The sequence below is a fragment of the Triticum aestivum genome, chromosome 3B, assembly GCF_018294505.1.
Source record: "Triticum aestivum cultivar Chinese Spring chromosome 3B, IWGSC CS RefSeq v2.1, whole genome shotgun sequence".
Lineage (NCBI taxonomy): Eukaryota > Viridiplantae > Streptophyta > Magnoliopsida > Poales > Poaceae > Triticum > Triticum aestivum.
Genome location: NC_057801.1, coordinates 654,595,938 through 654,740,116, shown reverse-complemented (window position 1 = coordinate 654,740,116; position 144,179 = coordinate 654,595,938). Strand labels below are relative to the sequence as shown.

The 144,179-nt window shown below is 45.6% G+C and overlaps 3 pseudogenes; all 3 read right to left on the bottom strand.

The window, feature by feature from the left end:
* Positions 1-49,635: 49,635 nt before the first annotated feature.
* On the bottom strand, positions 49,636-52,197 carry LOC123067661 (bZIP transcription factor ABI5 homolog; annotated as a pseudogene).
* A 410-nt stretch (positions 52,198-52,607) lies between these two features.
* LOC123067660 (bZIP transcription factor ABI5 homolog) lies at positions 52,608-56,729 on the bottom strand (annotated as a pseudogene).
* A 235-nt stretch (positions 56,730-56,964) lies between these two features.
* On the bottom strand, positions 56,965-109,321 carry LOC123067659 (bZIP transcription factor ABI5 homolog; annotated as a pseudogene).
* Positions 109,322-144,179: the final 34,858 nt, after the last annotated feature.

Sequence of the window (144,179 nt, the reverse complement as noted above, 5' to 3'; positions counted from 1 at the left end):
ACATCGAATGTCTCCAAAGAGAGCTTATTACAATAAATATGGCTTAAGGCCATCTAATAATGATAACAGTGGAAGGCTTGGAAGATAAAGTGAGCCCATCAACTCCAACGGCATCACTGAGTATAAAACCACGATCCTAAGGCATCTTACTCGTCGTCTGAAAAGTCTGCAACACGAACGTTGCAGCCCGAAACGGGTCAGCACATGGAATATGCTGACAATGTAACACATAAAGAGTAATGAAAGAATAATGCTACACTACATGCATATATGGTTGGTGGAAAGCTCTATGGTTATAGTTTTTGCATAAAGCCAAATTTTCCCCACTGCAAAGAAATAAATTTATTTAACTATCATGGTGGTTGTTAAACATTGAGAATGGTTGACAGCATTCTCAATCCCAATTAAGTAACATCATTATTAAACAAACCCAACAATATTAATTAAAGTAACATGATGAGATTCACATGATAATCCAAGTACTAGATACTCAAAACGTCCATAACCGGGGACACGGCTAATCATGATTAGTTTATACACTCTGCAAAGGTTTGCGCACTTTTCCCCACATGACTCAATATCCTCCGTTGGTTTTCTCGCACTACATGGTGTTTGAGAAATGGATGACTGAGACATAATCTTTCAGAAGCGCTAGCACCTTACGATGGGTAGACCTGTACACCTACTTTCCCCTACATCTGCTAGTCTACCACTGTAAGAGTTTGCACGACTTAATCAACTATGCTAGAGCCCATAATAGCATGTGGCTGCACACGGAAGGTTCTAGCATGAATAATATTATGATCCCTTTTAGCCTGGGTGGCGGTCCAAAAACAAACAGGCAATACCCAGGTACCTCAATCACCCAGATGTGTATTAAAGTTGCCACCTTAAATAAACCATTAATTAACTATCTCACATCTGTCATGGATACACTCACCCAATCCACGTCTACTAGGATAGCATGGCATAATAAGCAAACGTAGAAGTAACTCCCAAGGGTTTGATAATAAACAGGTGATAGGTACTACCTCATCTACATCCCAAAACCCACATATTAATCACATCCTAATCATGCAATTGTTTGAGGATTGATCTAATGCATAAAAACTAGGTAGTAAAGAGGTATGATCAAAGTGTTACTTGCCTTGCTGATGATCCGTGAAACCTAGAGATTCGAAGTAGCAAGCGGCGCAATCCGGGTACTCTATCGCAAACAAACAAACAAGCATACAATAAGTACTCATCTAATGCACACGTAAAACTCAAATAAGAGATCTAACCAGAAAGTTCAACTTAAGAACTCCGGTTTGCAAAAAGAATCAAATCGAACAAAGCAACAAAAGTCAAACGGCGAAGAAACAAGCTTCGTTTACTAATCTGGACCTAACTAAAATTTTCCAGAAGCAAAAATTTGTTTGAGTAGATTATTCGGAAAGAGGGTTTCGAGACGAAACTCTAGGCGCTTGAATCGCCTGATTCCGATAAACGAGCGAAAAGTTATACTAAAACGAAAATCAGATCAGAAATCGCGATCAGAAAATCACGGAATAAATCCGAGAAAAAGAAAAAATGACGAATAGATTAACGAACGAATGTTCGTTATCTAGATCTAAACGATGAACGCGTTCGTTAAAACGAACGAACGAGCGAATGCTCGCTAATTAACCTACACCAAAAAACCAATCTAATAAAAAAAGGATCTAAAAAAACCAACGAAAAACTGACGGAAAAACCTAACGGTTTTCCAAAAAAACAGCGGCGGCGACGGGGTCAACCCCGGCATGCGGGTCCGGCGGCGGCGGCGGCAGCAGGCGGCGGCGGCGGCTAGGGTTTGGGGCGGCGGCGGCGGCTCGGGTGGGCTGGGGCTGGCGGCGGCCTGGGGTGGCGCTATATAAAGGCCCCGGCCAGAGGAGTCCTGGCCGATCCCGGCCCATAGTCGGTTCGGATTTTTTTGAAATAATTTTCGCGCAGAAAAACAAACGAAAGAAATACTAAACGGATTCCAAAATCCCGAAATAAATTTTCTCCGACTTCTAAAATCAAGCCGGACAAGATGAACATTTATTTGGGGCCTAAATGCAATTTTGAAAAACGGACATTTTCCTAAATTCAAATAAAATAGCAATAAAATCCAAAATAAAATCTTATTTGATTTTTTTATTAAATCCTCAATATTTCTTTATTTTGCGAAAGTCATTTTATTCCCTCTATCATAATTTATAATTTGAAATAATTGAAGATAAAATAAATAAAATCAAGTGATCCTATTTCTAAAATTTGAGAAAACTCAAATATGAAATTTACGAAATCCCCAACTCTCTCCGTGGGTCCTTGAGTTGTGTAGAATTTCTAGGATCGAGGCAAAAATGCAATAAATATGATGTGCAATAATGATCTATTGTATAACATTCCAAATTGAAAATTTGGGATGTTACAAACCTACCCCCCTTAAGATGAATCTCGCCCTCGAGATTCGGGCTGGCTAGAAAATAGGTGAGGGTGGTCCATCAGCAAATCTTCCTCTCTCTCCCAGGTGGCTTCATCCTCGGTGTGGTGGCTCCACTGAACTTTGCAAAACTTGATAACCTTGCTGCGGGTGACTCGGCTGGCATACTCAAGAATCTTAACTGGTTTCTCCTCATAGGTCAAATTACTGTCCAACTGAATCGCCTCTAGCGGCACTGTATCTCTCAGCGGTATATCAGCCATCTCTGCGTGGCACTTCTTCAACTGAGAAACGTGGAACACGTCGTGGACTCCTGACAATCCCTCGGGCAATTCCAACTTGTAGGCAACTTCTCCCATACGCTCCAAAACTTTGTATGGTCCCACAAAATGCGGTGCTAGCTTTCCCTTAACTCCAAAATGCTTAACTCCTCGAAGTGGTGATACACAAAGATAGAATCTATCTTCGATTTCGTAAACTATCTCCTTGCGTTTTGAATCTGCATTGCTTTTCTGCCTGGACTGGGCTACCTTGAGCCTGTCGTGAATCAACTTCACTTTCTGTTCAGACTCCTTAATCAAATTCGGTCCAAACATCTGGTGGTCTCCAACTTCATCCCACGACAACGGGGTCCTGCACCTCCTTCCGTATAAGTCTTCGAAAGGGGCCATCTTCAAACTGGATTGATAGCTGTTGTTGTAAGAGAACTCTGCATATGGAAAATTGTCGTCCCAACTAGATCCGTAATCTAGCGCACAAGCTCTCAGCATATCCTCCAAAATCTGATTGACTCTCTCGGTCTTTCCATCTGTGTGCGGATGAAAAGCTGTACTGAATTCTAGCCTGGTACCCAAAGTCTGATTCCAGAACTTTGAGGTAAACTGGGTTCCTCTATCTGATATAATGCTCCTCGGAACTCCATGCAGACATACATCCTGGTCATGTATATCTTGGCCAACTTAGCACTGGTGTAAGTTGTCTTCACTGGAATGAAATGTGCTACCTTCGTCAAACGATCGACTACAAACCAAATTGAGTCATAGCCTGAACGAGTCCTAGGCAATCCCGTGATAAAATCCATGCTTAGTTTATCCCACTTCCATTCGGGTATCGGCAATGGTTGTAACAATCCTACTGGCTTCTGATGCTCTGCCTTTACTCTCTGACATACATCACAAACTGCTACATACTCCGCAATATCCTTCTTCATTCCGGTCCACCAGAAAGTGTCCTTCAAATCCAAATACATCTTGGTATTTCCTGGGTGAATCGAATACAGCGAATCATGGGCTTCCAGTAGAATCAACTTCCTGATATCCGGGTCATTAGGCACATAAACACGGTCTTCAAACCATAAGGTATCGTGCTCATCCTCACGAAAACCTTTAGCTTTTCCTTTGTTCATCTCCTCCTTTATCTCGGCAATTTCCTTGTCGGTCTTCTAGGCTTCTCTTATCTTATCCATCAAAGTCGACTAAATCTCCAATGCTGCTACATAGCCTCTCAGAACTATCTCTAAACATAGCTCACGAAGGTCCTCGGCTAACTCCTTCGGTAACTCTCCGGTCATGAGTGTGTTGACATGGCTCTTACGGCTCAACGCGTCGGCTACTACGTTAGCCTTTCCGGGTGATAATGCAATCTCATATCATAATCCTTGATGAGATCCAACCACCTCCTCTGCCTGAGATTCAACTCCTTCTGCGTGAAAATGTACTTCAAACTCTTGTGATCCGTGTACACCTCACAATGATTTCCGATAAGAAAATGTCTCCATGTATTCAATGCATGCACTACGGCTGCTAACTCCAAATCATGCATGGCATAATTCAACTCATGAGGTTTAAGCTGTCATGAAGCATACGAAACAACTCTCCCCTCCTGCATAAGCACTGCTCCAAGTCCTCGACGTGAAGCATCGCAATACACCTCGTAATCCTTGCTCTGATCTGGCAGAATCAACACTGGCAAGGTAACCAAACGTTTCTTCAATTCTTGGAAACTGGCCTCACATTCCTCAGTCCAAATGAACTTGGTATCCTTCTTCAACAATTCCTTTATGGGCTTTGCGATCTTTGAGAAATTCTCAATGAATCTTCGGTAGTATCCTGCTAGTCCAAGGAAACTCCGGATCTCTCCAACTATTGTTGGTGCTTCCCAGTTTGTCATAGTGACAACTTTGGTGGGGTCTACTGCTATACCTTCTCCGGATATAACATGTCCGAGAAATCCAACTTCCTTTAACCAAAATTCACACTTGCCGAACTTGGCGTATAACTGGTGTTCTCTGAGCTTCTCCAATACCAAATGCAAATGCTCCTTATGCTCTTCTTCGTTCTTTGAGTAGACCAAAATATCATCAATGAACACCACGACGAACTTATCCAAGAACTCCATAAACACCTTGTTCATCATGTTCATGAAATAGGCAGGTGCGTTAGTCAGACCAAATGACATAACGGTATACTCATATAGCCCGTACCTGGTGGTAAAAGCTGTCTTAGGTATATCCTGCTCTCGAATCTTCAATTGATGGTATCCTGATCGCAAATCGATCTGAGAAAATACCTTTGCTCCTTGCAATTGGTCAAATAGATCATTAATCATCGGCAGTGGTTACTTGTTCTTGATTGTTACTGCATTCAATCCTCGATAGTAAACAGCCATCCTCAATGATCCATCCTTCTTCTCCACTAGAAGTACTGGTGATCCCCAAGGCGAAGAGCTTGGGCGAATATAACCTTTATCCAGTAACTCTTTAATCTGCTTCTTAATTTCCTCCAAATCCTTAGCGGGCATCCAGTACGGTCTCTTAGATATTGGTCCTGTGCCTGGCAAAATCTCAATCAAAAACTTGATGGCTCTATCCGGTGGCATGCCTGGCAACTCTTCTGGAAATACATCAGGAAAATCCTTCACTACTGGTACTTCCTCCTGCACAACTCCTGATAAGGAATTTACGTGCATCCTCTTCGGCTCATGTCTTGATACATACTTTATCCTTCTCCCTTCTGGGGTAGTAAGCAAAATCGACTTACTGGCGCAATCGATGTTTCCTCCGTACATCGATAGCCAATCCATACTAAGAATCACATCCAAACCTTGAGATTCCAAAATTATTAAATCTGAGGAGAAGACATGCTTGCCTATACTCAACGGCACTTGAAAACATCCTCGATTGGCCATATACTCCGCTCCTGGTGAGCTTACTAACATGGGTGTTCCTAGAACCTTGGTGGGCAGTTTATACTTATCCACAAAATCCCCTTGATATGTATGAATGCGATGCACTAGTATCAAAAAGAACGAGTGCAGTAAATGACTTAACCAAAAACTTACCTAATGCTGCATCTGGTTGGGCTTCAATCTCCTCCACTTTAACGTGGTTCACCTGTCCCCGGTTGAAAGGGTTTGGCTTCTTCTCCGAGCTTCCATTGCTATTTCCATTCTGATCTTTAGGACATTCATTGGCGTAATGTCTAGTCTTCTGGCACTTAAAGCAAGTGACTTGACTCAAATCTCTCTTGGCTGGTGTTGAGGGATTGGTACGGTTCTGGCCATTGCTTCCTCCATCCCCGTTACCATTCTTGGTACCATTATGGTTGTGTGAGCTACCACCTCCATGGGTATGCTGGAATTGTCCTCCCGATTTCGGGGTAAAACGTGGCTTCTGCTGAGCTCCAGAATTGTACTTCCCTTGTCCATACTTCCTCTTGCGGTTCTCGATCTGCTGCTGCTTCCCTTCAATCATGAGAGCTCTATCTACCAACTCCTGGTAGTTATTGAAACTTGCTACCATCAGCTGCATACTCAGCTCATCATTCAGTCCTTCCAGAAACTTCTCTTGCTTAGCTGCATCCATAGCAACGTCATCTGGGGCATAACGTGCTAGCTTACTGAAGTCATCCACATACTGGCCAACTGTACGTCCTCCCTGGCATAAGTTGCAAAACTCACGCTTCTTCATGGCCATAGCTCCTGCTGAAACATGAGCAGTACGGAAAGCCTGCTGAAACTGATCCCATGTGACAGTGTCTACTGGATAGGTGGCTGTGAAATTCTCCCACCATGATGCTGCGGGTCCTTCAAGCTGATGTGCGGCAAATCGCACCTTCTCCGCATCTGTGCATCCTGCAGTGGTCAACTCCCTGGCTGTCTTGCAAAGCCAATCATCTGCAACAATCGGCTCGGTGCTACTGGAAAACACCGGTGGATTCAGCCTAAGAAAACGGGTTAAGTGATCAACATGTGGTGGTGGTGGTGGGTTGTTGTTGTTGTCGTTCCCCTGATTCTGATTCTGGACTAACAACTGCATCAAGGCATTCTGCTGCTGGATCAACTGAGTGAGCTCTGGTGGGAAAGAAAATCCATTTTCGCATCTCGGAGGCATCTGAGGGTTTAGAAAAGATGAGAATACAGAATAGAATGAGGTCTAGAGGGAGAACACTATCCATATGCACATGAGACAAATTGCAATCAAAACACTTCATTCAATCAAGCAAGGGCATACAACGGTCTATCTATCGTTACAAATGTGCTCAAACATTACTAGATACATGGGGGAAAATACTACTACTATTATGGTGGTCTACTAGAAAAACTGCTCCAATGAAGACTCCATGATATCTGCTCCAGCTTCGTCAACATAGTCATCATCACTATCGTCTGGGTCCGAGTCGGTGTCATCGATGATGATGTAGCTCTCTAGACAAGTGCAATCTTCATCTTCTCCAGTTGTAGGAAATCCCATAAACACTCTTAGCTTCTTCTTTAGATCATCATTCTTCTCTACTAGCGTTGCTATTTCCTCCTCATATCCATCGCGTGTAGACTTGAGTTCTTTCTCCAGTTCCATGATCTTGGTCATGGCCTTTTTTAGATCTATCATGCCTACGCACATCTGGTTCTCCTAGCGTCGAATGTGCTGGTTTAACTCCTGGATGAAAGCTGCAATTGACATGTCCTTCCTGGTGCTGATCATCTCCCATTGATCATCTCGGCACCCACAAATCTGGTAGATAGTATCCTTAATCTCCTTGTGGTAAACGTCTCCAATACGTCCCATGGTGATGTGGGCTGCCATGCTCTTTCCTAGACTCCAGGTTGGTGCATCAAAGGAAAACTCTATGGGCATAGTGACGAGCATGCATGTCCTTCCTGGAACTTGAACTTGAATCATCCAGCGCTCCTCTTCAGGTAAAGTGGCGTTGTAGGTCCCGGTGAAGCTTAGTACTCCGGTGTTCAGGTATCTAATGACTTCCTTCAAGTGTCGTCCAAAGGGTGTATCTTCATCCGGTTGTGTGAACTTGTTCCTTGCATCCACCATCCTAAAAGAGAGTAGAAAATACGAGGAGTCAGAAATGAGAAGAGAGAATAGTGATCTAGGGCTTTAGCTTAGTGGGCGGGTCCTACAATCAGCGTGTGCTCTGATACCATCTTGTAGCGACCAGACCTCAAACAGTCTGATCTCTGTGCATCAGTTTCATCCCTGGATCAGTAATGCTGACATGCACAATACTCGAAGGATTTATAACAGAGTAGCAATCACACACTTATTACATCGAATGTATCCAAAGAGAGCTTATTACAATAAATATGCCTTAAGGCCATCTAATAACGATAATAGCGGAAGGCTTGGAAGATAAAGTGAGTCCATCAACTCCAACGTCATCACTGAGTATAGAACCATGATCCTAAGGCATCTTACTCGTCGTCTGAAAAGTCTGCAACATGAACGTTGTAGCCCGGAACGGGTCAGCACATGGAATATGCTGGCAATGTAACACATAGAGAGTAATGAAAGAATAATGCTACACTACATGCATATATGGCTGGTGGTCTATGGTTACAGTTTTTGCATAAAGCCAATTTTTCCCTACTGCAAAGGAATAATTTTATTTAACTATCATGGTGGTTGTTAAACATTGTGAATGGTTGACAGCATTCTCAATCCCAATTAAGTAACATCATCATTAAACAAACCCAACAATATTAAATAAAGTAACATGATGAGATTCACATGATAATCCAAGTACTAGATACTCAAAACGTCCATAACCGGGGACATGGCTAATCATGATATTCTATACACTCTGCCAAGGTTTGTGCACTTTTCCCCACATGACTCGATCTCCTTCGTTGGTTTTCTCACACTACATGGTGTTTGAGAAATGGATGACCGAGACATAATCTTTTAGAAGCGCTAGTACCTTACGATGGGTAGACCTGTACACCTACTTTCCCCTACATCTGCTAGTCTACCACTTTAAGAGTTCGCACGACTTAATCAACTATGTTAGAGCCCATAATAGCATGTGGCTGCACACAGAAGTTTCCAGCATGAATAATCTTATGATCCCTTTTAGCCTGGGTGGCGGTCCAAAAACAAACAGGCAATCCTGGAATACCCAGGTACCTCAATCCACCCAGATGTGTATTAAAGTTGCCACCTGAAATAAACCATTAATTAACAATCTCACATCTGTCATGGATACACTCACCCAATCCACGTCTACTAGCATAGCATGGCATAATAAGCAAATGTAGAAGTAACTCCCAAGGGTTTGATAATAAACAGGTGATAGGTACTACCTCATCTACATCCCAAAACCCACATATTAATCACATCCTAATCATGCAATTGTTTGAGGATTGATCTAATGCATAAAAACTAGGTAGTAAAGAGGTATGATCAAAGTGTTACTTGCCTTGCTGATGATCCGTGAAACCTAGAGATTCGAAGTAGCAAGCGGCGCAATCCGGGTACTCTATCGCAAACAAACAAACAAGCATACAATAAGTACTCATCTAATGCACACGTAAAACTCAAATAAGAGATCTAACCAGAAAGTTCAACTTAAGAACTCCGGTTTGCAAAAAGAATCTAATCGAACAAAGCAACGAAAGTCAAACGGCGAAGAAACAAGCTTCGTTTACTAATCTGGACCTAAGTAAAATTTTCCAGAAGCAAAAACTTGTTTGAGTAGATTATTCAGAAAGAGGGTTTCGAGACAATACTCTAGGCGCTTGAATCGCCTGATTCCGATAAACGAGCGAAAAGTTATACTAAAACGAAAATCAGATCAGAAATCGCGATCAGAAAATCGCGGAATAAATCCAAGAAATAGAGAAAACGACGAACAGATTAATGAACGAACGTTCGTTATCTGGATCTAAACAATGAACTCGTTCGTTAAAACGAACGAACAAGCGAACGCTCGCTAGTTAACCTAAACCGAAAAAACCGATCTAATAAAAAAACGGATAAAAAAACCGACAGAAAAACCGAACGGTTTTTCAACAAAAAACAAACGACGGTGACGACGGGGTCAACCTCGGCGTGCAGGTCCGGCTCCGGCGGCGCCGGCGGCTCCGGCGGCGGTGGCGGCACGGGGCGGCAGGCGGCGACGACAGCAGGCGGCGGCGGCGGCTAGGGTTTGGGGCGGCGGCGGCGGCATGGGTGGGCTGGGGCTGACAGCGGCCCGGGGTGGCGCTATATAAAGGCCCCGGCTAGAGAGTCCTGGCCGATCCCGACATAGTCGGTTCGGATTTTTTTTAAATAATTTTCGCGCAGAAAAACAAATGAAAGAAATACTAAAGGGACTCCAAAAATCCCGAAATAAATTTTCCCCCACTTATAAAATCAAGCCGGACAAGATGAACATTTATTTGGGGCCTAAATGCAATTTTGAAAAACGCACATTTTTCCTAAATTAAAATAAAATAGCAATAAAATCTAAAATAAAATCTTATTTGATTTTTTTATTAAATCCTCAATATTTCTTTATTTTGGGAAACTCATTTTATTCCCTCTCTCATAATTTATAATTTGAAATAATTGAAGATAAAATAAATAAAATCAAATGATCCTAGTTCCAAAATTTGAGAAAACTCAAATATGAAATTTACGAAATCCCCAACTCTCTCCGTGGGTCCTTGAGTTGCGTAGAATTTTTAGGATTGAGGCAAAAATGCAATAAATATGATGTGCAATAATGATCTATTGTATAACATCCCAAATTGAAAATTTGGGATGTTACAGTGAGCAAACAATTTATGGGAACAATAATCAACTAGCATAGGAAGGCAAAACAAGCATAGCTTCAAGATTCTCAACACATAGAGAGGAAACTTGACATTATTGCAATTCCTACAAGCATAGGTTCCTCCACATAATAATTTTCAGTAGCATCATGAATGAATTCAATAATAACTAGCACCTACAACATTCTTTTCATGATCTACAAGCATAGAAATTTTACTACTCTCCACATAAGCAAATTTATTCTCATAATCAATTGGAACCTCTTTAGAAATAGTGGATTCATCACTGAATAAAGTCATGACCTCTTCAAATCCACTTTCATAATCATCACAATAAGATTCAACATCCTCCAAAATAGTGGGATCATTACTTCCTAAAGTTGACACTCTTCCAGACCCACTTTCATCAATATAACCATCATAAATAGGAGGCATTCTATCATCGTAATAAATTTGCACATCAAAACTTGGGGGACTACAAATATCATCTTCATTAAACATAACTTCCCCAAGCTTGTGGCTTTTCATATCATTAGGATCATGGATATTCAAGGAATTCATACTAACAACATTGCAATCATGCTCATCATACAAAGATATAGTACCAAACATTTTAATGCATTCTTTTTCTAGCACATGAGTACAATTTTCCTTTTCATCATACTCATGAAAGATATTAAAAAGATGAAGCATATGAGACAAACTTATTGTAGTTTTCTTTTATAAACTAAACTAGTGATAAAACAAGAAACAAAAAGATTCGATTGCAAGATCTAAAGATATACCTTCAAGCACTCACCTCCCCGGCAACGGCGCCAGAAAAGAGCTTGATGTCTACTACACAACCTTCTTCTTGTAGACGTTGTTGGGCCTCCAAGTGCAGACGTTTGTAGGACAGTAGCAAATTTCCCTCAAGTGGATGACCTAAGGTTTATCAATCCGTGGGAGGCGTAGGATGAAGATGGTCTCTATAAAGCAACCCTGCAACCAAATAACAAAGAGTCTCTTGTGTCCCCAACACACCCAATACAATGGTAAATTTTATATGTGCACTAGTTCGGCAAAGAGATGGTGATACAAGTGCAATATGGATGGTAGATATAGGTTTTTGTAATGTGAAAATATAAAAACAGCAAGGTAACTAATGATAAAAGTGAGCATAAACGGTATTGCAATGGTAGGAAACAATGCCTAAGGTTCATAATTTCACTAGTGCAAGTTCTCTCAACAATAATAACATACTTGGTTCATATAACAATCCCTCAACATGCAAAAAGGAGTCACTCCAAAGTCACTAATAGCGGAGAACAAACGAAGAGATTATCGTAGGGTACGAAACCACCTCAAAGTTATCCTTTGTGCTTGATCTATTCAAGAGTCCGTAGTAAAATAACACGAAGCTATTCTTTCCATTCAATCTATCATAGAGTTCATACTAGAATAACACCTTAAGACACAAATCAACCAAAACCCTAATGTCACCTAGATACTCCAATGTTACCTCAAGTATCCATGGGCATGATTATACGATATGCATCACATAATCTCAGTTTCATCTATTCAACCAACACAAAGTACTTCAAAGAGTTCCCCAAAGTTTCTACCGGAGAGTCAAGACGAAAACGTGTGCCAATCCCTATGCATAGGTTCATGGGCGGAACCTGCAAGTTGATCACCAAAACATACATCAAGTGGATCACGTGAATATCCCATTGTCACCACAGATAAGCACGACAAGACATACATCAAGTGTTCTGAAATCCTTAAAGACTCAATCCGATAAGATACCTTCAAAGGGAAAACTCAATTCATCACAAGGGAGTAGTGCGGGAGAAACATCATAAGATCCAAATATAATAGCAAAGCTCGTGATACATCAAGATCGTGCCATAGAGAGAAGATGAGAGAGAGAGAGAGATCAAACACATAGCTACTAGTACATACCCTCACCCCCGAGGGTGAACTACTCCCTCCTCATCATGTAGAGCGCCGGGATGATGAAGATGGCCACCAATGATGGATTCCCCCTCCGGCAGGGTGCCGGAACGGGCTCCCGAGAGGTTTTTGGTGGCTATAGAGGCTTGCGGCGGTGGAACTCCCGATCTATCTTCGTCTTTGTTGTTTTTTGGGCATATGGGAATAAATAGGCGAAAGAAGGCGGTCGGGGGAGCCTCGAGGGGCCCACGAGGGTGGAGGGCGCGCCCAGGGTGGGTGGGCGCGCCCTCCTATCTCGTGGCCTCCTTGACGCTTCCCTGGCTTGCACTCCAAGTTCCCGGGATTGCTTCTGTTCCAAAAATAACTTTTCTGAAGGTTTCATTCCGTTTGGATTCCGTTTGGACTCCGTTTGATATTCCTTTTCTTAGAAACACTGAAATAGGCAAGAAAACAGCAATATGGGCTGGGCCTCCGGTTATTAGGTTAGTCCCAAAAGTAATATAAAAGTGTATAATAAAGCCCGTAATAATTCAAAACAGATAATAAAATAGCATGAATGCTTCATAAATTATAGATACGTTGGAGATGTATGAGTGAATAGTGGGCAATATCATGTGCTTACCACCAGTTTGTGTAAACGATACCAGAAGCTTCATAAGAGGGCTGTGAACGCTGTTGAGCTGGCAGTTCCTCATTATTTGAGATGGTCTGAGAAGCCTATTCTATTGAGTAGGGAGGATCACTCTCCCCGGGTTGATAATCCGGGTCACTTGCCCTTGGTGGTAGCACCTCAGGTTGGTGGATACAAGTTCACTAAAGTGCTCATGGACGGAGGCAGCAGCATTAATATCCTTTATTATGAGACCTTCTGCCGCATGGGTTTGATTGACAAAAATCTTAAGACTTCCAACACTGTTTTTCATGGAGTGGTTCCTGGTAAGTCGGCATACCCAGTGGGTAAGATTGAGCTGGAAGTGGCCTTTGGAGATGAGCATGATTCTAGGGCGAAGAAGCTAACCTTTGAGGTGGTCAAAATCAGAAGCCTGTATCACACCCTCTTTGGGCGGCAGGCTTATGCCAAGTTCATGGCGAGGTAGTGTTACTTTTATTTGCAGCTCAAGATGCCGGGTCATAAAGGCACCATCAAAGTGCATGGGAGTAAGAAGATAGCCTTGGAATGTGAGGAAGGTGATACCGCTTATGCTGGATCTGTTTGTGCGACAGAAGAATTGAAGTTCTACAAGGACAATGTTGACCCGACAGATATGACGTCTTTGAAAAAGCCAACCACAGAGAATGAACCGGTAATGAAGTTTAAGTCGGCCGATGATACTAAACTTGTTGACTTTGTTCCAGGCGATTCATCTAAGCAGTTCAGTATGGAAGCCTTCTGACATGCCGGGTGTATCGAGAGAACTCGCTAAGCACACTCTTAATATTGATCCAAAGTTTAAGCCGGTCAAGCAGTTTCCTCGGTGATTCAACGAGGAGAGGCGTAAGTCCATTGGTGAGGAAGTAGCCCGGCTCTTGGCGTCCGGGTTCATTATTAAAGTTTTTCATCCAGAGTGGTTGGCTAACCCGGTGCTTTTGCTTAAGAAAAATGGCACTTGGCGTATGTGTGTGGATTATACGGATTTAAACAAAGCTTGTCCGGCTGATCCTTTTGCTCTCCCTCGTATTGATCAAATTATTGATGCTACGACGGGTTGTGAGCATTTGAGATTTTTGGATGCTTATTCTGGTTATCATCAGATCAAGATGGCAGTTAAGGATCAAGAGAAGATAGCGTTCATTACTCCGTTTGGAGCCTTCTGCTATGCGTCTATGCCTTTTGGGCTCAAGAGTGCCTAGGCGACTTACCAGCGGTGTGTACAAAATTGTCTTCATAATCAAATTGGGCACAATGTTCATGCTTATGTGGACGATATTGTGGTGAAACCGGAGAGAAGGAAACCTTGATAGATGATCTGAAAGAGACCTTTGACAATCTTCGGGTCTACAAGATGATGCTTATCCCAGCCAAATGTGTTTTTGGCGTGCCTGCAGGCAAGCTTTTGGGTTTTCTGGTTTCTAACAGGGGCATCGAGGCTAACCCGGAGAAGATCAAGGCAGTCACCTCTCTGGCTAAGCCAGCATGCATCAATGATGTTCAGCGTTTGGCGGGTCGTATTGCTGCTTTAAGCCGGTTCATAAGCCGGTTAGGTGAGAAGGCCATACCACTGTATGAAATGATGAAGAAGTTAGATGACTTTGTTTGGAGTGACGCTGCCAATGCTGCCTTTGAAGATTTGAAGAGACGGCTAGCTTAGCCGCCGGTGCTTGTCGCTCCCATTGATAAGGAGCCAGTATTATTATATGTGGCTGCTAACACACGGGCTGTCAGTGTGGCCATTGTGGTGGACCGCAAGGAGGCTGGCAAAGAGCATCCGATTCAATGGCCGGTTTATTATATCAGTGAGGTGCTTATTGAGTCCAAGCAAAGGTATCCACATTGGCAACAATTTCATGTTTAACATAAGGAACTATAGCAAGTTCATCTCCATAAGCATAGTTCATATTGGCATCTTTGCCACGAGCATAGCAAGCATCATCAAAAAGGGGTAATTCAAGAGAACCAACGGGATCATAACAATCATCATAGAAATCATCCTTTGGTAAGCACGAAGGGAAATTAAACAATGTATGAGTTGAAGAGTTACTATCATTAGAAGGTGGGCACGGGTAGCTAATCCGCTCTTCCTCCTTTTTTTCTTCGCTCTCCTCGTCATTTTTTTCATCCAATGAGCTCACAGTTTCATCAATTTCTTCTTCCATAGACTCATGCAAAAAATATGACTCTATATGAATGCCTCCGACGGTGTACCAGGATGTGCAATGATCTAGCGTAGCAATGACATCAAAAAATGGTCAAGCCATGTAAACATCATGCTAGCTATCTTAAGATCATGCAAAGCAATATGACAATAAATGCTCAAGTCATGTATATGACGATGATGGAACTTGCATGGCAATATATTTCGGAATGGCTATGGAAATGCTATGATAGGTAGGTATGGTGGCTGTTGAGGAATATATAAGGAGGCTTATGTGTGATAAAGCATATCATATCACGGGGTTTGGATGCACCAGCGAAGTTTGCACCAACTCTCGAGGTGAGAAAGGGCAATGCACGGTACCGAAGAGGCTAGCAATGATGGAAAGGTAAAAGTTTGTATAATCCATGGACTCAACATTAGTCATAAAGAACTCACATACTTATTGCAAAAATTTTAAATCCCTTGAAACAAAGTACTACATGCATGCTCCTATGGGGGGAGGTTGGTAGGAGTTAATCATCGCACGCCCCCGACCTTCATGCAAAGATAAAAAATCAAAATACAATGCACGCCAATTTGGTTACATAGTTAGTAGACCATACGTGCATGCTTCGGGAATCACAAACCTTAACACCAACATCCTTACTAAACACAACCTTCTACTAGTACCTCCCACATATTATCATCTCTATATCGCAAAACTATTGCAAGGAATCAAACATATCATATTCAGTTATCCACAAGTTTATGTAGAATTTTATGACTAACCATGTGAATGACCAATTCCTGTCATCTCTCTAAATAAATATCAGTGAAGCAAGAGATTTTATTCTTTCTACAAAATATATGCCCACGCTCTAACAAATATAAGTAAAGCAAAAGAGCATTCTACAAATGGCGGTTTTCTATGTGAAGAGAAATAGGCAATCCAAACTTCAAATGATATAAGTGAAGCACATGAAGCATTCTATAAAGCCATACTCAAAAGATATAAGTGAAGTGCAATGAGCATTCTATAAATCAACCAAGGACTATCTCATACCAGAATGGTGCATAAAAAAATTGAAAACAGAATTCAAAAGACGCTCCAAGACTTGCACATATCGCATGAACGAAACGAATATGAAAACATACCGATACTTGTTAAAGAAAGAGGGGATGCCTTCTGGGGCATCCCCAAGCTTAGATGCTTCAGTCTCCTTGAATATTTACTTGGGGTGCCTTGGGCATCCCCAAGCTTGAGCTCTTGCCTCTCTTCCTTTTCCTCATATCGAGACCTCCTCGATCAAACACTTCATCCACACAAAACTTCAATAGAAAACTCGGTAAGATCCGTTAGTATAATAAAGCAAATCACTACTATAAGTATTGTACAAAACCAATTCATATTTTGTTTTTGCATTGTGTCTACTGTAATATAACTTTTTCATGGCTTAATCCACTGATATAAATTGATAGTTTCATCAAAACAAGCAAACTATGCATCAAAAACAGAATCTGTCAAAAAAAGAATAGTCTGTAGCAATATGAACATTCACCATACTTCTGTTACCCCAAAACTTCTACCCAAATTATTAAAAATAAAAAATTTGTAAATAAAGACAATGCAAAAAGAATCAGAACCATTTCATAAAAGAACAATTCATGCACACCAAGTAAAGGCCAATGCATAGTATAAGCAGTTTCTTGCAATTCTATCGTGTTGGAAACATAAAGAGGCGGAGATGTAGTTCCTCTCTCATAATAATTGCAAGTAGGAGCAGCAAGCACATGCATATTATATTCATCAAAATAATCATGTGCAATGGTAAAAGGCAACCCATCAATATAATCCTTAGTAAGGACAAACTTCTCCGATATAGTGTAGTTGGGAGAATTCAAAAAGATAATAGAACTATCATGCGTGGGTGCAATAGCAACAATTTCATGTTTACCATAAGGAACTATAGCAAGTTCATCTCCATAAGAATAATTCATATTGGCATCTTGGCCACGAGCATAGCAAGCATCATCAAAAAGGGGTAATTCAAGAGAATCAACAGGATCATAACAATCATCATAGCAATCATCCTTCGGTAAGCACGAAGGGAAATTAAACAATGTATGAGTTGAAGAGGTGGGCACGGGTAGCTAATCCGCTCTTCCTCCTTTTGTTCTTCACTCTCCTCGTCATTTTTTTCATCCAATGAGCTCACAGTTTCATCAATTTCTTCTTCCATAGACTCCTGCAAAATATTAGTCTCTTCTTGGACAGCAGAGACTTTCTCAATAAATGCATCAATATTGTAATTGTATTCATAATTCTTATAACAACATTTAAGTACAGCAAAATTTTCAGGTCTATAAACTGAATCATCAAACTCTTTAAACATAGATTCAATCTCATAAGCACCCATAAAAGCAACAAATTCTTCTATTTGTTCCACATTATAGTAATCATATACACCATTAGCATAAGAAGCTAAGGTTTTATTATCATTTAATTTGCATGAAAAGGGAAGGTGTGGAGCCTTCATCCTAGAGCAACAAGTATAATCATATATCAAGCATAGTCGACGAGCATACCAACGCAACATAGAAATTTGATCCCATAATAGTTTCCCTTTTTGTGTCAAGCGATAATCTCTAAAGTATTCAGGTTGATCCAACATGTCTCCCATAACAAAGTTCAATTGGGTTTTCTTAGGATTATCAAAGTAGTACATAATTTCTGTCACATAATGAGCATCAAGGGTTTTAGGAGGTTCCCCATCTCCATGAGTAGAAAGTACACCTAATTTTTTTGGTATTTCGTGTTCCATATTGATAACTAAAGATAGAGAACAACTTAGAACAGCAAATAAAAATTACTTAGTGAGAAAGCAAACAAGCACACATGAGAAATTCACCCCACGCTATGCTCCATGGCAACGGCACCAGAAAAAGGTCTTAATACCCCGCAAGTATACATGATAGTTCTAGCCTCTTTCGATAAGTAAGAGTGTCGAACCGAACGAGGAGCTAAAGGTAGAACAAATATTCTCTCAAGCCCTATCTGCCACTGATACGACTATATGCACGCTTAGTGTTTGCTTTACCTAGAACAAGTATGAAACTAGAAGTACTTTGTAGGTGTGATAGGATAGGTTTGCAAGATAATAAAGAACACGTAAATAAAAAGTAGGGGCTGTTTAGATAAAGAAGCAATAAAGTAAATATAACAAGTGTGGAAAAGTGGTGGTAGGAGTTGTGAAATTGTCCCAAAGCAATTGACTACGTTACTAGACCGGTAATCACTATTGCGATTCTATTTGAGGGAGAGGCATAAGCTAACATACTTTATCTTCTTGGATCATATGCACTTATGATTGGAACTCTAGCAAGCATCCGCAACTACTAAAGATCATTAAGGTAAAACCCAACCATAGCATTAAAGTATCAAGTCCCCTTTATCCCATACGCAAACAACCTACTTACTCGGGTATGTGCTTCTGTCACTCACGCAACCCACCATAAGCAAATCATGAACATATCGCAAACCCTACAGCGGGAATCCCTCACGCTTGCGTGACACGGAGGACACAATAGGACATCACCAATAATAAAACATGCAACTCAAATCAATCATAGCAATTCATCAATCACCGGTAGGACAACGAAAATCTACTCAGACATCATAGGATGGCAACACATCATTGGATAAGAATATGATGCATAAAGCACCATGTTTAAGTAGAGGGTACATCGGTTTGAGGGAGAGTGGACCGCTGAATATAGATCAGGGAAGGTGATGGAGTTGTTGGTGAAGATGGCGGAGGTGTTGGTGAAGATCGCGGTGATGATGATGGCCCCCGGCAGCGTTCCGGCGCCACCGGAAGCAAGGGGGGAGAGAGCCCCCCTTCTTCTTCTTCTTCCTTGACCTCCTCCCTAGATGGGAGAAGGGTTTCCCCTATGGTCCTTGGCTCCCATGGCGTGGGAGGGGCGAGAGCCCCTCCGAGATTGGATCTGTCTCTCTGTCTCTCTCTGTTTCTGCGTTCTCGGATTCTTCCCTGGCACCGTTTCTTTTATATCCGGAGATCCTAGCTCCGATTGGATTGAAACCTTCGCCTAGATCTTTTTCCAAAAATTAGCTTTCTTGCGGCCAAAGAAGGGCATCAACGGCCTTACGAGTGGCCTAGGAGGGTGGGGGCGCCCCCACCTAGAGTGGGCGTGGGCCCCTGTCTCGTGGCCACCTCGGGCACCGTCTCGCGTTGATTTTACTTCCCAAAAATCACAAATATTCCAAAATAATTCTCCGTCCGTTTTTATCCCGTTTGGACTCTGTTTGATATGGGGTTTCTGCGAAACATAAAACATGCAATAGACAGGAACTGGCACTGGGCACTGGATCAATATTATAGTCCCAAAAAATAGTATGAAAAGTTGCCAAAAGTATATGAAAGTTGTAGAATATTGGCATGGAACAATAAAAAATTATAGATATGACGGAGACGTATCAGCATCCCCAAGCTTAATTCCTGCTCGTCCTCGAGTAGGTAAATGATAAAAAAAGATAATTTTTGATGTGTAATGCTACCTAGCATAATCTTGATCATAAATCTAATCATGGCATGAATATTAAGACATGGGTGATTCAAAGCAATAGTCTATCATTTGACATAAAAACAATAATACTTAGGGCTTCCCAACAAACAATCATGTCTTTCAAAATATCAATGCTTCAGAACGTTATCCCTAACAAATCATATAGTCTTGTATGCTCCCTTTTCTTAACACAAGGTTCCCCTCATGCCTATCTTGGTGTCAGCCAAGCAATTGTTTCATACTTTAGTATTCTCAAACTTTTCCAACTCTCACGCAATACATGAGCGTGAGCCATGGACATAGCACTATGGGTGGAATCGAATATGATAGTGGAGGTTATGTGGAGAAGACAAAAAGGGAGAAAGTCTCACATCGGCGCGGCTAATCAACGGGATATGGAGATGCCCATAAATTGTTGTCAATGCGAGGAGTATGGATTGCCATGCAATGAATGCACTTGAGCTATAAGTGTATGAAATCTCAAACTGAAAACTAAGTGGGTGTGCATCCAACTTTCTTGCTCATGAAGACCTAGGGCATTTGAGGATGCCCATCGTTGGAATATACAAGCCAAGTTCTATAATGAAAATTCCCACTAGTATATGAAAATGATAACATAGGAGACTCTCTATATGAAGAACATGGTGCTACTTTGAAGCACAAGTGTGGTAAAAGGATAGTAACATTGCCCCTTTTTTTTCTTTTTTTTCCTTTTTTTGGCAGGCTTCTTTGGCCCCCTTTTTTATTTAGGCTTCTTTGGCCTCTAGTTTTTTTACTTTTTTATGGGGCAATGATCTATAATGATGATCATCACACTTTTATTTACTTACAACCCAATATTACAACTCGATACAAGACCAAAGATATGACTCTATATGAATGCCTCTGGTGGTGTACCGGGATGTGCAATGATCTAGCGTAGCAATGACATAAAAAAAGGACAAGACATGAAAACATCATGCTAGCTATCTTAAGATCATGCAAAGCAATATGACAATAAATGCTCAAGTCATGTATATGATGATGATGGAAGTTGCATGGCAATATATCTCGGAATGGCTATGGAAATGCCATGATAGGTAGGTATGGTGGCTGTTTGATGAAGATATAAGGAGGCTTATGTGTGATAGAGCGTATCATATCACGGGGTTTGGATGCACCGACGAAGTTTGCACCAACTCTCGAGGTGAGAAAGGGCAATGCACAGTACCGAAGAGGCTAGCAATGATGGAAAGGTAAAAGTGCGTATAATCCATGGATTCAACATTAGTCATAAAGAACTCACATACTTATTGCAAAAATTTTAAATCCCTTGAAACAAAGTACAACACACATGCTCCTATGGGGGGATGTTGGTAGGAGTTAACCATCGCGCACCCCCGACCTTCACGCAAAGATAAACAATCAAAATACAATGCACGCCAATTTGGTTACATAGTTAGTAGACCATACGTGCATGCTTCGGGAATCAAAAACCTTAACAACAACATCCTTACTAAACACAACCATCTACTAGTACCTCCCACATATTATCATCTCTATATCGCAAAACTATTGCAAGGAATCAAACATATCATATTCAGTTATCCACAAGTTTATGTAGGATTTTATGACTAACCATGTGAATGACCAATTCATGTCATCTCTCTAAATAGATATAAGTGAAGCAAGAGAGTTTAATTCTTTCTACAAAATATATGCCCACGCTCTAACAAATATAAGTAAAGCAAAAGATCATTCTACAAATGGCGGTTTTCTATGTGAAGAGAAACAGGCAATCCAAACTTCAAATGATATAAGTGAAGCACATGAAGCATTCTATAAAGCCATACTCAAAAGATATAAGTGAAGTGCAATGAGCATTCTATAAATCAACCAACGACTATCTCATACCAGACTGGTGCATAAAAAATTTGAAAACTAAATGCAAAAGACGCTCCAAGACTAGCACATATCGCATGAATGAAACGAATACGAAAACATAGCGATACATGTTGAAGAAAGAGGGGATGCCTTTCGGGGCATCCCCAAGCTTAGACGCTTGAGTATCCTTGAATATTTACTTGGGTTCCTTGGGAATCCCCAAGCTTGAGCTCTTGCCTCTCTTCCTTTTCCTCATATCGAGACCTCCTCGATCAAACACTTCATCCACACAAAACTTCAACAAAAAACTCGGTAAGATCCGTTAGTATAATAAAGCAAATCACTACTCTAAGTATTGTAGCAGACCAATTCATATTTTGTTTTTGCATTGTGTCTACTGTAATATAACTTTTTTATGGCTTAATCCACTGATATAAATTGATACTTTCATCAAAACAAGCAAACTATGCATCAAAAACAGAATCTGTCAAAAATAGAACAGTCTGTAGCAAGCTGACCATTCACCATACTTATGTTACCTCACAAATTCTATACAAATTAGTAAAAATAAACAATTTGTACAGAAAGACAGTTCAAAAAGAATCAGAACCATTTGACGTTCCAGTTAAAAATGTAAAATCGCGCCCTACAGCCAAAGTTTCTGTCCTGCACCGTACAAACCAACAAGCATTGTAAACATCCTAAAGTCAAACCTTGGCACATTATTTTTATAATACAATGGAATTATACAAGGGAATAATTATTTTTGATGAAAAGTTTCTGTAATCAAGATTCACAAAGTTTCTGTGAGCATGAACAAAGTTCAAGGCTAGCTCCCACTTCAACAATGCTTGTCTTTATCACTTTCACTTTCCTTTTTGAAAAGTTTTTAGGTTCCCCTCTTTATTTTTTGTTTTTAGACTATATAAAAGCACTCAACAGAAATAAATGACTCTCTAAAACTTCTGGGTTGTCTCCCTGGCAGCGCTTTCTTTAAAGCCATTAAGCTAGGCATATAGAGCTCAAGTAATGGATCCACCCGGATCCCAAGGTATATCAAAGCCAATTTTAATTAACATTGATTTGTAATTTAGTAGTGAGCAAAAAGTAACATATATCATGCAGCAACAAAGTCTAACTCTCTTCCTATGCATTGGCATGTCATAAAAGAACAATTCATGCACACCAAGTAAAGGCCAATGCATAGTATAAGCAGTTTCTTGCAATTCTATCGTGTTGGAAACATAAAGAGGCAGAGATGTAGTTCCTCTCTCATAATAATTGCAAGTAGGAGCAGCAAGCACATGCATATTATATTCATCAAAATAATCATGTGCAATGGTAAAAGGCAACAAATCAATATAATCCTTAGTAAGGACAAACTTCTTCGATATAGTGTAGTTGGGAGAATTCAAAAAGATAATAGAACTATCATGTGTGGGTGCAATAGCAACAATTTCATGTTTAACATAATGAACTATAGCAAGTTCATCTCCATAAGAATAATTCATATTGGCATCTTGGCCACGAGCATAGCAAGCATCATCAAAAAGGGGTAATTCAAGAGAATCAACAGGATCATAACAATCATCATAACAATCATCCTTCGGTAAGCATGAAGGAAAATTAAACAATGTATGAGTTGAAGAGTTACCCTCATTAGAAGGTGGGAACCAGTAGCTAATCCGCTCTTCCTCCCTTTGTTCTTCGCTCTCCTTGTCATTTTTTTCATCCAATGAGCTCACAGTTTCATCAATTTCTTCTTCCATAGACTCCTGCAAAATATTAGTCTCTTCTTGGACAGCAGAGACTTTCTCAATAAATGCATCAATATTGTAATTGTATTCATAAATCTTATAACAATATTTAAGTATTGCAAAATTTTCAGGTCTATAAACTGAATCATCAAACTCTTTAAACATAGATTCAATCTCATAAGCACCCATAAAACCAACAAATTCTTCTATATGTTCCACATCATAGTAATCATATACACCATTAGCATAAGAAGCTAAGGTTTTATTATCATTGAATTTGCATGAAAAGGGAAGGTGTGGAGCCTTCATCCTAGAGCAACAAGTATAATCATATTTCAAGCATAGTTGACGAGCATACCAATGCAACATAGAAATTTGATCCCATAATAGTATCCCTTTTTGTGTCAATCGATAATCCCTAAAGTATTCACGTTGATCCATAATACGTCTCCAACGTATCTATAATTTTTGATTGTTCCATGCTATTATATTACCCCTTTTGGATGTTTATGGGCTTTATTTTACATATTTATATCATTTTTGAGACTAACCTACTAACCAGAGGCCCATCCCGTATTGCTGTTTTTTTGCCTATTTCAGTATTTTGAAGAAAAGGAGTATCAAACGGATCCCAAACGGACTGAAACCTTCGGGAGAGTGATTTTTGGAACGAACGTGATCCAGAGGACTTAGAGTGCAAGCCAAGAAGCGATCGAGGCGGCCAGGAGATAGGAGGGTGCGCCCACCGCCTCTGGGCGCGCCCCCTATCTCGTGGGCCCCTCGAGCAGCCACCGATGTACTTCTTCCTCCTATATATACTCATGTACCCCGAAAACATCCAGGGAGCCAATGAAAAACAATTTCCACCGCCGTAACCTTCTGTATCCGCGAGATCCCATCTTGGAGCCTTCGCCGGTGCTCCGCCGGAGGGGGAATCGACCACGGAGGGCTTCTAGATCAACACCATAGCCCCTGTGATGAGTTGTGAGTAGTTTACCATAGACCTTCGGGTCCATAGTTATTAGCTAGATGTCTTATTTTCTCTTTTTGGATCTCAATACCATGTTCTCCCCCTCTCCTGTGGAGATCTATTTGATGTAACTCTTTTTGCGGTGTGTTTGTCTAGATCCGATGAATTGTGGGTTTATGATCAAGTTTATCTATGAGAAATATTTGAATCTTCTCTGAATTCTTTTATGTATGATTGAGTTATGTTTGCAAGTCTCTTCGAATTATCAGTTTGGTTTGGCCTACTAGATTGATCTTTCTTGCCATGGGAGAAGTGCTTAGCTTTGGGTTCAATCTTGCGGTGTCCTTTCCCAGTGACAGCAGGGGCAACAAGGCACATATTGTATTGTTGCCATCAAGGATAAAAAGATGGGGTTTATATCATATTGCTTGAGTTTATCCCTCTACATCATGTCATATTTCTTAATGCGTTACTCTTTTCTTATGAACTTAATACTCTAGACGCATGCTGGATAGCGATCGATGTGTGGAGTAATAGTAGTAGATGCAGGCAGGAGTCGGTCTACTTGTTGCGGACGTGATGCCTATATACATGATCATGCCTAGATAATCTCATAATTATTCTCTTTTCTATCAATTGCTCGACAGTAATTTGTTCACCCACCGTAATACTTATGCTATCTTGAGACAAGCCACTAGTGAAACCTATGGCCCCCGGGTCTATATTTTATCATATAAGCTTTCAATCTACTTTTATTTGCATCTTTACTTTTTGCATCTATATTATAAAATACCAAAAAATATATTTATCTTATCATACTATCTCTATCAGATCTCACTTTCGCAAGTGGCCGTGAAGGGATTGACAACCCCTTTATTGCATTGGTTGCGAGTTCTTTGTTTGTTTGTGTAGGTGCGTGGGACTTTTGAGGAGCCTCGTACTAGATTGATACCTTGGTTATCAAAAACTGAGGAAAATACTTACGCTACTATTGCTGCATCACCCTTTCCTCTTCAAGGAAAACCAACGCAAGCTCAAGACGTAGCAAGAAGGATTTCTGGCGCCGTTGCCGGGGAGGTCTTCGCTCAAGTCAAGACATACCAAGTACCCATCACAAACTCATCTCCCTCGCATTTACATTATTTGCCATTTGCCTCTCGTTTTCCTCTCCCCCACTTCACCCTTGCCGTTTTATTTGCCCTCTCTTTCCCAATCTCCTCCTCTCTTTTTCGCTTGCCTTTTTTCTGTTTGCTCGTGTGTTAGATCGTTTACCTTGTCGTTATGGCTAGTTCCTTACCCGCTCCTATGTCTCCCGAGTTTGAAGTTCTTCACTTCAAGTAAAGGCAAGTAGAAAACTTAAAAGATGATTGGTACAGGATGATGGAATCTTATCGCAATTGCACACTAGAGGTGAATTTTAGAATTCTTCTTTGCAATTTTTATGTTGGGCTAAACATGACACATAGACAACTCTTGGACTGCATTGCCAAGGGGAATTTTATTGAAAATGATCCTAGTAATGCGCATGAAATTTTAGAGGGAATAGTGGGAACACTACCTCAAAAGGGAGGACCACATCCTACCCTAGAATAAACACAAGTGTTTGCAAAGATTTTTGAAGTAACAAAAATATTACAAAAGTCTCTTGAGCCTATTAAAAGTGTTAGCGGAAATCTTCACCGCATGAATATGTTGATTACTCTTTGCAATAAGCGGTTGGATTCTTTAGATCTAAAAATTTCTGAGTATGAACGGAAACATAAAGAACCTCCCGGATTCGAGCATGACTTTGCTAAAAACCTGAAAACTAAAGATAGCACTACTTAGATCTATCTTCGCTTTTATGCCTAGCTAGGGGCGTTAAACGATAGCGCTAGTTGGGAGGCAACCCAATTTTATTTGTGTTTTTTGTTTTTGTTTCTGTTTAGTAATAAATTTTGCATCTACCCTCTATTTAGATGTGTTTTTATGTTTTAATTAGTGTTTGTGCCAAGTAGAACCTATATGATAACCTATGATGATATTGATTTGATTCTGCTGAAAAACAGAAATTTTGCATGCACGAATATAGTTTTGTTAAATCACAGAAACGTGCTTTTGCGTTGATTATTTTTGCTTCTGATCAATAGACAAATTTTCCAGGACTTCCTATTTTGGTAGGATTTTTAGAGTTCCAGAAGTTTGCGTTAGTTTAGTGATTGCTACAGACTGTTCTGTTTTTGACAGATTCTGCCTTTCGTGTGTTGTTTGCTTATTTTGATGCATCTATGGCTAGTAAAATAGTTTATAAACCATAGAGAAGTTGGAATACAGTAGGTTTAACACCAATATTAATAAAGAATGAGTTCATTACAGTACCTTATGTGGTGGTTTTGTTTTCTTTCACTAACAGAAATTATGAGATTTCCTCTTGAATTTTGTGCTGTGAAGTTTTCAAGTTTTGGTAAAGATTTGATGGACTATGGAATAAGGAGTGGCAAAATCCTAAGCTTGGGGATGCCCAAGGAACCCCAATATATTCAAGAATAGCCAAAAGCCTAAGCTTGGGGATGCCCCGGGAAGGCATCCCCTCTTTCGTCTTCGTTCATTGGTAACTTTACTTGGAGCTATATTTTTATTCGCCACATGATATGTGTTTTGCTTGGAGCGTCGTGTATGATATTAGTATTTTATTTTTAGTTTACCACAATCATCCTTGCTGAACACACCTTTTGGGAGAAACCTACTTGATTAGAATTTATTAGAATACTCTATGTGCTTCACTTATATCTTTTGAGCTAGATAGTTTTTGCTCTAGTGCTTCACTTATATCTTTTAGAGCACGGCGGTGGCTTAATTTTGTAGAAATTGCTAGTCTCTCATGCTTAACTTATATTATTTTGAGAGTCTTTTAGAACAGCATGGTATTTTCTATGGTTATAAAATTGGTGCTAGAATGGTAGGCATCCAAGTTGGGTATAATAAAAACTATCATAGGAAGTGAATTGGATGCTATGATCAATTTGATACTTGATAATTGTTTTGAGATATGGAGGTAGTGATATTAAAGTCATGCTAGTTGGGTGATTATGAATTTAAAGAATGCTTGTGTTGAAGTTAGCAAGTCCCGTAGCATGCACGTATGGTTAAAGTTGTGTAACAAATTTGAAACATGAAGTGTACTTGGATTGTGCATCCTTATGAGTGGCCGTCGGGGACGAGCGATGGTCTTTTCCTACCAATCTATCCCTCTAGGAGCACGCACGTAGTGCTTGGTTTTTGATGACTTCTAAATTTTTTCAATAAGTATATGAGTTCTTTTGACTAATGTTGAGTCCATGGATTATACACACTTTTACCTTTCCACCATTGCTAGCCTCTTCGGTACCGTGCATTGGCCTTTCTCACCTTGAGAGTTGGTGCAATCTTCGTTGGTGCATCCAAACCCCGTGATATGATACGCTCTATCACACATAAACCTCCCTATATCTTCCTCAAAACAGCCACCATACCTACCTATTATGGCATTTCCATAGCCATTCCGAGATATATTGCCATGCAACTTTCCACCGTTCCGTTCATCATCATGACATACATTACTTTTTTCATATTGCCATTGCATGATCATGTAGTTGACATCGTATTTGTGGGAAATCCACCATGCATAATTTTTCATACATGTCACTCTTGATTCATTGCACCATCCCGGTAGACCGCCGGAGGCATTTATATAGAGTCATATCTTGTTCTAGTTTCGAGTTGTAATTCCTATGTTGTAATCAATGAAAGTGTGATGATCATCATTATTAGAGCATTGTCCCCAAAAAGAAAAAAGAAAAAAAAGAAAGGCCAAAAAAAGAAAGGCCAAAGGAAAAAAAGAAAAAGAAAAAAGAAAAAATAAAAAATAAAAGGGGCAATGTTACTATCTCTTTTCCACACTTGTGCTTCAAAGTAGCACCATGTTTTTCATATAGTGAGTCTCATATATTGTGCTTCAAAGTAGCACCATGTTCTTCATATAGAGAGTCTCGTATGTTGTCACTTTCATGTACTAGTGGGAATTTTTCATTATAGGACTTGGCTTGTATATTCCTACGATGGGCTTCCTCAAATGCCCTAGGTCTTCGTGAGCAAGCAAGTTGGATGCACACCCACTAGTTTTCTTTTGTTGAGCATTCATTCATTTATAGCTCTAGTGCATCCGTTGCATGGCAATCCCTACTCCTCATGTTGACATCAATTGATGGGCATCTCCATAGCCCGTTGATTATCCTCGTCAATCTGACACTTTCTCCCTTTTTTGTCTTCTCCACACAATCCCCATCATCATATTCTATTCCACCCATAGTCCTATATCCATGGCTCACGCTCATGTATTGCGTGAAAGTTGAAAAAGTTTGAGATTATTTAAGTATGAAACAATTGCTTGGCTTGTCATCGGGGGTGTAGAATTTGGGAACATTTTTGTGTGACGAAAATGAAGCATAGCCTAACTATATGATTTTGTAGGGATGAACTTTCTTTAGCCATGTTATTTTGAGAAGACATGATTGCTTTGATTAGTATGCTTGAAGTGTTACTATTTCTTTTATCAATACGAACTTTTATTTTGAATCATTTGGATCTGAACATTCATGCCACAATAAAGAAAATTACATTGAGAATTATGCTAGGTAGCATTCCACATCAAAAATTATGTTTTTATCATTTACCTACTCGAGGACGAGCAGGAATTAAGCTTGGGGATGCTTGATACATCTCCAGCGTATCTATAATTTTCGATTATTCCATGCTATTATATTACCCCTATTGGATGTTTGTGGGCTTTATTTTACATATTTATATCATTTTTGGGACTAACCTACTAACCGGAGGCTTAGGGTGGGAACGGGTCGGCCCGGACCTGGCCTTGGACCCGGCCCCGTTGGCCTCGAGGCCAATTTGAGGGGCCACGGGTCGACCCAATTCAAAAAATTCAATGGCCTCGCCGGCCCGATGGGTACTTCTGGTCGACCCAAATTTTATTTTCTTATACAATATTTGGTTGTGGTTACAAATAGAATATTCTCAAAAATATGTTATTAGAAGTAAAACAAATTACGACCTAAACATGCATGATTGAAATAATTAAAGTTTACAAATGAACCACAACAGTTTCAGCTCTTTACACGTCCGGTTTATAAAGGAGGATTGGGTTAATGGATTCTAGTACGTGTACAAATGTTAGCTAGTTGATATTTCGGCTAATGAGTATACTGTAATTAGCTGATCGCTAGTTGCCGTATAACGGTATAAGCTAAGCTAAAGATGAATTTGGTGATACCGATGGACTCCAGTACTCGGAGATGGGTCAGCCCTGCTGGCCCAATGGGTCACTCAGTGCCGGCTCTACTGGCCCGATTTTTGTACGAGGCCGACCCGACTGACCCATTGGCCTTGTTTTCTTGGGTCGGGCCAAAGACCCGATGGGTCGACCCGGCCCATTCCCACCCTGACCGGAGGCCCAACCCGTATTGCTGTTTTTTTGCCTATTTTAGTATTTCGAAGAAAAGAAATATCAAACGGAGTCCAAACGGAATGAAACCTTTGGGAGCGTGATTTTTGGAATGAACGTGATCCAGAGAGACTTGGAGTGCAAGCCAAGAAGCGATCGAGGCGGCAGGAGATAGGAGGGCGCGCCCACCCGCTCTGGGCACGCCCCCCTATCTCGTGGGCCCCTCGAGCAGCCACCGACGTACTTCTTCCTCCTATATATACCCATGTACCCCGAAAACATCCAGGGAGCCAACGAAAAACAATTTCCACCCGCGTAACCTTATGTATCCGCGAGATCCCATCTTGGAGCCTTCATCGGTGCTCCGCCGGAGGGGGAATCGACAATGGAGGGCTTCTACATCAACACCATAGCCCCTCCGATGAGTTGTGAGTAGTTTACCACAGACCTTCGGGTCCATAGTTATTAGCTAGATGGCTTCTTGTCTCTTTTTGGATCTCAGTACCATGTTCTCCCCCTCTCTTGTGGAGATCTATTTGATTTGCGGTGTGTTTGTCGAGATCCGATGAATTGTGGGTTTATGATCAAGTTTATCTATGAGAAATATTTGAATCTTCTCTGAATTCTTTTATGTATGATTGAGTTATCTTTGCAAGTCTCTTCGAATTATCAGTTTGGTTTGGCCTACTAGATTGATCTTTCTTGCCATGGGAGAAGTGCTTAGCTTTGGGCTCAATCTTGCGGTGTCCTTTCCCAATGACAGCATGGGCAGCAGGGCACGTATTGTATTGTTGCCATCGATGATAAAAAGATGGGGTTTATATCATATTGCTTGAGTTTATCCCTCTACATCATGTCATCTTTCTTAATGCGTTACTCTATTCTTATGAACTTAATACTCTAGATGCATGCTGGATAACGGTCGATGTGTGGAGTAATAGTAGTAGATGCATGCAGGAGTCGGTCTACTTGTGACGGACGTGATGCCTATATACATGATCATGCCTAGATAATCTCATAATTATTCGCTTTTCTATCAATTGCTCGACAGTAATTTGTTCACCCACCGTAATACTTATGCTATCTTGAGAGAAGCCACTAGTGAAACCTATGGCCCCCGGGTCTATCTTTTATCATATAAGCTTTCAATCTTCTTTTATTTGCACCTTTACTTTTCACATCTATATTATAAAATACCAAAAATATATTTATCTTATCATACTATCTCTATCAGATCTCACTTTCGCAAGTGGCCGTGAAGGGATTGACAACCCCTTTATTGCGTTGGTTGCGAGTTCTTTGTTTGTCTGTGTAGGTGCGTGGGACTTTTGAGGAGCCTCCTACTGGATTGATTCCTTGGTTCTCAAAAACTGAGGGAAATACTTACGCTACTATTGCTGCATCACCCTTTCCTCTTCAAGGAAAACCAACGCAAGCTCAAGACGTAGCAATCCAACGTGTCTCCCATAACAAAGTTGAATGGGGTTTTCTCAGGATTATCAAAGTAGTACATAATTTCTGTCACATAACGAGCATCGAGGGTTTAGTTAGGTTCCCCATCTCCATGAGTAGCAAGTACACCTAATTTTTTTTGGTATTTCGTGTTCCATATCCATAACTAAAGATAGAGAACAACTTAGAACAACAAATAAAAATTACTTAGTGAGAAATCAAACAAGCACACACGAGAAAATTCACCCCACGCTATGACTCCCCGGCAACAACGCCGGAAAAAGGTCTTGATAACCCGCAAGTATACGGGATAGTTATAGCCTCTTTCAATAAGTAAGAGTGTCGAACCCAACGAGGAGCTAAAGGTAGAACAAATATACTCTCAAGCCCTATCTGCCACTGATACGACTATACGCACACTTAGTGTTCGCTTTACCTAGAACAAGTATGAAACTAGAAGTACTTTTTAGGTGTGATAAGATAGGTTTGCAAGATAATAAGGAACACATAAATAAAAAGTAGGGGCTGTTTAGATAAAGAAGCAATAAAGTAAATATAACGAGTGTGGAAAAGTGGTGGCAGGAGTTCTGAAATTGTCCCTAAGCAATTGACTACGTTACTAGACTGGTAATCATTATTGCAATTCTATTTGAGGGAGAGGCATAAGCTAACATACTTTCTCTTCTTGGGTCATATGTACTTATGATTGGAACTCTAGCAAGCATCCGCAACTACTAAAGATCATTAAGGTAAAACCCAACCATAGCATTAAAGTATCAAGTCCCCTTTATCCCATACGCAAACAACCTACTTACTCGGGTCTGTGCTTCTGTCACTCACGCCACCCACCATAAGCAAATCATGAACATATTGCAAACACTACAGCGGGAATCCCTCATGCTTGCGCGACACAAAGGGCACAATAGGACAGCACCAATAATAAAACATGCAACTCAAACCAATCATAGCAATTCATCAATCACCGGTAGGACAACGAACATCTACTCAGACATCATAGGATGCTAACACGTCATTGATAATAATATGAAGCATAAAGCACCGTGTTCAAGTAGAGGGTACATCGGGTTACGGGAGAGTGGACCGATGAATATAGATGGGGGAAGGTCATGGAGTTGTTGGTGAAGATGCCGGAGGTGTTGGTGAAGATCGCGGTGATGATGATGGCCCCCGGCAGCATTCCGGCGCCACCGGAAGCAAGGGGGAGAGAGAGCCCCCCTTCTTCTTCTTCTTTCTTAACCTCCTCCCTAGATGGGAGAAGGGTTTCCCCTATGTTTCTTGGCTCCCATGGCGTGGGAGGGGCGAGAGCCCCTCCGAGATTGGATCTATCTCTCTGTCTCTCTGTTTCTGCGTTCTTGGATTCTGCCCTGGCACCATTTCTTTTATATTCGGAGATCCGTAGCTCCGATTGGATTAAAACTTTCGCCCAGATCTTTTTCCAAAAATTATCTTCTTGCAGCCACAGAAGGGCATCAACCGCCTTACGAGGGGCCCAGGAGGGTGGGGGCGCCCCCACGTGGAGTGGGCATGGGCCCCTATCTTGTGGCCACCTCGGGCACTGTCTCGCGTTGATTTTACTTCCCAAAAATCACAAACATTCCAAAATAATTCTCCGTCCGTGTTTATCCTGTTTGGACTCTGTTTGATATGGGGTTTCTGCGAAACATAAAACATGCAACAGACATGAACTGGCACTGGGCACTGGATCAATATGTTAGTCCCAAAAAATAGTATAAAAAGTTGCCAAAAGTATATGAAAGTTGTAGAATATTGGCATGGAACAATAAAAAATTATAGATACGACAGAGACGTATCAGGTCTTCATGGCAAGCCGGAATCTTAAGCAATATTTCCAGGGTCACCCCATCACTGTGGTCAGTTTTGCTCCTTTAGGAGATATCATCCAAAATAGACAGGCCACAGGACGAGTCGCCAAGTGGGCCATTAAACTTGGGCCTCATGGTTTAAAGTATGTACCACGCACGGCTCTCAAGTCTCAAGCACTGGTGGATTTCATCAACGATTGGACAGAACTACAGATGCCTGAAGAGAAGCGACACAACACGTATTGGACTATTCCCTTTGATGGTCCAGGCAATTGGAGGGCTCGGGGGCTGGAGTTGTTTTAGCTTCCCCTCGAGGTGAGAAATTTTGTTATGTGCTACGGTTGATGTTTCCCTGTACTAACAATGCAGCTGAGTATGAGGCCTTACTCCATGGTCTTCGGATGGCTAAGGAGATGAGCTTAAGCTGGGTAAGGTGTTTCGGCGACTCAGATTTGGTGGCTCAGCAAGTATTAGTGAAGTGGGATTCCAAGGATCCTCTCATGGCGGCTTATCGTCGTGAAGTTGATGACATTGCTGGACATTTCAAGGGTTACCAGGTGGAACACATTGACCACAGAAAGAACGAGGCAGCTGATGCCTTGAGTCGGCTGGGCTCTCAGTGTAAGCCGGTGCCGCCTAATACTTTCTTGGATATTCTGCATAACCCTTCTGTCAAGTTACCTACAGAGGAAGACTTGGCTGTTCCTGACCCAGAAGCACAATTGGTGGCGGCTCTTCACGTCATCCCAGATTGGACAGTGCCATATCTGGCTTACATGACCCGGGGCGAGTTGCCTGAGGATGAAACCTTGGCCAGACAGATAACCCGATGATCTAAGTCAATGACAATTGCCAATGGCGAGTTGCATCATCACAGTGTCATTGGGGTGTTTCAGCGTTGTGTCTCTCCTGAAGAAGGCCAAGAAATTCTACGTGAGATTCATGAAGTGGATTGTGGCCATCATGCCGGGTCAAAATCCCTTGTGGCCAAGGCTTTCCGTCATGGATTTTATTGGCTGACGGCTCATGCTGATGCAGAGGACCTGGTTAGTAAATGTGACGGTTGTCAGAAGTTCTCAAGAGGTGCTCACGTGCCGGATCAAGAGTTGAGGATGATTCCAATTACTTGGCCATTTGCAGTCTGGGGGCTTGACATGGTTGGGTCTTTCAAAAGGTCCAAAGATAAAAAGACCCACCTTTTGGTGGCGGTTGATAAATTTACAAAGTGGGTTGAGGCAGAGTCAGTTAGTAAGTGTGATGCAGCTATGGTGGTTCAGTTCATGAAGAAGGTGATATTTCGCTTTGGCTTTCCACACAACATTATAAATGACAATGGCACTAATCTGTCTAAAGGCACCATTGAAGAATTTTGTCAACGTGAGCATATTCAGCTTGATGTTTCATCAGTGGCTCACCCCCAATCCAATGGTCAAGCTAAGAGAGCAATCAGGAGATCTTGAAAGGCATCAAGCCCCGGATTTTGGTCCCCTTGCAGCGGACGTCGGGTTGTTGGGTTGAGGAGTTACCCTATGTGATATGGAGCATCAATACTACTGCCAACAGGTCTACGGGTTATACGCCTTTCTTCATGGTTTACGGAGCTGAGGCGGTTGTCCCTAGTGACATCTGTCATGACTCGCCTCGTGTGGCGGCTTATGTTGAGGCGAACAATAAACAGGCGCGTCAGGATGCTCTTGACCTATTAGATGAAAAGTGTGACTTGGCAGCAGCTCGCTCGGCGATTTACCAACAGGACCTGTGCCGCTATCACAGCTGCCGGGTTAAATCTAGAACCTTTCAGGAAGGTGATTTGGTGCTCCGGCTCATCCAGGATCAAACTAACACACACAAGTTATCCCCACCTTGGGAAGGGCCCTTTGTGGTCAGCAAGAACTTGAACAATGGGTCAGACTACCTTATCGATGTTCGAGAGCACAAAGACTCACGTAAGTCGGAGGAGGAGACCCGCTGACCATGGAATATCGCTCATCTTCGGCATTACTACACTTGAGCCACCGACTCTCATGATGTACATATTTTGATGATGTATATATTATTGTAAATAATAAAGCAGGACCTCTGTCCTTTTTTCATCCTCAAAGGTAATATGTCATTGCTATTATCATTGTCATCTCACATGATCACTTGGGGGCTGATCGTATTCGAATCTAGGTTGACCCGTTTGATCCTGCTTATGATCGTATTCGAATCTAGCCGTTAAACCTTATGATCAATAGGGGGCTTCTTGTTCAAACATAGGTCATATTCCAACCAAAGAGAACATAGCTGTCGGTACCCTTTTGATCAGCACACTGCCGAGCTCACTAGGGGGCTTCTTGATCGTATTCGAATCATAGCTCAACCCCTTTTGGGAACCGACTTTGATCATATTCGAATCAGAGTCATTAAAAAACTCTCAAGGTCATTAGGGGGCTTCCTGTTCAAACATAGGTCGTATTCGAACCAAAGAGAACATAGCTGTCGATACCCTCTTGATCGGCGCAACGCCAAAGCCACTGGGTGCCACATGATCATATTCGAATCCTAGCTTAACCCCTTTGGAATGGTTTATTGATCGTATTCGAATCAGAAGCCTTAACTTTTCTATACTCTATTTGGTTTAAGTTTTCTTTGAAAGCAGCCTTTATTTGACTTGAGAATTTTTTGAGGTTTAAAAAGTACAAGTGTGGTTAATTTTAACCCGGCTTGATATTGGCCAATAAGTCGCCAATATATGAGAATCATTATATCTTTGGAAATATTGGTTTTTGAAGATTGGGTTATCACCCTTACTGTTCGGGTCATATAAGCCGGCAGTGCAAATTCAAAAAGGTCACAGGTATACGATTATAGTTGTGTTTCAACATTATATGTTACAACAGGCTTATCTGTGATTCTTTTTCTATCTTAAAAATATCAAGTTATTATGACCCGCCTTATGGTTAAGCCGCCAAGGGATCTTGTGATTTATTTCTATGTGCAGGACAGTTAGAAGACTTGGTCAAAGCATAAGGAAAACAGATGAAAATTATAACATGGCGGCTTAATAGTACTAAGAACCAAAAACGTACATTATGGCACGGTCAAATCAAAGTTATTTCTATTCTATTACATGACTCCCCGAGTCCAAATGATTCATGTTGTTTTTCAGCACACCACAGGAATGAGCCGCCACGGCAGGTTAACTCTCATGTTGGCCTGAAGCGTCCGGGTTAGCCTTCTCCGCTTCTTCGCCCTATTCCCTTTCCTGGAAGGTTGATGATGACCAGTCAATGTTGTTCAAAGCTTCAAATTCAGCCTCATCATCAACTAGTCTGGCCGGGTCAACTTCAAGGGCGAAGGTATGCTTACGGAGTGGGGGGATCAGACTGGTCACTTTATAGTGAGGCATTGGAATTCTCCTATTCTCTGCGTCATAACCCGCCTGGTACTTGGTGAGATCCACTTCGTCAGCTATCAGGGTGGCCACGTGGCGTACCTCCTTCACACAAGCGGCAAAGTCTTCCTGTTCAAAGGAAGTACCATCCTCCTTCAGGCTTGGATAACCAATAGCGATGTCGGCCGGGTCTAACTCTGGTAGCCAAGCTTTGGCCCGGCTTAAAGCATTCACCGCTCCGGCTCTTGTAGCTGACCGCCTTAGTTCATGGAACCGTTGGGGTAGCAGAGAAAGCTTCTTTAGTACATCCACCAGGAGGGTAGGCACTTTATTTGTCAAAGCCACTATGGCTAAGACACGCTGAGATCCAGTGTACAATTGTTCCACCAGCGTATAAACTACCTTCAGCTTGATCAGCATATCTTGATTCAAATTTGAACTCCTGGGGCCTGCATAAACATTGTCAGGTGAGTTAGTTCCAATTTTTATGATCAATTGAAAGGTTCAAGAATTTAACACTTGCAGGGCGACTTACCAAAGATCGCTGAGACCATCTGAGAGACATGGCGTTTTAACCCGGATATTCACCGGTTGCTTCTTCCAGAGCCGCCTCTGCCTTCTCAGCTCGATTAATCAACGCAATTTTTTCGTCAGCCCAGGCCTTTTTCTCCATTTCAAATTCTTTCTTCGGCTTTTCTTGTTCAGAAACGCTGAATTTAAACATGGAGTCAGCTCTTTGGGTTTCCGTCTCTTGGGCCTCAAGGCGGTTCTTCAGATCAGACACTTCTGATTCAAGTTGACTCATGGCGGCCTATACAAATACCGGGCCAAGAATCATGACAAACATGATGCAATATTAAGTCCCAAGCCTTTGCAAGCATAAACACTTGGCACTTGGGGGCTATTGTCTACCAAAGAATTTTACTTAACGTGGCAGTTCATGACAGTAAGTCCCAAGCACTTTGCAAGCAAGAGTACTTGGCACTTGGGGGCTAATGCATATTGCTTTTTAAAAGTTTCAAATGTTTTATTCAATACAACCATATGAAGGACCGGTTCAACCATACTGGTTAAGCCGCCCCTTGGGGACTACGGAGTAAGCCAGATTTCTTACATATCTTGTCCATATATGTTACTAATATCACTAAATTAGTTTCTAAAGTCTACAGCGTATTCATCATAAGTAATAGACTTGGGGGCTGGCATAGTAAAGATAAGTAAGTACATAGAAAGGTTTGTACCTCAAATTTCTGGTGCATCTGCTTCACCATGTTAATTTCAATGTCACGGTTGTTGTGCACTTGACTCATATAGTTGGAAAAGACCTCTTCAATACTTAGGGGAGTATAGTCAGTGACATCAAGTTTGACCCAGCGGTGTTCCAGAAGCTCTTCCTTGGCGGAGCACTTGGCCAGCACGGTTGGCCTTCCCGGCTCAACAAAGCCGGTTCTAGTGATCTCGACATTAGTATTTTGAGGATCATCCGTCCCGACCGGGCTAGGAGCTTCCGGATTTTCTAAGCCATCAACGGCTCGCTCAGTAGGCGGGTCAGCAATTGGAGTTGGTATATCTTGAGCTGGTTCAGGTGGTGGCTCATGAGTTGACGACTCAGGCGCGGCTGTTCCAAGTACTGGCTCGGTCACGACCGTGTCTTCAGCCGGCTTGTTCTTCTTGACCCTTTTGCTGGGCTTGGCTTGTCCACTTCATAAAATCAAAAGGTTAGTGCAAATTCAATGAATTGAAATGAATACAGGATAAGAAGGTTATCATTACCCTGGTGCGGTCTTGAAAGCCGGCAGATTGGACTGCATTGAGTCGCCGGAGGAAGGGGAAGTTTCCTGATAATCCGAGTCAAAAGAATTGAGTGGTTGACGAGTGAGACCTGCCAAAGGATAAAGGAGATTGAAATCAGAGGTGACCTTGTTCCGGCGCTTCTTTGGGGTGTTTGGCAAGCCAGAGGAGAGCTCCACATCCTTGTTAGTCTGGGTCTGCCTCCGGCTCTCATGAATCTGTCGCTTCAAAAGAAATTGAGGATCTTGATAAGCTAAGGGATGTGAAAATCTTACTTCCTGAGTTACTCTGCGGATTTTCTCTCTTGGCAAATGCTCGGAGTCGGAGGAAATGATAGTTACCTCTTTAGCCTTGTTATGGCTTGCTCCTGTGTCCTCCTGCTGATAATTAGTGTCAATAAGATGGTTCAAAAAGGAGCCAAGAGAGTCAAGGTCTACCTCCGACTCAGAAGAATCTTCTAGATGAAGCAAGTCAGAGGCGATGGCTTTCTTGTGCTTCTTCTTGGCAGCTTCTTTCCTGACGGCTTTCTTCTCCTTCGTGGCTTTCTTTGCAGCCTCATGGTCATATTTGACCTTCCAGAATTTATCACCTGGCTGTGAGAGTTAGCAAGAGGTATGAGTATGGGTGAAACATCAAAAAATCAAAGTAATGTGTTCATATGGGCGGCTTACCATTGGAGCCGGGTTAGCTTCGCAGAAGGGGGCTAGGCCCATCTTACCACAATCCGCTAGGCTCTCGTTCAAAAGGACTTCGTCATATCATTGATGACATCTTCAGGTAAGTCTTCAGGGTTGTGCCATAGAGGATCATCCTTTTTGCCTGTGTAGGTGCACATCAAGTCGGGGCGGTGGCTCAATGAATGACCCGCCAAGCGAGCCAAACCCGGACTAAGTCGATGCCAGTTAACCCGTTCCCCAGAAGAGCTTTGATCTTAGCTAAAGTGGGGGCGAGTGTTTTGCATTCAACGGCTGTAATCTTGTCAGGAAGCTGGTGATTGGGCCCAAGACGTAGAGCACAAAAACTGGGCAGAGGGTTCTCACCAGCCGGAGTGGTGTTTTGGCAGTAAAACCATGTCTGATTCCAGTCTTTGGGATGACTCGGTGGGTTGGCATAAGGAAAGATTACGTCCCTACGACGCTGGATCGAGACACCACCAAGTTCTAAGCTCTGGCTGTTGGCGCACTCATTCTGGCGGTTCAAGTAGAATAGCTCTCTCAAGAGTAAAATGTTGGGTTCTTCTCCAAGATATACTTCACTGAATACTTGGAAGTTTCAGATGTTAGACACAGAATTGGGTCCGATGTCTTGTGGGCGAAGGTCAAAGAAGTGCAACACATCTCCGAAGAATTTTGAGCTGGGTGGAGAGAAACCCCCGTTCATGTGATCCGTGAAAACGATAACCTCTCCCTTTTTTGGCTGAGGAAATTCCTCCTCCGGGTTAGGAGCACGATAGGACATGATTTCCTTCTTCGGCAGATAGCCGGTCTTCACAAAGTCATCATGTGTGCTGTCTGTGACAATGGATTTGACCCAGTTGCAAGAACTGGGTGCTTTCAGTGCCATTGTGATGAAAGCCTAAGACAGAGTAAAAAGTACCGGTTCAAATTTAAGCCGGAGAGGAAAAAAATATTACGGTGCATATTCAAGATGGCAGCTTATGAAGGGGCCTAATGGTATAAGGATAATTATGTCAAGATTATTTAAGCCGCCATAGGCTATAAGCCGTTAAAAGCTGTTTAAACCACCATGGGTGGTCAAGGTTATCAATTGAGCATTGCCTCTTTAAAGCCAGTGATAAGAGTCGCCATGGCTAGATGGATCTAACACGTACAGATTTTTGCCTAAGTGTTGCATAAACAAGTTTCACAAACTGCAGCTATTATTTTAGATCAAATGGCTGTTCAGAAAAGTAAAATTTCTAGACCTAAAAACATGGTAAATAGGAGTTCATGCATTCTAATGAGGGTTCTTTACAAATAAAGAGGATCTGCTAGTGCCTAAAATGGATGCAAAACAGCTACCTCATGAGATCTATGCTACTGTTGGATCAAAAGAAGCCACGGCAGAAGAGACACGAAGAACTGAGATGAACTACGAACTGTACAGAGGAACTCGTTAACCCTAGCATGGATCTAAGATGCAGGAAGGGGAAAACTTACATCAGTAGATCTGTTGCGGAGGGGCGCCCCTGTTCTCTGGATGGATTCAGGTTGATGCAGCGGCCAAAGTCGATGGAGACGAAGGTGCGCTGCGGCAGCGGTGGAGCTCGAGCGACAGTAGGGGGCGAGAGGAAGAAGACGAGGAAAGGGAAGAATGAATAAATACCTGGTTGGGTCTATTTATATGGAAGGACCACTAAAAGAGCGCGAAAAATGAGGGGGCCAAAAACATAAGTTATCCAACTACAAGGATGCCTCGATTTTCGGGATGGTCATCAAGATAAAGATCCGTCGGGATACATTGAACAAAACGTGCATTTATGGTAGGTGACGTCATGGTGGGTTACCACAAATCCAGAGGATGACATAATGGCGGGTTACAAAAATTTCATAAGTAAAGAGCAGAAGATTTTTCTTAAGTGTTGAAGATTGACATGAACCAGTCCAAATCAATTTGGGGCCTAATGTTGGGGATATAACTATTGGTATGACCCGCCCAGGATGGGGCGGGTTCTATCTACAAGTATTCTTGAAGCCCAAGATCAAGGTTGAAGATTGCGGTTTATTAAGGGCCCAAAGCCAAGAGGCGACTTAAGGCCCGTAGTGATAAACCACCATATGTATGTGACTTGTATTGTAAGGCAAGAATAGTTAAGAGACCAAGCCGGACACTGTTTATGAGTCGGCCTGGACTCTGTGAGCTGCTGGGCGTCGACCTCTATATATAAAGGGACGAACCAGCGACAATTCAGGGCAGGTAACATCAGATCGAGAGCTAGGTCAAGTGATTCCGCTCCCTAGTTATCGAGTCATAAGCAATCCCACTCAAAACTGGATCATAGGCTTTTACCTTCACCGTAAGGGGCCGAACCAGTATAAACCTCGCATCCTTTGACCCGATTAACCCCTTTAAGCTTCCTAGTTGTGATGGCTCCACTACTAAGTCCTTTCACTAGGACATCTGACATGACAATTCCACGACAGTAGGTATGGTGGACTCTCATGGCAAAACTGGTTTAAGGGATGTTTGGAAGCACAGGTAGCATTTCTACTTGGTGCAAAGAATTTGGGTAGCATGAGAGGGAAAGGAAAGCTCAACATGTTGGATGATCCAAGAGAATATAACTTCTGTTCGGATATAAGAAAACATAACCCATTAAGTTGTCTTCCTTGTCCAACATCAACTTTTTAGCATGTCATATTTTAATAAGTGCTCACAATTACAAAAGATGTCCAAGATAGCATATTTATATGTGAAATCTCTTCTCCTTCAACATTCTTTCATGAATTGTTCAAGTGAGCAATATTATGTTTGCTAACTTTCAATAAATTTACCACCTATACTTATTATGTGTGAAGTCATTACTCCCCATGGTATAAGCATAAGAAACATATATAAATTCAGATTTATGATATTTAATTCATTCAAACATTTACTCATAGGATATAAGTGAAGCACGTGAGTAAATGAGAAACTACTCTAAAAAGATATAAGTGAAGGACAATGAGTAGTCAAATAATTAACTAGCCATGGGAGGACTCTCTCTCTCTCATTCAAGATTTTAGATCCAATGATTTTATTCAAACATCAAGTAGAAATAAAAATATGCTCCAAGAAAAACACATATCATGTGACGAATAAAAATATAGCTCCGAGTAAGTTATACCGATGGTTTTGAAGATGAAAGAGGGGATGCCTTCCGGGGCATCCCCAAGCTTAGGCGCTTGAGTCTTCCTTGAATATTACCTTGGGGTGCCTTGGTCATCCCCAAGCTTAGGGTCTTTCCACTCCTTATTCTCGTCATATCGATATCACATCCAAAACTTGAAAACTTCAATCACACAAAACTTAACGGAACTTCGTGAGATGGTTAGTATGATAAAGAGTAAATCATTCAGTTTGGTACTGTCGAAGACAAGATTCATAATTGTTCTCACACAATGCCTACTGCACCATATCATTTATACAATTTATATTGAATAAATGATATGCCATAGAAACTAGAAAACAAGCAAATTATGCATTGAAAACATAATCTGCCAGAAACAAGATAGTTTGTAATGATCTCAACAACAACCGTACTTCTGCTACTCCAAAAATTCTGAAAAATTAGGAAATCCTAGGAAGTTTTATATAAATCTTGTGTGAAAGTTTCAGATCAAAAGCACGCTTCTGTGATGTTTTAAAATTCTAGCAATGAGTGCAAAAGTTTCTGTTTTTCAGCAAGATCAAATCAACTATCACCGTAAGCCATCATAAAGGTCTTACTTGGCACTTTATTGAAACTAAATCTATAAAACATGATTACTATAGTAGCCTAATCATGTGAACACACAAAAACATTAAGGATAAATATTGGGTTGTCTCCCAACAAGCACTTTTCTTTAATGCCTTTCTAGCTAGGCATGATGATGTCAATGATGCTCATATGAAAGATAAGAATGAAAACATAACGAGAGCATCATGAAGCATATGACTAGCACATTTAAGTCTAACCCACTTCCTATGCATAGGGATTTTGTGAGCAAACAATTTATGGGAAAAATAATCAACTAGCATAGGAAGGCAAAACAAGCATACCTTCAAAACTTTAAGAACATAGAGAGGAAACTTGATAGTGCAATTCCAACAAGCATATATTCCTCCCACATAATAATTTTCAGTAGCATCATGAATAAATTCAAAAATATAACCATCACATAAAGCATTCTTTTCATGATCTACAAGCATAGAAACTTTACTACTCTCCACATAAGCAAAACTCTTCTCATTCAGAATAGTGGGAGCAAACTCAACAAAATAACTATCATGTGAGGCATAATCCAATTGAAAATTAAAATCATGATGGCAAGTTTCATGGTTAACAATATTCTTTATAGCATACATGTTACCACAATAATCATCATAGATAGCAACTTTGTTCTTATAATCTATTGGAACCTCTTCCGAGATAGTGGAATCATTATTAACTAAATTCAAGACCTCTCCAAATCCACTTTGATAAATATCATACTAAGATTCAACACCCTCCAAAATAGTGGGATCATTACTTCCTAAAGTTGACACTCTTCCAAACCCACTTTTGATGATAGTCTTATTCATACCCCAAAAGATGTAAGTGATGTTCATGGAGCATTCTACAATTAATATAGATTAACCAATATCCAAGCTCAAAATATATAAGTGAAGCACATGAAGCATTCTATAAAACCATACTCAAAAGATTTAAGTGAAGCACAAAGAGCATTCTATAAGGTCACACTCAAAAAATGTAAGTGAAGCACATGAAGAATTCTATAAATCAATGACTGGCTATCTCCTACTAGCATGGTTCATAAAGAAAAAGAAAAACACAAGGGACACAAATCATGTGAACAAAACAAAAACCGAGGTATACCGATAATTGTTGAAGAAGAAAGATGGGATGCCAACCGGGGCATCCAAAGCTTAGATGCTTGAGTATCCTTGAAATATTTACTTGGGGTGCTTGGGCATCCCCGAGATTGACCTCTTTCCTCTCTTTATTCTTCTCACATAGGTAACTCCTCGTTCTTCGAACACTTCATCCACAGAAAACTTAGCAAAAACTTTGTGAGATCCTTTAGTATAATAAATCAAATTACTACCTTTAGGTACTGTTGTAAACTCATTCCAATTTCATATTAGCATTATATATATTGTATTCCAACTTCACCATGGTTCATACCCCCTAATATTACCCATAGATTCACCAAAATAAGCGAATAACACATACAAAACAGAATCTGTCAAAAACAGGACAGTCTGTAGTAATCTGGAAACTTCTTATACTTATGTAACTCCAAAAATTATAAACAATTAGGACAATCTAAAAAAATGTATATAAGTATTGTTCCAAAAGTTTCAGAAGCATTTGATATTCCAGTAAAAAATATAAATTCACGCGCTACAGCCAAAGTTTCTATTTTTGCATCGAACATAGCAAACAAGCAATCTAATCATCCTAAAACCAAAGCTTGGCACATTATTTTTATATTAAAATGGATATATACAAGGGGACAATTATTTTCAGAGAAACTTCCATGAAAAATTCTGCATTGTTTCCATGAGCATGAACACAAGTGTTAAAGGTCGACCCTCACTTATCCAATGCATAACTTTCCAATCACTTCTCTTTTTGAAAAAAGTTTTTAGGCAAAAGCGGCAAGTAATAATTTTTGTATTTTAATTTTTTAATTTTTTTGTATGTTTCACCCACAACTAAGCAAAACAAAAATGGAAAACAAAAACTACTTAGTGAAGAAAGCAATCAAGCACACACAAGAATATCAACCTCACGCTATTGCCCCCCAGCAACGGCGCTAGAAAAGAGCTTGATAATCCCCAAGTGCACGAAATCATCATAGCAATTTCCAAAGGTGGAAGTGATAAGTATGGACCGTCGAACCCACAAGGAGCTAAAGGTAAGATCAATATTCTCTCAAGTCCTATCCACCACTGGTACGACTCTACGTACACCGAATGTTTGCTTCCAACTAGAAACGAGAAATAAAACTATGTTGTGGGTATGAAGATGATAACTTTGCATGGTATCATATAGCTAAAGTATAAAAGTAGGTGCTGTTATCATTACTTAGAATATATTACTAAATATTATAAATAGCGATTGTGGAATAATGATGGGTCGGTGTGCAGAGTTGTCCTAGGCAATTGTTAACAAGACCGGTAATCATTATTGCAATTTCATATGAGGGAGAGGCATAAGCTAACAAACTTTCTCTTCTTGGATCATATGCACTTATGGTTAGAACTCTAGCAAGCATCCGCAACTACTAAATATCATTAAGGTAAAACCCAACCATAGCATTAACATATCAAGTCCCCTTTATCCCATATGCAACAACCCCCTTTCTCTTCTTGAATCATGAACGTATTGCAGCACCCTACAGCGGGAATCCCTCACGTGTGCATGGCACGAAAGGCACCATAGGACAACACCAAAATAAAATATACTACTCAAACTAATCTAGATCATCAATCAACCCAAAGAGAAACTAAATCTACTCAAAACATCGTAGGATGGCAACAAATCATTCGATCATAATATGTGGCATAAAGCACCATGTTCAAGTAGGTGATTAGAGCAGGGTGCGGGGGAGTGGACCGCTGAAAAGAGATGAGGATGGTGATGATGATGGTGATGTTGATGAAGACGATCACCACGGCGATGATTCCCCTCCTGATGGCACTTAGGCGCCACTTAGAGAGAGGAGGATAGGTTCTCCCCCTTGTGCATCCTCCTTCATGGCCTCCCCATGTATGCGGAGAGGTTCTCCCTCTGGTCCCTAGCCTTCATGGCAATGATGGCCCCTTTGAGATCCTCTCCCATGGCCTCCGATGATGATGGCCCCCTCCGGCAGGGTGTCGGAGAGGGCCTAGATTGATTCCTCGTGGTTCTGGAGGCTTGCAGCGGCGGAACTTCCAATCACTCTTCTGTTCTGGGTTTTTTTTGATTTATAGGAGGGGTTGGCGTTGGTTTCACGTCAAGGGGGCCCACGGGGAGTCCATGAGGTAGGGGGCGCACCCTAGGGGGCGCGCCCTCCACCCTCGTGGTGGCCTCGGGACTCCCCTCCGGTAGCTTTTCGTTCGGGTATTTTTTATATTTTCCAAAAATATTCTCCGTTGATTTTCAGCGCATTCCAAGAACTTTTATTTCTGCACAAAAACAACACCATGGTAGTTCTGCTGAAAATAGCGTCAGTCCGGGTTAGTTCTAATCAAATCATACCAAAATCATGTAAAAATATTATAAACATGGCATGAATAATTCATAAATTATAGATACATTGGAGACGTATTAGCTCTCTCCCCCCTCTCATGGTGGCGCCGGAGTGGCACCGGGGCAAGGATCGTGATGGCGATATACATCAACAACCTTGCTACTGTCAACACCAACTTTCTCCCCCTCTATGCAGCGGTGTAACCTCTCTTTTTCCCGCTGTAATATCTAAACATGGTGCTCAACACTATATATTATTTCCCAATGATATGTGCTTATCCTATGATGTTTGAGTAGATCTGTTTTGTCCTCTGGGTTAATTGTTGATCGTGATTGGTTTGAGTGTATATTTATTATGGTGCTGTCCTATGGTTCCCTCCGTCTCGCGCAAATGTGAGGGGTCCCCACTGTAGGGTGTTGCAATACGTTCATAATTTGCTTATTGTCGGTTGTCGGAGTGGTTGAAGCCAGAACATGGATAAGTGGGTTATTGCGTATGGGAGTAAAGAGGACTTGATACTTAGTGCTATGGTTGAGTTTTACGACCTTAATGATCTTTAGTAGATGCGGATGCTTGCTAGAGTTCCAATCATAAGTGCATACAATCCAAGTAGGGAAAGTATGTTAGCTCATGCCTCTCCCTCATATAAAACTGCAAGAATGATTGCCAGTCTAGTTATCGATTGCCTAGGGACAAATGACTTTCTTGTTGACAAAAAGCTATCTACTTTTATTACCTTGCAATTTATTCATAGCTTTACTCTCACAAAGTACTCGTAGTTTTATTCTTGCAAAGTAGTTTCATAGTTGTTCTAGGTAAAGCAAACGTTAAGTGTGCGTAGAGTTGTATCGGTGGTCGATAGAACTTGAGGGAATATTTGTTATACCTTTAGCTTCCCTTTGGATTTGACATTCTTATTTATCGAAAAGGGCTAAAGCTATCACCTATACTAGTGGGTTATCAAAGAGGAGGGCAATCACGGGGTTGGAGATCATTGCACAGCAAAAGGATGCACGAGAGGAGGGCTATCGGGAGGTTATATATCATCGCTCGTCTTGCTCAGGATGACATGAATCTAGCGATTAATGTGGACCACAAGGATGAGAAGATGGTTGGCCAGGAGCACTTGGAGGCTGGCTGCAAGAATGCCCCAATAGTGGTGGAGCAGTATGAGTGCTTGACGCAGTTTGAGCAGGATGCTCAATGCTCCCACCGCCGCCTGGCTCGCCATCTTAAGCGTATTAAGTAGTTTAGTTTGTTTCTTATAGCTACTGCCAAGGATCCGACATTTGGTATTCCCTTTTAATTGAAAACAATATGTTATTTGAATGTTTTTAATCACTAGTTGTATGCTATGTTTTGGACTTCCTACGTCGAGTGAGTTTTGCATGTTCAAATAGAGTGCAACATGCAGAACATGCCAAAAATAGCAACACACAAAACTTGCCAAAAACAGCAACATGCAAAACTTACTTAAATTGGAGTCAAACTTGTAATATTGAATTTTCAAAACTTGTGGTATTGCAATTTTATGATTTTTCCCACAAACTAGTTGACACAAAGGACCCCATGCACAAGGATTTTAATTTTTGAGGTTTTTTCATTTTCATTGATTTTTTCCAATCTGGGGTCAAACTAGCAATGTTGACCATTCATGCAAAATGGTTTGGAATTTCAACTTTGTTTGTGCCCAATTCATACACCACCAATGCAAAAGCATAAAATGATTTTAGCCAATTTTTGGGACCAAACTACATGACACTTGTATTTCATATTTGAGCAAGTTCAGATAATTCACTAGACATCTAGTAAATCAATGAAATATAGTAATACTACTCTGAAATTCAAGAAACTTGGTTACTGGGTTACCAATGTGGTCTACTTTGGATGAAAAATGAAAAGACCTAGTTTTACAACTTATTTAGCACTTCCTTCACAAAAACTTCATTAATCGCACTTGAAAAATAGAAATAATATTTTTTATTACAAAAATTATAATGTTTCTATGGCAACATTTTTCATAATGGTAACACCCATGGTTGTGCCAAATTTGGACATGTTAGCATTGACTATGCAGTGGCTAGGTCCATGTGCATATGCCTTGAAATCCATGCAAGTTCATACTAGATATGCCATTTTTGTGAAGTTTTTTTAAACTTGTGGTATGGCGAGTTCATGATTTTTATCACAAACTCCTTGACACCAAAGGGCCCCATGCATAAGGATTTTAATTTTTGAGACTTTTTCATTTTCTTTGATTTTCCAATTCTGGGTCGAACTTGCAATGTTGACCATTCCTACAAAATTGTTTGGAATTTCAACTTTGGTTGTGCCCAATGCATACACCACCAATCTAAAAGCTTAAAATGATTTTACCCAATTTCTAGGACCAAACTACATCACACTTGTAGTTCAAATTTGAGAAAGTTCAGAAATTTACTAGAAATCTAGTAAATCCATGAAATATAGCAATAATACTAAGAAATTCAAGAAAATTGGTCAGTGGGCTTACATTGTTGTCTAATTTGGATGAAAAATGAAAAGACATAATTTTAAAAGTTATTCTATGGACTTCCTTCACGGAAAAATCATTTCTGGCACTTGAAAAATGGAATCAATATTTTTTTATTACAAAAAAATATTATTCATATGGAAACACTGTTCACAGTGGTAACACCCATGGTTGTGTGATTTCTACTATGCAACTTTATTCTTGTAGACTCGTGTTGGGCCTCCAAGCGCAGAGTTTTGTAGGATGGTAGCAAATTTTAGTCAAGTGTATGACCTAAGGTTTATCAATCAGTGGGAGGTGTAGGATGAACATGGTCTCTCTAAAACAACCCTGCAACCAAATACAAGAAATCTCTTGTGTCCCCATCACACCCAATACAATGGCAAATTATATAGTTGCACTAGTTTGACACAGAGATGATGATACAAGTGTAGTGTGGATAGTAGAAATATATTTTTATAATCTGAATAGATAAAAACAGCAAGGTAGCAAAATGATAAAAGTGGGCACAAACGGTATTGCAATGCTTAAAAACAAGGCCTAGGGTTCATACCTTCACTAGTGCAATATCTCAACAGTGCTAACATAATTGAATATGTTGGTGCAATATCTGCCTACCTTGTGTTTTGGAGATTGTTGATAGAAACAGGAATGGACTGATTTGTTTGCTAGTACATACAGATAAAAAAGGGGTCCATACACAACCGAAGAGAATGTTGTCTTCGGTGATGAGTTCGAGGAACTTCACCAAAGTACATCTTTGTTGCAGAGAAGAACAAGCTATAGTTGTTGAAGTAATAGAGTCGAGAAGATTAATGTGAAGAAATCGACACCTCGAAATTTCCTCCTGAAGAAAAGCTTTCGATTCGGTACTATCGTTCGGCTGACTCATTATTCTTGATCATGTGGCGGTGGTGATGCTCGATCCTCCTCTTGTAGGACTGAGCGCCCAGGGCGTCGCCGTTCTCCATCATCGCTCTGTTGCCCATGTAGTTCGTCATGTCAGCCTGCATCATGGCGCTCCTCCCGTCCAACGACCCAGGGCTCATGATACCCACCCCACCTTGAGGTGGTGGTGGTGGAGGCACCATAGCCATCCCTGCGTACCCATTGGGGATGAACCCATGTCGTCGCTCATCACCGAGAACATGTCGTTGGTCGGTGCCATTAGGTACATCATTGGGCCAGGTAGATGCCCTTGCTGCACGGAGTTCATCTATCCATGGAAAATGCCAGCCGACACAGGTGTGTGGCCACCGACGCCAAATACTCGGACGACGCTGGCCTTGACAAGGAACTACTGCCACATCTCTCTCCAAGCGTCCCCTACCGGTTGTTGGCCGCAACCGAACCACCATTCCCCATGAATTGTAGAATTGCGCAGTTGCGCTACCAACCAGCAAGGTGGTTTCCAATAGGGAGTTGTCATCTAATGCTATGTGGGCCAAATATCTTTGTATGACATTTCTTTTCTGGATTTCCCATCTTCGTATTTCCACTCTCACTCTTCAACAGTTGGCCCCCACTAGTGTACTTCACTAGCATGCATGACAGTGTGGCAGAATCACTTTTTCTTCTACCACACAATAAATCCAATTTTTTTTCTCCTTAGCTAATTTAAAACATCCATATCTTTTAAACCATATATTCATTTGTGATTTTTTTTATATTTGAACTCCGTATGCCAAAACCTTTAAAATGAGATCAAACTTGAGTATTTTTAACCATATTTAAATTTGAACATATATTTCACATGTCAAAATAATCTATTTCATAATGATACACTACAATTTCACTTCCTGCAGTGGCTATTGCACAATTCAGAACCTACATTTCACTTTTCATGGGCTTCCTTCACAAAGAAACACCTAATTAAATTGCATATTTTTCAAATAACATATTTCACTCTTTTGAAATAAAGTATTACACATGTTCAAACAATCAGTTTCACGAACAACACAATAGAATTTCACTTTCTGTAGTTACTCTTTCATAATTCATAACCTACATGTCACTTCAGACTGGTTTGGTTCAGGAAAATCACATATATTTCAATTACAAATGTTTAAAAAACTTATTCACTCTATTGAAATAATCAGTTTCACATTTATACATTGTAATTTCACATTTGTGCTTAATATTTTTCACAATTCAGAACCTACTTTTTACATTTCACTAACATGTTTCACAAAAATCACATATAATTTAGTTACACATTTTTTAAAAACATATTTCAATCTTTTGAAATAATCAGTTTCACATTTATACATTATAATTTCACATTTTGTGGTTAGTATTTCATAATTCAGAACAAAAAATTTTACATTTCGCTGTCATGTTTCACAAAAATCACATCTATTTTAGTTACACGTTTAAAAAACATATTCCACTCTTTCAAAAAATCAATTTCACATTTTTTTGTTACTACTCCCTTCGTCCCAAAATAACTGACGCAACTTTGTACTGACTTTAGTACTAACTTGGTGTAAAGTTGAGTCACTTATTTTGGGACGGAGGGAATATTTCACAATTCAAAACCTACATGTTACATTTCACAAGTGTGTTTCACAAAAATCACATATATTTCAATTGCATGTTTTAAAAAAATATTTTCACTCTTTTGAAATAAACTGTTACACATTTCAAAAAGTTGTAGGTTTCTAGAAAAATATGATGGTTTTACATATTTCTGTGGAAATAGTTATTCAAAAAAATTCTAGTTATATACGTTTGCTTCACATATGGAATGTGAAATGTTGAAATTTAAATGTGTTCGAATGTATTCATGATTGGTCTTGTTTAAAAGGCCTTAGCGCCAGGAGTTCAAATATGTATGTAAAAAAAGGGAACTTATGGTTTAAAAGATAGGGATGATTTAATTCAGTAAAGGTGAAATAAAAGGTTGGATTTAACAAGAGAGAGAGGGAGAGAGAGATAGAGAGCATAGTGTCATATTTCTACCATGCATCCATGCCAAAGACAAATAATGGGGACCACTAGCTATATTTTGATGATGTATACTAGTGTATAGCAGAAAATGAGAATAAAGTGGTCCCACCTGCACACATCTTAATGCAAGCAATCAATGGCGGATTTGTTGCCGCTAGGTAGCATCACCGCGCAAAAAGACTTTCTGTCATTCCCCACCTTTGGCTAGACAGGAAGTTGCAGTGAGGCACACGCGACCTGAGGCTGGGCATGCACCAGTCGGGGCTCCCAGTTGATCTCAGCCCACACCTCCTCTATCGTCTTCCGGCACAACGGGGAGGCAAGGAGAAGGACCCTTGCCAGCATTGGCCACTTCCTCCTGCATCCCTGCCACCTCTGCTTCCACCAGCACCCACCACAGGAGCCTCCTCCATGCCCACCAAGCCATCGCTTGTAGCCAATTGGAACTCCTCGACATTCCATATGTTGCTCATAAACTCATCCATGTTCATGGATCCAAAATTGCGCCCACCTCGCAAACCGAGTATTGCTGCTCATCCAACATCAACGCGAAGATCGAAGACTGCAGCATCTGGGCAACCGTCTGCTCCTCACCTTTGAGAATGTGCGATTGTGAGGTGACTTCTCCCTCAGAGAACTTCATCTCCTTGCTCATCTTTGATGACATCCTAGAAGGTCTCTACCTACGCTCTTGCTTGTGATGTGTGGTTCAGTCTTGTGCGTCGCACCACCCTATTTATAGCCTGCCGCATGAGAGAGGTAAGCATAAATTAAAGAATTAGATAGCTATTAAATTCATGTGATTGATGAAAAAGGTGAGCTATAGATAGATAGGTACATAGTAGATAGTTCGTCTCGTACTGGATAGATAAGGTGCTGCCAAAGTGCCAAAAATTCACAAGATGCAGCCACCGCAGAGCCGCGACAGGGCGCCACCCTTCTTTGTGTTGTCGTTCTCCTTGGACTATTCCATCATCTTCTCCACCATCTATAAAAAGTCGAGACCAAAAGGTGTTACCATCAGCACGCTCACATTAACTGTTTTAAGACTTGCCAATTATGTTCTTGCAAGCAATTGGCAAATTATGGTAAGTGTGGGAGGTTTTTTTTCTTAGAAAAGAAGGATCACCCCCGGCCTCCGATGCACACATCCATAAGAGTATCAGGGTTGATGATGGCTATCATGGTTGCCAAATGAGGGAGCACAACTGAATGCTAGTCGGACCATCAAGAAGCAAGTCACGACGGAGGGGGAAACTGGATCAACTACCCAAGCATTACGATGGGTGACCACCGACAAGTCTCAAGGGATCCCGCATGACCACTGATTTGAATAGCTCAGATTTCACTAGATTTAAGAACTATTTGAATGACTAATATTTCACCTATGCAAAAAAGTGTGCCTACGTGACTAAACTCAACTCGTGTGTCATCTCCACTTGTTCATAAGAGAGGAATGGCGAAGACTCCCACACACACATGGACCACACACACTCAATTACATCATATTAAAGAGCGAGTACACATCAACATATTGCTAACTTTCTTTTGTTCCATTTGTTTGAATCTTCTCACAAACACATATACCTATAAATAGTAACAACAACACAAGTTTACTTGCTTGACTAGATAAACTCTCACATTTGGGTCCTTCTGGGTTTTAGCTACTACTAGTATATTACTATGCCACCCCGGTCCGAAAAGGAAAGGTAACTGTTATGAACATCACAATTCATTCTCATCCTCATGCTAGCATGGCTATGGAAGCTGAATGGCGGGTCACTGTCCACAAGATGCATCTTCTGTCGCACCATGATAGGGCTCCACCTTTCTTGACGTTCACTTTCTCCTTGGACTGTTCCATCATCTTCTCCACCAGTTGTAAGAAAAAATATCAAGAACACAAGGTGGTTTTATCAGCACACACACATTAGCTGTGTTAAACTTAGCAATTTGATTGTTAAAAGAAGATGGCAAGTGTAGGAGGATTGCCACGCGATGGTGGGAAAATGTACATAACATTTTTTTTCTTGGTCAACAAAATTGTCTTCTGCAACAAAACAATGATAGAGTTTAGTAATGGTAAGAACTGAAAAGAAGAAGAAAACTGAATTTTCTCATGGTTTTCACTGGTCAACAGCTCCCTACCTCCTCAGCTTTCAGACGAGCTTTCTCCTCCTTGACGTAGTTCAGTTCAGCTTCAAGCTCCATAGTATAAGCCTGTAGGATTATCGAAGATGGAGTGTGTATGTGTCACCGACCTTGTTACCACTATTGCAGAAATGGTATTGCATAAAAACCAACAATTTTGGCAGCAATGTAAGTACCTGTTCCTAGCATGCGACCGTTCGGCTGACTCATGATTCTTGATCATGCGGCGGTTGGGATGCTTGATGCTCCTCTTGGAGGACTGATCCTCCGAGGCGTTGTTGTTCTCCATCATCGCTCCGTCGCCAATGTAGTTCGTCATGTCAACCTGCGTCATGGCGCTCCTCCCATCCGACGACCCGGGGCTCACAATGCCCACCCCATCTTGAGGAGGTGGTGGCGGAGGCACCACAGCCATCCCTGCGTACCCATTGTGGATGAACCCCATGTCATCGCCCATCACCGAGAACATGACGTTAACCGGTGCCATTGGGTACATAATTGGGCCATGCTACTTCCCCTACTGCGCGTGGTTCATCTGTCCATGGACCATGCCGACCGGCGCAAGATCCGCGGACCACGCTGGCCTTAACAAGGAACTGCTACAGCGTCGTCTCTCTGACCGTCCCTTGCCGGTCGTTGGTTGCAAGCGAATCGCGATTCCCCACAAAATGTAAGTTTGCGCGGTTGCGCTACCTACTAGCAAGTTGGTGTCCAATAGGGAGCCGCCATCTAACACTATGTGGGCCAAGTATCATTGTATTACATTTCTTTTCTGGATTTCGCATATTCGTATTTCCACTCTCACTCTTAAACAATTGGCCCCCACTAATGTACTTCACATGCATGCATGACAGTGTGGCACAATCACTTTTTATTCTCCCACACAATAAAAAAATCCAACCATTTCTTCCTCCTTAGCTAATTTAAAACATCCATATCTTTTAAACCATATATTCATTTGTGAAAAAAAATTGAACTCCGTGAGCCAAAACCTTTAAAATGAGATCAAACTTGAATATTTTTCAACCATATTTAAATTCGAACATATATTTCACAATGATACACTACAATTTCACTTTCCGTAGTGGCTATTGCACAATTCAGAACCTACATTTTACTTTTCACGGGCTTGCTTAAAAAACACGTAATTACATTGCACATTTTTCAAATAACATATTTCACACTTTTGTAATAAACTATTACACATGTTCAAACAATCAGTTTCACAAACGACACAATAGAATTCACTTTCTGTAGTTACTCTATCATAATTCACAACCTACATTTCACTTCAGACTGGCTTGGTTCAGGAAAATAACGTATATTTCAATTACATATGTCTGAAAAAACTTATTTCACTCCTTTGAAATAATCAGTTTCACATTTATACATTGTAATTTCACATTTGTGGTTAATATTTTCACAATTCAGAACCTACTTTTACATTACACTAACGTGTTTCACAAAAATCACATATATTTTAGTTACACATTCTTTTTAAAAATATTTCACTCTTTTGAAATAATCAGTTTCACATTTATACATCATAATTTCACATTTTGTGGTTAGTATTTCACAATACAGAACCAACATTCTTACATTGCTATGTTTCACAAAAATCACATCTATTTTAGTTACACATTTTAGAAAAGAAAACATATTCCACTCTTTCAAAAAATCAATTTCACATTTTACGGTTACTACTCCCTTCGTCCCAAAATAAGTGACGCAACTTTGTACTAAGTTTAGTACTAAGTGAGGGCAAAGTTGAGTTACTTATTTTGGGAAGGAGGGATTATTTCACAATTCAGAACCTACATGTTACATTTCACAGGTCTGTTTCACAAAAATCACATATATTTGAATTCCATGTTTAAAAAAACATTTCCACTCTTTTGAAATAAACGGTTACACATTTCAAGAAGTTGTAGGTTTCTTGATGGTTTTACATATTTCTGTGGAAATAGTGTTTAAATTTTTTTCTAGTTATATAGGTTTGGTTCACATACGAAATGTGAAATGTTCAAATTTAAATATGTTCGAATATATTCAAGATCGGTCTTGTTTAAAAGGCCTTGGCGCCAGGAGTTCATATATATATATATAAATTCAAATAGGAACTTATGGTTTAAAAGACAGGGGCAATTTGATTTAGTAAATGTGAAATAAAAGGTTGGATTTCACTAGAGAGAGCACTGTCATATTTCTTCCATACATCCATGCCAAAGACAAATAATGGGGACTACTAGCTATAGTTTGATGATGTGTACTAGTGTATAGCAGAAAATGATAATAAAGTGGTCCCACCTCCACGCATCTTGACGCGAGCAATCAATGGCACGGATTTGTCGCCGCTAGGTAGCATCACCACGCAAAAAGACTTTATGCCATTCCCCACCGTTGGATGGACAGGAAGCTGCGGTGAGGGACGCACGACCTGAGGCTGGGCATGCACCGGTCAGGCTCCTTGTTGACGTCAGCCCACACCCCCTTCACCGTCTTCCGGCACAGCAGGGAGGCAAGGAGAAGGACTCCTGCCGGCATAGGCCACTTCCTCATGCATCCCCGCCACCTCCGCTTCTACCAGCACCCACCATAGGAGCCTCCTCCATGCCCACCAAGCCACCGCCGGTAGCCGCTTGGAACTCCTCGACATTCCATATGTTGCTCATGAACTCTTCCATGTTCATGGACCCAAAATTGTGCCCGCCTCGCACACCGAGTAATACAGCTCATCCAGCGTCAGCACGAAGATCGAAGACTGCGGCATTAGCGCAACCGTCTGCTCCTCACCTTCGAGAATGCATGGGTGTGAGGTGACTTCTTCCTTGCATAACTACACGTCCTTGCTCATCTCTGATGCCATCCTTTCTCTACACTATGGTCTCTACGTGTGCTCGCTTGTGGTGTGTGGTTCAGTCTTGTGCGCCGCGGCACCCTATTTATAACATGCCGCATGCAAGAGATAAGCATAAGTTAAAGCATCAGATAGCTATTAAATTCATGTGATTGATGAAAAATGTGAGCTATAGATAGATAGATACATAGTAGACAGTTTCTCTCGTACTGGATAGATAGGGTGTTGCCAAAGCACCAAACATTCACAACATGCAGCTACCGCAGCGCCGCAACATGGTGCCACCCTTCTTGGTGTTGACGTTCTCCTTGGACTATTCCATCATCTTCTCCACCAACTATAAAAAATCTAGACCAAATGGTATTACCATCAGCACGCTTACATTAACTATTTTAAGACATGGCATTTATGTTGCTGCAAGCAACTAGCAAATCATGGTAAGTGTGGGAGGGTTTTTTGTTCTTAGAAAAGAAGGATCACCCCTGGCCTCTGATGCACACAGTCGTATGAGTATGAGGGATGATGATGGCTATCATGGTTGTCCAACAAGGGAGCGCAATTGAAGGCTGGTCCGACCATTAAGCAGGAAGTCACGACAGAGGAGGAAAGTGGATCAACTACCCAAGCATTACGATGGGTGACCGCCGACAAATCTCAAGGGATCCCGCGTGACCACTGATTTGAATAGCTCAAATTTCACTAGATTTAAGAACTATTTCAATGACTAAAATTTCACCGACGTGGAAAAGTGGCCTACGTGACTAAACTCAACTCGCGTGTCATCTCCACTTCTTCACAAGAGAGGAATGGCGAAGGCTCCCATACACACACACATGGACCACACACATTGCATCGCATTATTTTAAAGCGCAAGTACATATCAACATATTCCTAACTTTCTTTTGTTCCATTTGTTTGAAGCTTGTGAAAAACACATATACATATAAACAATAACAACAACACAAGTTCACTTGCTTGACTAGATAAACACTCACATTTGGGTCCTTCTGGGTTTTAGCTACTACTAGTATATTGCTATACCACCCCGCTCCGAAAAGGAAAGGTAACTATTATCAACACCACAATTCATTCTCATCCTCATGCTAGCATGGCTATGGAAGCTGAATGGCGGGTCACCATTCACAAGATGCAGCTTCTGTTCCACCTTGATAGGGCTCCACCTTTCAGATGGTCACTTTCTCCTTGGACTGTTCCATCATCTTCTCCACCAGCTGTAACAAAAAAAATCAAGAACACAAGGTAGTTTTATCAGCACGCACACATTAACAATGTTAAACTTAGCAATTTGATTGTTAAAAGAAGATGGCAAGTGTATGAGGATTGCCACGCGATGGTGGGAAAATGTACGTAACACTTTTTTCTTGGTCAACAAAATTGTCTTCTGTAACAAAACAATGATAGAGTTTAGTAACGATAAGAACTAAAAATAATAAGAAAACTAATTTTTCTCATGGTTTTCACTGGTCAACAGCTCCCTACCTCCTCATCTTTTAGACAAGCCTTCTCCTCCTTGAGGTAGTTTAGTTCAGCTTCAAGATCCATAATATAAGCCTGTAGGATTATCAAAGAGGGAGTGTGTACGTGTCACCGACCTTGTTACCACTATTGCAGAAATGGCATTGCAGAAAAACCAACAATTTTGGCAACAATGTAAGTGCCTGTTCCTAGCACGCGATCGTGTGGCTGACTCGTGATTCTTGATCACGCGGCGGTGGCGATGCTCGATGCTCCTCTTGGAGGACTGATCCTCCGGATCATGGACGTTTTCCATCATCGCTCCATCGCCGATGTAGTTCGTCATGTCAGCCTGCGTCATGGCGCTCCACCCGTCTGATGACCCGGGGCTCACAATACCCACCCCACCTTGAGGAGGTGGTGGCGGAAGCACCACAGCCATCCCTGCATACCTGTTGGGGCCGAACCCCGTAACATCGCCCATCATAGAGAACTTGTCGTTGGCCAGTGCCATCGGGTACATCATTAGGCCAGGTTGCTGCCCCTGCTGCACTTGGTTCATGTGTCCATGTACCATGACGGCCGGCACATGCGCTTGTCCACCGGCGCAAGATCCACGGACCACGCTGCTACAACATTGTCTCTCCGAGCGTCCCCTGCCGATCGTTGGCCGCAACCGAACCGCCATTGTCGGTGTACTAGAATAGGGGTACCCTAGTATCCCGAACTTGTGCACGGGCAGTTGCAGCGCCCCGCGGCAAGGCTTGCCGGGCGACGGTCAAGGTCCTCCGTGGTTCCTTTGGAGCCATTCAAGAACAAAGTTTTTAAGCCAAGGAGGCAAGGCCCCGGCAAGAGGAGCTTGCCGGGAAGGCCAACCAAGGCATTTCAAGGAACTTGCCGCGACGCGCCGCGCGTCCCGACAAGGCCCGGTGAGCGACAAGCTTCCGGGCCCGACCAGACAACGACCGCGGCAAGGCACTTGCCGCAACAAGCGGCCACTCTGTGCCCACGCTCCAGCGCATCCACCAATGTGTCGCTCTGGGGGACTTTCCAGGCACGCGTGGCGGGAGGCTGTGCAGCCAGCGGTGCGCGGTGGCATGCGAAGCTGACAAGATCACCATCGTGGCGAGCGGTGGCGCCCCTGACGGTCCTTTTCTGCATTGTTTGGGCTACACAGACAGGCATTTAATGCCCTTGTCCCCTGCCGTCAAGGTTAGGTAGGAAACACTATATAAGTAATTGTACCAACCACCTCTCTTTTTACATTTGTACCCTTGTTTACATTGCCACCTGTCGGTGACCCCTTTAGCATATAAAAGGAGGTCCATGCGCAACATAGGGGGGGTTCGGATCATTCGGAAGCCAGAAAAAAAACACTTAGCTCTCTTGAGCAAGAACACAATAGAATCAGACAAGCAGCAGTAGGAGTATTATCTCTCCGGAGAGCTCCGAAGCTGGGTAAACTGCTCGTGTGCTTCGCCTTGATGTGCTCTTCGTGCGACCTCCGCCCCCCGCCGAACCGAAAGGGTCTTGATCCGCCGATCCCATAGTTGTTCGTGGATCAGTTTCCCCGACATCTTTGGCGTGCCAGGTAGGGGGCGTCGAGATTGTGTGAATCTGATCCGGCGTTCACACGAGCTAGATCTTCATTTTCTTCATCAACATGCCACCGAAGAAGAAGGATTCGGAGGCAGCTGTTCCGTCCGCGTCGGTCCCACCGCCACTGGAGCAAGCAGGTGGTGGGGTGGACGCTGGCGGAAGAACGGACATCGACGAGGAAGCTCACGACGCCGCCAGGTCCAAGGGCAAGGAAGCCAAACCTTGGCGTCCATACATGTTTCGCGCCCGTCTCAGGAGGCGCAGGACCGACAGCGTCATGGTACTCGCAGTACCATACGTCTGTTGGGCCAAGATTGAGCTGGTGGATCTCGGGCCGCTCAAGACCAGCATGCACGCCAGCATGCTGGCACGAGTGAGACACGGTCGCCTGGACGGGATACTGCTCCTTCTAACATAGTTAGAAGTCCGAGCACATCCCGCTCCTCGCACCGTTCGCCACTGCCGCCCACCACTCCAGCAGAAGCTTTGGCACGAGCTCAACTGCTCCTAGATTACCCTCCAATGGCGGACAAGACCGATCAATGGAGGGCCACCATTCAGAGTCTCATCGGCTTCGCCAACGGCGACACTCCACGGCAGCCAAGCATGTCGCTGCCGCGGCAGGGTTGCCAGGCGCGAGCCGATGGCGACAAGACCGGTGAGGGTGCGACCACCACGCACTCTCCACCCCAAAGGCCAAGATCGCCGACTCGCCGGATCCACCTCGACAGCGACTCCATCGCATCATCGGATCCACGAGCTCATCGCGATCAACGCCAAGTTCTTCGCGATCGACAACAAGAAGACGCTCGTAATTGCATCGAGCGCCGAAGAGAAGCGCGGCGTCAATCTGACCAGCGCGCTGGACCCTCTATTGACATGCACGCGCCAGGGGAACCAGGCGACTTGCCGTACGCGGTAGGTTGCCCTGCGTTCACTCGTGAGTTGCGGCGAGTCCAGTGGCCCAGCACAAAGAACTTCAAGCCAGACGTACCGGAGAAGTACGACGACAAGACGCATCCGTCGGAGTTCCTCAACATCTACACCATTGCGGTGCAAGCTGCCAGGGGACGGGACGACAAGATCCTTGCCAACTACTTCCCGCTGGTGCTCAAGCCCAACGTCAGATCCTGGCTCATGCACTTGCCGGACAACTCCATATCCTCTTGGGCCAATCTATGCCATCAGTTTGTCGGCGCCTTCACAGGCGGCCACAAGCCTCATGGCCAAGAGAGTGACCTTCATCTACTCGCCCAGAAGGAAGGAGAGCCCATGCACAAGTACATTCAGAGATTCAGCAGCGTACAGCACAACATCCTAGACGTCCACCCTGCCGCGGTGATCAGCGCGTTCCATCAGAACGTGCGGAACCGCAGGATGCGGGAGGAGATGGCGATGTGCAAGATCAGAGACGTCAGTGAGCTATATGCCCTGGCCGACAAGTGTGCACGTGCTGAGGAAGGGAGGAGACTCCCTGGAGAGAATGCAGGAGTAGGAGGATCTGACAGTGAGGATGCTGCCCCGGCAAAGAAAAACCGGCGGCGAAATAACAGGAAGAAGAAAGGCAAAGAGGTTCTAGTCGTTGAGCAGTCCGGCAAGGAAGCCAAAGCTGGTAACTCCGGCAAGGAGGTTACCACGGCTGTGGCAGTCGCCGACAAGGAGGACGGCACCAACAAACAGTACTGCAAGATCCACCGCACCAAGGGCCACGATCTCCAGAGCTGCAAGAAGGTCGAGCAGCTTGTTGAGCAACAGAAAGCTGAATACGAGCGGCGCGACAAGGAGAAAGCCCAGGAAGGTGCTGGAGGATCCGGTAAGAAACGTCCCGGCCGAGGAGGACGCCGCGGCAAGGCCAAGCAGCGGCAAGGAGAAAGACCTCCCTGTGGCCGCGACAAGAATGAAGATGACGACGATGACGAAGACATGGACGATGACGGAACCGATGAGCAGGAGTTCCAGAAGGCCATAGAGGTCCTGTGCGTTGACGGCGGTGCTTCTCTGCATACTTCACACCGTCAACTCAAGCAATGGGTGCGGGAAGTCAATGCAGCAGAACCACCTGTCGAGTCACGCAAGCCTCTGAAATGGTCCAGCACGCCTATCATCTTTGATATTGAGGACCACCCTGATCGCATAACTGCGGTCGGGTGCTTGCCGATGTTGGTTTCACCAACTATCCGCAACCTCAAAGTCACTAGGATGCTAGTTGACGGCGGGGCCAGCTTGAACCTGATCTCCTCCGCGGTGCTCCAGAAACTCCAGATCCCTGACAGCGAGCTCAAAGAAACCGGCACTTTTCAAGGAATCAATCCGGGAAGGAGCAAGCCGAAGGGAAAGATCACGTTGCCAGTAACATTTGGCAGCGAGTTGAACTTCAGAACTGAGAGGGTTACGTTTGATGTTGCTGACTTTCCATTGCCTTACAATGGAATCCTTGGCCGTCCAACACTCGCCAAATTCATGGCGGCCTCTCACTATGCATACAACATGCTGAAGATGCCAGGCCCGATAAGTGTCATTTCTGTCCCTGGCGACAAGAAGGATGCTCTTATCTGTGCCGACAAGATCTACAGGGAAGCAGCAGCCGCAACAGATCGCAAATCACTTGCCGCTGAAGCTCCCAGGGGGAAGAAGAAGACCAAGTCCGGCAAGAGTTCTGATGCCCACTCCGGCAAGCGCACCTCTTCGGAGTGCTGTGCTACCGTCGAGGACGCACCATTGAGCTCCACCGGCAAGTGTAAGAAGGCGATGGCAGCTCCACCAGAAACCAAGAAGGTGCCCGCCAAGGAGTTCGGCACTGGTGGTACCTTCACCATCAGTGCCACTCTCGACCCTAAATAGGAAAGCACGCTTGTTGCTTTCCTGCGGGCGAATGTCGATGTGTTTGCGTGGCAACCGTCTGACATCCCCGGTGTTCCCAGGAAAGTAATTGAGCACCACCTTGCCGTCTGTCCTCATGCGCGGCCCGTCAAGCAGAAAGTCAGGAAACAGGCAGTGGAGCGCCAAGAATTCATCGCAGAAGAAATCAAGAAGTTGGAAGCAGCAGGCCTTGTCAGAGGAGTGCTCCATCCTACGTGGTTGGCCAATCCTGTAGTCGTGCGCAAGGCAAATGGGAAATGGAGGCTTTGTATCGACTTTACCGATGTTAATAAAGCTTGTCCCAAAGACCCATTTCCCTTGCCGCGCATCGAGCAGATTGTTGACTCCACGGCCAGATGTGACTTGCTTTCATTTCTTGATGCGTACTCAGGATACCATCAGATCTTCATGGCAGAAGAGGATGAGGAGAAGACTGCATTCATCACCCCGTGTGGCACGTACTGTTTCGTACGGATGCCTTTCGGTTTCAAGAATGCCGGTTCAACATTTGCAAGGGTAATCCACCATGCTTTTGAGCGGCAGATGCACAGAAATGTGGAAGACTACATGGATGACATAGTGGTCAAGAGCAAGGACAAAGCGACCCTAATTCAAGATTTAGATGAGACATTTGCAAATCTGCGCAAGATCAACCTCAAGCTTAACCCCGAGAAGTGCGTGTTTGGATTCCCCTCCGGCAAGCTTCTCGGGTTCTTCGTGTCTTAGCGGGGAATTGAAGCCAATCCCGACAAAATCAAGGCCATTGAGCAGATTGAAGCACCAAAGCGCGTCAAGGATGTACGACGACTTGCCGGTTGCGTAGATCCTCTCAGCAGGTTTATCTCTAGATCTGCTAAGCGCGCCCTGCCATTTTTCAAAATATTGAAAAAGGCAGGTCCAATGAAATGGACTCCGGAGGCGGAGGCTGCGCTGCAGGATTTAAAGAGATACATGTCCTCCACTCCAACACTTGTCGCGCCTAAGCCACAAGAGAAGTTGCTGCTGTATATAGCGGCAACCAATCAAGTGGTTAGTGCTACGTTAGTGGCGGAGAGGGAGGCAGATGACGAGCCAGCAACCACGGCAGACACATCCAGCGACAAGCAGGGGACTTCACCAGCAAGTTCTGGTCCCGACAAGGATGGATCTGCGCAGGAGCATGACAAGATGCAGAAGAGAATGGTGCAGCACCCAGTTTACTTTGTCAGTTCCCTTCTGCAGGGGGCTAGGTCAAGGTACTCTGGTGTGCAGAAATTGCTTTTCGGCCTCCTCATGGCCTCAAGAAAGCTGCGCCATTACTTCCAAGCACATGAGATCACAGTCGTCACTCGTTTCCCGCTGAAGAGGATACTGCAAAATCCAGAAGCAACAGGCAGGATTGTCGAGTGGGCACTGGAACTGTCAAGCTTTGGCCTAAAATTTGAGAGTACTTCAACTATCCAAAGCAGGGCATTGGCAGAGTTCATAGCAGAATGGACGCCAACACAAGATGAAGAAATTCCAGAGACGAGCATCCCCGTCAAGGAAGCAAACAAAGAGTGGCTGATGTACTTTGATGGCGCCTTCTCGCTGCAAGGCGCTAGTGCGGGCGTGCTAGTTGTCGCACCCACCGGAGAGCACCTCAAGTACGTAGTCCAAATGCACTTTCCCAAGGAGCAAGCAACCAACAATACTGCAGAGTATGAAGGATTGCTTGCCGGTCTCAGGATCGTAGCAGACCTTGGGATCAAGAAGCTAATTGTCAGGGGTGACTCACAGCTTGTCGTCCACCAAGTGAACAAGAATTATCAGAGTCCGTTGATGGAAGCTTATGTTAATGAAGTGAGAAAGCTAGAAGAGCACTTTGACGGCCTACAAATGGAGCATGTTCCGAGAGCTCAGAACGACATTGCCGATGGCCTGTCAAAGTGCGCTGCACTGAAGTTACCTGTGGAACCAGGGATCTTTGTGCTCAAGCTGATTCAACCATCTGTAACACCATCAACTGGACAGGGTAAGAAGAGAAAGTAGATTTCTGGCGACTATTTTCTGGCAGAGCTCCCCGAAGCCGCCACCAAGAAGGTCCCCAAGATCAACACCAAGAGTGCTGAGGAGCAGTCTGCTCCGGCAAACCTTAGTGTTTGTTCCGTTGAAGCAGACGCTCCCGGCAAGCTTGCCGGGGAACATCAAGCTCCGGCTGAGCCATAGGTTCTGGCCGTAGAAGCTGATGTTCCCGCAGCAGCAGAAGTGTCTTTAGTCCTTGTTGTCGAGCCACAAGCTCCAACATGGGCACAGCAGATTGTCCATTTCCTTCGGACAGGAGAACTTCCCGAAGAGCAAGAAGAAGCGGAAAAAGTAACCCGGCAGTCAAGTATGTACCAGTTTGTCGACGACACACTGTACAGAAGAAGATTCAACGGTGTGAAATTGAAGTGTATTTGCCGGGAAGACGGACAGAGGCTGTTGGCAGAGATACATGGAGGCATATGTGGTCACCACATTGGCACAAGAGCACTTGCTGGCAAAGCTTTCCGGCAAGGTTTCTTTTGGCCGACAGCCCTCCAGGATGCAACTGCACAAGTAACCAAGTGTGAAGCGTGCCAGTTCCATTCCAAGCAGATACACCAGCTAGCTAGCTCAAGCTCTCCAGACGATCCCTTTATCCTGGCCATTTTCGGTCTGGGGGCTCGACATCCTCGGCCCCTTTCCCCGAGCTGTCGGGGGCTTTGAGTACTTGTATGTTGCAATCGACAAGTTCATGAAGTGGCCGGAAGTGGAACCAGTGAGGAAGGTGACAGCACAGTCAGCAGTCAAGTTCTTCAGGTCGATTGTTTGCCATTTCAGGATCCCTAACAGGATCATCACCGACAACGGCACGCAATTCACGAGCCGCACCTTCATGCAATATGTCCAAGATCTTGGCACCAAGGTCTGCTTCGCTTCTGTTGCTCATCCAAGAAGCAACGGTCAAGCGGAGAGGGCAAATGCTGAAGTGCTGCGCGGGCTCAATACCAGGACTTTCGACAGGCTGCACAAGTGCGGAAGAAACTCGATTGAGGAGCTGCCGGTGGTTCTTTGGTCGATCAGGACGACGCCAAATCGAGCCACTGGCCAGACACCTTTCGCTCTAGTCTATGGAGCAGAGGCAGTTCTCCCCACGGAACTCGTATACGGGTCACCTCGAGTGCTCACTTATGATGAGCTTGGGCAAGAGCAGCTGCGACAAGATGACGCGCTGCTCCTTGAGGAGGATCGTCTTCAGGCTGCTGTACGAGCTGCTCGATACCAGCAAGCTTTGCGCCACTACCATAGCCGCAAAGTTAATGCCAGAAGCTTCGAGGAAGGCGACCTTGTTCTTCGGCGCGTTCAGTCCGCCAAGAGTTCCAACAAGTTGACGCCGAAGTGGGAAGGCCCTTATCGGGTGAAACGAGTCACTAGGCCCGGCGCTGTCCGCCTTGAGACCGAAGAGGGCATTCCGGTGAGCAACTCCTGGAACATTGAGCATCTTCATAAGTTTTACCCGTAGGGCGCGGTTGCCGGAACCTGCTCCGGCAACCACCTTTTGTACCAGTCTTGCCGATGTTGCATGTAATCCTTTGTACAAAGCCGGGCGCAGATCCCGTGCATAAGTAAAGCTCATGTGCTCCGCACATCTTGTCAATTTCATGCATTATAATCTTTCTTGCATGCTATCTGACACTTTGTGCAGGACCTGTCCCCGGTAAGCAATAACGAGCCGAAAGGCTCCATATCTTTACTTTCTCCAGTGCTCCACAGTCCCCCAGTGCTCCAAAGTCTCCATACCTGTCCCAGTGCTCCACAGTCTCCCTGAATGAGTTCTGGGTAACGGCGATACTTGCCAGTAGCACCTCGTCGGCCTTGATCTTCTCCGACAAGGTCACCTGTCGCTCCCTGGTGACATCCAGCGTCTGGGTCAACGTGGCCAGCTTCAACTCCAAGTCTGCATTGGAATCCTTGGCGGCGTTGAGCTCCTTGCCCCTCTCAGCGAGAAGACCCTGCAGCTCACCATGAGCGGCAGCGTCCTTCTCGCGCTCGTGCTTAAGCACAGCAAGCTCCTCGCCGCTCGCCTTGAGATCGGCCTCCAGCTGCGCCACCTTCATCCCCAGTTCCTTCTTGGCGGCCTCGGCAGCTGCGGCGGCGTCCTTTGCTTCCTTGAGCGCCCCGCCTATTGCTTGCTCGCGCGCGGCAAGCTCCTCCTCGTGGCTGTCAAGATTGACCTTGCACTGCGCCAAATCACCCTCCTGCGCAGATAGCCTTTCGGCGACAAGCCGTTGCTTCTCTTCAGCTTCAGCCTTCTCGAGGAGGAAAGCTTTCCGCTCCTCGAGAAGTTGCTCCCGCTCCTCCGCCAAGGACCAGAGAGTTTCCTGCCTGAGACCCCGGAGCTCCTCCGCGCGCTTCTCAATGTCAACCCCCGCCTTCGCAATGAGCGCCTCTCGGGACGCCAGTTTGGCTTGGCGGGCGCGGTAAAGAGACAGCAGCTTCCGCAGCAGCCGCTCCTCCTCAGGCTCATCGCTGCTGCTGCTTGGCGCGTCGACCAGCACCAGCCCAGCGGAGGCGAGCACCTCCTTGTCAAAAGCTTCTCCTTCGACCGGCGCCCTGGAGCTTGACGCCCAGGGAAGCTTGATGAAGATACCGTCGCGGGCCTTCAAGTATGCGCCGGGCTGGGGCTCTTCGGAGCCTGGCTCCGCGGCAGCGGCGGAGGGATCGGCGGTCGGCGTAGCGCCTGGTGCTCCTGCGGCCTCACTGCCGTCAGTGCGATCGCCCGACCCCTCGCCAGCTTCTCTGGCGGCAGCCCTGGCGGCCTCTTCGCCGGCGGGCTCATCAGCACCGGCCCCTTCTTCGGTGGCGGCAGCGTCGTCGTTGCTGCCACGCGCGCTTTCCTCGCCGGCGTCCTCAGTCTCCATTGGCTCCGCAGCAGATGGATCTAAAGAACGAAGAAGGGAGAAAAGTCAAGCAAAAATCCAAGAAAGGGAATTCAGAAGAAGAAGAGCCCAAGTGAAGTTTTCAGGCAAGAAGATTACCTGTGCTAGGATCTGCGGTCGCGGTCTCAACCGCCGGAGGATCGTTGGTGTCGTCCCTTGCCGGAGAACTGTCCCTTGCCGAGGAGTTCTCCCTTGCCGGAGAGCGCTCCCTTGCCGGGGACTCCTCCCTTGGCGGTGTAGTCAAAGCTGATGGCACTTCGGGAGCAGCTTCCGGGCACTCCTGGTGAGGTTGTTCAGCTCCTACACAAATCAACAGTCAAGATATCATTAGAGAAAAGAGCACCCATGCGCGCCTGACAACAGGAATTAAACTATAAACTTACGCTGGGGGCTGCGCTGGGGGCTGCTTTGGGGAGTAGCTGCAGGGTCCGTCAAGGTGGTCTCAGACACACCCCCTGCTGACACGGTGGGATCATCTTCGATGACAATCACCGAGGCCTTGGCTCTCTTCGCCGCTCTCTGGGCCAACGTCCTGAAAAGGAATGGGTTCAGATTGAAGCAAGTCAGAGACAAGATAAAAGCAACAAGATTGGAGAACTACAAGAACACCAAAGAAACTTACTCTTCTTCCTCCTCGTCGGAGCTGAGCGCGGAGAGATCAAAGTCCAGCTCCCCTCCGGTGCGGCGAGGCGGAGGAGTAGGATCCCTTGCCCGCTTGGCAGGGGCGGTGGCGGTTGACCGGGAAGATCCCGCTCCAGTTGCCGTAGCAGCGTGAGGCGCTCCCGCGGCAACATTCCTTGCCGCGGTAGAGCGTGTCGCTCGGCTTGGCGGCTGTTGGCTCGTTTGCCTCCCTGCTACGTCCCCGGCCTTGCGGAGACGCCTTCTTGGTGCAGCCGGGGGCTCCGCCTGCGGCAAGCTGTCTGAAGGTTCGGGCTGTTCCTCGCCGGGCTCGCTCGGCTCAGCTTCAGGGCCGGCAAGATCTTCCTCGCCGGCAAACTCCTCGCGCTCGGCAAGGCTTGCCGCCTCTGCTGCCTTGGCCTCCTCCACGGTGAACCCGAACTCGCTCGCGGCAGCTGCTGCCGCAGCCTCTTCCCTCCTAGTGGCGATGCGCTGCAGCTCCATGTCGGTAGTGTCGCGGGTGAGGCTCTTCTGTTCATCAGCGCGGACCGGCACTTCTACCAAGTCGTCGAAGAACGCCTGCACGACGTCATCCGCGGGCCCTTGCCAAGTTGGGGCGATTCCGTGCGAATCACACAGCGGCATCATCGCGCGGATGCGGTCAAGTGAAGAATTGTTGCACAGCGGAACGACATTCTGCGGCAACATAAAAGGGTGCTGAGGGTCGCGCTTGAACAGTTCCAGAAGCATCGCTTCCAATTCCAAGACCGTGAAGTTGAAATTGAGGCCTGGGCACAGCCTCATGATATCCGCCGAGTTCTTGAACTCCTAGGCTGGTCTCCCCCTCTCCTGCAGGGGGGCGATGCAGCGGCGAAGAAAGTCTGCGCCAACTGCGCCTACAGTGAGCCCGGCAAGCCTGAGGCGAAGAATCCGAGTGACGGCAATCTTCAGCCTGTCGTCCTCCAGGGCCACATTGCTCCAATCATTGCCGCGCACTATTGGGGCTTGGCGCAGGGCAGTGAACGGCTGCGGGTTCTCCTCGACGATCCAACACCACTCAGCTCTCCACTTCTCCCACTTGCTGCGGAGTTCACCCTCCAGATATGCTTCCTTCTTGCCGACTCTCGAGATCCAAGCGATTCCTCCGGCAAGAGGCTCTCCTCTCTCGACCCGGGGCATGAAGAAGTGACGGAAGAGGGCTACGTTTGGGTGGACTCCGACAAAGTTTTCGCATAGATGTGCGAAAACTGCCATGGTCAGAACGGCGTTGGGGGTGAAGTCAAGGAGGCGGAACCCGTAGGTGTTCATAATGTCGCAGAAGAAATCAGAAAAAGGCGGACAGAGCCCGTAGTAGAAGAACAACGCGAAGAAGGGGTACCCGCTTGGAGCCAGTTCCGAAGCTGCGGCCGGGAGTACCCTCGTGCGCGGATGCGCTCGAGTCTCCGTCGACCAGAAGAGGTAGTAGTACTCCCTCAGCTCCTGCGCACCGAGCTGAGGGGGGAAGAGGGCCCGCTCCTTCCGCAGCGCCGCGAGCCGCTGCGCCTCGTCCGACTTCACGCCCTTCCCCTTGTCGGCTTTTGGAGCCATGGCGGAGGTGGTGGGGGAGATCGGCGGCGTTGGTGATGCTGGTGGCAATGGGGGGCGGAGCGCTGCTCTCTTTCTGCTTCGGGAAGAAGGGGGAGCGGCGGAGATTTCTGGAGTTGGAGCAACAAACGGCGAGATGGACGAACTGCCCCTGTTTCCCCTGCTTATAAAGAGGGAGGGGGCGGACGTTTCGCCCTTCCAAATAAAGAAACCACCCACGACCTCTCCCACGATGCCGCATTCGACGCGTGCTGTTAGGGAGGGAGCGGTGGATACCGAGTCAGATATGGCATAACCCAGGCCGCGTGTGCCCGTGCCCTGTTTTGGGCCTGGCCCAACAGCGCTCGGCACCGTGTGTGGCCCAGGCCCGGGGGCTCCTGTCGGTGTACTAGAATAGGAGTACCCTAGTATCCCGAACTTGTGCACGGGCAGTTGCAGCGCTCCGCGGCAAGGCTTGCCGGGCGACCGTCAAGGTCCTCCGTGGTTCCTTTGGAGCCATTCAAGAACAAAGTATTTAAGCCAAGGAGGCAAGGCCCCGGCAAGAGGAGCTTGCCGGGAAGGCCAACCAAGGCATTTCAAGGAACTTGCCGCGACGCGCCGCGCGAACCGACAAGGCCCGGTAAGCGACAAGCTTCCGGGCCCGACAAGACAGCGACCGCGGCAAGGCACTTGCCGCGACAAGCGGCCACTCTGTGCCCACGCTCCAGCGCATCCACCAACGTGTCGCTCTGGGGGCCTTACCAGGCGCGCGTGGCGGGAGGCTGTGCAGCCAGCGGTGCGCGGTGGCATGCGAAGCTGACAAGATCGCCATCGTGGCGAGCGGTGGCGCCCCTGACGGTCCTTTTCTGCACTGTTTGGGCTACACAGACAGGCATTTAATGCCCTTGTCCCCTGCCGTCAGGGTTAGGTAGGAAACACTGTACAAGTAACTGTACCAACCACCTCTCTTTTTACATTTGTACCCTTTTTTACGTTGCCACCTGTCGGTGACCCCTTTAGCATATAAAAGGAGGCCCATGCGCAACGTAGGGGGGGGGTTTCAGATCATTCGGAAGCCAGAAAAAAAACACTTAGCTCTCTTGAGCAAGAACACAATACAATCAGACAAGCAGCAGTAGGAGTATTATCTCTCCGGAGAGCTTCGAAGCTGGGTAAACTGCTCGTGTGCTTCGCCTCGATCTGCTCTTCGTGCGACCTCCGCCCCCCGCCGAACCGAAAGGGGCTCGGTCCGCCGGTCCCATAGGTGTTGGTGGATCAGTTTCCCCAATAGCCATTCCCCACGAAATGCAAAATTGTGCGGTTGCGCTACCTACTAGCTAGGTGGTGTCCAATAGGGAGCCGCCATCTAACACTATGTGGGCCAAGTATCTTTGTATTACATTTCTTTTCTGGATTTCCCATCTACGTATTTCCACTCTCACTCTTCAACAATTGGCCCCCACTAATGTACTTCACATGCATGCATGACAATGTGTGGCACAATCATTTTTCTTCTCCCACACAATAAATCCAACCATTTCTTCATTTAAAACATCCATATCTTTTAAACCGTATATTCATTTGTGAAACATTTTTATATTTGAACTCCGTGCGCCAAAACCTTTAAAATGAAATCAAACTTGAATATTTTTTAACCATATTTAAATTTGAACATATATTTCACATGTCAAAATAATCTATTTCACAATGATACACTACAATTTCACTTTCTGTAGTGGCTATTTCACAATTCAGAACTTACATTTCAATTTTCATGGGCTTGCGTCACAAAAAAACACCTAAGTAAATTGCACATTTTCCAAATAACATATTTCACTCTTTTGAAATAAACTATTACACATGTTCAAATGACACAATAGAATTTCACTTTCTGTAGTTACTCTTTCATCTTTCAGAACCTACATTTCACTTCAGACTGGCTTGGTTCAGGAAAATCACATATATTTCAATTACATATGTTTGAAATTTCACTCTTTTGAAATAATCAGTTTCATATTTATACATCGTAATTTCACTTTTGTGGTTAATATTTTCACAATTCAGAACCTACTTTTTAAATTTCACTAACATGTTTCACAAAAATCACATATATTTTAGTTACACATTTTTTAAAACATATTTCACTCTTTTGAAATAATTATTTTCACATTTATACATTATAATTTCACATTTTGTTGTTAGTATTTCACAATTCAGAACCTACATTTTTACATTTCACTGTCATGTTTCACAAAAATCACATCTATTTTAGTTACACATTTTTGAAGAAAAACATATTACACTCTTTCAAAAAATCAATTTCACATTTCGTGGTTACTACTCCCTTTGTCCCAAAATAAGTGACGCAACTTTGTACTAACTTTAGTACTAAGTTACTGTAAAGTTGAGTCAATTATTTTGGGACGGAGGGATTATTTCACAATTCAGAACCTACATGTTACATTTCACAGGTCTGTTTCAAGAAAATCACATATATTTCAATTGCATGTTTTTCAAATAAAATGTTAACTCATTTCAAAAAGTCATTGGTTTCTAGTAAAATATGATGCTTTTACATATTTCTATGCAAATAGTGTATTAAAAAATTTCTAGTTATATAGTTTTGGTTCACATATGGAATGTGAAATGTTGAAATTTAAATGTGTTCGAATGTATTTAAGATCGGTCTTGTCTAAAAGGCCTTGGCGCCAGGAGTTCAAATATAAAAAAATCAAATAGATACTTATGGTTTAAAAGATAGGGACGATTTAATTTAGTAAAGGTGAAGTAAAATGTTGGGTTTAACCAGAGAGAGAGAGAGAGAGAGAGAGAGAGACAGAGAGAGAGGAAGAGACAAATAATGGAGACCACTAGCTATATTTTGATTGTGTATTCTAGTGTATAGCAGAAAATGAAAATAAAGTGGTCCCACCTACACGCATCTAGACATGAGCAATCAATGGCGGATTTGTTGCCGCTAGGTAGCATCACCGCGCAAAAAGACTTTTTGACATTCCCCACCTACATGCTTCAGTCTTGTGCGCCACGCCACCCTATTTATAGTCTGTCGTAGCAAGAGATAAGCATTAATTAAAGCATTAGATAGCTATTAAATTAATGTGATTGATGAAAAAGGTTTGAGCTATAGATAGATAGATATAGAGTTGATATATAGTTCGTCTTGTGTTGGATAGATAGGGTGCTGCCAAAGCACCATACATTCACAAGATGCAGCTACCGGAGCGCCGTGACAGGGCGCCACCCTTCTTGGTGTTGACGTTCTCCTTGGACTATTCCATCATCTTCTCCACCAACTATGGAAAATCAAGACCAAAAGGTGTTATGATCTGCATACTCACATTAACTGTTTTAAGAATTGGCAATTATGTTGTTGCAAGCAATTGGCAAATTATGGTAAGTGTGGGAGGGTATTTTTTCTTAGAAAAGAAGGATCACCCCTGGCCACCGATGCACACAACCATAAGAGTATGAGGGTTGATGATGGCTATCATGGTCGGCCAACGAGGGAGCACAACTGAAGGCTAGTTGGACCATCAAGTAGAAAGTCACAACGGAGGGGGAAAGTGGATCGACTACCCAAGCATTGCGATGGGTGACCACCTACAAGTCTCAAGGGATCCCGCGTGACCACTGATTTGAATAGCTTAAACTGCACTAGATTTAAGAACTATTTGAATCACTAAAATTTCACCGCTGAGGCAAAGTGTGCCTACGTGACTAAACTCAACTCGTGTGTCGTCTACACTTCTTCACAAGAGAGGAAAGGCGAAGACTCCCCCCCCCACACACACATGGACCACACACATTGCATCGCATCATATTAAAGCGCAAGTACAAATCAACATATTCCTAACATTCTTTTGTTCCATTTGTTTGAAAAGCTGCTGACAAACACATATACCTATAAACAATAACAACAATACAAGTTCACTTGCTTGACTAGATAAACACTCTCATTTGGATCCTTATGGGTCTTAGCTACTACTAGTATATTACTATACCACGGCGGCTCAAATCCAAGGCCAAACATCCCAATGGCTTCACACATTAATTTGAAATCATCGTTGTCACAAGCATTGAATGGTATAGCTACAAATGCAATACAAACAAAATTAGTAAGTGACAAGGCAACCATGGTCAAACATTGCAAAGAAGTAAATAATAAATGGCAGTGTGGGTAAAAATAAATATTTAATTACCATGATTGTACACCCATCTAGCCACATATTGTTGCACTTCATGTGTTCTCCTTTACCAAAGTTCCTTGTTTATCCTCTGTTGATGCAAGGCCTCAGCTTGAGTCAATTTAGGATCAATAGGCCGTGCCCACTTGTCAATGGGACCTAACTTGTGTGGCTCTGCGCTTCCGATACAAGTAGCTTCGTCATCTCCAACGTGAGAAATGCTCACACTTTGTCTAAGCTCTTGCTCACGGGCAGTCTTTTCCCTCCTCTTATTAGATGCGTCCTCAAGAAATTTCTTGCACCTGTCTTTAGCTTCCTGAGAGTTTTTCTTGCATTTGAGCACAACATTACCAAGATGAGCTACATGCTGCTTGTGTCGATAAACACCTCCACTGCTCACGTGGTTACAGAACATACACTTCACTTTATCCTTGTTGGAAGCATCAACTAGACTCCCATACTCCCATCCCACATCATCAGACTTTCTCTTAAGGACATTCTGTTCCTGCAATGCTGATGTTGCATTTGTCTCGGACATCCTACAACTAATCAAATACACAACAAATAGTAACTCAGTAATCTGCATTGCTGATGCTAAAAAAATGGACCAGATCTACCAAAGTCTAGACCACAAGTAGGCATAAAAGGAGAGAATAATCAAAGCAAGAATGTAATAAAGTATGTCAGTACGTGTATATGTATGTCCAGATCCTAGAATCGAAGCAATATAAATTATTAAATTATAATATCATAATATATGCAGAGCAATATAAAGTAGGCACCAAGCTATATATCGACAGATTCCAAGAAACTTTCTGTTCTGAAGTAAATAAATAATACAAAACTACCATGGAGGAAACCAAAAGAACATATTTTTTGCATTACAAGCTAATAAATGTGTTCCATTCAGAAATTATTTTGTCTTGCAATGCTCGATACCTTGCTGGCCGATCATAAAAGATGATGTCATGGCAGCCTTCCACGCTTTTGGCATGATGGATTTCCACGGCCCCACATCCATTAATCAGGCTCTTATTACTCTCCTACCCAAGACGCCAACAGCGGTTGAGATCCACGAGTTCCGGCCCATAAGCTTGATTCATAGTTTCCCGAAGCTTGTTGGAAAGGTGTTAGCAACACGTGTGGCCCCGGACGTCCCAGAGTTGGTCGGAACACACCAAGGTGCTTTCATAAAAGGTAGATGGTTACACGACAATTACATGATGGTGCAAGGGTTGGCAAGGAAGCTTCACGCGGTGAGGCAAGAGGCAGTGATACTTAAGCTTGACATTACAAAAACCTTCGACACCATGTGTCGGTGTCAAAACCGGCGGATCTCGGGTAGGGGGTCCCGAACTATGCGTCTAAGGCTAATGGTAACAGGAGGCGGGGGACATGATGTTTACCCAGGTTCGGGCCCTCTCGATGGAGGTAATACCCTACTTCCTGCTTGATTGATCTTGATGATATGAGTATTACAAGAGTTGATCTAGCACGAGATTGTAGAGGCTAAACTCTAGAAGCTAGCCTATGATTATGATTGTCGTTGTCCTACGGACTAAACCCTCTGGTTTATATAGACACAGGAGGGGGCTAGGGTTACACAGAGTCGGTTACAGAGAAGGATATCTACATATCCGAATTGCCAAGTATCGGATTTCGGGTTCCGGCAGACCCTCAAGGTTTAAACTCTGGGGTGCACGCGGAGATCACACCTCCTGCCTACCCACGTCTCGTCGGCTCGCAAGGATCTAAACTACACGAAGAACAACACAAGGGACACGAGATTTATACTGGTTCAGGCCACCATTGTGGTGTAATACCCTACTCCAATTTGTGGTGTGGTGGATTGCCTCAGGGGCTGATGATGAATAGTACAAGGAAGAACAGCCTCATGAGGGGCTGTTCTTGGCTGGTGCGATGAACTGCTTGGGTGAGTTTAGTCGCCTCTCTTTCTCTCTAGTCTACCTAAAATCTCCTCTCCTCTACTCTGCGGTGGCTAGCTCAATTTATAGAGGGAGGCCCTGGGCCTCTTACCAAATATTGAGCGGGAAGGGCGCCAACAATTGGCCATTTTGAAGGGGAACATCTAGTACACTCATCCTGACTAAAGTCGGTCCTCGCCTGCCAAAGACCCTAATGGTGACGCCGGCTTGGGCTCCACGATGACCTCCATCCTGCTGTCCTACTGGTCTTGGTCTTGTTGCACCGAAATGGTTGCCTTTGCTTGATACTCCTGCTTGCGCTTGCCCCCTTTGCACCAAAGAGGAAACAAGGACCCTGCGCAGGCTAGCGCCTGCCTAGCGCCCGCTTGACCTCGGTCATCATGGCTTGCGTCATGGGCACCTCGTGAGGTACCCCGCCTTGATCTCTCCGCCTCCTCGTGAGCCAGCCCGACGAGGTTGTGCCCGAGGAAGTCTCCTGTCATCCGCCCCGCAAGGATTGGGCCCTCGCGAGGGTCTTGAGCATGTGCTGATGAAGATGGGCCGTACTAGGCCTCTCCCTGAGCCACGCCGCAGGCCGCAGGCAGGCAAGTCTGGGTACCCCCGTTCCCAGAACGCTGACACCAACCTTGCCATCCACTCAAAGGAGAGTCCCACCCGGACACGAGACGAAGTCTTCAATCTTGTATCTTCATAGTCCAACAGTCCGGCCAAAGTATATAGTCCAGCTGTCCGAGGTCCCCCTAATCCAGGACTCCCCCAGTAGCCCCTGAACCAGGCTGCAATGACGATAAGTCCGACACGCAAATTGTCTTCGGCATTGCAAGGCGGGTTCGTCTCCAAATACAGAGTACCTGTTATAACGAGTAGTGTCTGGCTTCCCATTAATGTTGCACTCCTCGGCTTCTGTGCCTTCATAATGGCTACCTCCACGCATTGAGCGAATGCGAGAAGTTGGGGAATTTTTACATTTGCCACCCTGACCATGTAAGTAAATCGTCTATTTAAAGAGACGGGGATCCTCAGATCCAAATCACACCTTCTTCCCCCAGCAAGTATCCATCAGAGCGCGCCTGGAAAAATCCATCCCATCATGGCCGGCTGACGCGGCTCCTCCTCTCGCTCCCGTAGCACTAAGCCAGGCGATTGGGAGAATTTTTTCATCCCCCATAGCCGATTGGTAGAGTTGCGGACCCAGGGGTTTCTCTCGCCTGCGTACATGATCCCCGTCTGAGCCGGACTAGCCACTTACAATGGCGGGGAGCAAGCGGAGAGTTTTACCAATCCATCCAAGGGGAAGCGGGTATGCCTTGTCCCTTACTTGTTGCGGGGACTCGTATTTCCAATCCATCCGTTCCTCCACGGGCTCCTGGAGTTCTACCGCCTCCAGCTGCATAACTTCACTCCTGCCTCCATACTACACATCGCAGGCTACGTTGCCTTCTCCGAGTTATTTCTGGGTTGTGAAGCTCATTTCGAGCTATGGAAGAGGCTATTATGACTCGTACCCCGTACTTAGGAGGGTTCGATATATCAAGTGAGCCGAGCCGAAATATGGCGCATCACCGGGACCGGATACCTATCCGGTATTCCGAAGAAGACATCCGAAGACTGGCCTTCGGAGTGGTTTTACATGGAGGACGTCCCCCTTCCGAACCCTATTTGGATGGGCCTTCCTGAGTTTGTAAATGCCCCATTGAAGAAACGCCACATCTGGCGCCCTCGGGGCCCCCCAAGGAGGAAGACAACAGAGAGGTCCTTTACCTGATGGGTAGGATAAAGACGCTGGCCAAATCAGGACTGACTATAATTGAGGTTATGTCAATTCGTATAATGCGGGGGGTGCGGCCACATCAGTATCGGGGGAAACCCATGTGGCACTTCAATGGAGAAGACGATGCCACCTGCTGCAGTCAGAAAGGTCCGGACTCCGCCGCGGCTCTGGCAAAAATTCTGTTCGATTTGTACAAAGTAGAAGAAGAGGAGTTCACCTGTATTAAGCCACGGGATGGATTCTCCATGTATAACCCTCCAAGCTGGGTGAGCTACTATCCTTTACTCCAGTCATTCCCGCACTTGTCATCATAAATATTTACCTTGCTAATTCATAGCAGGAGCTGCGAAAAGCTGTGAAGGAGGTCCACAGCCCGTCTCCACAGCCAGAGGACCCTTACCGGGCCCTCGACCCCAGACTCGAAGAGGATCCGGAGGTATTTGTGGAGCTCGTTGACAGGACGTTCTATCAGCTGAGCTGTGATGGTGCCTTGGTGGCCATCATAGCCGATTACCCAGGCCTACTCCCTCCATTGCATGTAAGTAAAACCGGAGTCCCAACTTCCAAGAAGGGTCCCTTCTTTGCACCTTACCCAATGCACACATATTGCATCTTATAGGGAAGGCCATCAGGGCGCCGTGCCGAACCCGTGGTGACTCATCAACAAGGGGCACCGAATCCGGGTAGGCTCAAAAGGAAGGCGGTTAGGACTGAGACACCGTCGCAGAGGTATGATTTAAAACCTGCTCCATGATTATCGTCTTTAAAATATAATAATGTCCTTGGTTCCTGGCAGAAAAAATGCTTGCCGGCTAGTGTCCGGAGAGCCTGTCGGCCACGCCTCCACCAGCCGGACTCCAGAGCCAGACTTAGGGGCAGAGGCTAACGTGGGGACGACGCCGGATGGTCCTCATATAGAGGATGCGGATAGAATGTCCGCTACGAATTCCGAAGTGGAGAGTGCCATGAATCACATGCGTCACCGGGCCGTACTCCGCGATCCTAGTTTCTCCGAAGAGGCGTTCAATGACTTCAACTCAGGAGACGCGTACATCCGAGCCGCTCAAGATGGACTTGCCAGAGCCATGGACCAGTATGTAAAGGATATACGGGTAAGAAAATCTGATAATTATGTATATCAGTAGCCCCTGAGACTTGAAATAGTTGGCACAACTGATTTGAGGATCATTGTATGCATAGGTTCTTACGGAGAAAAATACCCAGTTGTCTAAAGAGCTGGAGGAGTGCAAAGCCCAGCTACGGGCCGCAGTTGCCGGAATGGAGGAGTCCAAGAAGGCCCCGTCTGGTAATACTTGTTCTTAATCAAAAAAGAATGTAATGACATGTACGAGCTAGTATTCGGCATGGATGCAAATCTAACAATAGATTCTGCGGACGATCCCGGAGGCAATTCGGATATCGTATCGGTGGATGAGCAACATGCTCAACGACAGCGAGAGGCTGGCGAGCGCGTGCTTACATAGGTTATTCGAGAGAATAATGATCTCAAGGATGCCAAGACCCGGTTGGACGTTGAATTAAAAGATGTTCGGGGCCAGCTTGCAGACTCCATGAAGGAGAACAAGAGGCTTTGACACGGCATTTTTAGTAAGTGCTCGAACGGACCTTTATACAATTCGGCAAAGAAACAGGCTAACAGAGTTATGTCTGTAGGTATGATGACAGGTCGTCCCGAAGAGGAGATGTCCGGATCTGCAGGCGATATTCTGCAAGAACTCTCACAGCTACACGAACAAGTTCGACAGGTGATGCAGGGTATCGCCCAGGCCTTGTGGCCATCCGCTTCCCTGCCAAGAGGCATGGGGAGCTTGTAGAGATGCTCAAGGGAGCACGACGACGCTTTCGATTATGGAAGATATTGGCCTGCCGACAAGGTGCAAGGGAAGCCTGGGCCATGGTGAAGACGCGATACACCAAGGCTGACCCGAAACACATAGCCAAGGTCGGGCCCATAGGGTCATATGGGAAAGAGATCCCCGTTAGTCTGGTATATGACCAGGTAGCATTAGCCGCAAAGTATTCCCAACAGGATTGTAGGCTAGACAGCCTGTTGGATGGTATAGAAGAAGAATTTAGTCAGTCTAAGTGACTGTGTACTTCAGATGACATATTTTGTCCCTAGCCAGATTGTAAATAATTTGTCATGGCGAACCTTTTCGCTTCAGCCTCCGAACCCAATAGTCCGTAGTGTATCCAAATACCCACTCAGTTATGTAAAACCGGGGTATGCGTGGAAACCAGGCGTAGGGGTCATTAGTGCTTGAACAGACAAGTACCCAACTAGCTGTGTTATATTACATGGATAGTAAGAAACATATTCCAGGGAGAATAGTTCCATTAAGGGTTCCTTTCCCTGGGTATGCATGCATTAATGTGCATGTTCGAGCTGCGCACAGAGACGCGGGATATAAAACATCTGGGGGTTTATATTGTAAGTCGGTAAGAAACATCTTTTGTTCATCGATCGAATATTCCCTTAAGAACGCTAGCTTTCGGCTTCACCCAATCTGAGGTACACATCCGGCTGACCCGGCAGTAACAATCACAGAGGTGCTCCCCTTATGCCCTAGCTGAATTAACGGGAACGTAGGGCATAAACACAAGAGCCAGGCAACCCAGCTTGGCCAAAACTTAAGTCATATCGATGCATATAATGGCGAAAAAGGTACATATGGAGAAGTGACACATATGTGGTGGGCTTAAAGCCCAGACGATAATTATATTAAGCTTCTGTATAAGAAGCCCCCAGGTATATTGAGCGCGCATAGCGCGGCAGGAGTGTGCGGTCGAAGCACACTTGAAGCTTTTAAGGCTATATAAAAAAAGAAAGAGAGGAAGAGGATATAACTTAAAAAATAAAGGCGGAGGTAAGGAGACGAACACAGATTTTGGCACTAGGCGTAGAATCATCGTAGTCTGGCCGCGTTCCATGGGTTCGGCTCGAGTCGATTATCTGATGCATCACGCAGACGGTACGCTCCTCCGGTGAGAACTTTCTCGATGATGAAGGGACCCTCCCACTTGGGCTTGAGCTTGTACTTTTTCTTCTCCGGTAGGCGTAGAACGAGTTCGCCAACGTTATAAGTTTTGGCATGTACTTCTCTGCTTTGATACCTTTGAACCTGCTGCTAATAGAATGCGGAACGGGCCTTTGCAATGTCACGCTCCTCCTCTAGGGCATCTAAACTATCCTGCCAATCCAGCTCAGCTTCTCTCTCTTCGTACATGCGCACTCGAGGTGAGTCATGAATGATATCGCAGGATAGCACCGCCTCTGCGCCATTCACCATAAAAACGGTGTGTATCCGGTAGTGCGATTTAGCATGGTCCGCAGCCCCCATAGTACGGAGTCGAGCTCCTCGACCTTGTGCGTATCTGATTCCTTCAAGGATCGCACTAGTCTGGGTTTGATGCCGCTCATAACAAGACCATTTGCTCGTTCTACTTGACCGTATGTTTGGGGATGATAGACAGAGGCATAATCGAGCTTAATGCCCATGTTGTCGCACCAAGTTTTCACCTGATCGGCTGTGAAGTTGGAGCCGTTATCAGTGACGATGCTGTGGGGGACACCGTAATGGTGTACGACCCCGGATATGAAGTCTATCACTAGTCCGGATTCGGCCATTTTAACTGGTTTGGCCTCTATCCATTTGGTGAATTTATCTACCATGACCAACAAGTATTTTTTCTTATGGCATCCTCCTTTAAGGGGTCCAACCATATCGAGCCCTCAGACCGCAAAGCGCCAAGTTATGGGGATTGTTTGGAGAGCGGTAGGTGGCATATGGCTTTGATTTGCAAAAAGCTGGCAACCGACGCAATGTTGGACGAGGTCCTGTGCATTTGCTCGGGCTATCAGCCAGTAGAAACCTGTACGGAAGGCCTTGCTTACAAGGGCCCGAGCTGCGGCGTGATGGCCGCCAAGCCCAGCATGAATTTCGGCCAGTAGCTGTCGTCCCTCCTGTTAGGAGATGCATCTTTGAAGAACTCCGGTTGCACTTTTCTTATAAAGCTCTCCCTCGTGAACCTTGTAGGCTTTAGAGCACCGCACAATGCAACGCGCTTCATTTTGGTCCTCAGGGAGTTCTTGCCTATTTAGGTAGGCTAAGAAGGGTTCTGTCCACGGGGCAATGACAGCCATAATCATGTGGGACAAAGGTGTTATTTCGGTGGTGGAGCCTCCGATTACGTCAGATTGTTCGGGATCTGGGTTGTGTTTGGATCCGGACTGGTATTGCCGGTCTCCCCTTCCCACACCACGGATGGCTTGAACAGCCTTTCCAAGAAGATATTAGGTGGGACGGGGTCGCGCTCAGCGCCGATGCGGGCGAGGATATCCGCCGCTTGATTGTTTTCTCGGACCACATGGTGGAATTCGAGCCCCTCGAACCGAGCTGACATTTTGAGGACGGCATTACGGTAAGCTACCATTTTTGGGTCCTTGGCGTCAAAGTCTCCATTTATTTGAGATATTCGAGGTTTGAATCCCTACGCACTTCCAAGCGTTGAATGCCCATGGAGACTGCCATCCGAAGACCATGCAACAAAGCCTCATATTCGGCTGCGTTGTTGGAGTCTGTGTATAATATTTGGAGTACATATTGGACTGTATCTCCGGTGGGGGATGTTAGGACAATGCCTGCCCCCAGACCAGCCAGCATCTTAGAGCTGTCAAAGTGCATGATCCAATTGGAGTACGCGCCATACTCTTTAGGGAGTTCGGCTTCTCCCCATTCGGCGATGAAGTCGGCCAGTACTTGCGACTTAATGGCTCGCCGTGGTTTGTATATTATGTCGAACGGGATGAGCTCGATAGCCCATTTAGTAATCTGGCCCGTGGCATCGCGCTTATTTATTATATCGTTGAGTGGTACTTCAGAGGCCACCGTGATTGAACACTCTTGAAAGTAGTGTCGTAGCTTCCTGGATGCCATGAAGACCACATATGCTATCTTTTGATAATGTGGGTACCGGGACTTGCATGGGGTGAGGACAGTGGATACGTAGTATACCGGCTTTTGAAGCAGGAATTTATGTTCGTCCGTTTCTTGTTCAACGACGAGCACTGCGCTTACAACCTGATGTGTTGCAGCTATATATAACAGCATGGGTTCGCCGATATTTGGTGCGGCCAGGATTGGGTTGCCGGCCAAGAGGGCCTTTATTTCTTCCAATCCGGCCGTGGCCGCATCCGTCCACTCGAAGTATTCGGTGCGTCGAAGAAGGCGATAAAGAGGTAGTGCCTTTTCTCCCAATCTGGAGATAAAGCGGCTTAAGGTAGCCACACATCCAGTCAGTTTGTGGGTTTGCTTGAGGTCTGTTAGGGTAGCCAACTGTGGTAGAGCTTGGATTTTAGCCGGATTTGCTTCAATTCCTCTATTGGAAACGATGAAGCCCAGCAGCTTTCCGACAGGCACGACAAAAATGCATTTTTCCGGATTGAGCTTGATTTCATATGTTCGGAGATTGTCGAACGTAAGCCTCGAGTAGTCTATTAAAGATTCGATGTGTCTGGTTTTGATGACCACGTCGTCTAGGTATGCCTCTACTGTTTTGCCGATTTGTTTTTCCAGGCATGTCTGAATCATGCGTTGATAGCTTGCGCCGGCATTTTTGAGCCCGAAAGGCATGGTATTAAAACTGAATGGGCCGTATGGTGTGATGAATGTCGTTGCGGCTTGATCAGACTCTGCCATCTTGATTTGATGGTATCTGGAGTATGTGTTGAGGAAGCACAATGAGTCGTGTCCTGCGGTAGCGTCGATGATTTGATCAATGCGGGGGAGGGGGAAGGGATCCTTGGGGCAAGCCTTATTGAGGTCCTTGAAATTGACACATAGGCGCCAGGATTTGTCCTTCTTTGGTACCATCACCAGGTTTGCTAGCCAGTCTGGATGTTTTATTTCTCTGATGAATCCGGCCTCGAGTAACTTGGCTAGCTCTTCTCCCATGGCTTGTTGCTTAGGTTCTGAGAAGCGCCGAAGAGTCTGCTTGACCGGCGTGTATCCCTTCAGTATGTTTAGGCTATGTTCGGCCAGCCTGCATGGGATACCTGGCATGTCTGAAGGATGCCAGGCCAAAATGTCCCAATTCTCACGCAAGAACTCTCGCAGTGCGGCGTCTATTGTGGGGTTTAGCTGTGCTCCGATGGATGTTGTTTTTGTAGGGTCCGTTGGGTGGACCTGGAATTTGACTATTTCGTCCGCTGGTTTGGAAGAGGTCGATTTGGGTCATTTGTCGAGTATCATGTCATCCCTATCCACCGTGGAGCGCAGCGCTATTAGTTCTTTGGCCGCGAGGGCTTCGGATAATGCCTCAAGGGCCAGTGCGGTGGTTTTATTTTCGGTGCGGAGTGCTACGTCTAGATCACTAGCTAGAGTGATGATTCCATTGGGCCCGGGCATCTTGAGCTTCATGCACCCGTGATGGGGTATAGCTTGAAAGCTCGTGAATGCATCCCGCCCTAAAAGGGCGTAGTATCCGCTACTAAATGGGGCGACTTGGAATGTGATTTCTTCGGACCTATAATTCTCCGGCGTGCCGCATACCACATCTAGTGTGATTTTTCCCGCACACCGTGCCTCCCGACTAGGGATGATTTCCCTGAAGGTCGTGCTGCTTTGCTCAATGGGGCTCTTGTCTATTTCCATTTTGTTAAGAGTCTCCTAGTAGATGAGGTTTAATCCGCTGCTGCCGTCCCTAAGCACTTTAGTAAGCTGGAAGCCGTCCGCGATTGGACTAAGGACCAGAGGGCTGGTGCTCGAACTGTTCGGAATTGAGGTTCGTCACTGGCATTGAGGGTTATGGCCATGTCGTTCCATGGATTTATTGTTGCGACATGGCAGACTTCGACGAGGCTGCGGAGTGCTTGCTTGCGCCTATTATTTGAGGCGAAAGACTCGAAGACTGTCAGTACTGTATTGTTATTTTCCGTGGGATGGTGTTCTGTGGTATTGTTGATGAGGATATCCTCGCCGCTCTTGGCCACCTGCCGGAGTATCCCACATGCTCTAAGGCTATGTGTTGGTATGGTATCCGGTGTACTATGAATTTTGCATGGCCTGTTAAGCCATCCCTCCAATACGGTTCCACGCCCTGTAGCAGGCTTTGGTTTTTTGTAATTGGATCGGGTGACTTGCGAGAGTGCAACCTTTTAGTTCGGACGGGGGGTTTAGTGAGAGCCGGAGGATCCCAGAATTTTGTTTGGGTTTTCCAGGCGCTTTCCATCGCACAGTACTTCTGTACTATGGCCTCCAAGTCAGCGAAGTGTACTATGTCACGGCGACTTATGGCGTTGAGGATTCCCTTGTCCGTGCAATTTTTGCAAAAGAATGAGATTGCATATTCCTCGCGACAGTCTTTAACCTTGCTCATTACAAGGAGGAATCTGGCCCAGAAGTGATGCACTGTCTCTTGGGGCTCTTGTCTAATGTGGGAAAGATCGCTTGTATCTGGGTGGGTGGGTAGATTTAAGTCCAAACCCTGACCCGATCTGAGACCCAGGGGCAGAGGAGCTTCCGAGCTTGGCAGATTGGGCTCCGGGATGTTGCCCAATTTTTCTGGCTGGCTGTCTGATTCTAGGTTCGGAGCCTAGGCCATGTCCTCCCGTAGACGGGTATCCGGCTCGGAGAGCTCAGGAATCCGGACATAGTTCGTCCTCAAAATAGAGGAAGAATCGATGCATTGCTCCTCCACTACCGCTATCTGATGGGTGACCGGCGGAGAGTTAATCTCCCTTTGGTCGGGTTTAAGCCCGATCCGATCATAATCCGTATCGACTCTCAGAGCGGCGATGCAATCGTAGAGCTTGTTCAGGGAGGAGAGCTCCATTGGATCCATCTATTCGGTAAGTTTCAAGCTGACGTGGAGGCTGTTTTTGATGACCTGAGAAGTCATCGTCGGCGCGAAGGCCGATCGGGCGGTCATGATGAAGCTGCCTATTCAGAGAGTTTGGCCTAAAGTTAGGGCTCCCCCAGAGGTGATGTTGTCCTTGACAACAAGGCGAGCCATCAAGCCTTGCCGTGAAGGCACAATGGAACTCTCAATGAAAGCACCAATGTCGGTGTCAAAACCGGCGGATCTCGGGTAGGGGGTCCCGAATTATGCATCTAAGGCTAATGGTAACAGGAGGCGGGGGACACTATGTTTACCCAGGTTCGGGCCCTCTCGATGGAGGAAATACCCTACTTCGTCCTTGATTGATCTTGATCATATGAGTATTACAAGAGTGGATCTACCACGAGATCATAGAGGCTAAACTCTAGAAGCTAGCCTATGATTATGATTGTCGTTGTCCTACGGACTAAACCCTCCGGTTTATATAGACACCGGAGGGGGATAGGGTTACACAGAGTTGGTTACAAAGAAGGAGATCTACATATTCGAATTGCCAAGCTTGCCTTCCATGCAAAGGAGAGTCCCACCCGGACACGGGACGAAGTCTTCAATCTTGTATCTTCATAGTCCAATAGTCCGGATGTCCGAGGACCCCCTAATCCAGGACTCCCTCACCGTGCACTGGGCATTCCTCTTGGATATTCTCTAGCACATGGGATTCAGTAATAAATGGATGGCATGGATTTCTGGCCTTCTAGCATCTTCCTCCACAAGAGTACTACTCAACGACATTCCAGGAGAGGTTATTTAAAATCGACAACGCTTGCGGCAAGGAGATTCGGTCTCCCCCCTCCTGTTTGTCCTTGTCATGGAAGGAAAACTGCAATGTATGCTGTACCAGGCCATGGCGGCAGGGGTTCTGACCCCCCTCGCATCCTCGGGTGTTCAGAAGTGCACCTCCATCTATGCATATGATGTGATCACGTTCATTCAGCCAGACATGTAGAGTCTCAGGGCTTGCGCTGCTTTGTTGTTCGACTTCGGTGTTGCATCCGGCCTCCACACCAACCTGTCAAAGTGCTCCGTGCACCCAATATGGTGCACCGACGAGTAGAAGCAGATGATCGCAGCTGAGATGGAGTGCCAAGTGTTGGGCTGGCCGTGCAGATACCTTGGGCTGCCGTTGGGGCTACGAAAGATCACCGCAGCTCAGCTGCAGTACATGCTTGACAAGATGGCAGACAAGCTACCTGCTTGGCAAGCAAGACTACTCTATCGGGCCGGACGACTCGAGCTGCTAAGAAATACACTGATGTCCATGCCGATCCACGCGATGATGGCGCTCGACCTGCCAATCAAAACTATTACAGCCGCAAACAAGATTTGTCGTGGTTTCCTATGGAAAGGCCGACGCGTGGTGAATGGAGGACACTGCATTGTGGCATGGGATCAGGTTTTCTCGCCAAAGGAACATGGCGGCCTCGGTGTTCCGAACTTGCGCTACCTGAACTCCGCACTTAGGGCACGATGGCCATGGCTACAAAGGACCGACTCAACCCGGTCGTGGAGCAAGTTTAACATACAAGTATCCGATGAATCGATGGGCATATACAAGGCAGCGGCAAGGTGCACACTTGGAGATGGGGAGATAGCTCGGTTTTGGACAGACTGGTGGCTCTCAGATGGCCGCATTGAGGATATAATGCCACACCTCTATGATAGGGTAAAGAAACATGGGCGGCAGATCACCGTCAAGCATGCCCTCATCGTCGGATGATGGCATGAGATGTCCCCGGACATGGACATGCAGGCCCTGTTCGAGTTCCTTGCACTGGTGGACCTAACCCAACATGTGGAACTGCGGCGGGGCATTGAGGATGCCATTTCCAGGACTTGGGAGAGCATGAGGCAATTCTCAGCGCGATTGGCATATCGTGCCCACTTTGCGGGAAGAATAGAGAGCGCGGGAGCAGTGCAGGTATGGAGATGCCGCCCCTCCCCACACCCCCCCTCCCGCATGCAAGTTCTTCATGTGGATCATGACAAGGAACCGATTCTGAACAACGGATAGGCTTCAGCGACGGCAGTTGCCGCACCCGTCGGCATGCCCCTTCTGTGATCAACTGCGAGAGACATTGGATCATTTGCTTCTCGGATGCATTCTAGCACGACAGGTATGGGCCAAGATCATGAACACTTGGAGTAGGATGGAGTGGACGCCATCTGCAGATTCAAAACTAGTTGAATGGTGGACAACACTCAACCCCCAAAAGCAATTTCGAAAGTAGGCATGGATGGTGATAACACTGGTGCTATGGATGCTGTGGAAGCACGGAAATGACATTGTTTTCAATGGAGCATCGGCATCGGCGGACGATATGCTTGTTAAGATCAAGTTAGAGGCTCAGGACTGGAGAGCGGCTGGCTGCGTGAATGTGGCTTAGTCATTTGTATGGTAGATAGGTGGGACGAGAGTGAGTAATCCGGATGTAGATTCTTTAGGGCTGTAGCAGCCGTAGGGTTGGTTGTACTAACAACAATGGCCTTTTCTTTTGGCCACCTATTCTATCTATGATCCTGGTGCGTCAACCTTGATGTATCCCTTGAAAAATGCTTGATACCGGTCGTCCAGAAGAAATTCCATTTTTATACCTACTGAACAACCCCTCTGATATAGTAATTTGAAGTATCATGTCAAATAACCTCATATTTCTACATTCAAGATTACTAGCAGCCTCACTCACGCATATGACCCTACTTTTAGACTAGTGTATGTAATAGTAGCAGCTAGTGTGACCATCACATTTTGGCATCATGCAACAGAATATGATCCTACTTGTACTCTAGTACTAGTACCGTCCAGTATCACATCTTGGCATCATGCCGCATGTATAACTTAAATAACCGACACAATCATAGAACGAACTTCATTAACATCAATAGTGCCTAGCATGATTACCTTCAGACCAGTCAATACTTCCCTTGCTTCTTCAGGTGCTAGATATAACCAGCCCTCTTTAACCTCCTCGCATTATGACCTGTCGAGTACAACTGTATCAGGGAGTTATAATTATTTTTAGTCATGTCTTATTCCATTAGAAGTGTTCAGTAGAGAAAAATTCATATGTTCAGTGTCTAGGGTGGTCAGGCTGGCTGGTGCAGCAGCCAACAACAGTAGGTGCAAGTCAGGCAAAGGGAGCACTTGCACGCTACCGGGCCAGCTACCAGCAAGCATGGGCATGCCGTCGTGCAGTGGTAGACTAGGCGAGACCAGGTCTTGTTTAAAAGGCCTTGGCGCCAGGAGTTCTGGTAGGATCTTGGGCCCTACCTAGCCTAAACCGTAGGTTATAGGGGTGGAAGGCTGGTTGGCAAGGAGATGGGCGCCGGCGGCGGCGCGTCGACGCCGTAGTAGCGTGGGAGAAGGCGGCGGCTGAGAAGAAGATGGCGCAGGGGAGGAGGCTAGGGTTAGGTCTCCCGGCTCCCTAAGGAAGCCGAGCAAATATGATTGCTTCTTGCTTAATTTCAAAACGGATCCCTACACGAGTTTATATAATCCTCCTAATAAGATAATTGGGCTAAGCCCCTAATAACGATAAGCTAGACTGGGCCAAAACTAACTGGGCTAAGCCCCTAATATGCCGGTCATCACATTTCTCCCCACCTGCACAAACAGCTCTTCCTCGAGCTGGAAGGCGGGGAAGCGCTTGCGAAACTCTCCGAGGTGATCAACCGTCGCCAAGCAACTTCGCGGCAGCTGGGGCGGGCAGGTCACCGAGCCCAGGGGCGGCGGCATCCTCCTCAATATAGACAGCCTCCAGGTAGAAGAGTCATCAGCAGACGTGGTCGGGCACGTAGGGCTCGTCACAGTTGAAGCACAACCCTTGGCGGCGACGACGCTTGAGTTGCTCGGCCGGGGTGAGCCGGCGGAACAGGGGTGCAGCGGTCGCGGGGAGGGGTGCCGTGGAAGCCTAAGCAGGCCGACCCTATGCGTGAACGTCCGGCCAGGGTGGCGGCCCAGCGGACCGGGATGGTGACGCCTGCTAGATGGCCACTACGCGGCTCTCGAACGCGCGGGCGTAGTACATGGCCGTTTGGAGGTCCTGGGGTCCCCGCAGCTCCATTTCAACGCGGATATGATCCGGCAGACCGTCGATGAAGAGCCTAGCCCGTTGGCGAGCCGTCACGCCGGGCGCGTGGCATGCCAGGGCCAGAAAGCGGTCGGTGAAGTCCTGCACCATAGAGGTGAAGGGAAGACGGCCCAACTCCGCCAACCGGCTCCTGCGTACCGGCGGCCCGAAGCCAAGGAGGCGGAGCTCGCGAAAACGCTCCCATGGAGGCATGCCGCCCTCGTCCTTCTTAAGAGCGTAATACCAAGTCTGTGCGGTGCCTCAAAGGTGATATGAAGCGAGCCAGGTGCGGTCCGACCCAAGCATGTGTTGCCCCCGAAAGAACTGGTCACACTGATTAAGCCAGTTAAGGGGGTCCTCGGTGCCGTCGTAGGTGGCGAAGGCAAGCTTGGCGAAGTGCGGCACCATCTGGGTATGACCGTCGTGGGGGTACGGCTCGGTGGTGCGGAGTAGTGGCATCGGGTCAGTGATCACAGGGGGGCCCCGTGGAACTACGTCACGTCGAGGCCAACATAGGGACTCGCAAAACTGGAGGACCCGTCGTACTGCGCCTGTTGGGCGGCACGTGCGGCGGTCCCGAGGCAATCGTGTAGACCGGCTGAGACAATGACTCGGTGAACCAAGCCGGTAGCGGGGACGGCGAGGGAGGGAACCAAATCTCGTGGATCGGGACTCCTGCCGACATGGTCGATGCGGGGCCGGAGCTGACTAACGGTGGCTGCTGCAGCTGCAGCGGCAGCTGCTGCGGCGACGGAGTGCTGGGCACAGGGGCCGCCTGGAGCGACGGCTGCCACTTCAGCCAAGGTTGGCCGGTGGTGGGGATGAATGGCAGCTGCAGCGGCCCGGCGAGCGCGGCGGAAGCCACCTGGTGCGGTGGCTGCCACGGCAACCTCGGCGGTGCGGAGGCAGCGATGGGCGGCGCATCTGGGTGCGGCCCGTAGGACCCGGCCAAGAACATGCCGATCTCTTGGACCACCTGGGTCAGGTCCCGCGGCACCCCGGACACCTCCTCCATGGTGAGGGCGGCGGGGGCGGGGGCGATGGAGGATCCCGGCACGGGCAGGAGTGGGCAATGGTTGTGGTGGTAGGCAACAAGGTGACCAGTAGTGGGAGAGACGGGTTGGGCGGCGGTGAAGACATGATCAGACTGAAGCTAGCTGATACCAAACTGGTAGGATCTTGGGCCCTACCTGGCCTGAACCATAGGTTGTAGGGGTGGGAGGCTGGTTGGCGAGGAGATGGGCGCTGGCGGTGGCGCGTCGGCGCCGTAGTTGCGCCGGAGAAGGCAACGGCTGAGAGGAAGATGGCGCAGTGGAGGAGGCTAGGGTTAGGTACCCCGACTCCCTAAGGAAGCCGAGCAATTTTGATTAGTTCTTTCTTAATTCCAAAACGGGCCACAACTAACTGGGCTAAGCCCCTAATATGTCGGTTGATACGTCTCCAACGTATCTATAACTTTTTGATTGTTCCATGCTATTAAATTACCTGTTTTGGATATTTATGGGCTTTACTTTACACATTTATATCATTTTTGGGACTAACCTACTAACCGGAGGCCCAACCCGTATTACTGTTTTTTTGCCTATTTCAGTGTTTCGAAGAAAAGGAATATCAAATGGAGTCCAAACGGAATGAAACCTTCCGGAGCGTGATTTTTGGAATGAACATGATTCAGAGGACTTGGAGTGCAAGTCAAGAAGCAGTCTAGGCGGCCACGAGGGTGGAGGGCGCGCCCACCCCTACTAGGCGCCCCCCCTATCTCGTGGGCCCCTCGGGCGGCCACCAACCTACTTCTTCCTCCTATATATACCCACGTACCCCGAGAATATCAGAACAAGCCACGAAAACTGAATTCCACCGCCGCAACCTTCTGTATCCGTGAGATCCCATCTTGGAGCCTTCGCCGGCACTCCGCTGGAGGGGAAATCGACCACGGAGGGCATCTACATCAACACCATAGCCCCTCCGATGAGTTGTGAGTAGTTTACCACAAACCTTCAGGTCCATAGTTATTAGCTAGATGGCTTCTTCTCTCTTTTTGGATCTCAATACCATGTTCTCCTCGATCTTCTTGGAGATCTATTCGATGTAACTCTTTTTGCGGTGTGTTTGTCGAGATCCGATGAATTGTGGGTTTATGATCAAGTTTATCTATGAGAAATATTTGAATCTCCTCTGAATTCTTTTATGTGTGATTAAGTTATCTTTGCAAGTCTCTTCGAATTATCTGTTTGGTTTGGCCTACTAGATTGATCTTTCTTGCAATGGGAGAAGTGCTTAGCTTTGGGTTCAATCTTGCGGTGTCCTTTCCCAGTGACAGCAGGGGCAGCAAGGCACGTATTATATTGTTGCCGTCGAGGATAAAAAGATGGGGTTTATATCATATTGCATGAGTTTATCCCTCTACATCATGTCATCTTTCTTAATGCATTACTCCGTTCTTTATGAACTTAATACTCTAGATGCATGCTGGATAGCGGTCGTTGTGTGGAGTAATAGTAGTAGATGCAAGCAGGAGTCAGTCTACTTGTCACGAACGTGATGCCTATATACATGATCATGCCTAGATAATCTCATAATTATTCGCTTTTCTATCAATTGCTCGATAGTAATTTGCTCACCCAACGTAATACTTATGCTATCTTGAGAGAAGCCACTAGTGAAACCTATGGCCCCGGGGTCTATCCTTTATCATATAAGCTTTCAACCTACTTTTATTTGCATCTTTACTTTTCCAATCTATATCATAAAAGACCAAAAATATATTTATCTTATCATACTATCTCTATCAGATCTCACTTTCGCAAGTGGCCGTGAAGGGATTGACAACCCCTTTATTGCATTGGTTACGAGTTCTTTGTTTGTTTGTGTAGGTGTGTGGGACTTTTGAGGAGCCTCCTACTGGATTGATACCTTGGTTCTCAAAAACTGAGGGAAATACTTACGCTACTATTGCTGCATCACCCTTTCCTCTTCAAGGAAAACCAACGCAAGCTCAAGACGTAGCAAGAAGGATTTCTGGCGCCGTTGCCGGGGAGGTCTTCGCTCAAGTCAAGACATACCAAGTACCCATCACAAACTCATCTCCCTCGCATTTACATTATTTGCCATTTGCCTCTCGTTTTCCTCTCCCCCACTTCACCCTTGCCGTTTTATTCGCCCTCTCTTTCCCAATCTTCTCCTCTCTCTTTCGTTTGCGCTTTTGTTTGCTTGTGCGTTGGATTACTTGTCGCCATGGCGCAAGATAATACCAAATTGTGTGATTTCTCCAATACCAATAATAATGATTTCATTAGTACTTCGATTTCTCCTCTTAATGATGTTGAGTCTTGTGAGATCAATACTGCTTTGCTGAATCTTGTTATGAAAGATCAATTCGCCGACCTTCCTAGTGAAGATGCCGCTACCCATCTAAACAACTTTGTTGATTTGTGTGAGATGCAAAAGAAGAAAGATACGGATAACGATATTGTTAAATTGAAGTTATTTCTGTTTTCACTTAGAGATCATGCTAAAATTTGGTTTTCGTCTTTTCCTAAAAATAGTATTGATTCTTGGAACAAGTGCAAAGATGCTTTTATCTCTAAATATTTTCCTCCCGCTAAGAACATCACTCTTAGGAACGATATTATGAATTTTAAACAACTTGATCATGAGCATGTTGCCCAATCTTGGGAAAGAATGAAATTGATGATTTGCAATTGCCCTACTCATGGTTTGAATATATGGATGATCATACAAATTTTTTATGCCGGATTGAATTTTGCTTCTAGAAATCTTTTAGATTCGGCCGCGGGAGGCACGTTTATGGAAATCACTTTAGTAGATGCTACAAAACTTCTTGAGAATATTATGGCTAATTATTGTCAATGGCACACCGAAAGATATACTAGTCAAAAAGTGCATGCTATAGAAGAAATTAATGTTTTGAATGGAAGGATGGATGAACGTATGAATTTGTTTGGAACTAAGAGTTCTCCTCTCGATCCCAATGATATGCCTTTGTCTACTTTGATTGAGAATAGTAATGAATCTATGGATGTGAATTTTGTTGGTAGGAATAGTTTTGGAAACAATGCTTGTAGAGGAAACTTTAATCCTAGACCGTTACCTAGTAATTCCTACAATAATTCTTATGGTAATTTTAATAAGATGCCCTCTGATTTTGAGAATAGTGTGAAAGAATTTATGATCTCCCAAAAGAATTTTAATGCCTTGCTTGAAGAAAAATTGCTCAAAGTTGATGATTTGGCTAGGAACATTGATAGACTTTCGCTTGATGTTGATTCTCTGAAACTTAGATCTAATCCTCCTAAGCATGATATCAATGAGTCTCTCAAAGCTATGAAAATTTCCATTGATGAGTGGAAAGAAAGAACCACTAGATTGCGTGCTAAGAAAGATTGCTTTATAAAGGCATGTTCTTCTAATTTCCATCAAAATAATGATGAAGATCTTAAAGTTATTGATGTGTCCCCTATTAAATCTTTGTTTTGCAATATGAATCTTAATAATGACGGGACTAGAGATGAGTCAACTTTAGTTAAAAGGCGTCCCAATGATTCGGAGTTTTTAGATCTTGATGCTAAATTTGGTAAAAGTGGGATTGGAGAGGTCAAGACTTTAAATAGCATTGAACCCGCTATCTTGGATTTCAAGGAATTTAATTATGATAATTGTTCTTTAGAAGGTTGTATTTCCTTGTTGCAATCCGTTGTGAATTCTCCTCATGTTTATAGTCAAAATAAAGCTTTTACCAAACATATTTTTGATGCCTTGATGCAATCTTTTGATGAAAAACTTAATTTGGAAGTTTCTATACCTAGAAAACTTAATGATGAGTGGGAACCTACTATAAAGATTAAAACTAAATATCATGAGTGTTATGCTTTATGTGATTTGGGTGCTAGTGTTTCCATGATTCCGAAAACTTTATGTGATATTCTAGGTTTCCATGATCTTGATGATTGCTCTTTAAATTTGCACCTTGCGGATTCCACCATTAAAAAGCCAATGGGAAGAATCAATGATGTTCTCATTGTTGCAAATATAAATTTGGTGCCCGTAGATTTTATCGTTCTTGATATAGATTGCAATCTTTCTTGCCCTATTATTCTTGGTAGACCTTTCCTTAGAACGATTGGCGTGATTATTGATATGAAGGAAGGGAATATTAGATTCCAATTTCCATTAAGGAAAGGCATGGAGCACTTTCAAAGAAAGAAAGTTAAATTACCTTATGAATCTATCATGTGAGCTACTTATGAATTGAGTGCCAAAGATGGCACTACTTATATCTATCTTCGCTTTTATGCCTAGCTAGGGGCGTTAAACGATAGCGCTAGTTGGGAGGCAACCCAATTTTATTTGTGTTTTTTTTGTTTTTGTTCATGTTTAGTCATAAATTTTGCATCTACCTTATGTTTAGATGTGTTTTTATGTTTTAATTAGTGTTTGTGCCAAGTAGAACCTATAGGATAACCTATGGTGATAGTTAATTTGATTCTGCTGAAAACAGAAACTTTGCGCGCACGAACTTAGTTTTGTTAATTAACAGAAACGTGATTTTGCGTTGATTCGTTTTGCTGTAGATCAATAGACAAATTGCCCAGGACTTCCTATTTTGGTAGGAGTTTTTAGACTTCCAGAAGTATTCGAGGGTTACAGATTGCTACAGACTGTTCTGTTTTTGACAGATTCTGTTTTTCGTGTGTTGTTTGCTTATTTTGATGCATCTATGGCTAGTATTAAGTAGTATGAAACATAGAGAACTTGAAATATAGTAGGTTTAACACCAGTATAAATAAAGAATTAGTTCATTACAGTACCTTATGTGGTGGTTTTGCTTTCTTTCACTAACGGAGCTTATGAGATTTCCTATTGAGTTTTGTGTTGTGAAGTTTTCAAGTTTTGGGTAAAGATTTGATGGACTGTGGAATAAGGAGTGGAAAAAGCCTAAGCTTGGGGATGCCCATGGCTCCCCAAGATATTCAAGGATAGCCAAAAGCCTAAGCTTGGGGATGCCCCCGGAAGGCATCCCCTCTTTCGTCTTCGTTCATTGGTAACTTTACTTGGAGTTATATTTTTATTCGCCACATGATACGTGTTTTGCTTGGAGCATCGTGTATGATATTAGTTTTTGCTTTTAATTTTACACAATCATCCTTGATGTACACACCTTTTGGGAGAAGCCCACTTGATTGGAATTTATTAGAATACGCTATGTGCTTCACTTATATTTTTTGACCTTGATAGTTTTTGCTCTAGTGCTTCACTTATATCTTTTAGAGCACGGCGGTGGCTTAATTTTGTAGAAATTGCTAGTCTATCATGCTTCACTTATATTATTTTGGGAGTCTCTTAGAACAACATGGTATTTGCTATGGTTATAAAATTGGTCCTAGAATGGTAGGCATCCAAGTTCGGTATAATAAAAACTATCATAGAAAGTGAACTGGATGCTATGATCAATTTGAAACTTGATAATTGTTTTGAGATATTAGAGGTGGTAATATTAGAGTCATGCTAGTTGGGTGATTATGAATTTAAAGAATACGTGTGTTGAAGTTTGTGATTGTCGTAGCATGCACGTATGGTGAACCGCTTTGTGATGAAGTTGGAGCACAATTTTATTTATTGATTGTATTCCTTATGAGTGGCGGTTGGGGACGAGCGATGGTCTTTTCCTACCAATCTATCCCCCTAGGAGCATGCGTGTAATGCTTTGTTTTTGATGACTTGTAGATTTTTGCAATAAGTACACGAGTTCTTTTTGACTAATGTTGAGTCCATGGATTATATGCACTCTCACCCTTCCACCATTGCTAGCTTCTCTTGTGCCGCGCAACGTTCGCCGGTACCATACACCCACCATATACCTTCCTCAAAACAGCCACAATAGCTACCTATTATGGCATTTCCATAGCCGTTCCGAGATATATTGCCATGCAACTTTCCACCGTTCTGTTTATATGACACGCATCATCATTGTCATATTGCTCTTTGCATGATCATGTAGTTGACATCGTATTTGTGGCTAAGCCACCTTCATAATTTTCATACATGTCACTCTTGATTCATTGCATATCCCGGTACACCACTTGAGGCATTCATATAGAGTGATATCTTGTTCTAAGTATTGAGTTGTAATCTTGAGTTGTAAGTAAATAAAAGTGTGATGATCTTCATTATTAGAGCATTGTTCCAGTGAGGAAAGGATGATGGAGACTATGATTCCCCCACAAGTCGGGATGAGACTTCGGACTTTAAAAGAATAAGAAAGAGAAAAATAAAAAAAGAAAGGCCAAATAAAGAGGAGGCCCAAAAAATGAAAAAAAAACATAAAAATGAGAAAAAAAGAGCGAAGGGACAATACTACTATCCTTTTTACCACACTTATGCTTCAAAGTAGCACCATGATCTTCATGATAGAGAGTCTCCTATGTTGTCACTTTCCTATACTAGTGGGAATTTTTCATTATAGAACTTGGCTTGTAAATTCCAATGATGGGCTTCCTCAAAATGCCCTAGGTCTTCATGAGCAAGCAAGTTGGATGCACACCCACTTAGTTTCCTTTGTTGAGCTTTCATACATTTATAGCTCTAGTGCATCCGTTGCATGACAATCTCTACTCACTCACATTGATATCTATTAATGGGCATCTCCATAGCCCGTTGATACGCCTAGTTGATGTGAGGCTATCTTCTTCCTTTTTGTCTTCTCCACAATCACCATTCTATTCCACATATAGTGCTATGTCCATGGCTCACGTTCATGTATTGCGTGAAAGTTGAAAAAGTTTGAGATTACTAAAGCATGAAACAATTGCTTGGCTTGTCATCGGGGTTGTGCATGATTAAATACTTTGTGTGATGAAGATAGAGCAACAGCCAGACTATATGATTTTGTAGGGATAACTTTCTTTAGCCATGTTATTTTGAGAAGACATGATTGCTTTGATGAGTATGCTTGAAGTATTATTATTTCTTATGCCAATATGAACTTTTATTTTGAATCATTTGGATCTGAACATTCATGCCACAATAAAGAAAATTACATTGAGAATTTTGCTAGGTAGCATTCCACATCAAAAATTATGTTTTTTATCATTTACCTACTCGAGGACGAGCAGGAATTAAGCTTGGGATGCTTGATACGTCTCCAACGTATCTATAATTTTTGATAGTTCCATGCTATTATATTACCCGTTTTGGATGTTTATGGGCTTTACTTTACATATTTATATCATTTTTGGGACTAACCTACTAACCGGAGGCCCAGCCCGTATTGCTGTTTTTTTGCCTATTTCAGTGTTTCGAAGAAAAGGAATATCAAACGGAGTCCAAACGGAATGAAACCTTCAGGAGCGTGATTTTTGGAACGAACGTGATCCAGAGGACTTGGAGTGTATGTCAAGAAGCAGTCGAGGCGGCCACGAGGGTGTAGGGCGCGCCCACCCCTACTAGGAGCGCCCACCCTATCTCGTGGGCCCCTCGGACGGCCACCGACCTACTTCTTCCTCCTATATATACCCACGTACCCCGAGAACATCAGAACAAGCCACAAAAACCTAATTCCACCGACGCAACTTTCTGTATCCGCGAGATCCCATCTTGGAGCCTTCGCCGGTGCTCCGTCGGAGGGGGAATCGACCATGGAGGGCTTCTACATCAACACCATAGCCCCTCCGATGAGTTGTGAGTAGTTTACCATAGACCTTCGGGTCCATAGTTATTAGCTAGATGGCTTCTTCTCTCTTTTTGGATCTCAATACCATGTTCTCCTCGATCTTCTTGGAGATCTATTCGATGTAACTCTTTTTGCGGTGTGTTTGTCGAGATCCGATGAATTGTGGGTTTATGATCTAGTTTATCTATGAGAAATATTTGAATCTCCTCTGAATTCTTTTATTTGTGATTAAGTTATCTTTGCAAGTCTCTTCGAATTATCAGTTTGGTTTGGCCTACTAGATTGATCTTTCTTGCAACGGGAGAAGTGCTTAGTGTCGGTGTCAAAACCGGCGGATGTCGGGTAGGGGGTCCCGAACTGTGCGTCTAAGGCTAATGGTAACAGGAGGCAGGGGACACGATGTTTTACCCAGGTTCAGGACCTCTCGATGGAGGTAATACCCTACTTCCTTCTTGATTGATCTTGACGATATGAGTATTACAAGAGTTGATCTACCACGAGATCATAGAGGCTAAACCCTAGGAGCTAGCCTATGATTATGATTGTTGTTGTCCTACGGACTAAACCCTCCGGTTTATATAGACACGGGAGGGGCTAGGATTACATAAAGTCGGTTACAGAGAAGGAGATCTACATATTTGAATATCCAAGCTTGCCTTCCACGCAAAGGAGACTCCCATCCGGACACGGGACAAAGTCTTCAATCTTGTATCCTCATAGTCGAAGAGTCCAGCCAAAGTATATAGTCCGGCTGTCCCAGGACCCCTTAATCCAGGACTCCCTCAGTAGCCCCTGAACCAGGCTTCAATGACGATGAGTCCGGCGCACAGATTGTCGTCGACATTGCAAGGCGTGTTCTTCTCCGAATACTCCATAGACGATTTATAACACGGGAATCGTGTCCGGCTCTGCAAAACAAATTCCACATACCACCGAAGAGAATACAATATTCCACAGATCCAATCTGCTAACAGCTTTTTATAGCATGACGTCATGCCATGGCCCAGTCATTATTCCAACTGTTTTCATAACCTATTGACGCACATATCGCGAGGCGGTTTTATCAGCACGTCCTGTCGAAGCAGAGATCGTGTCCCCTCATTGCGGGATTCTCATTAATATGGGTGCGAGTAACCCAACCGTGCCATCATCGTGGCGCTTGGAGAAATAAGCGTTTTTAGAGGGCAAGTGGGGAGGCGCAGGATCTTTGCTGCCTTTATAAGGGGATAAGAACCTTCCCTTTCACCCATGCCCTTCTCTACTCATCCATTCCTTTCCGCTCGAGCCCTAGTGCCCAAGCGCTCCTCTTCTCCGCCAAAAAAGGCTTCCCGAAGATGTCCGGATCTGGAGCAGGAGGCAAGTGGATGGCCTCTACCGTCCGGGAGAAGGATATCAATAAGCTTCAGGGGGCGGGTATCTGGCCAAGAGAATTGGCCACCGTCTTCCGACGGCGGGACAGATCGTCCCCACCTCGGAACCCCACGAGAGGGTGGTATTTCTCCCTCACTTTGTCCGCGGGCTAGGGTTTCCCCTCCACCCATTTGTTCGCGGCATCATGTACTACTATGATATTGATTTCCATGATCTATCCCCAAATTCCTTCCTCAACATCTCGACATTCATAGTCGTGTGCGAGGCCTTTCTCCGCGTTCCACCACACTTCGGCTTATGGCTAAAGGTTTTTAATGTAAAGCCCAAGGTAGTGAGCGGTGAGCATGCCGAATGCGGAGGTGCCATGGTGAGTAAGATGCCCAATGTTACATGGCCGACAGGGACTTTCAATGATTCCGTCAAGGAGTGGTAGCAGCAGTGGTTCTACATCACCGAGCCGCGTGGCAAGGAGTTGACCGCCATTTCGGAGTTCAGATCTGGTCCCCCCTGCGACTTACGTCCTGGCACAAGAAGGGCTTGTGCTGGGCTTCATCTGACGAGCTATCAGAGCTCCAGACGCGCGTCCAAGAGATGGGAGACAAGAGCGTCAAGCTCGTCAATGTAGTCCAGGTGATGTTGGTTCGTCGGATTCTACCATGTCAACACCGAGCTTGCAATATATGGGAGTTCGACCCGGCCAAGCACCAGACCCTCCTAGAACTCTTTGGCTCTATGCACAAAGACATCTGGAAGGTGCTTTTTAAGTCCGACAAACCATGGCCGGACTCCACTGAGGACCGGGGCTACCAACTGTCCCGCCCCGCAAGTTCGGTAAGCAACTGAATGTTTGATAATTCATGTGTTCTATCCGTACATCCTGACGAAAATACTTAACGTATCTCCCATCATTTTCCTAGGGCTGGGCGAACAAGGCGGGGCGGATCTACTGTCCAGCCCCTCTGCCAGAAGAACTAGCCGGGCCACTTCTGATGAAGATGTTGGTCCCAGCACCATATAAAGCACCGAAGAAGAAGACCGAAAAGGAGGCCAAGAAGACCAGGGCGGCCTCCATTGCCGTGGTGCCCCGGACACAAAATCCAAAGACTCCAATGCCCATTCTTCCTTTGAATAGGACGGGGAGGAGGAGGACGAATCCCCCGTAGGGGGAAACAAGAAAAGAACGTCCTCCAACTACTTGGATGCCTATTCGCCTAAGAGGGGAAAAACTCCTCTTCAAGAGGAGTCCACTGGCGCCACCGATAGTAGCCCGGAGTGGGGTCCCAGGGCCGAGCCCCTGGTGAACTCGTAAGTATAAAATCCAAACACACACATGTGTCCTGACTTGTCATGGCATCACATTCTAATCTGAGCCGTGCTTATTCTTTTCAGCCCGAAGCCCCGTGCCGAACAATCCTCGTCAGAAGATCTTCTGGGTTCGGACGCTATGGAGAGAAGGACACCCCCGAAGGCCTCCTCGTCCAAACGTTGGAATGAAACTGAGGTTTCGTCCCAGAAAAAACCCAGGCCACGGAGGAGGGGAGAAGGTCGCAAAGGCGGCGCTAGGAGGCCATACTTCTGGGGCCGGTCACACGGGAGAGAAAGCTCTCGTGGGTGTCGATGGCGGGGGTCATATTGAATCCGGACCCAAGCCGAACACGGTTCTAGAGACCCATAATGTCCTCGAGTCAGACAGACAGCCTCCGCCAACTGGAGGAGGTATGCCTGCTCCACCAGCCGCCTCTGTCCAACCAGAGGTGCCAGATACTTTATTGCCGGCGCTGAGGGGTGCCTCCATCGTTGATGAACACCATGCCCTCATGGGTGCGGTGATCGAGAAGATTTAGTCCGCTGAGAGTGGACTGAATGAATCCTGTATCAGCCTCATAAGAGGCTTTGAGGTATGTTTTATGAGTTTTTGGGAGAGTGTCATGGTATAGATAGTAGCCCCTGATACACTGTTCGGTAAAAGAAACAACCGAATAGAGGATCAAATTCATGTTCGCAGGAGACTCACTTGATGACATTTATCACTCTTTTTAACCAGTAGGCATCTGTAGCGACTGTCGCCTCTCAAGTTGTGGAAGTATCCGGGCTGAGCCATAGTCTGGAGCGGGCCGAAGGAGAACTTGGCCAAGTGAAGAGATAGCTGGAGGATACTCAAGGTATGTAGAGACCTTGTTTATGTAGCACAAATGAATAAGTGTACATGATGAAAATTTGTTTATAATGTGCTCTAGGAGCGATGGCCGAAATTGAGGCTCTCAGGAGGGTTGTGGCCGAAGCCGAGAAGAAGGCAGCGGCAGAGCAGGCTCGTCGTGGGAAACATCAGGCTAGAGTTATTGAGGCTGAGCGAGAGCTTCAAGAGGCCATGCAGAAATGCGAGACCTTGGAGCAAAGTTTAGCAGGGAAAGAATCCGAACTCTCCCAGGCTCGCCAACCCGCAAGTGATGCCTCGGGGGAAGCCCAAGGTGCCCTAAAGGAAATCCAGGAGGCGAGGAAGATTGCGGCTGGTAAGGCTTTTTCTGTACTTAGCAAGTATTGGAGATGAAAAAAAAATCAAATTTGACAACTTGAGTTTTCATGTATACAGGGGTATTTGCGGAGCTGCCGCGCAGCATATCTGACGCAGCCCAATTCTACCGAGCCAAAGGTGGGAATACTGCAGATAAGCTCTTCTGGATGCAGAATCTGGCACCGAATTATCTGGTGCCTTTCTCCGATCAGCTGAAGCAGCTGGTCGAGCTGCATAAGGCGGCCGAGTTAGCCATGAAGGATTTAATTATCCGGTTGTGGCCTACTGAGCCGATTCCAAGCAGCTACTTCGGACTCGTGAAGCGGCTTGTAAGTGTCTGCCCTCGACTTGAAGTCATCAAGCGGTCGGTCTGCATAGAAGGTGCACGAATGGCCTTCGCCCGTGCCAAGGTGCATTGGGTGAAGATGGATGAAAAGCTGATGACCGAGGGACCGCCGGAGGGCCGGGGAAGGAGCACTGCAAGCCCGGACTGTATTATGAAGGTGACTTGAAAGGGGCCCACCTTGCAGCGGAGCAATGCACCAAGGACATTATATTTCCATAAATACCGTCATGTTCATCCTTTGTAATATTTGAACAAGGACATTCTTATCATCTATTGCTTGTTGTTTGAAAGTTTTTCCTCTTGTGCGGCCGTTTTATATATTCCTGAGAGTCAGCCAGTCGTCGGCTTCTGCCCCCAAGTAGTGAGTACGGGGGTGTTCGGGATAAACCTGAGCACTCTTTATCCCAATTTTGGGTCCCTAAAGGAGGTGTTCAGCATAGCGAACCAGGCAATCAGACAATAGGGCTTTATCGCTCTCACTTAGCCATAGGAGTTGTTACAAGGAAGGTAGGCGCAGCCCCTGGTGTTCGGAAGACCGCACTAGGGGCTTTATAAGCGCCTGATCGGAAAAGGCTGATCCATCACACGCTGCATTGTTTATAGCATTATGCGGAAGGAATCCTTAAACATTTTAGAACCTCTTGAACAGCTGACCAGCTCTCGCTACATCATGACAATCAGTTTTCGGCTTTCTCTACTGAGGTGCTCGTCCGGAAGAACCGGGACACAATCGCAATAATTCTCCCAGTGATACCTTAGCCGATGTAGCAGAACGTAAGGTACCAAAACATATGAGCCGGGCAAACCCAACTATTGACCCAAGACATGATTCGGAGTTGATGCATATAATCCTATAAGTTCGGGTTGCCGGACTACCGTAAAGGTGTTCGGACTTTTTTGCCGTAGTATGGGCATGACGAAGCCCCTGGCATATTAAGGCATATCGCAATAAGCAGCCGCCTTTTAACAAAAGAGTTTTAAATAATAAATAGGAGTAGGTGAGCATCACGTAAATCCACATGTTGTATTTGCATAATACGTCAATGCATATGAGTACAGATGATGTGATAAAAATAAATATGATTGCGGAAACTGCTGATACCCGGCGTGAGGAAGTTTCCTTCGGATCCGAGGTGTATTCGGATGATTATAGGGGAATATCTAGAGATTCCCTGACGCGCTCGAACTGTTCCCACACCATCCATCATAGCCTACGTAAAGGTGAACCTGTAAAGAAAACATAAGAAATGGTGTTGCGGCACCTGGCGGTTGAGCCACAGTATGTGTCTTGTATTATCCTTTTCCGGAGTGTTTTTAATTAATCTCCGGGCGGGCGGGGCTGTCCTGCCGCGCGGTAGTTCGGACTCCTTTGATAGTGTTCGGGAGCTTAGTCTTCGACTCGAGGTTCGACTGTAAGGTGCCGTCCGTTGTTCTTGCTGTTAAAGCGGTGGTAGACTCTTCGGCCGTGAGGGAGAGTTTGGACCTGCCATTAACCATGATGACGCCGCGTGGACCGGGCATCTTTAATTTATGGTAGGCATAATGTGGCACCGCATTGAACCGAGCGAATGCGGTTCGTCCGAGCAGGGCCTGATGGTCACTACGAAAGGGGGCGATGTTGAAAACTAAGTCTTCGGTACGGTGATTGTCCGGAGATCCGAAGACCACTTCCAGTGTGATTGAGCCCGTGCAACAGACCTCTACACCTGGTATGATCCTTTAAAGGTGGTTTTTGTGGGCTTGACCCTTAAGGGGTTGATTCCCATTTTGCGCACTGTATCCTGGTAAGGCAGGTTCAGGCTGCTGCCTCCGTCCATGAGTACTCGTGTGAGATGGAATCCGTCGATGATAGGGTCGAGGACCAATGCGGTCGGTCCGTCATGACGGATACTGGTAGGGTGGTCCCTGCGATCGAAAGTGATCAGGCAAGAGGACCACGGGTTGGACTTTGGGTCGATTGTACAGACCTCCCTGAGTGCACGTTTCCACTTGGGAATGTGGCTTGTGCATATCATATTCACCGTTTTCACCTGGGGAGGGAATTTCATCTGTCCTCCAGTATTCGGTGATCGGGGCTCTTCGGCGTTGTCCTCACTTTGAGACCCCTTCCCCTTGTTTTCGGTGTCTGTCCTGCCAGCTTGTCTGAAGACCCAGCATTCTCTATTGGTGTGGTTGGCTGGTTTTCCAGGGGTGCCATGAATTTGGCATGGGCGGTCGAGTATGCGGTCAAAACTGGACGGGCCTGAATTGTTTTTGTTGAATGGTTTCTTCCGCTGACCGGACTTAGAGCCGCTAAATCCGGCATTGACTGACGTGTCTTCGGCATTATCACCGTTTTTGCGGCGCTTGTGTTTTTTGCATCGTGATTTGTCATTGCTATCCTTGGCTTTCGATGTGCCGGGATTGCTTGTTGAATTGTTGCTACGAGCCAACCAGCTATCCTCGCCTGCGCAAAAGCGGGCATGAGTGTTGTGAGGGCTGCCATGGACTTTGGCTTCTCCTGGCCGAGATGTCGGACAAGCCAGTCGTCACGGATGTTATGCTTAAAGGACGCTAGGGCTTCGGCATCCGGGCAGTCGACGATTTGGTTCTTTTTAGTTAGGAACCGGGTCCAAAATTTCCTGGGTGACTCTCCGGGCTGCTGGGTTATGTGAATTAGATCATCAGCATCCGGTGGTCACACATAAGTGCCCTGGAAGTTGTCAAGGAATGCGTTTGCCAGCTTCTCCCAACTCCCGATGGAGTTCGCCGGCAAGCTATTCAGCCAATGCTGAGCCGGTCCCTTTAGTTTTAGTGGGAGGTACTTGATGGCATGTAGGTCATCTCCGCGGGCCATGTGAATGTGGAGGAAAACATCTTATATCCATACTGCGGGGGTCTGTGGTACCATCGTATGATTCAATGTTCATGGGTTTAAACCCTTCCAGGAATTCATGATTCATTACTTCATCCGTGAAGCATAGGGGATGTGCGGCGCCTCTGTGCTAGGCTTCATTGAATTTGGCCCAGCTGGATTTGTTAGTGTATCCGGCGTGACGATCCTTGTCATGTGTTGGGGCGCGTCCCCGTGATCCGTAGATCTATCTTGACTGTCTTGCTTTGTTTTCCAATACATCTCGCAGGTCCTTCGTGTAGCCCCTGGCCCTAGTATTATCGTTTGATTGGAGGCGGGATGCGGTCAGGACTTCGGGCTGGTACGCCGCTTTGTCTCGGCCATGGGGTGGCCGGTCAGCCGCATCATGCACCGGTAGCGTGGGCTTTAAAGCCTCTTCCTCGAGTTGAGGTAGCAGCCTGTGCTTTGGGTAGCTTTTGCTAGGGCGCTCGAGTCCGTATTCCACGGCAGCCAGGACCTCGGTCCATCTGTCGGTTAGTAGATCTTGATCAGCTTGAAGCTCTTGCTGCTTTTTCTTCAGGCTTTTTGCAGTGGCTATAAGCCGGCGTTTGAAGCACTCCTGCTCGACGGGATCCTCAGGCAGGATGAATTCTTCATCGCCAAGGCTCACTTCGTCTTCGGAGAGACGCATGTAATTATCGTCCTCTGATTCTCCATCAGTTGCCTGTTCTTTAGGGCTAGCTTGCCCATCCTCTTGCGCGGCCTGCTCGAAGCCTGGCTGGGCAAGATTGTATTTGTCTTTGGCACCATCCGGATTGTTATCTCTTGTGCCGATATCACTATTTTTGCTGTGGCGGGGCTTGGACCGGCGCCGATGACACCGGTGTCTACATTGCTTCTCCAAGGGGTTATCTTCCGTTGCCTCATCGCCATTGTTTTCTGTAGGGGTGTCCACCATATAAATATCATATGATGAGGTGGCTTTCCAGCACCCTATAGGCAGTGGTTGTTGTTCTTCTCCAGCATCGTCGTCCATACCATCGATGTCTTCGGAGTCGAAGTCAAGCACGTCGGTTAAGTGACCGACAGTGACTATAAAGTGGGTGGTGGGTGGGAGACGAATTTCTTCGTCGTCCGCACCCCGCTCGAGCCGGACATAGTTTGGCCAAGAATCTCCTGACAAGGAAAGAGACCTTAATGAATTTAGCACGTCACCCAAGGGCGAGTGCTGAAAAATATCCACGGCGGTGAACTCCATGATCGGTGCCCAATCAGATTCGATAGGCACGGATGCACGCGGTTCGGATCCTGTGGCCAGAGACGAGTCTGAGGGTCCGATGACACCACTCTCATAGGAGGAGGAATCAGTGTTCGGCTCCGACGTCGATGAGTGTGTGGCTTCCATGGCGGGGGCCATCCACCCGCCCTTGGAAGTCACGATCTGCTCCGAATTGATTCTTGGTGCCCGCGCTGGCGCGAACTCCCGAATACTGTCCGATGGTAGATCAAGGTCATGCCCATTGTGACCGTTTGGCACACCTGTCATGGGCTTGAATCCATCGAAGATCAAGTCTCCACGGATGTCGGCAGTATAGTTTAAGCTTCCAAACCTGACCTGATGGCCAGGGGCGTAGCTGTCAATCTGCTCCAGATAGCCAAGCGAGTTGGCCCGCAGTACGAAGCCGCCGAATACGAAGATCTATCCGGGAAGAAAAAACCTCCCCCTGGTCCGCATCGTTGAAGATGATTGAAGGAGCCATCAAGCCTTACAGCTACGGCACAGTGGAACTCTCAATGAAAGCACCAATGTCAGTGTCAAAACCGGCGGATCTCGGGTAGGGGTCGTGAACTGTGCGTCTAAGGCTAATGGTAACAGGAGGCAGGGGACATGATGTTTTACCCAGGTTCGGGCCCTCTCGATGGAGGTAATACCCTACTTCCTGCTTGATTGATCTTGATGATATGAGTATTACAAGAGTTGATCTACCACGAGATCGTATAGGCTAAACCCTAGGAGCTAGCCTATGATTATGTTTGTTGTTGTCTTACGGACTAAACCCTCCGGTTTATACAGACACCGGAGGGGCTAGGGCTACATAAAGTCATTTATAGAGAAGGAGATCTACATATCCGAATATCCAAGCTTGCCTTCCACGCAAAGGAGAGTCCCATCCGGACATGGGACGAAGTCTTCAATCTTGTATCTTCATAGTCCAACAGTCCGGCCAAAGTATATAGTCCGGCTGTCCGAGGACCCCTTAATCTAGGATTCCCTCACTTAGCTTTGGGTTCAATCTTGCAGTGTCCTTTCCCAGTGACAGCAGGGGAAGCAAGGCACGTATTGTATTGTTGCCATCGAGGATAAAAAGATGGGGTTTATATCATATTGCATGAGTTTATCCCTCTACATCATGTCATGTTTCTTAATGCGTTACTCCGTTCTTTATGAACTTAATACTCTAGATGCATGTTGGATAGCGGTCGATGTGTGGAGTAATAGTAGTAGATGCAGGCAGGTGTTAGTCTACTTGTCACGAACGTGATGCCTATATACATGATCATGCCTAGATAATCTCATAATTATTCGCTTTTCTATCAATTGCTCGACAGTAATTTGTTCACCCACCGTAATACTTATGCTATCTTGAGAGAAGCCACTAGTGAAACCTATGGCCCACGGATCTATCTTTTATCATATAAGCTTTCAATCTACTTTTATTTGCATCTTTACTTTTCCAATCTATATCATAAAATACCAAAAATAGATTTATCTTATCGTACTATCTCTATCAGATCTGACTTTCACAAGTGGACGTGAAGGGATTGACAACCCCTTTATTGCGTTGGTTGCGAGTTCTTTGTTTGTTTGTGTAGGTGCATGGGACTTTTGAGGAGCCTCCTACTCGATTGATACCTTGGTTCTCAAAAATTGAGGGAAATACTTACGCTACTATTGCTGCATCACCCTTTCCTCTTCAAGGAAAAACCAATGCAAGCTCAAGACGTAGCACCGGTCATAACAAGTTCAAATATATGAAGAAAATTCAAATAGGAACTTATGGTTTAAAAGATGGGGATGATCTAATTTAGTAAAGGTGAAATAAAAGGTTGAGAGAGAGAGAGAGACAGAGAGACACGCACACACACAGAGAGAGAGAGAGAGAGAGACCACTGTCATATTTCTGCCATGCATCCACGCCAAAGACAAATAATGGGGACCACTAGCTATATTTTGCTGATGTATACTAGTGTATAGTAGAAAATATGAATAAAGTGGTCCCACCTGCACGCATCTTGATGCAAGCAATCAATGGCAGATTTGTTGCCGCTAGGTAGCATCATCGCGCAAAAAGTCTTTTTGCCATTCCCCACCATTGTTGCCGCTAGGTAGCATCATCGTGCAAAAAGTCTTTTTGCCATTCCCCACCATTGGCTGGACAGGAAGCTACTGTGCGGGACATGCAACCTGAGGTTGGGCATGCACTGGTTGGGGATCCCTGTTGATCTCAGCCCATACCTCCTCCACCGTCTTTCGGCACAGCGGGGGAGGCAAGGAGAAGGACATCTGCCGGCATACGCCACTTCATCCTGCATCCCCGCCACCTCCGCCTCCACTAGCACCCACCAGAGGAGCCTCCTCCATTCCCACCAAGCCACCACCGATGGCCGCTTGGAACTCCTCGACATTCCATATGTTGCTCATGAACTCATCCATGTTCATGGACCCAAAATACCCCCCCCCACCCACCTCGCACGCCAAGTATTGCAGCTCGTCCAGCGTCAGCGTGAAGATCAAAGACTGCAGCGCTGGCGCAACCGTCTACTCCTCACCTTCGAAAATGCACGGGTGTGAGCTAACTTCGTCCTCGGAGAACTTCATGTCTGTGCTCATCTCTGACGCCATCCTATCTCTCCACTATGGTCTCTACGTATGCTCTTGCATGCTTGTGGTGTGTGGTTTAGTCTTGTGCGTCGTGACACCCTATTTATAGCCTGCCGTATGCAAGAGATAAGCATCAATTAAAGCATTAAGTAGCTATTAAATTCATGTGATTGGTAAAAAAGGTGAGCTCTAGATAGATAGATATATAGTAGATCGTTCGTCTCGTACTAGATAGATAGGGAGCTGCCAAAGCGCCAAACATTCACAAGATGCAGCTATCGTAGCACCGCAACGGGGCATCACCTTCTTGTTGTTGACGTTCTGGACTATTCCATCATCTTCTCCACCAGCTATAAAAATAATCAAGACCAAAAGTTGTTACCATTAGCACGCTCACATTAACTGTTTTAAGACTAGGTAATTATTTTGTTGCAAGCAATTGGCAAGTTATGGTAAGTGTGGGAGGGTTTTTTTCTTGGAAAAGAAGGATCACCCCTAGACTCCGATGCACACAGCCATAAGAGTATGAGGGTTGATGATCGCTATCATGGTTGGCCAACGAGGGAGCACAACTGAAGGCTAGTCGTACCATCAAGTAGCAAGTCACGATGGAGGGGGAAAGTGGATGGACTACCCAAGAACTGTTTTAATGACTAAAATTTCACCGCTGCGGCAAAGTGTGCCTACTTGATTAAACTCAACTTGTGTGTCATCTCCACTTCTTCACAAGAGAGGAAAGGTGAAGTCTCCCGCACATATCTAAAATGGACCACACACATAGCATCACGCCATATTAAAACTCAAGTACACATCAACATATTGCTAATTTCCTTTTGTTCCATTTGTTTGAAGTTTCTCACAAACCCATCATCATCTAATAACAGTAACTACAACACAAGTTCACTTGCTTGACCACATAAATATTGACATTTTGTTCCTTATGGGTTTTAGGTACTACTAGTAAATTACCATACCATCACGCTCCAAAAAAAGGTAACTATTATCAACACCATAATTATTGTTGCAGCTCCATCAAAAACACAAAAAAGCTAGAATGCAAGTCATGCCGGTCCTCCTACTAGAACGACTGTAGAAGCTGAATGCCGGATCACTGTTCACCGGATGCAGCTACCGCAGTGCCGCAAGAGAGCGCCACCCTTCTTGGTGTTGACGTTCTCCTTGGACTATCCCATCATCTTCTCCACAAGTTGTAAAAAAACATGACCAGAAGGTGTTTTCTTCAGCACGCATATATTAACTTTGGCAAGCATAGCAATTAGGTTGTTGGAAGGAATTGGCAAATTGTGATTGCTGTAGGATTGTATTTTTTTTCTTAGAAAAGGAGGATCACCCCTGGCCTTCGATGCACACATCCATAATATTATGAGGTTGGATGACCGCCGTCATGGTTTGCCAACTAGGGTGCGCAACTGAAAGCTAGCCCGACTCTCAAGCAACGAGCCGCAACGGAGGGGAAAGGGGATCGACTACAAAGCATTGCAATTGGTGACCACCATCAATTCTAATGGGATCTTGTGTGACCTTTGATTGTAATAACTCAAATGTCACTTGATTTAAAAAATATTTGAATCGCTCAAATTTCACCAACGCGGCAAAGTGCGACTACGTGACTAAACTTAACTCGTGTGTCATTCCACTTCTTCAGAAGGGAGCAAACGCGAAGACTCCCACACAAACACATTCGAAATGGACCACACACATAACATCACGTATTAAAGCACGAGTACACATCAACATATTGCTAATTTCTATTTGCTTCTTTAGTCTGAAGTTTCTGACAAACCCATCATCACCTATTAACAGTAACAACAACACAACTTCACTTGCTTGACCAGATAAACACTGACATTTGGCTTCTTATGGGTTTTAGGCAATACTAGTAAATTATTATACCATCCCGCTCTGAAAACAAGAGGTAACTACAATCAACACCATAATTGTCATTGTAGATGCATCCAACACACAAAACGGCCAGAATGCAGGTCCTCATCATCCTCCTACCAGATCAGCTAATGAAGCTTAACGGCGGGTCAGCGTTCACCAGATGCAGCTGCCACAGTGGAGCGACAAGGCACCACCGTTCTTGGCATTTAATTTCACCATGGAATATTCCGCCATCTTCAAACCTAGCTGTAAAAAAAATCACGACCACAGGGTGTTACCATCAGCACGCTCACATTAAATTTTTTTAAGACTTGGCAATTTGGTTGTAGCAAGCGATTGGAAAATGATGGTAAGTGCGGGAGGGTTTTTTTGAGAAAAGGGGGACTCCGATGCGCACACCATAAAAGTATGAGGGTTTATGATCGCAGTCATGGTTGGCAAACAAAGGAGCCGAACTGAAGGCTAGCCGGACCCTCAAGCAGTGAGCCGCGACGAAGGGCAAAGGGTATCGACTACCCAAGCATTGCAATGCGTGACCACCGTAAAGTCCCACGGGATCCCACATAACCACTGATTTGAAAACCTCAAATTTCACCTGTCACACCCTAGCTAGTTCATGCATTAGAGTGTTGCATCATGTCTATTTTTTCAACAGAAACTTGAAATGGGGATGACAGAACCCCCAGCCCCCTCTGAAACCAACTAGGGTTTACTAAAAATAATTTCAATGAACTTGAAATGCCCTTCTAAAATGTCCATCATTTTTGTCTTGGTTCAGAACCTCTGCCAAAAGTGGTGCACAATTTTCTAGGTCATCCTAAGGTCTTTGAATTAAATCGTAAGTATTTGAGTTTGGGCATTTTAACTATATAAAATATTTCGAATGCCCAAATAATCCGAAACTAAAATGTTCCATGCTGGATATATTCCAGTTAGTGGCCATGAGCAGTTTGGTGATTTTTCGAGTTGTCTAGGTATTTTTAGAAAGTCCACAAAGTTACAGAATAAATAGAAAAGAGAAATAAAAGAAAGAGAGAGAGAACAAACTGGCAGCCCACTAGCGAGCCCACCGAGCCGGCCCAGCCCAGCAGCCGCTCCAGCGAGCTGCTTGCCTTCGCCAAGCAGGCAGGCAGGTGCTCGACGGCAGCACTAGCGCGCGCCACGCAGCTGCCCGTCGCCCTGCTTCCTCTCCTCGCCTCTCTGCTGGCCGGTACGACCACCACGTCGCGCCCCGAACCCCGTGGACACATCCATTCTCCTCCTGCCTCTCTCCCTCGCTCTCCCGCGCCATGGCCGACGCCGCCGCAGCCGCATAGTCGCTGTAGTCGCGCTCTCCGTCGTCCCTGCGCCGTGCCGCCGTGTCCAGGAGCTCCGCCGCCCTCCTCCTCTTCGAGCTAGCCAAGCCCCGAGCGCTCGGTTGCCCCGAGGCCTCTGCACCAACCTCGCCCGACTCCGCCATGGCCGGAGATCCCCTTTGCCATCACCGCCGTACCAACTCGTCCCCGACCGCGCCGTCTGCTTCCTCGAGACCGTCGTGAGCTCAGCTACCTTTCCACCCTTTCCTTTCTCGCTCTCGTGCATCACAGCGAGCACATGAAGCTTCACCGCATGCGCCACCGCCGAGCTCGTCGCCAACGTGACTCCGGCCACCCACCGGCCACACCACCGTGTCCAACTCACTCACCGCACTCGCAGGAACCCGTAGCACCACTCCACGCGCCTCACCGTGCCCCTAGCGTCGTGTTTGACCTCGGCCGAACTCCGGCGACCGCCAAGGTCGTCGCCGGCGCCGTTTCCGGCCACCCCGAGCTCAACCATCACCACCAAGAGCTGCGGCTTGCTCCCAGCTACACGTAGATGCCCTCCGCCGCTCATTTGGTCGCCGGAACGCACAAATGCACTCTCGCCGCCGCGTTCGGCCTCACCGGCGGCTAAACGCCGGTGAGTTGACCGCGCTGACCCCTCGTTTGACCACGGGTGGGCCCAGTTTGACCCCCCTGTGTCAATGAGAGGTGGGGCCCAGCCCTGTTAACTAATTAGGATTAGTATTAACTAATAATTAGTTAAACTAATTACACTGACACGCGGGACCCACTAGTCAGGTTTGACCTGGACTGTTCCGTGAACCACTGACGTCATCCTGACGTAATGCTTATGTAATAATTTATTTACTGGAATTATTTTTGTATAGGAAATTCCAGGAAATACCACAAACTTCAAAAAATCATAGAAATTAATCTGTAGCTCCAAATGCAAAGTGTTATATATGAAAAATGATCAGAAAAATCCAATCTATCCATCTGTACTGGTTTCATGCATGTTTAAGCAAGCTAACCTGATGTTTAGTGCAGAACAAGATAAAGCACTTAAAAGGGCCATTTTTGAGTTTGAAACTTGAATCTTTGATTCAAAATGGTTCAAACCCATCTGGTCTTAGTTGCATTAGCCCAATACACTCATTTTGCCATGTCTCATGCATGCATCATATTGTTGCATATTGTTTGGTGATGTTTGTGTATCGGTGCTCTTTGCGGCAGGATCTGCCTCCGAGGAGTACCACGATTACCCTAACGAAGAACAATATCAGTGCATCGACCATCAGGCAAGCAACCAACCATTTGATCATATCGATACAATCCCATGTTCTCGTTTCTGCTCTCTTTTACTGCATTAAGACAACGCGATTCAAACTGCTGTGTGCTACGGTAGTTGAACCCATTTCCTCTGCATGACCTGTCATTGCCACAGTAACTAGATGAAACCCACTAGCATGTGTAGGAGTTGATTGAGCCATATGTATGTGTTGTTCCTACCTTGCTATGCCTGCTATGCTTAGAGTCGTGTCAAGTCTGGTTCATCTGGGTGATGGGCTAGAGTGAAATGATCATGCCAGTAATGAGACTGGTGTGTTGAACACGATTTGGTAAAGGTATCGATGAGAGGCCATGTAGGAGTACATGGTGGGTTGTTTCATTGAAGCCGACCTTAAGCACTGAGATCTGTATGTGTGATTTAAGATTCAGCTACTACCATGCATTGGGCCCGAAACCAATGGACCCTCTCGGCTTCTTATTCACCCTAGTCCTCTGTCCAAGAGTTGCAAGTAGTTTCTGGTGTTTGTAGCTTACTGGAGGCCGTGGGCAGCGCTGACCCGCGGGGTGGGCTGTGATGCGGTAGGTACGTGGCACGGTGTACCGGATGCCCGTTACATATCTCGGGAACCCTACACACATCATTTGGGGCCGTATGTGGAAACCTCGGTCGGGCTCCCTGCGGATGGAACCTGAATAGGCGATAAACCTGGACTAGAGACTTAGGTGTTTAGGTAGGTCGTGGCCGACACCCACGTTGGGCTTCCGCTTGAAGGTTGCCGAGTACATGTCGTGTAAACGGCGGTAAGTGGTGAGAGCGTGTATGAAGAAGTACACCCCTACAGGGTTAACATCATCTATTCGAATAGCCGCGTCCGCGGTAAAGGACTACTTGGTTGCCTATACAGTTCATAGACAAGTAAATGGATACTACTAAAAGCCTCAAGATAAGCGTGAGTGCCGAGGATGGCTCTTCCGTAGGATGACGGAGGTGGATCCTCGGTGGTGTATTGAAGTGGTGAGTAGTGGACTCGAGTGCGCAAAACCATTTCAAGTTGGCGTCTCGTAGGATAGCTTAGCCAAGAGTCAAAGCTGGCTTGCTGCAATAACCCCACCAACCCTTCTTGATAATGTGCATGTATGTAGGGTCTGATGTAAGTCTTGCTGAGTACCTTTGTACTCATGTTGCTTTAATTTACATTTTACAGAAGACGCTGCAACCCCTTCTGCTGGGTTCTTCGTAGACGTTGACATCGATGAGTAGACTGAGGCCCAAGTGGTGATCCTGAGCTTATGAAGAACCATGTAGTATAGCCAGGCTTCCCCAAGCCTCTTTTATTTTACTAGATGTCTGTACTCAGACATGTCTCTTCCGCTGTTGGCTTGTATGATTGTATGACTTGAATGCTAGGTCGTGTGACCCGTACTTGTGTGTATGATATGTATGGCTCTCTGAGCCTTTAAATAAAGTACTTGTGTCGTAGAGTCATGTTGTGATGCCTTGTTGTATTTGCACATATCGAGCATATTGTGTGTATGATTGAAATGCTTGGTATGTGTGGGATCTGACTATCTAGTTGTTTATTCTTAGTAGCCTCTCTTACCGGGAAATGTCTCCTAGTGATTCCATTGAGCCATGGTAGCTTGCTACTGCTCCGGAACACTTAGGCTGGCCGGCATGTGTCCTTCTTCGTTCCTGTGTCTGTCCCTTCGGGGAAATGTCACGTGATGGATACCGGAGTCCTGTTAGCCCGCTACAGCCCGGTTCACCGGAGTCCTGCTAGCCCAGCGCTACAGCCCGGATTCACTCATTGATGACCGACACGTTCGATGCTGGGTCATGGATGCCTGTCCCTGTAAGTTTGCGCCACTTCGGGTTCACGACTACCCATGTCAGCCCGGGTTCTTTGTCATATGGATGCTAGCGGCACTATCATATACGTGAGCCAAAAGGTGCAAACAGTCTCGGGCCAGGTAAGGTGGCACCAGTGGGAATACCGTGCGTGAGGCCGCAAAGTGATATGATGTGTTACATGCTAGATCGGTGTGACTTAGGATCGGGGTCCTGACAGCGTTGGCATCAGAGCCGGATTGCCTGTAGGTTCTCCAAGCCAAACTGGTCGATGTTGAGTCTAGAAATGCTTTAGTTATATGTAGGGGAATTGATTGTGGGATGGAACGTAAGGCTCTTTTTACTCCTTTACATCATGGCATTCTAATTTGAGTCAGTATATTCTTCCACCGGGGGTTAAGGAATTAGGATCTCTTCTCTCTATCAGGTTCATGTGTTACTAATCAGTAGTACCTTATAGGTTTGATGGATACAAGCCTAGTTCAGTTCTACTACCCCATTATGTTGCTAAGATGGACCCAGAACCTTGATATGATGTTGTTGAGTGTCTATGCAATTCTTTGCAAAATGCCTTAAAATCCTTTTTGAGCATTTACAGCCGTTATGTTGTCCAATTTCTGCTAGAAATTCTAATGCCTTTGTATTATATCATGTTCCAGATGGCTTCCCGTCCTCAGAATCAAGTGGTTCGCCTGACTTGATGCCTAAATGTACCCGGCCATACTGCCATGTTGGTTCGGGTAATGACTGAGGCTGGATACCATTGGTATCCCGAGTACACGGTTGAAGAGCAATTCCGAGACTTTAATCAAAGTCAATATTTCTGCATTGTCAGGATATTTCCTTCTTATCCTGGATCTACCTGTTGGGGACCATAGTAATTTCAAAAAAAATCCTACGCACACGCAAGATCATGGTGATGCATAACAACGAGAGGGGAGAGTGTTGTCTACGTACCCTCCTAGACCGAAGCGGAAGCGTTGACGCAACATAGAGGAAGTAGTCGTACGTCTTCCCGGTCCAGCCGATCCAAGCACCGTTACTCCGGCACCTCCAAGTTCTTGACACACGTATAGCTCGAGACACACCCCAAGCTCCGATCCAGCAAAGCTTCGGGGAGGAGTTCCGTCAGCACGACGGCGTGGTGACGATCTTGATGTTCAACCGTCGCAGGGCTTCGCCTAAGCACCGCTACAATATGACCGAGGTGTAATATCGTGGAGGGGGGCACCGCACATGGCTAAGGAACAATCACGAAGACCAACTTGTGTGTCTATGGGGTGCCCCCCCCCCCCCCCGCCCCCGTATATAAAGGAGCAAGGGGGGAGGCCGGCCGGCCACTTGGGGCGCGCCAAGGAGGAGGAATCCTCCTCCTAGTAGGAGTAGGATTCCTCCTTTCCTACTCCTACTAGGAGGGGGAAGGAAGGGGGAGAGGGGGGAAGGAAAGGGGGGCGCCGCCCCCTCTCCTTGTCCAATTCGGACCAGAGGGAGAGGCGGCGCGCGGACCACCCTGGCCGCCCCTTTCTCTTCCCACCAAGGCCCATGTGGCCCATTAACTCTCCCGGGGGGTTCCGGTAACCCCCCCCCCCCGGCACTCCGGTTTTCTCCGAAATCACCCGGAACAATTCCGGTGTCCGAATATAGTCGTCCACTATATCAATCTTTATGTCTCGACCATTTAGAGACTCCCCGTCATGTCCATGATCACATCCGGGACTCCGAACAAACTTCGGTACATCAAAATATATAAACTCATAAAGAAACTGTCATCGTAACTTTTAGCGTGCGGACCCTACGGTTCGAGAACAATGTAGACATGACCGAGACACGTCTCCGGTTAATAACCAATAGCGGGACCTGGATGCCCATATTGGTTCCTACATATTCTACGAAGATCTTTATCGGTCAGACCGCATAACAACATACGTTGTTCCCTTTGTCATCGGTATGTTACTTGCCCGAGATTCGATCTTCGGTATCCAATACCTAGTTCAATCTCGTTACCGGCAAGTCTCTTTACTCGTTCCGTAATACATCATCTCGCAACTAACTCATTAGTTGCAATGCTTGCAAGGCTTAAGTGATGTGCATTACCGAGAGGGCCCAGAGATACCTCTCCGACATTCGGAGTGACAAATCCTAATCTCGAAATACGCCAACCCAACAAGTACCTTTGGAGACGCCTATAGAGCACCTTTATAATCACCCAGTTACGTTGTGACATTTGGTAGCACACAAAGTGTTCCTACGGTAAACGGGAGTTGCATAATCTCATAGTTATAGGAACATGTATAAGTCATGATGAAAGCAATATCAACATACTAAACGATCGGGTGCTAAGCTAACAGAATGGGTCATGTCAATCAGATCATTCAACTAATGATGTGATCCCATTAATCAAATAACAACTCTTTTGTCTATGGTTAGGAAACATAACCATCTTTGATTAACAAGCTAGTCAAGTAGAGGCATACTAGTGACACTCTGTTTGTCTATATATTCACACATGTATTATGTTTCCGGTTAATACAATTCTAGCATGAATAATAAACATTTATCATGATACAAGGAAATAAATAATACTTTATTATTGCCTCTAGGGCATATTTCCTTCAGTCTCCCACTTGCACTAGAGTCAATAATCTAGATTACACAGTAATGATTCTAACACCCATGGAGTCTTGGTGCTGATCATGTTTTGCTCGTGGAAGAGGCTTAGTCAACGGGTCTGCAACATTCAGATCCGTATGTATCTTGCAAATCTCTATGTCTCCCACCTGGACTAGATCCCGGATGGAATTGAAGCGTCTTTTGATATGCTTGGTTCTCTTGTGAAATCTGGATTCCTTCGCTAAGGCAATCGCTCCAGTATTGTCACAAAAGATTTTCATTGGACCCGATGCACTAGGTATGACACCTAGATCAGATATGAACTCCTTCATCCAGACTCCTTCATTAGCTGCTTCCGAAGCATCTATGTATTTCGCTTCACACGTAGATCCCGCCACGATGCTTTGTTTTGAACTGCACCAACTGACAGCTCCACCGTTTAATGTAAACACATATCTGGTTTGCGATTTAGAATCGTCCAGATCAGTGTCAAATCTTGCATCAACGTAACCATTTACGATGAGCTCTTTGTCACCTCCATATACAAGAAACATATCCTTAGTCCTTTTCAGGTACTTCAGGATGTTCTTGACCGCTGTCCAGTGATCCACTCCTGGACTACTTTGGTACCTCCCTGCTAAACTTATAGCAAGGCACGCATCAGGTCTGGTACATAGCATTGCATACATGATAGAGCCTATGGCTGAAGCATAGGGAACATCTTTCATTTTCTCTCTATCTTCTGCAGTGGTCGGGCATTGAGTCTTACTCAACTTCACACCTTGCAATACAGGCAAGAACTCTTTCTTTGCTTGATCCATTTTGAACTTGTTCAAAACTTTGTCAAGGTATGTGCTTTGTGAAAGTCCAATTAAGCGTTTTGATCTATCTCTATAGATCTTAATGCCCAATATGTAAGCAGCTCCACCGAGGTCTTTCATTGAAAAACTTTTATTCAAGTATCCCTTTATTCTATCCAGAAATTCTATATCATTTCCAATCAATAATATGTCATCCACATATAATATTAGAAATACTACAGAGCTCCCACTCACCTTCTTGTAAATACAGGCTTCTCCAAAAGTCTGTATAAACCCAAATGCTTTGATCACACTATCAAAGCATTTATTCCCAACTCCAAGAGGCTTGCACCAGTCCATAAATGGATCGCTGGAGCTTGCACACTTTGTTAGCTCCCTTTGGATCGATAAAACCTTCTGGTTGCATCATATACAACTCTTCCTCCAGAAACCCATTCAGGAATGCAGTTTTTACATCCATTTGCCAAATTTTATAATCATAAAATGCGGCAATTGCTAACATGATTCGGACAGACTTAAGCATCGCTACGGGTGAGAAGGTCTCATCGTAGTCAATCCCTTGAACTTGTCGAAAACCTTTTGCAACAAGTCGAGCTTTGTAGACAGTAACATTACCGTCAGCGTCAGTCTTCTTCTTGAAGATCCATTTATTCTCAATTGCTTGCCGACCATCGAGCAAGTCAACCAAAGTCCATACTTTGTTCTCATACATGGATCCCATCTCAGATTTCATGGCTTCAAGCCATTTTGCGGAATCTGGGCTCACCATCGCTTCTTCATAGTTCGTAGGTTCATCATGATCTAGTAGCATGACTTCCAGAATAGGATTACCGTACCACTCTGGTGCGGATCTTACTCTGTTTAACCTACGAGGTTCTGTAGCAACTTGATCTAAAGTTCTATGATCATCATCATCAACTTCCTCACTAGTTGGTTTTGACGTCACAGAAACCGGTTCCTATGATGTACTATTTTCCAACAAGGGAGCAGGTATAGTTACCTCATCAAGTTCTACTTTTCTCCCACTCACTTCTTTCGAGAGAAACTCCTCCTTTAGAAAGGATCCATTCTTAGCAACGAATGTCTTGCCTTCGGATATGTGATAGAAGGTGTACCCAACTGTCTCCTTTGGGTATCCTATGAAGACACATTTCTTTGATTTGGGTTCGAGCTTATCAGGTTGAAGCTTTTTCACATAAGCATCGCAGCCCCAAACTTTAAGAAACGACAACTTTGGTTTCTTGCCAAACCATAGTTCATAAGGTGTCGTCTCAACGGATTTTGATGGTGCCCTATTTAATGTGAATGTGGCCGTCTCTAAAGCATAACCCCAAAATGATAGCGATAAATCTGTAAGAGACATCATAGATCGTACCATATCAAGTAAAGTACGATTATGATGTTCGGACACACCATTACGCTGTGGTGTTCTAGGTGGCATGAGTTCCGAAACTATTCCGCATTGTTTCAAGTGTAGACCAAACTCATAACTCAAATATACTCCTCCACGATCAGATCGTAGAAACTTTATTTTCTTATTACGATGATTTTCAACTTCACTCTGAAATTCTTTGAACTTTTCAAATGTTTCAGACTTATGCTCCATTAAGTAGATATACCCATATCTGCTTAAATCATCTATGAATGTGAGAAAATAACGATATCCGCCACGAGCCTCAACATTCATCGGACCACATACATTTGTATGTATGATTTCCAACAAATCTGTTGCTCTCTCCATAGTACCGGAGAACGGCGTTTTAGTCATCTTTCCCATGAGGCACGGTTCGCAAGTACCAAGTGATTCATAATCAAGTGGTTCTAAAAGTCCATCAGTATGGAGTTTCTTCATGCGCTTTACACCGATATGACCTAAACGGCAGTGCCACAAATAAGTTGCACTATCATTATCAACTCTGCATCTTTTGGCTTCAACATTATGAATATGTGTATCACCACTATCGAGATTCATCAAAAATAGACCACTCTTCAAGGGTGCATGACCATAAAAGATGTTACTCATATAAATAGAAAAACCATTATTCTCTGATTTAAATGAATAACCGTCTCGCATCAAACATGATCCAGATATAATGTTCATGCTCAACGCTGGCACCAAATAACAATTATTTAGGTCTAATACTAATCCTGAAGGTAGATGTAGAGGTAGCGTGCCGACCGCGATCACATCGACTTTGGAACCATTTCCCACGCGCATCGTCACCTCGTCCTTTGCTAGTGTTCGCTTAATCCGTAGTCCCTGTTTCGAGTTGCAAATATTAGCAACAGAACCAGTATCAAATACCCAGGTGCTACTGCGAGCTCTAGTAAGGTACACATCAATAACATGTATATCACATATACCTTTGTTCACCTTGCCATCCTTCTTATCTGCCAAATACTTGGGGCAGTTCCGCTTCCAGTGACCAGTCTGCTTGCAGTAGAAGCACTCAGTTTCAGGCTTAGCAACTTGCTTGCTGTTCTTCTTGAAGTTCCCCTTATTCTTCCCTTTGCCTTTTTTCTTGAAACTAGTGGTCTTGTTGACCATCAACACTTGATGCTCCTTTTTGATTTCTACCTCCGCAGCCTTTAGCATTGCGAAGAGCTCGGGAATTGTCTTATCCATCCCTTGCATATTATAGTTCATCACAAAGCTCTTGTAGCTTGGTGGAAGTGATTGGAGAATTCTGTCAATGATGCTATCATCCGGAAGAGTAACTCCCAGTTGAATCAAGTGATTACAATACCCAGACATCTTGAGTATATGCTCACTGACAGAACTATTCTCCTCCATCTTGCAGCTATAGAACTTATTGGACACTTCATATCTCTCAATCCGGGCATTCTTCTGGAATATTAACTTCAACTCCTGGAACATCTCATATGCTCCATGACATTCAAAACATCGTTGAAGTCCCGGTTCTAAGCCGTAAAGCATGGCACATTGAACTATCGAGTAGTCATCAGCTTTGCTCTGCCAGACGTTCTTAACGTCGTCAGTTGCATCAGCAGCAGGCCTGGCACCCAGCGGTGCTTCCAGGACGTAACTTTTCTATGCAGCAATGAGGATAATCCTCAAGTTACGGACCCAGTCCGCGTAATTGCTACCATCATCTTTCAACTTTGCTTTCCCAAGGAACGCATTAAAATTCAACGGAACAACAGCACGGGCCATCTATCTACAATCAACATAGACAAGCAAGATACTATCAGGTACTAAGTTCATGATAAATTTAAGTTCAATTAATCATATTACTTAAGAACTCCCACTTAGATAGACATCCCTCTAATCCTCTAAGTGATCACGTAATCCAAATTCAACTAAATCATAACCGATCATCACGTGAAATGAATTAGTTTTCAATGGTGAACATCTTATGTTGATCATATCTACTATATGATTTACGCTCGACCTTTCGGTCTCCGTGTTCCGAGGCCATATCTGCATATGCTAGGCTCATCAAGTTTAACCGAGTATTCTGCGTGTGCAAAACTGGCTTGCACCCGTTGTAGATGGACGTAGAGCATATCACACCCGATCATCACGTGGTGTCTGGGCACGACGAACTTTGGCAACGGTGCATAATCAGGGAGAACACTTCTTGATAACTAGTGAGAGATCATCTTAAAATGTTACCGTCAATCAAAGCAAGATAAGATGCATAAAAGATAAAAATCACATGCAATCAATATAAGTGATATGATATGGCCATCATCATCTTGTGCTTTTGATCTCCATCTTCGAAGCATCGTCATGATCACCATCGTCACCGGTGCGACACCTTGATCTCCATCGTAGCATCGTTGTCGTCTCGCCAATCTTATGCTTCTACGACTATCGCTACCACTTAGTGATAAAGTAAAGCATTACAGGGCGATTGCATTGCATACAATAAAGCGACAACCATATGGCTCCTGCCAGTTGCCGATAACTCGGTTACAAAACATGATCATCTCATACAATAAAATTTAGCATCATGTCTTGACCATATCACATCACAACATGCCCTGCAAAAACAAGTTAGACGTCCTCTACTTTGTTGTTGCAAGTTTTACGTGGCTGCTACGGGCTTAAGCAAGAACCAATCTCACCTACGCATCAAAACCACAATGATAGTTTATCAAGTTGGTGCTGTTTTAACCTTCGCAAGGACCGGGCGTAGCCACACTCGGTTCAACTAAAGTTGGAGAAACTGACACCCGCTAGCCACCTGTGTGCAAAGCACGGCGGTAGAACCAGTCTCGCGTAAGCGTACGCGTAATGTCGGTCCGGGCCGCTTCATCTAACAATACCGCCGAACCAAAGTATGACATGCTAGTAAGCAGTATGACTTATATCACCCACAACTCACTTGTGTTCTACTCGTGCATATAACATCAAACCATAAAACCTTGGCTCGGATGCCACTGTTGGGGAACGTAGTAATTTCAAAAAAATTCCTACACACACGCAAGATCATGGTGATGCTTACCAACGAGAGGGGAGAGTGTTGTCTACGTACCCTCGTAGACCGAAGCAGAAGTGTTGATGCAACATAGAGGAAGTAGTCGTACGTCTTCCCGGTCCAGCCAATCCAAGCACCGTTACTCCGGCACCTCCGAGTTCTTGACACACGTACAGCTCGATGACACACCCCGAGCTCCGATCCAGCAAAGCTTCGGGGAGGAGTTCCGTCAGCACGACGGCATGGTGACGATCTTGATGTTTAACCGTCGCAGGGCTTCGCCTAAGCACCGCTACAATATGACCGAGGTGTAATATCGTGGAGGGGGGCACCGCACACGGCTAAGGAACAATCACGAAGATCAACTTGTGTGTCTATGGGGTGCCCCCCTGCCCCCGTATATAAAGGAGCAAGGGGGGAGGCCGGCCGGCCCCTTGGGGCGCGCCAAGGAGGAGGAATCCTCCTCCTAGTAGGAGTAGGATTCCTCCTTTCCTACTCCTACTAGGAGGGGGAAGGAAGGGGGAGAGGGGGGAAGGAAAGGGGGGCGCCGCCCCCCCCCCTCCTTGTCCAATTCGGACCAGAGGAAGAGGGGGCGCGCGGCCCACCCTGGCCGCCCCTTTATCTTCCCACCAAGGCCCATGTGGCCCATTAACTCTCCCGGGGGGTTCCGGTAACCCCCCCCGGCACTCCGGTTTTCTCCGAAATCACGCGGAACAATTCCGGTGTCCGAATATAGTCGTCCAATATATCAATCTTTATGTCTCGACCATTTCGAGACTCCTCGTCATGTCCATGATCACATCCGGGACTCCGAACAAACTTCGGTACATCAAAATATATAAAATCATAAAGAAACTGTCATCGTAACTTTAAGCGTGCGGACGCTACGGTTCGAGAACAATGTAGACATGACCGAGACACGTCTCCGGTTAATAACCAATAGCGGGACCTGGATGCCCATATTGGTTCCTACATATTCTACGAAGATCTTTATCGGTCAGACCGCATAACAACATACGTTGTTCCCTTTGTCATCGTTATGTTACTTGCCCGAGATTCGATCGTCGGTGTCCAATACCTAGTTCAATCTCGTTACCGGCAAGTCTCTTTACTCGTTCCGTAATACATCATCTTGCAACTAACTCATTAGTTGCAATGCTTGCAAGGCTTAAGTGATGTGCATTACCGAGAGGGCCCAGAGATACCTCTCCGACATTTGGAGTGACAAATCCTAATCTCGAAATACGCCAACCCAACAAGTACCTTTGGAGACGCCTGTAGAGCACCTTTATAATCACCCAGTTACGTTGTGATGTTTGGTAGCACACAAAGTGTTCCTACGGTAAACGGGAGTTGCATAATCTCATAGTCATAGGAACATGTATAAGTCATGATGAAAGCAATAGCAACATACTAAACGATCGGGTGCTAAGCTAACAGAATGGGTCATGTCAATCAGATCATTGAACTAATGATGTGATCCCGTTAATCAAATAACAACTCTTTTGTCTATGGTTAGGAAACATAACCATCTTTGATTAACAAGCTAGTCAAGTAGAGGCATACTAGTGACACTCTGTTTGTCTATATATTCACACATGTATTATGTTTCCGGTTAATACAATTCTAGCATGAATAATAAACATTTATCATGATACAAGGAAATAAATAATAACATTATTATTGCCTCTAGGGCATATTTCCTTCACTACCGAGCCCCTCCACTGTTCCTATGGAGTCGGGGTTACTATTTAGATGGCTGTGCAGGATGCTGCCTACTCTATGATGACCATCATGCGAGTCAGGACTGGCTTGTTTCGGAACTCCGACTTCCGATATATGCCAGCTTCACTCCCTGGAGCACAGGGGTATCTCCAGGCTATATATGCTGACTCCACTCAGGAGGACTCACTAACCCGCACCACTACACAGTTGCTTGAGGACAAGGACCATGAAAATCGGGCCTTGAGACTGGAGCTTTTCAATACCCGTGCTGATCATTGGGCCACTTTGACTCGGTTTGCACTGGCTGTGCAAGCTGGATATATGGATAAGCGAGATCTCTACCCTGTGAGATCTGCTCTGCCAGACATGATGGATTGGTGTGATGTAGGAGGCATCACCCCACCCCGTGGTCCCCGCAGGCCATCGTTTGTTGGTCCAAGGCCTCATCGTAGCCCCTATGGTCCACAAGCTCCACGGGACCGACTGTTTCCGGATGATCACGTTGAGCTTCCAGGCTATGGAGGTGACTTCTATGCGGACTACTATGGAGCTGTCTGAGTTAGTAGTAGTATCACTAGTATTGTAATAGTTGTATCGTCCACCGTCTTGCGTGACTCGTGGGTATGACTTATCTTGTACCACCTTCCGGAGGTGTAGAAAAATTATGTATAGGAGCTTGGGATGCCTCCGATGAGATGTAATCTTCCTTTCACCGCAGTTGTACTCCATTTGGTTTCGTACTAAACCTTGTATGGTGTGTATGACGATGGAATAAATGTAGCCATTTCTGTATTTACCATGTCATACGGATGATCATCTTGCATTCCGAGTTATTCCTTACATTCTGCATTTCTACGTCAGAATCTCATCATTCTGGACTAAATCATTGTCTAGTTTTCCTAGGATGGTCAACACACGCAACAACCCTGCTTCCCAGGAGCAGGCCGAAGGCAGTGAAGTCAGGGATGCAAACATGCCTCACCCTCCTTCTCTGGCCGAGGTTATGCTGGAGGCTGAGAGAAACAAGCGGGAGACCAACCGTTTGTTGGAGCGCATCGAGCAGAACACATCACACCATCAGAGGAATAACTTGGTGTCGCTCAGTGACTTCATCAAGTTACATCCACCCACCTTCCACCACACCGTCGAGCCTCTCGACGCTGATGACTGGCTTCACAGTATTACTCACAAGCTACGCTCTGCACTCGTAGCTGAGGCTGATAAGGTCACATTTGTTGCGTATCATCTCGAAGGCCCCGCCAGTCTCTGGTGGGAGAACTATGGAGCCATGTGCCCAGTGGGCCAGGTCACTACTTGGGCTGAATTCAGCGAGGCTTTCCGTGAACATCACATTCCGAAGGGTCTTATGGACCGTAAACGTGAGGAGTTCTACAGTTTCACTCAAGGTAGACTCTCTGTGGATGCATACAGCAGGGAGTTCGATAACCTAGCACGATATGCAACTGAGGAAGTTTCCACCGATGCCAAGAAGCAGGAAAGGTTCCGCAAGGGACTTAGCCCTGAGCTTCGCCGTGACCTCTGTCTGCATGAGTGCACATCTTTTCAGAAGCTTGTAAACAAGGCCATCAGTGTTGAGTCTGATCAGACTGATTATGAAGCAACACGCAAGCATGGCCGTGACATGGGTTCCTCATCCGGTGCTGGTCCTCAGATGCGTCGGGTGTGGGTGCCTAACACCGCCCTGCCACCCAGGTTCACACCGAGGCCATCCTATCAGGCGCCTCGTCCAGCTCAACAGTATGCACCAGCCAAGCCCTATGGTGGGCCAACCAACAGTGCTCCTCCACGCACCAGCTCCGTGACATGCTTCAAGTGTGGGGAATCGGGCCACTATATGCGAGAGTGTCCCCAGACCAACCCCAACCAGTCTGGAAAAGCTGTTGGCCGTGGCAAGCCGACAGGGAAAGTGTTCTACGCCAAGTCGGCCACCGCTGCATGTGGCCATGTCAACTGTATCTCTGCTGAAGAGGCTCAAGAGGATCCCAATGTCGTTCTCGGTATGCTCCTTGTTAATTGCCACCCGGCATCTGTTCTTTTCGATACTGGAGCATCTCATTCATTCATATCCGAGAGCTATGCTCGACTGCATAACACCATATTCTGTGAGATGCCCACCTCCATGGTAATTCAAACCCCGGGATCCAAATGGCAAACTTCTAGAGTAAGCCATGGGAATGAAATTCAAGTCGACAGACTTGTTTTCCTTGCATCATTGATAGCTCTTAAATCTTCGGATATTAATATCATCTTGGGTATGGACTGGATGTCACCCCATCATGCCAAGATTGATTGCTTCTCTAGGACTATTCAACTCACACATCCTTCGGGAAAGATAGTCAATGTCTTGACCCGAGTAGCCAAGCGACAACTATATTCTCTTAATGCCAGCCCTTTGCCAGATCTCGAAGACGTTCCGGTAGTCCGTGACTTCCCGGATGTCTTTCCAGAGGAATTGCCAGGTGTTCCACCTGACAAAGATGTCGAGTTCGTGATAGATCTCATTCCAGGAACTATCCCAATTTCTAGAAGACCCTATAAGATGGCACCACTAGAACTAGCCAAGCTTAAGAAACAACTCGATGAGTCCTTGAAAAAGGGTTTCATCCATCCTAGTTCATCTCCATGGGCTTGTCCCATCCTCTTCGTCAAGAAGAAGGATGGTACGGATCGGATGGTTGTAGATTATCGACCAGTCAACCTGGTCACAATCAAGAACAAGTATCCGCTCCCCAGGATCAACGGTCTGTATGATCAGCTCGCTGGATCCTCAGTCTTCTCCAAAATGGATTTGAGGTTGGGCTACCATCAAATCAAAATCAGGAACGAGGATATTGCTAAAATGGCCTTTGTTACTCGTTATGGCCAATACGAGTACACCGTCATGTCCTTTGGTTTAACCAACGCTCCAGCCACCTTCTCTCGCTTAATGAACTCAATCTTCATGGAGTATTTGGATAAGTTCGTCGTGGTTTACCTTGATGATATACTCATCTACTCCAAGAACGAGGAAGAACATGCCGAGCATCTAAGGCTACTGTTGATGAAACTTCAAGAGCATCGCCTTTATGCCAAATTTTCTAAATGCGAATTTTGGTTGCCAGAAGTGACCTATCTAGGACATGTAATTTCTGGTAAGGGTATTGCTGTCAATCCCGAGCGAGTTCAAGCCGTTCTTAATTGGACTCCACCTGAATCGGTCAAGCAAGTTCGGAGTTTCCTGGGCTTAGCGAGCTATTCTCGCCGCTTTGTCGAGAACTTCTCCAAAGTTGCTAAACCTCTAACTGAACTCCTCAAGAAAGATAAAAAGTTCGAGTGGACTCCACAATGTGAGCACAGCTTTCAGGAACTGAAAAGACGCCTGACATCTGCTCCCGTATTGGTACCACCAGATTTCTCTAAGGACTTTGTTATCTATTGCGACGCCTCGCGACAAGGACTAGGTTGCATTCTTATGCAAGATCGTCACGTAATTACTTATGCATCATGGCAATTGCTCCCACATGAGGAAAATTATCCTACTCATGATCTAGAGCTTGCAGCTGTAGTCCATGCACTCAAAACCTGGCGACATTACCTCCTCGGTAATCGTTGCGAAATCTTCACCGATGACCAAAGTATGAAGTATATATTCACCCAACCGGATTTGAATCTCAGGCAAAGACGTTGGGTCGAGTTGATCACAGATTTCGACTTAGGGATAACTTACACCACAGGAAAAGCCAATGTCATGCCTGATGCACTAAGTCGTAAATCTTATTGTAACAATCTGATGTTACAACAAAGTCAACCGCTTCTCCATGAGGAATTTCGGAAGCTTAACCTTCACATTGTTCCTCAAGGATTCCTTTCCACCTTGGTGGCGAAATCTACCCTTACGGATCAGATCATCAAAGCTCAGAAAGTAGATCCGGGGATTTCCCGTATCAAAAGAAACATCAAGAAGGGAGTTGCGGATTGTTTCTCCATTGATGATCAAGGAGTCGTATACTTCGGGAACCGTCTAGTGGTTCCCAAGGTGCGAAACCTGAGGCGATTGATCCTTAAGGAAGCTCATGAATCTCCTCTCACCATTCATCCTGGTAGCTCCAAGATGTATCAGGACCTACGCCAGAGGTTCTGGTGGACTAGGATGAAGAGAGAAATTGCTCAGTATATTGCTAACTGCGATGTCTGTCGTCGTGTTAAAGCAGAGCACCAATGGCCTGCTGGCACCCTTCAACCCTTAGCTATTCCTGAATGGAAATGGGATACAATTGGTATGGATTTCATCAACGGTTTTCCCAGGACCAAGAGAGGGAATAACGCTATCTTCGTCGTTGTCGATCGTCTTTCCAAAGTGGCCCATTTCTTGCCTGTTCGCGAGAGTATAACCGCTAGTCAGCTAGCAGACTTGTATATCTCCCAATAGTGTCCCTCCATGGTGTCCCACTGGAAATTAACTCGGATCGAGGAAGTCTCTTCACCTCTCGATGTTGGGAAAGTTTCCAAAATGCTATGGGAACCCGCCTTTCCTTTAGCACTGCTTTTCACCCTCAATCAAGTGGTCTAGTAGAACGTGTCAACCAGATTCTAGAAGACATGCTTCGAGCTTCTGTTATCTCATTCGGAATGGATTGGGAGAAGTGCCTTCCATTTGCTGAATTTGCTTATAACAACAGCTATCAATCTAGCTTGGGTAAAGCCCCTTTTGAAGTTCTCTATGGACGAAGGTGTCGAACACCCCTTAACTAGTCAGAAACCAGGGAAAGACAATCTTTGGCCCGAACATGATCCAGGAAGCAGAAGAGCAAGTTCGCATCATTCGTGAAAAGTTGAAAACAGCCCAATCTCGTCAAAAGAGTCAATATGACCGAAAACATAAGGCTATGACTTTTGAGGTTGACGAGAAGGCTTACCTTCGAGTTACTCCTCTGAAGGGAACCCATCGTTTCGGTATCAAAGGCAAATTGGCTCCTCGCTACATTGGACCCTTTCGTATTCTCACTAAACAAGGAGAAGTTGCCTACCAATTGGAACTACCTTCACATCTCTCCAGAGTCCACGATGTCTTCCACGTTTCTCAACTCAGGCGTTGCTTCTCGGATCCTATCCGTGGAGTGGACCACAAAACGCTTGATCTCCAAGATAATCTCACGTATCAAGAGTACCCCGTTCGTATCCTCGATCAAGCCGAGCGTACCACTCGACGTCATAATATCAAGTTTCTCAAGGTTCAATGGTCGCACCATTCTGAGAAAGAAGCAACTTGGGAAAGGGAGGATCGTCTTCGACTCAAGTACCCCGCCTTCTTTTCGGAGGAACCTAAATCTCGGGACGAGATTCTTTTGAGTGGGGGTGAGTTGTCACACCCTAGCTAGTTCATGCATTAGAGTGTTGCATCATGTCTATTTTTTCAACAGAAACTTGAAATGGGGATGACAGAACCCCCAGCCCCCTCTGAAACCAACTAGGATTTACTAAAAATAATTTCAATGAACCTGAAATGCCCTTCTAAAATGTCCATCATTTTTGTCTTGGTTCAGAACCTCTGCCAAAAGTGGTGCACAATTTTCTAGGTCATCCTAAGGTCTTTGAATTAAATCATAAGTATTTGAGTTTGGGCATTTAAATTATATAAAATATATCAAATGCCCAAATAATCCCAAACTAAAATGTTCCATGCTGGATATATACCAGTTAGTGGCCATGAGCAGTTTGGTGATTTTTGGAGTTGTCTAGGTATTTTTAGAAAGTCCACAAAGTTACAGAATAAATAGAAAAGAGAAATAAAAGAGAGAGAGAGGGAACTAACCTGGCAGCCCACTAGCCAGCCCACCTAGCCGGCCCAGCCCAGCAGCCGCTCCAGCGAGCTGCTTGCCTTCGCCAGGCAGGCAGACAGGTGCTCGACGGCGGCACCAGCGCGCGCCACGCAGCTACCCGTCGCCCTGCTTCCTCCCCTCGCCTCTGCTGGCCGGTACGACCTCCACGTCGCGCCCTGAACCCCGTGGACACATCCATTCTCCCCCTACCTCTCTCCCTCGCTCTCCCGCACCATGGCCGACGACACCGCAGCCGCACCGTTGCCGTAGTCACGCTCTCCGTCGTCCCTGCGCCACGCTGCCATGTCCAGGAGCTCCGTTGCCCTCCTCTTCTTCGAGCTAGCCGAGCCCCGAGCACTCACTTGCCCCGAGGCCTCTGCACCGACCTCGCCCGACTCCGCCATCGCCGGAGATCCCCTTCGCCATCACCGCCGCACCAGCTCCTCCCCGACCGCGCCGTCTGCTTCCTCGAGACCGCCGTGAGCCCAGCTACCTTTCCCCCCTTTCCTTTCTTGCTCTCGTGCACCACAGCGAGCACATGAAGCTTCACCGCACGCGCCACCGCCGAGCTCGTCGCCGACGTGACTCCGGCCACCCACCGGCCACACCACCGTGTCCAACTCACTCACCGCACTCGCAGGAACCCGTAGCACCACTCCACGCGCCTCACCGTGCCCCCTAGCATCATGTTCGACCTCGGCCGAACTCCGGCGACCGCCAAGGTCGTCGCCGGCGCCGTTTCCGGCCACCCTGAGCTCAACCACCACCACCAAGAGCTACGGCTTGCTCCCAGCTACACGTAGATGCCCTCCGCCGCTCATTTGGTCGCTGGAACGCACAGAAGCACTCTCGCCGCCGCGTTCGGCCTCGCCGGTGGCTAAACGCCGGTGAGTTGACCCTGCTGACCCCTCGTTTGACCACGGGTGGGCCTAGTTTGACCCCCCTGGGTCAATGACAGGTGGGGCCCAGCCCTGTTACACTGACATGCGGGACCCACTAGTCAGGTTTGACCTGGACTGTTCCATTGACCACTGACGTCATCCTGACGTAATGCTGACGTAATAATTTATTTACTGGAATTATTTTTATATAGGAAATTCCAGGAAATACAACACACTTCAAAAAATCATAGAAATTAATCTGTAGCTCCAAATGCAAAGTGTTATATATGAAAAATGATCAGAAAAATCCAATCTATCCATAAGTACTGGTTTCATGCATGTCTAAGCAAGCTAACCTGATGTTTAGTGCAGAACAAGATAAAGCACTTAAAAGGGCCATTTTTGAGTTTGAAACTTGAATCTTTGATTCAAAATGGTTCAAACCCATCTGGTCTTAGTTGCATTAGCCCAATACACTCATTTTGCCATGTCTCATGCATGCATCATATTGTTGCATATTGTTTGGTGATGTTTGTGTATAGGTGCTCTTTGCGGCAGGTGTCACATCCCTAGTCTGGTATGACCTAGACTAGCTAGTCATTGGTGCATCATGTTTAAATCCCATTTAAATTTGAAATGAGGATTGGTGGAACCCTAAGAATCATTTTTTGTGAAAAATGACCCAAATAAAAATTTCTCCAAAAGGGTCCAAGAAAATGCTCATGTTGCCCTCTGAAAATATTGGACAGAGATAAAAATCAAACCAATATTTTTAGGAGCTCATGGATATTTAGTTTTGGCCATTTGGATTAATCCGATAAATATTTGCATTGGAAATATATTAATTATATATATTAATATATGTCCAAAAATTATGCCATTTATAAGGTAGCTCTGGATTAATATAACTAGCTTCCATAAAAAAATGGCATAAGTAAATAAATTGATTTAGTATTATTACTAAATCAGAACAAATGTCAGAAAATTAGAAAACAAAAATAAAAGAGGGAGACTTACCTGGGCCTCCTCCCTGTGCAGCCCAGCAGCAGCAGGCCGGCCCAGCCAGCAGGCGGCCCAGGCCGCCTCCTCCTCTGTCGTCTTCGTCCTAGACAGAGGGAGGGGACCGCGCCACGCCACCTCCCTCCCTCCCTGCCTGCCTCTCCCCTCCTCGTCTGAATGCCCTGGAACGACGCCACGCGCCACCCCGACCTCTCTCGCACTCTCCCTCGCCCTCCTCCTCTCCTCCTGCTCTCTCTCTCTCACCCGAGAACCACCGCCGCCGCCGACGAGCATCACCGTAGCCACCGCCTCCCCCTCGCCTCCCCGACACGCTCCCCAGATCCGCCGCGACCCCCTCTACCTCCTCGTCGAGCCTCGCAAGACGGAGCACCCCGTGGAGCCGTCGCCGTCGCCAACTTCACCTCCGGCCGCCGTGGATCCTCGCCGTCAATTCGGGAGCTACCGGGCATCCCCGACCTCGCCTTCGCGCTCGCTGGTCTCGCTGTGAGCCCCCGCACCGAACCCCCTCCTCCCCGTGTTCGTTTGCCCCGTCTGGCTAGCTCAACCACCGCGCCCGTAAGTTCCTCGCCGCCGGCCATGGCGCCACGGTGGCATGAGCCCAAGCCAGCCACTCCCGCGCGCGTCACCTTGTTCCTGGTGACGCCAGGAGGCCGTAGGAGCCCTCCGCTTCCACTGCCGTGCACCTTGTTCCTGGTGACGCCAGAACTCCGGCGAGCTGACATGGCTTTGTTAATTAGGCACTAATCCCCACCTACTGACGCTGACCAGTGGGCCCAGGGCTTAGTCAAAGCTAATCAGCCCAGGTTTGACTCGGGGTTAACCCCAGTGTCACTGACGTGTGGACCCCACACGTCAGGTTTGACCCTGGACAGCCGCGTTGACCGCTGATGTAGTGATGACGTCATGCTGGCGCAATAATATGATTTCTGGATTTAAATTAAATCAGGAAATTCCAGAAATTGTTTTAAACTTCAAAAATTCATATCAATTCAACCGTAGCTCAGATTAAAATAATTTATATATGAAAAATTATCAGAAAAATGCAATCTTTCCATCTGTACTAGTTTCATGCATGAAAAACCAACTTATACATGCTGTATATGAGAAAACACATTATGGCATATATAGGAGCTTATCCTGGAGATGCATTTGAACCTTTGGTTCAAATGGACTTCAAACCAAATGATTTCTAGTTGCATTAGCTCAAACAACATCACATCTTCATGCCATGTTCATGCATCATATTGTTGCATATGTTTGTGTATTGATTGCCGGCACCGTTCCTTCTCGATAGGTCTTGCTCCGGAGACCGTTCCAGAGTACCTGTCTGTGAAGCAGTGCCTCCTCTGTTGATTTACCAGGCAAGCAAACCCCCTTGTTCATTCCGATACAATCCTACTCTCTCGCTCCTGCTCTCAGTTATTGCATTAGGACAACAGCGATTCATCTGCTACTTTGTGCTGCGGTAGTTGAACCCATTCCTCTGCATGACCTGTCATTGCCACAGTAAATAGTTGAAACCCACTAGCATGTGTAGGAGTTGATTGAAGCCACTGATGTGTTCCTACCATGCTATGCCTGCTATTGCTTAGAGTTGTGTCAGGTCTGATTCATTGGGAATGAATTGGAGTGTTACGATATGTTCTGGTGCTGAGAGTTAAGTGTGTGAACACGATTTGGTAAAGGTAGCGGTGAGAGGCCATGTAGGAGTACATGGTGGGTTGTCTCACTGGATCCGTCCTTAAGCACTGAGTTCTATGTATGTTGTCCAATGACTCGATACTACCACACATTGGGCTCCGGGCGCTCCAAGCCCTCTCGACTTATTAACCAACTTGATCTCTGTCCAGGAGTCGCAACTAGTTTCTGGTGTTTGTAGGTAGTGTTAGTAGTCTACCAAGTGGCACCCGGCCAGGTGGGCTTGGGACAGACTAGGCACAAGTGGCACGGTGTACCAAGCGTAGATCCATCCGGCGAGGTGGGCTTGGGAACCCTGCACACATCGTTTGGGGCCGTGAGTGAAACCCCGGCCGGATCTCCTTGCGGATGGAACCCGAATAGGCGATAAACCTGGATTAGAGTCTTGTGTGGTTAGTCAGGTCGTGGCCGACACCCTCGCCAGGCTTCCGCTTGAAGGTTGCCGAGATACATGACGTGTACATGGCGGTAAGTGGCGAGAGCGTGTGTGAAGAAGTACACCCCTGCAGGGTTAACATGATCTATTCGAATAGCCGGGTCCGCGGTTATGGACTTCTTGGATGCTTACATGGTACATAGACAACTTGAAGTGGATACTCTAAAATGCTCAAGACAAGTGTGAGTGCTATGGATGGCCTTCTCGTAGGGAGACGGGGATGAATCCATAGTAGTGTATTGTGTGGTGATTAGTGGACTCGTGTGCGCCATATCACCTCAAGAGTTTCTGGTAGTCGTAGAACAGGATAGCCACAGAGTCAAAGCTGGCTTGCTGCAACTAAACCCCACATTACCCTCTTGATACAAATGCATGTATGATAGGATCTGATGTAAGTCTTGCTGAGTACCTTTGTACTCATGTTGCTTTATTTATGTTTTTGCAGCGGAGACTTCGGTCTTACTAGTGTTCTCGTGGACTTCGACTAGTAGCTAGTACCTCAGCTACGATCTTGATCGGACGTTGTAGATAGTCAGGCTTTCAGCCTTTTTCATTTATAGATGTCTGTACTCAGACATGTAATGCTTCCGTTTGTTGCTTGATTGCTCTGACTGTTGGGTCATGTGACCCCTGTTTGTAATAATGCTGTGATGGCTCTTCTGAGCCTTTATCTATATGAGTTGTTGAGTTATGCTGTGATGCCATGTTGTACAGCACATACTTGCATGTTATGCGTACGTGTAATGTGTATTGCTATGTGTGGGATCTGACTATCTAGTTGTTTATCCTTAGTAGTTCTCTCTTACCGGGAAATGTCTCCTAGTGCTTCCACTGAGCCCTGGTAGCTTGCTACTGCTCCGGAACACTTAGGCTGGCCGGCATGTGTCCTTCTTCGTTCCTGTGTCTGTCCCTTCGGGGAAATGTCACGCGATGAATACCGGAGTCCTGTTAGCCCGCTACAGCCCGGTTCACCGGAGTCCTGTTAGCCCAGTGCTACAGCCTGGATTCACTCGCTGATGACCGACACGTTCGATGCTGGGTCATGGATGCCTGTCCCTGTAAGTTAGTGCCACTTTGGGTTTACGACTAGCCATGTCAGCCCGGGCTCCTTATCATATGGATGCTAGCGACACTGTCATATCCGTGTGCCAAAAGGCGCAAACGGTCCCGGGCAAAGGTAAGGCGACACCCGTGGGGATACCGTGCGTGAGCCCGCAAAGTGATATGAGGTGCTACATGCTAGATCGATGTGGCATTGAGTCGGGGTCCTGACAGCGCTGGTATCAGAGCCTGACTGCCTGTAGGATTACCAAGCCAAACCGGTCGAAGTTGAGTCTAGAAATTCTTTAGTTATGTAAGGGAATTGATTGTGGGTTGGAACGTAAGGCTCTTTTTACTCCTTTACCTCATGGCCTTCTGATCTGAGTCGTCCTATCTTTCCTACGGGGTTAAGGAACTAGGCTTTCTCTTCCGTCTATCAGGATCACGTGTTACTACTCCGTAGTCCCATAGGATTGGTTGATCAGAGTCATACCCTAGTTTTGAGTATTTCCGGTGTAGTCTGTTTAGGATGATCTCAGAACCTTGAGTAATGTTGATGAGTATGTTACCACCCCATTTTTAGTAGGATGTCTCATTCTGAGCATTTTACTGCCATTATGCTGCCGAAATTTCCCTAGGAGTTCGAGAGATACTAATTCCTTGTCCTACATTCTACAGTCCATAGTTGATGCTGATTCCGTCCTTGGTTCGTTTCTCAGGATGTCATCAGCTAAGCGAAGTTCCGTTGCTCGTAGCCAGAACCACGGAGATGGTAGGGATGAGGATCCTCCCGATCAGCCTTCGTTGGCAGAGTTCATGCTAGATATGGAGAGGAATAAGCATGAGTCTAACCGCTTGTTGGCACGTATCGAGGAGAACACCGCACATCAGTTCAAAGGATCTGCTACCATTCATGACTTCATTCGCTTGCACCCACCTACCTTTCATCATTCCATCGAGCCACTCGATGCAGATGACTGGCTCCGTAGCATCACTCATAAGCTGCATTCCGCGAGCGTAGCTGAAGATGACAAGGTCACTTATGCCACATACCACCTGGAAGGTCCTGCTAGTCTTTGGTGGCAGAACTATGAGGCTATGCTTCCAGCTGGCCAGACTTCCACCTGGAGGGATTTCGTTGAGGCTTTTCGCAAGCATCACATTCCTGAAGCCCTCATCGATCGCAAGAGAGAAGAGTTCTGTAATTTCACCCAGGGTAAGATGGTTGTTGATGCCTATAGTAGAGAGTTTGAGAACCTCGCCTGTTATGCCACAGAAGAGGTGTCCACGGACGCCAAGAGGCAGGCTAGGTTCCGGAAGGGTCTCAACCCCAAGTTGCGTCGTGATCTCCACCTGCATCATTGTGATACATTCCAAGCCCTTGTGAACAAGGCCATTAATGCAAGACAGCTCAACTCACTTACGAGGAGTCTCATAAGCACACTCGTGATTTGGAATCTTCCTCCGGTTCTAGCTCTCAGAAGCGCCGGATTTGGGTTCCAAACTCCGCTCTTCCACCCAAATATGTACCGAGGCCATCTTATGTGGCACCTCATCAAGTTCGGCAGTATGCTCCACCCACGCCTATTGGTGGACCGCCTTCTAATACAGGTCCACATCCTACCTCCAAGATTTGTTACAAGTGCGGAGAGCCAGGCCACATTGCCCGTATTTGCACTCAGACCAGAGTTGCTCCACCCCAGCCCGAGAAGTCTATTGGCCATGGTAAGCCATCACGCAAGATGATTAGTGCCAAGTCAGCTCCCACTGAACATGGACGTGTGCATCACGTCTCAGCTAAAGCCGCTCATGATGCTCCAGATGTCGTTCTTGGTACACTCCTTGTCAACTGTCATCCGGCATCGGTTTTGTTCGATACTGGAGCGTCTCATTCCTTCATTTCTGAAAGCTATGCCCGCTTGCACGACATGTCATTTTGTGATATGCCCTCTCCACTAGTCATTCAAACTCCCGGATCCAAATGGCAAACCTCTAGTGTAAGCCATGGTAACGAAATCCTTGTTGACAGACTTGTATTCCTTGCTTCTTTGATATCTCTCAAGTCTTCGGATATTAACATCATCTTGGGTATGGACTGGATGACAGCTCACTATGCCAAGATTGATTGTTTCACCAGGTCTGTTCAGCTCACACACCCATCTGGCAAGATAGTCACTGTCTCCACTAGAGTTGCAAAGCGTCAGCTCTATTCCCTTAATGCCAGCCCTCTTCCAGACCTTGAAGATATCCCGGTAGTCCGTGACTTTCCGGATGTCTTTCCAGAGGAACTGCCAGGTGTTCCGCCTGACAGAGATGTAGAGTTCGTCATAGATCTTATCCCAGGAACTGCTCCAATCTCTAGGAGACCCTACAAGATGGCACCCTTAGAACTAGCCGAGCTTAAGAAACAACTTGATAAGTCCTTGCAAAAGGGTTTCATCCGTCCTAGTTCTTCTCCTTGGGCTTGCCCCGTCCTCTTCGTCAAGAAGAAGGATGGTACGGATCGGATGGTTGTAGATTATCGCCCCGTTAATTTGGTTACGATAAAGAACAAGTATCCGCTCCCCAGGATCAACGACCTGTATGATCAGCTCGCTGGATCCTCAGTCTTCTCCAAGATGGATTTGAGGTTAGGATACCACCAAATCAAAATCAGAAACGGGGACATTCCCAAGACAGCTTTTGTCACTCGTTATGGCCAGTACGAGTACACCGTCATGTCCTTTGGTCTAACCAACGCCCCAGCCACATTCTCCCGCTTGATGAACTCGATCTTCATGGAGTACTTAGATAAGTTCGTCGTGGTTTACCTCGATGACATTCTTATTTACTCGAAGAACGAGGAAGAGCATGCCGAACATCTTAGACTTGTGTTAGAAAAACTCAGAGAGCACCGCCTTTATGCCAAGTTCTCCAAGTGTGAATTTTGGTTGCCAGAAGTGACCTACCTAGGCCACGTAATCTCTGGTAAGGGCATTGCTGTCAATCCCGAGAGAGTTCAGGCTGTTCTCGATTGGACTCCACCTGAGACCGTTAAACAAGTTAGGAGTTTCCTTGGTCTAGCCAGCTATTGTCGCCGCTTTGTTGAAAACTTCTCCAAAGTAGCCAAACCCCTCACGGAACTTCTCAAGAAAGATAAAAAGTTCGAGTGGTCCCCACAGTGTGAATACAGTTTTCAGGAACTGAAAAGACGCCTGACTTCTGCTCCCATACTTGTGCCACCGGATTTCACTAAAGACTTTATTATCTACTGCGATGCCTCACGACAGGGACTAGGTTGCATTCTTATGCAGGATCGTCATGTGATTGCCTATGCATCTCGACAGTTGCATCCACATGAGGATAATTATCCTACACATGATCTAGAGCTTGCAGCCGTAGTCTATGCACTCAAGACCTGGCGACATTACCTTCTTGGTAAACGTTGCGAGATCTACACCGATCACCAGAGTCTCTAGTATATCTTCACCCAACCGGATCTGAACCTTAGGCAAAGACATTGGTTGGAGTTGATCACAGATTATGATTTAGGGATTACCTACACCCTAGGCAAAGCCAATGTCATGGCTGATGCTCTAAGCCGTAAATCCTATTGCAACAATCTCATGTTGCAGCAAGGCCAACCACTTCTCCATGAGGAATTCTGTAAGCTTAATCTTCACATTGCTCCTCACGGATTCCTTTCTACCCTGGTGGCGAAACCTGATCTTAAGGATCAGATTATCGCAGCTGAAAAGCAAGACACAGGAATTTCCCGGATCAAGAGAAACATTAAGAAGGGAGTTGGTGGATGTTTCACTATGGATGATCGTGGTGTTGTTTTCTTTGAGAATCGCTTGGTGGTTCCCAAGAATCAACATCTTCGACAACTGATTCTTAAGGAGGCGCATGAATCTCCTCTCACGATTCATCCCGGTAGTACTAAGATGTATCAGGACCTACGCCAGAGGTTCTGGTGGACTAGGATGAAGAGAGAAATCGCTCAGTTCATTGCTAACTGTGACGTTTGTCGTCGCGTTAAGGCAGAGCATCAAAGACCTGCTGGCACCCTTCAGCCTTAGCTATTCCTGAATGGAAATGGGATAAAGTTGGTATGGACTTCATCACCGGCTTTCCCAGGACCAAGAGAGGGAATAATGCTATCTTCGTAGTCGTTGATCGTCTTTCCAAAGTGGCTCACTTCCTTCCTGTTCGAGAGAGTATCACTGCTAGTCAGCTTGCTGACTTATATATTTCTCGAATAGTGTCACTTCATGGTGTTCCACTAGAGATCAATTCAGACCGTGGCAGTCTTTTCACTTCTCATTTTTGGGAGAGTTTCCAAACTGCCATGGGAACCCATCTTTCCTTCAGTACCGCTTTCCACCCTCAGTCGAGTGGTCAGGTGGAACGGGTCAACCAAATTCTCGAAGACATGCTTAGAGCTTGCGTTATCTCATTCGGTATGGATTGGGAGAAATGTCTTCCTTTTGCCGAGTTTGCTTATAACAATAGCTATCAATCCAGCCTCAAGAAAGCTCCTTTTGAGGTTCTCTATGGACGAAGATGTCGAACACCTTTGAACTGGTCAGAAACCGGTGAAAGACAATTCTTTGGACCGGACATGATCCAGGAGGCAGAAGAGCAAGTTCGCATCATTCGTGAGAATTTGAAAACAGCCCAGTCTCGTCAAAAAGCCAGTACGATCGTCATCATAAGGATATGACTTATGAAATTGGCGACCAAGCTTACCTTCGGGTTACTCCTTTGAAGGGTACCCATCGTTTCGGTATCAAGGGCAAGTTGGCTCCTCGTTACATTGGTCCTTTCGCATTCTCGCTAAACGAGGAGAGGTTGCCTACCAATTGGAACTACCCCCACATCTTTCTCGAGTTCATGATGTCTTCCACGTCTCTCAACTCAGGCGTTGCTTCTCGGATCCCATCCGCGGAGTGGACCACGAAACGCTTGATCTCCAAGATAACCTCACATACCGAGAGTACCCGGTTCGCATTCTTGATCAAGCAGAGCGTGTCACTCGACGTCAGAACATCAAGTTTCTCAAAGTTCAGTGGTCTCATCATTCCGAGAGAGAAGCTACTTGGGAGCGAGAAGATCGTCTTCGACTGGAGTACCCCGCTTTCTTTCCGTCGACCCCTGAATCTCGGGACGAGATTCTTTCAAGTGGGGGCGAGTTGTCACATCCCTAGTCTGGTATGACCTAGACTAGCTAGCCATTTGTGCATCATATTTAAATTTCATTTAAATTTGAAATGAGGATTGGTGGAACCCTCAGAATCATTTTTGAAAATGACCCAAATAAAAATTTCTCCAAAAGGGTCCAAGAAAATGCTCATGTTGCCCTCTGAAAATATTGGACAGAGATAAAAATCAAACCAATATTTTTAGGAGCTCATGGATATTTAATTTTGGCCATTTGGATTAATCCGATAAATATTTGCATTGGAAATATATTAGTTATATATATTAATATATGTCCAAAAATTATGCCATTTATAAGGAGCTCTGGAATAATATAACTAGCTTCCATAAAAAATGGCATAAGTAAATAAATTGATTTAGTATTATTACTAAATCAGAACAAATGTCAGAAAATTAGAAAACAAAAATAAAAGAGGGAGACTTACCTAGGCCTCCTCCCTGTGCAGCCCAGCAGCAGCAGGCCGGCCCAGCCAGCAGGCGGCCCAGGCCGCCTCCTCCTCTGTCGTCTTCGTCCTCGACAGAGGGAGGGGAGCGTGCCTGGCGCGCGCGCGCGGCCACCGCGCCACGCCACCTCCCTCCCTGGCCTGCCTGCCTCTCCCCTCCTGTCTGAAATGCCCTGGAACGACGCCACGCGCCACCCCCGACCTCTCTCGCACTCTCCCTCGCCCTCCTCCTCTCCCCCTGCTCTCTCTCTCTCACCCGAGAACCACCGCCGCCGCCGACGAGCATCACCGTAGCCACCGCCTCCCCCTCGCCTCCCCGACACGCTCCCCAGATCCGCCGCGACCCCCTCTACCTCCTCGTCGAGCCACGCAAGACGGAGCACCCCGTGGAGCCGTCGCCGTCGCCAACTTCGCCTCCGGCCGCCGTGGATCCTCGCCGTCGATTCGGGAGCTACCGGGCATCCCCGACCTCGCCCTCGCGCTCGCTGGTCTCGCTGTGAGCCCCCGCACCGAACCCCCTCCTCCCCGTGTCGTTTGCCCCGTCTAGCTAGCTCAACCACCGCGCCCGTAAGTTCCTCGCCGCCGGCCATGGCGCCACGGTGGCATGAGCCCAAGCCAGCCACTCCCCGCGCGTCACCGTGTTCCTGGTGACGCCAGGAGGCCGTAGGAGCCCTCCGCTTCCACTGCCGTGCACCACAACACCGCGGCCGCAAGTCGCCGAGCTCCGGCCGCCGCCGCGAGCTTTGCTCCGGCGAGCTCCGGCGCCCCCGCAGCCCCCACCAGCTCCCCTGGTTGCGGACGACGACGGGCTACGCCCCGGTGGTCTTCGCGCGACCAAACGCCGCTTGTAGCGCAAGTCCGACGAGTCGCCGCCGCGCTATTGGTCGCCGCCGGCCAGAACTCCGGCGGGCTGACGTGGCTCTGTTAATTAGGCACTAATCCCCACCTACTGACGCTGACCAGTGGGCCCCAGGGCTTAGTCAAAGCTAATCAGCCCAGGTTTGACTCGGGGTTAACCCCAGTGTCACTGACGTGTGGACCCCACACGTCAGGTTTGACCCTGGACAGCCGCGTTGACCGCTGATGTAGTGATGACGTCATGCTGGCGCAATAATATGATTTCTGGATTTAAATTAATTAGGAAATTCCAGAAATTGTTTTAAACTTCAAAAATTCATAGAAATTCAACCATAGCTCAGATTAAAATAATTTATATATGAAAAATTATTAGAAAAATGCAATCTTTCCATCTGTACTAGTTTCATGCATGACAAACCAACTTATACATGCTGAATATGAGAAAACACATTATGGCATATATAAGAGACTTAATTTGGAGATGCATTTGAACCTTTGGTTCAAATGGACTTCAAATCAAATGATTACTAGTTGCATTAGCTCAAACAACATCACATCTTCATGCCATGTTCATGCATCATATTGTTGCATATGTTTGTGTATTGATTGCCGGCACCGTTCCTTCTCGATAGGTCCTGCTCCGGAGCCGTTCCAGAGTACCTGTCTGTGAAGCAGTGCCTCCTCTGTTGATTTACCAGGCAAGCAAACCCCCTTGTTCATTCCGATACAATCCTACTCTCTCGCTCCTGCTCTCAGTTATTGCATTAGGACAACAGCGATTCATCTGCTACTTTGTGCTGCGGTAGTTGAACCCATTCCTCTGCATGACCTGTCATTGCCACAGTAAATAGTTGAAACCCACTAGCATGTGTAGGAGTTGATTGAAGCCACTGATGTGTTCCTACCATGCTATGCCTGCTATTGCTTAGAGTTGTGTCAGGTCTGATTCATTGGGAATGAATTGGAGTGTTACGATATGTTCTGGTGCTGAGAGTTAAGTGTGTGAACACGATTTGGTAAAGGTAGCGGTGAGAGGCCATGTAGGAGTACATGGTGGGTTGTCTCACTGGAACCGTCCTTAAGCACTGAGTTCTATGTATGTTGTCCAATGACTCGATACTACCACACATTGGGCTCCGGGCGCTCCAAGCCCTCTCGACTTATTAACCAACTTGATCTCTGTCCAGGAGTCGCAACTAGTTTCTGGTGTTTGTAGGTAGTGTTAGTAGTCTACCAAGTGGCACCCGGCCAGGTGGGCTTGGGACAGACTAGGCACAAGTGGCACGGTGTACCAAGCGTAGATCCATCCGGCGAGGTGGGCTTGGGAACCCTGCACACATCGTTTGGGGCCGTGAGTGAAACCCCGGCCGGATCTCCTTGCGGATGGAACCCGAATAGGCGATAAACCTGGATTAGAGTCTTGTGTGGTTAGTCAGGTCGTGGCCGACACCCTCGCCAGGCTTCCGCTTGAAGGTTGCCGAGATACATGACGTGTACATGGCGGTAAGTGGCGAGAGCGTGTGTGAAGAAGT